At 46.0% G+C, this 136,964-nt stretch overlaps 3 long non-coding RNA genes across 3 annotated transcripts; all 3 read left to right on the forward strand.

Annotated features, from left to right (window-relative positions):
- Window positions 1-27,271: 27,271 nt before the first annotated feature.
- LOC115459223 lies at window positions 27,272-38,303 on the forward strand. Its single transcript, XR_003940228.1, has 3 exons — window positions 27,272-27,311; window positions 35,823-35,918; window positions 38,124-38,303. It is a non-coding gene; the product is annotated as an uncharacterized LOC115459223 (long non-coding RNA).
- An 18,215-nt stretch (window positions 38,304-56,518) lies between these two features.
- On the forward strand, window positions 56,519-119,379 carry LOC115459215. Its single transcript, XR_003940221.1, has 3 exons — window positions 56,519-56,617; window positions 96,108-96,196; window positions 119,200-119,379. It is a non-coding gene; the product is annotated as an uncharacterized LOC115459215 (long non-coding RNA).
- On the forward strand, window positions 88,745-89,879 carry LOC115459216. Its single transcript, XR_003940222.1, has 3 exons — window positions 88,745-88,769; window positions 89,697-89,729; window positions 89,831-89,879. It is a non-coding gene; the product is annotated as an uncharacterized LOC115459216 (long non-coding RNA).
- Window positions 119,380-136,964: the final 17,585 nt, after the last annotated feature.

Raw genomic sequence — 136,964 nt, forward strand, 5'->3', positions numbered from 1 at the left:
CCGAAACTTTGGCCTGGGTTTCGACCGTGATGTCGGGAGTGGAGAGATAAAGCTGGGTGTCATCAGCATAGAGATGGTACTGGAAACCATGTGATGAGATCAGCGAGCCCAGGGAAGAGGTGTAGATCGAGAAAAGAAGTGGTCCAAGGACAGAACCTTGAGGAACCCCAACAGAGAGCGGGATGGGGGTGGAAGAAGAGCCATTAGAATATACTCTGAAGGTGCGATGGGAAAGATACGAAGAGAACCAGGAGAGGACGGAGCCCTGGAACCTGAATGAGGACAGTGTGTCAAGAAGTAAATTATGATTGACAGTGTCAAAGGCTGCAGATAGGTCGAGGAGGATGAGGATGGAATAGTGACCTTTGGATTTGGCAAGGAACAAGTCATTACAGACTTTAGAGAGTGCTGTTTCTGTCGAGTGTAGTGGGCGAAAGCCGGATTGGAGCGGATTGAGGACGGCCTGAGAGGAGAGGAAATCAAGGCAGCGGCTGTGGACAGCGTGTTCAAGTAATTTGGAGAGGAAGGGTAGAAGAGAGATGGGATGGTAGTTGGAGGGACAGGTGGGGTCTAGTGATGGTTTTTTGAGAAGTGGTGTGACTACAGCGTGCTTGAAGGTGTCAGGGACAGTAGCAGTGGAGAGAGAGAGGTTGAGGATGTGACAGATTGAGGGGTTGACTGTAGGAGAGATGTGGTTAAGCAGATTGGTGGGAATGGGATCAGAGGAACAGGTGGTGCACTTAGAAGAAGAGAGAAGGCGAGCAGTTTCCTCTTCGGTGATCTCAGGGAAGGAGGAGAAGGAGGAGGAGGCCAGGCTAGGTTGGTTGGGGGAGTGGGTTAAGAAGTCACAGAGAGAAGAAGGCTTGGAAGTGAATTCAAGGCTTGGAAGTGAATTCAGGGTTCTGTCCTTGGACCCCTTCTTTTCTCTATCTACACCTCTTCCCTGGGCTCCCTGATCTCGTCTCATGGCTTCCAGTATCATCTTTATGCTGACGACACCCAGCTTTATCTCTCCACACCTGACATCACTGCAGAAACCCAGGCCAAAGTATCGGCCTGCTTATCCGACATTGCTGCCTGGATGTCCAACCGCCACCTGAAACTGAACATGGCCAAGACCGAACTTCTTCTCTTCCCACCCAAACCCACTTCTCCTCTACCTCCACTCTCTATCTCAGTTGATAACACCCTCATCGTCCCCGTATCATCTGCCCGCAACCTCGGTGTCATCTTCGACTCCTCCCTCTCCTTCTCTGCGCACATCCAGCAGATAGCCAAGACCTGTCGCTTCTTCCTCTATAACATTAGCAAAATCCGCCCTTTCCTCTCTGAGCACACCACCCGAACTCTCATCCACTCTCTCGTTACCTCTCGCCTTGACTACTGCAACCTACTCCTCACTGGCCTCCCACTTAGCCACCTATCCCCCCTTCAGTCCGTTCAGAACTCTGCTGCACGTCTTATCTTCCGCCTGAACCGATACACTCACATCACCCCTCTCCTCAAGTCACTTCATTGGCTTCCGATCAGGTACCGCATTCAATTCAAGCTTCTGCTACTAACCTACAAATGTACTCGATCTGCAGCCCCTCCTTACCTCTCAACCCTCATCTCCCCTTACGTTCCTACCCGTAACCTCCGCTCTCAAGACAAATCCCCCCTTTCAGTACCCTTCTCAACCACCGCCAACTCCAGGCTCCGCCCTTTCTGCCTCGCCTCACCCCACGCGTGGAACAAACTCCCCGAGCCCATACATCAGGCCCCCTCCCTCCCCATCTTCAAATCTCTGCTTAAAGCCCACCTCTTCAATGTCGCCTTCGGCACCTAACCTCTATACCTCTACCCAGGAAATCTAGACTGCCCAACTTGACATTTCGTTCTTTAGATTGTAAGCTCATTTGAGCAGGGACCGTCCTTCTTTGTTTATTTTGTACAGCGCTGCGTAACCCTAGTAGCGCTCTAGAAATGTTAAGTAGTAGTAGTAAAAAGCAGCGGTCCTAGCACAGACCCCTAAGGAACCCCACTAACTACCCTTCTCCATTGTGAATACTGCCCATTTAACCCCACTCTCTGTTTCCTATCCTTCAACCAGTTTTTAATCCACAATAGGACATTTCCTCCTATCCCATGACCCTCCAATTTCCTCTGTAGCCTTTCATGAGGTACCTTGTCAAACGCCTTTTGAAAATCCAGATACACAATATCAACCAGCTCCCCTTTGTCCACATGTTTGTTTACTCCTTCAAAGAATTGAAGTAAATTGGTCAGGCAAGATTTCCCCACACAAAACAACCACTGACCCAGCAAAGCCTCTACCTCCCCTTCCCCTCCCCAAACATAGAATCATGATGGCAGACAAGGGCCATATGGCCCATCCAGTCTGCCTTTCCTGAGAAACCACTAACTCCTCCTTTTCCTAACAGATCCCACGTGCCTGTCCCATGCTTTCTTAAATTGACAGTCTTCGTTGCTACGACCTCCACCAGGAGGCCATTCCACGCCTCCACCACCCTTTCCATGAACAAATACTTTCGTAGATTCCTCCTAAGCCTATTTCTTTTAACTTCATTGTATGCCCCCTCATTCCAGAGTTTTCCTTCATTTGAAAAAAGCTCACCGCCTCCTGTATATTGACGACACTGAGGTATTTAAACATCTCTATCATATCCCCTCTCTCCCGCCTCCCTTCCAGCGTATACATAGTAACATAGTAACATAGTAACATAGTAGATGATGGCAGAAAAAGACCTGCATGGTCCATCTAGTCTGCCCAAGATAAACTCATATCTTGAATTTGTACCTGTCTTTTTCAGGGCATAGACCGTACAAGTCTGCCCAGCAGTATTTCCCGCCTCCCATCACTGGCTCTGGCACAGACTGTATAAGTCTGCCCTCCCCTATCCTAGCCTCCCAACCACCAACCCCTCTTCCCCCCACCTGCTCCGCCACCCAATTTCAGCTAAGCTTCTGAGGATCCATTCCTTTTGCACAGGATTCCTTTATGTTTATCCCACGCATGCTTGAATTCCGCTACCGTTTTCATCTCCACCCCCTCCCGCGGGAGGGCATTCCAAGCATCCACCACCCTCTCTGTGAAAAAATACTTCCTGACATCTTTTTTGAGTCTGCCCCCCTTCAATCTCATTTCATGTCCTCTCGTTCTACCGCCTTCCCATCTCCGGAAAAGATTTTTTTTGCGGATTAATACCTTTCAAGTATTTGAACGTCTGTATCATATCACCCCTGTTCCTCCTTTCCTCCAGGGTATACATGTTCAGGTCAGCAAGTCTTTGGTCATATGTCTTGGAACGCAAATCCCATACCATTCTCGTAGCTTTTCTTTGCACCGCTTCCATTTTTTTAACATCCTTCACAAGGTACGGCCTCCAAAACTGAACACAATACTCCAGGTGGGGCCTCACCAACGACTTGTACAGGGGCATCAACACTTCCTTTCTTCTGCTGATCACACCTCTCTCTATACAGCCTAGCAACCTTCTCGCTACGGCCACCGCCTTGTCACACTGTTTCGTCGTCTTCAGATCCTCGGATACTATCACCCCAAGATCCCTCTCCCCCTCAGTACCTACCAGACTCTCCCCGCCTAACACATACGTCTCTCGTGGGTTTCTACTCCCTAAATGCATCACTTTGCATTTCTTCGCATTGAATTTTAATTGCCAAACCTCAGACCATTCTTCTAGCATCCTCAGAACCCTTTTCATGCTTTCCACTCCCTCCCGGGCGTCCACTCTGTTGCAAATCTTAGTATCATCCGCAAATAGGCAAATTTACCTTCTAACCCTTCGGCAATGTCACTCACAAATATATTGAACAGAATCGGCCCCAGCACCGATCCCTGAGGCACACCACTACTCACCTTTCCCTCCTCCGAGCGAATTCCATTCACCACCACCCTCTGTCGTCTGTCCGTCAACCAGTTCCTAATCCAGTTCACCACTTCGGGACCTATCTTCAGCCCATCTATTTTATTTAAGAGCCTCCTGTGAGGAACCGTGTCAAAAGCTTTGCTAAAATCTAAGTAGATTACCTCTATAGCACGTCGATGATTCAATTCTCCAGTTACCCAATCAAAGAATTCAATGAGATTCGTTTGGCACGATTTCCCTCTGGTAAAATCATGTTGTCTCGGATCTATACATGTTGAGGTTCATAAGCCTGCCTTTCTATGTTTTATGACGGAGATCACATACCAATTTTGTAGCCGCCCTCTGGACAGACTTCATCCTGTTTCTATCCTTCTGTAGGTGTGGTCTCCAGAATTGCATCCCTCTCCTTACGCACCCAAGCATCCTTCTGGCTTTGACCGTCGCATTTTCTACTTGTTTGGCTACCTTAAGGTCATCAGACACAATCACCCCCAAGTCCCACCGAGTGAGCAATTGTGAAAAACAATAGAAACCCTAAGAATGCCAGAGTCATAGTTATTGAAGGTTTTACAGACAGGAATCGAAACAATACTCCAATGAAAACAGAAGAATCTTAGAAACAGGCCCACCCCAGGTACTAATGTCATCTCGCCATCACTCATTATCAGTCACACCGGCATCCTGTAGTGAGACTCACCCACTGCCCGTCACTCCTTAATGTGCCTGAGATTTTAAGAATAACGGGAAACCCTTACCTAGAGACATCAGGATCTCATAGTTGTCCTTCATCACCTCCCTCCAAAGCTCCTTCTGCTCCTCATCTAAATACTCCCACTCCTCCTGGGAGAAAGAGACAGAGACGTCCTCAAATGTCACCCGCATCTGAAACACAAACCAGAAACACAGTCAGGGACACGGGGAGGTGCTCAGAATGCATTAGATTTCAGCTCCTGCCTTTGTTCTGGGGGTTGTAACTGCAGATGTTTTAAAAATTCAGCTTTATCTATCTTTTTGTGTAGAATTCTACCGACATTAACACCCAGCTCTTCTGTTCTCCAGGACTGACTCTGCCTAAGCTGTCTCCTAGCTCAGGCTTGATTACCCCATCCCCTCAGTAATCTCAGTCTCCAACTAGTATGAACCCCTCCCTAAGAAGGCTGACCCCCCCCCCCCCCCACACACACACACACAAAAAGTGCTTTATCTAAAAACTTGGCTCACATTCTCAGTTTCCAACTAGTATGAACCCCTCCCCTAAGAAGGATAAGCCCCCCCAGCTTTATTTCTCTTTTCCCTCATTCCATCATCCCCACCTCCCCTGCCAGGTCTTTCGCCACTCCGCCCAGTGCGCACACATCCCATGACTGTCTGTCAATCAGTGTCCCCCCCCCCCCCCCACACACACAGTAATGTTACTCAGAGCTCTCTCTCATATCATAGTAACATAGTAACATAGTAGATGACGGCAGAAAAAGACCTGCATGGTCCATCCAGTCTGCCCAACAAGATAAACTCATATGTGTATACCTTACATTGATTTGTACCTGCCTTTTTCAGGGCACAGACCGTACAAGTCTGCCCAGCAGTATTTCCCGCCTCCCATCACTGGCTCTGGCACAGACTGTATAAGTCTGCCCTCCACTATCCTCGCCTCCCAACCACCAACCTCTCTTCCCCCACCTGCTCCGCCACCCAAATTTTGGCTAAGCTTCTGAGGATCCATTCCTACTGCACAGGATTCCTTTATGCATATCCCACGCATGTTTGAATTCCGTTATCGTTTTCATCTCCACCACCTCCCGCGGGAGGGCATTCCAAGCATCTACCACCCTCTCCGTGAAAAAATACTTCCTGACATCTTTTTTGAGTCTGCCCCCCTTCAATCTCATTTCACGTCCTCTCGTTCTACCGCCTTCCCATCTCCGGAAAAGATTTGTTTTTGCGGATTAATACCTTTCAAGTATTTGAACGTCTGTATCATATCACCCCTGTTCCTCCTTTCCTCCAGGGTATACATGTTCAGGTCAGCAAGTCTTTGCTCATACGTCTTGGAACGCAAATCCCATACCATCCTCGTAGCTTTTCTTTGCACCGCTTCCATTTTCTTAACTTCCTTCGCAAGGTACGGCCTCCAAAACTGAACACAATACTCCAGGTGGGGCCTCACCAACGACTTATACAGGGGCATCAACACCTCTTTTCTTCTGCTGGTCACACCTCTCTCTATACAGCCTTGTAACCTTCTAGGTACAGCCACCGCCTTGTCACACTGTTTCATCGCCTTCAGATCCTCAGATACTATCACCCCAAGATCCCTCTCCCCCTCAGTACCTATCAGACTCTCACCGCCTAACACATACGTCTCCCTTGGATTTCTACTCCCTAAGTGCATCACTTTGCATTTCTTCGCATTGAATTTTAATTGCCAAACGTTAGACCATTCTTCTAGCTTCCTCAGATCCTTTTTCATGCTTTCCACTCCCTCCCGGGTGTCCACTCTGTTGCAAATCTTAGTATTATCCACAAATAGGCAATATCTATTCCATTGCATACATACACTAGTTGTCCTTCTGAAATCCCTCTTGCCCCCAGCAAACATAGTTCCACAGTTATCTCAGAATACCCCACACACTACACAACCCTCAGCTCACACCCCACCAACGCAGTCTCCCTGCATCTCTTTCTGAACGCCGATAATATATCTCTGCTCTCTGTCTCCCTCCCTCGGTGCATACATTCGCCTACCCCCCCCCCCCCCCCCCACCTATGCAATCCCCAAAATTCAGCCATGCTACTGCATTCACAGGTTTCACTCATAGCACCCCCAGCTTACCCTCCTTCTCCCTATCCAAACTGTCCTTTTCATCCCCTCTCTCACTCCCCAAGCTCTCCTCCCTTCGCCTTGACTTGACCCATTTCCCTCCTTCCCCAATGCCCTCCACAAGTGGAGGAGGAAGAGGACAGCTGCTGAATTTGAACCCTGAGCCTCTACGGTGGCCTCCATGGTTCAAATCCAGCCTTCAGAGGCAGGGCGACAGATGTTCTCCTCCTTCTCCTCTGTTTGTGGTGAGTGTCGGGGAGGTAGAGGGCAAGATATTAAATGCATTAGATGTCAGCTCCTGCCTTTGTTTTAGGGGATGTAACTATGCAGATTTTTTAAAAATTTAGCTTTATCTATCTCAGAGAGAGCGAGCGAGAATGTAAAGAGATGCCAGGAAGCAGAAAGTGACAGTCAGAGGGAGAGAGAGAGAGCGAGAGAGTAACATAGTAGATGACGGCAGAAAAAGACCTGCACGGTCCATCCAGTCTGCCCAAGATAAACTCATGTGTATACCTTACCTTGATTTGTACCTGTCTTTCTCAGGGCACAGACCGTATAAGTCTGCTCAGCAGTTTTTCCTGCCTCCCAACCACCTGTCCCGCCTTCCATCACCGGCTCTGGCACAGACCGTATAAAAGTCTGCCCTCCCCTATCCTCGCCTCCCAACCACCAACCCCTCTTCCCCCCACCTGCTCTGCCACCCAATTGTAGCTAAGCTTCTGAGGATCCATTCCTTCTGCACAGGATTCCTTTATGCACATCCCACGCATGTTTGAATTCCGTTACCGTTTTCATCGCCACCACCTCCCGCGGGAGGGCATTCCAAGCATCCACCACCCTCTCCGTGAAAAAATACTTCCTGACATCTTTTCTGAGTCTGCCCCCCTTCAATCTCATTTCATGTCCTCTCGTTCTACCGCCTTCCCATCTCCGGAAAAGATTCGTTTGCGGATTAATACCTTTCAAATATTTGAACGTCTGTATCATATCACCCCTGTTCCTCCTTTCCTCCAGGGTATACATGTTCAGGTCAGCAAGTCTCTCTTCATACGTTTTGGAACGCAAATCCCATACCATCCTGGTAGCTTTTCTTTGCACCGCCTACACCCCCCATGAGAGAATGTAAAGAGATGTCAGGAAGCAGAAAGTGACAGTCAGAGGGACAGAGAGAGAGCGAGAGAGAATGTAAAGAGATGTCAGGAAGCAGAAAGTGACAGTCAGAGGGAGAGAGAGAGAGCGAGAGAGAATGTAAAGAGATGTCAGGAAGCAGAAAGTGACAGTCAGAGGGACAGAGAGAGAGCGAGAGAGAATGTAAAGAGATGTCAGGAAGCAGAAAGTGACAGTCAGAGGGAGAGAGAGAGAGCGAGAGAGAATGTAAAGAGATGTCAGGAAGCAGAAAGTGACAGTCAGAGGGACAGAGAGAGAGCGAGAGAGAATGTAAAGAGATGTCAGGAAGCAGAAAGTGACAGTCAGAGGGAGAGGGAGAGCGAGAGAGAATGTAAAGAGATGTCAGGAAGCAGAAAGTGACAGTCAGAGACAGAGGGAGAATGTAAAGCAGAAAGTGAGAGACTGGTAAAGCAGGAGGAGAAAGAGGAAGAAGAGCCTGAGGGGCTACAGCAGGGAATGGATTGAGCAGTGCCAGGCTCATTTCTCCTGTGTGTGTGGCATTGCCTGGCACTGCATCCCCTGCTGCCCACCTCCTGCCAGTGAGGGGAGGAGAATGAGGAAGAAGAGCCTGAGGGGCTACAGCAGGGAATGGATTGAGCAGTGCCAGGCTCATTTCTCCTGTGTGTGTGGCATTGCCTGGCACTGCATCTCCTGCTGCCCACCTCCTGCCAGTGTGAGGGGAGGAGAATCAGGAAGAAGAGTCTGAGGGGCTACTGCAGGGAATGGACTGAGCAGTGCCAGGCTCATTTCGTCTGTGTGTGGCACTGCATCCCCTGCTGCCCACCTCCTGCCAGTCTCCTACCTGCTCAGCACAAACCCCAAGAGCCAACCTCCTGCCCTTCTCCAGAGCTCGATCTCCAGTACTGGCCCCCTTGGTCCTCTCTACACTTCTGGGGCAGCTTTAAGTTGGAGCCAAGACTTGGCTTCTCTTTAAATGGTGGCAGACGGAGAAGTGAATTAGGGAAGGAGCAGAGAACTGATCATCACTGAAAGCTATGGGTGGTTTTAGTAATAACGTCTTTGTGTCACTTCCTGGAATATTTTAGCAAATGTTAAGCACAGAGAGAGGAAACTAAAGCCACATCCTGACCCTGAAACAGGAACTACTCCCTCCAGCCAGATGTTTATATTTTGTGTCATATCTACTACTACTACTAGTACTACTATTTAGCATTTCTATAGCGCTACAAGGCGTACGCAGCGCTGCACAAACATAGAAGAAAGACAGTCCCTGCTCAAAGAGCTTACAATCTAATAGACAAAAAATAAAGTAAGCAAATCAAATCAATTAATGTGAACGGGAAGGAAGAGAGGAGGGTAGGTGGAGGCGAGTGGTTACAAGTGGTTACGAGTCAAAAGCAATGTTAAAGAGGTGGGCTTTCAGTCTAGATTTAAAGGTGGCCAAGGATGGGGCAAGACATAGGGGCTCAGGAAGTTACTACTACTACTACTATTTAGCATTTCTATAGCGCTACAAGGCATACGCAGCGCTGCACAAACATAGAAGAAAGACAGTCCCTGCTCAAAGAGCTTACAATCTAGTAGACAAAAAATAAATAAAGTAAGCAAATCAAATCAATTAATGTGTAGAGGAAAGAGGAGAGGAGGGTAGGTGGAGGCGGGTGGATACAAGTGGTTATGAGTCAAAAGCAATGTTAAAGAGGTGGGCTTTCAGTCTAGTTTTAAAGGTGGCCAAGGATGGGGCAAGACGTAGGGGCTCAGGAAGTTTATTCCAGGCGTAGGGTGCAGCGAGACAGAAGGCGCGAAGTCTGGAGTTGGCAGTAGTGGAGAAGGGAACAGATAAGAAGGATTTATCCATGGAGCGGAGTGCACGGGAAGGGGTGTAGGGAAGGACGAGTGTGGAGAGATACTGGGGAGCAGCAGAGTGAATACATTTATAGGTTAGTAGAAGAAGTTTGAACAGGATGCGAAAACGGATAGGGAGCCAGTGACGCGACCTGAGGAGAGGGGTAGTGTGAGTAAAGCGACCCTGGCGGAAGACGAGATGGGCAGCAGAGTTTTGAACCGACTCTGATAATTATTTATTTATTTATTGCATTTGTATCCCACATTCTTCCACCTATTTGCAGGCTCAATGTGGCTTACATTGTGCAGAGAAAACAGCTTCTTCCTCAACTGGGCATGACATGAGAAGGATGTAACATAGTAACATAGTAGATGACGGCAGAAAAAGACCTGCATGGTCCATCCAGTCTGCCCAACAAGATAAACTCATATGTGTATACCTTACCTTGATTTGTACCTGCCTTTTTCAGGGCACAGACCGTACAAGTCTGCCCAGCAGTATTTCCCGCCTCCCAACCACCAGTCCCGCCTCCCATCACCGGCTCAGGCACAGACCGTATAAGTCTGCCCAGCAGTATTTCCCGCCTCCCATCACCGGCTCAGGCACAGACCGTATAAGTCTGCCCAGTAGTATTTCCCGCCTCCCATCACCGGCTCTGGTACAGACCGTATAAGTCTGCCGAGCAGTATTTCCCGCCTCCCAACCACCAGTCCCGCCTCCCATCACCGGCTCTGGCACAGACCGTATAAGTCTGCCCTCCACTATCCTCGCCTCCCAACCACCAACCTCTCTTCCCCCCACCTGCTCTGCCACCCAATTGTAGCTAAGCTTCTGAGGATCCATTCCTTCTGCACAGGATTCCTTTATGCACATCCCACGCATGTTTGAATTCCGTTACCGTTTTCATCTCCACCACCTCCCGCGGGAGGGCATTCCAAGCATCCACCACCCTCTCCATGAAGAAATACTTCCTGACATCTTTTTTGAGTCTGCCCCCCTTCAATCTCATTTCATGTCCTCTCGTTCTACCGCCTTCCCATCTCCGGAAAAGATTTGTTTTTGCGGATTAATACCTTTCAAGTATTTGAACGTCTGTATCATATCACCCCTGTTCCTCCTTTCCTCCAGGGTATACATGTTCAGGTCAGCAAGTCTTTGCTCATACGTCTTGGAACGCAAATCCCATACCATTCTCGTAGCTTTTCTTTGCACCGCTTCCATTTTTTTTAACATCATTCGCAAGGTACGGCCTCCAAAACTGAACACAATACTCCAGGTGGGGCCTCACCAACGACTTGTACAGGGGCATCAACACTTCCTTTCTTCTGCTGATCACACCTCTCTCTATACAGCCTAGCAACCTTCTCGCTACGGCCACCGCCTTGTCACACTGTTTCGTCGCCTTCAGATCCTCGGATACTATCACCCCAATATCCCCCCCCCCCTCAGTACCTACCAGACTCTCCCCGCCTAACACATAAGTCTCTCGTGGGTTTCTACTCCCTAAATGCATCACTTTGCATTTCTCCGCATTGAATTTTAATTGCCAAACCTTAGACCATTCTTCTATCTTCCTCAGATCCCTTTTCATGCTTTCCACTCCCTCCCGGGTGTCCACTCTGTTCCAAATCTTAGTATTATCCACAAATAGGCAAACTTTACCTTCTAACCCTTCGGCAATGTCACTCACAAATATATTGAACAGAATCGGCCCCAGCACCGATCCCTGAGGCACTCCACTACTCACCTTTCCCTCCTCCGAGCGAACTCCATTTACCACCACCCTCTGTCGCCTGTCCGTCAACCAGTTCCTAATCTAGTTCACCACTTCGGGACCTATCTTCAGCCCATCTAGTTTCTTTAAGAGCCTCCTGTGGGGAACCGTGTCAAAAGCTTTGCTAAAATCTAAGTAGATTACCTCTATAGCACGTGTTTAAGTCTAACACTCCCTACCTAATCATGGGTTATTCTTTTGTAAAAAAAAAAAAAAACAAGAAACAAAAACATATTTAAGAAACATCTCACACTTTCTTCACCTAACTCTATTAACAATTCCCAAACTAACTTTAAATCCTTTCCAGTCAGCACCAGCCACCAATACCCTGGAACAGCCTCCCCACAGAGCCCCAGGAAAAAAACATTTCATGTATTTTGTTATTATTTATTGCACTTGTAGCCCACATTTTCCCACCTATTTGCAGGCTCAATGTGGCTTACAAAGACCTGTTATGGCATCGCCAATTCAGGGTAAAAGATACAATTGGTGTTACAAAGAAGTCAAGGATGACTGAGAAGAGCTAAGCAAACATTTAGAGAAAGACGTCCTTTAGAGTCAGGGTGGGGTGATGAAGTGTTATAGTTAAGCTACGGATTCTCGTGGTAGGCCTTGTTGAAGAGATTTGCGAAAGTTAGTTATTTCGTTAATTGTTTTCAATTTTGTTGGTAGTGCATTCCACAGTTGTGTGCTCATGTATGAAAAGCTGGTCGCATGTGTTAGTTTGTATTTTAATATTTTGCAGCTGGGGAAGTGTAGGTTAAGAAATGTGTGGGCAGATCTTTTAGCATTTCTAGGAGGTAGGTCAGTGAGGTCTAGCACGTAGGTCGGGGCGTCTCCGTGAATGTTTTTATGAACAATCGTGCATATCTTGAACGTGGTTCGTTCTTTGAGCCAGTGCAGTTTCTTTCTTAGGGGTTTTGCACTTTTATATTTTGTTTTTCCGAATATGAGTCTGGCTGCGGTGTTCTGGGCTGTTTGACGTTTCTTGATAGTTTCTTTGCAGCCAGCGTAAAGTGCGTTGCAATAGTCCAGGTGGCTTAGTACCATTGATTGTACCAGGTTGCGAAAGATGGATCTAGGGAAGAAAGGTTTTACTCTTTTGAGTTTCCACATGGCGTGAAACATCTTCTTAGTTGTATTCTTCACGTGGTTTTCAAGTGTGAGGTTTCGATCAATGGTGATTCCGAGAATTTTCAGTGTGTTTGAGACGGGAAGGGAAATATTTGGTGTGGTTATTGTAGTGAATTTACTTGTGTTATGTTGTCAGGTGAGTATGAGACATTGCGTTTTTTCTGCGTTGAGTTTTAACTGGAATGCATCTACCCAGGAGTGCATTATTTGGAAGCTTTGGTTAATCTCATTGGAGATATCCTTTAGACCATGTTTGAATGGGATGTAGATCGTGACATCATCTGCATATATGTATGGGTTGAGGTTTTGATTGGCTAGTAGCTTGGCTAGAGGTATCATCATTAGGTTGAAAAGGGTTGGTGAGAGGGGGGATCCTTGGGGAACTCCACATTCGGGTGGCCAATGGGTTTGGATATTTTCTCGTTAGATGTTACTTGGTGTGATCTTGAGGTCAGGAATCCTCTAAACCAGTTAAGAACGTTGCTTCTCACTCCAAAGTATTCTAGGATATGTAGTAATATTCCATGGTTGACAGTAAACAAAAATCAAACTAACTGGCAGGTATATCCACTTTCACTCTGGAGTTGTATTCACTTGTTCAACATGCTCTTTGCCCTTAAGTGACTTTATGTTTTTCAACAGCTACCTTTGTATTTAAGGGTAAAGGAAGAGAATGTGCTCCATAAACTTCTACAACACTATTTGTGGAAAGGACAAAGACTCAGATTGACACTGGCCCTGATATAAACCCCCAAGCCTCATAGAGGAATGGGACTTCTGAATATTGGATATCTCACAGTGGTCAGCGGAATGCGTCATATTAATGACTGGTTTAGGGGCACAGAACAATTTTCTCTCACTCACATTGAGACCACTTTGATCCCGGGGGTACATTTTAGTCACATACGCCATAGATCCTCCAACTATGGGAACTATGGCCAGAAATGCAACCCACCCACAAAAAAGGACACACCTTAGATATTATCACCTACAAATTCCCATCAGAATCCAACCTCACACTTCCAGATACAAAATGGACAGCCACGCCATGGACCGATCACTACAAAGCAAACCTCTCCTTACGTTGGAAAACAAAAAAGACACAACAAAAACAAGTGATTAAAACATATAGTAGGAGAGGTAAAATTGACCCGCAAACATTCTGGCAACAATTCTTTACAGACGAATGGACAACTCCCACAGACTCCTCCCAATTTCTCCAAGAATGGGACAACAGATGCAAAACAACACTAAATAGCATAGCACCAATACAAACCAGAACCTCACATAGAATAAATTCCATACCATGGTTCAGTGAAGAATTGAAAGAACTAAAAACACAAGTCAGAAGATTAGAACGAGCATGGATCAAGAAAAAAGACGAACATACACTCAATGACTGGAAAAAACTACAAAGGAAATACAAATACACTAACTAAAAGAACATACTACAAAACCACTATAGGACCAAATTACAAGGACACACACAAACTCTTCACACTTGTAAACAAACTCCTAAACACCACACCGGTCACCTCTAACAACACAGACACCCCATCTGCAACCAATCTTGCAAAGTACTTCAACGAAAAAATCACAAAGCTACAACTCATGATACCTACTAATAAAACTGAGTACACAAGCATCCTTGAATGCCTAGACTCAAAACTAGGGGAATGCCCAGCAGATCGATCATGGACCAAGTTTGACACGATATCTTCTGATGAATTCTCAAAATGGCTCGGAAAATACGCTAAGTCACAATGCAAATTGAACGTTTGCCCCAATAGCCTAATAAAATCAGCTCCCAAACAATTCAAAAAAGACCTTACGAGGCACATAAACTACAGGCTTCAAAATGGCCTCTTTCCCACAGAGAAAGGAAACATCCTACTTACCCCACTGCCAAAAGATGCAAAGAAAAGCACAATGGACCTAACTAACTATCGCCCAGTAGCATCCATCCCGCTCATAACTAAACTCATGGAGGGCATAGTGACGAAACAACTCTCTGATTACCTAACCGAACATTCAATTCTGCACGAATCACAGTCAGGATTCCGGACAAATCACAGTACTGAAACGGTACTAGTATCGGCAATGAACGCTTTCAAACAAGCAATTGCAACTGGCAACAACATACTCCTCCTACAATTTGACATGTCCAGCGCCTTCGACATGGTCAACCATGAAATACTATTACATATACTAAAATACTTCGGAGTAGGAGGCACACTTCTCAAATGGTTCAAAGGATTCCTGACCACAAGATCATACCAAGTACAATCAACGCGCATACATCATCCCCATGGACACCTGAATGCGGAGTTCCCCAAGGATCCCCCCTATCACCAACTCTCTTCAACCTAATGATGATACCACTAGCCAAACTTCTAGCCAATCAAAACTTCAATCCCTATATATATGCAGACGATGTCATGATCTACATCCCATTCAAGCAGGATCTAAACGAAATCACCAACGAGATCAATCAAAGCCTCCAAACTATGCACTCCTGGGCTAATGCGTTCAAACTGAAACTCAACGCAGAGAAAACACAATGTCTTGTACTAACCTCACAACACAGCAAAAACACCTACTCCAAAATAACCACACCATACTGTTCTCTTCCCGTCGTGCAAAACCTAAACATTCTTGAAGTGACTATCGACCGAAACCTCACACTTGATACTCATGTGAAGAATACAATGAAGAGAATGTTCCACTCAATGTGGAAACTCAAAAGAGTAAAACCTTTCTTCCCAAGACATATCTTCCGCACCCTGGTACAGTCAATGGTAATAAGTCACCTGGACTACTGTAATGCACTATACGCCGGCTGCAAAGAACAAGCTATCAAAAAACTCCAAACAGCCCAGAATACAGCCGCCAGACTCATATTTGGAAAAAATAAATATGAAAGTGCTAAACCCCTAAGAGAGAAACTCCACTGGCTCCCACTCAAAGAAAGTGTTGAGTTCAAGATCTGCACGATAGTACACAAAATTATACACGCAGACGCCCCAATCTACATGCTAAACCTTGTGGACTTGCCTCCCAGAAACACTGTAAGATCATCCCGCAAATATCTCAATCTGCACTTTCCCAGCTGCAAAGGACTGAAATACAAACTGACACATGCCACCACCTTCTCCTACTTGAGCACGCAGCTGTGGAATGCTCTACCTACAGACCTGAAAGCTATTGACGAGTTAACTAACTTCCGCAAATCTCTGAAAACTCATCTCTTCCAAAAGACCTACAAGGAAAATACATAGCCTACAAACTACTCCATCAAATCACACAATCACCACAGCTCACCTCTAACTTACCTTCCCGTCTATCCTCCCTTACCCAATCTTTAAACAGTAATAATTGTACTTGTTATCATGAAACGACTATGCTTATTTTCTCTTACCAACATTCAAACTATAAGAATTGTACCTGTTATCACGAAATGATTATGTCATAACCACACTCTGTAAGCCACTTTGAGCCTACAAATAGGTGGGAAAAGGTGGGGTACAAATGCAATAAATAAATAAATAAATAAAATCCAGTGGGTTGCCTGCCTAATGTATTGAAAGTCTTTCCTATGTTGAGGACCTTAAGAGCAGTGTGGCGCTGGGTAACTAGGACATCACAATACGCCATACTTATCATTGCAAATAACCCAGCTCCTCCCAGGCAGGGGCGTAGCCACGGGTGGGCCTGGACGGGCCCAGGCCCACCCACTTTCCCTCCAGGCCCGCCCATCCAAATCCTTCATTGCTGTCGCTGCCTTTTCTCCCGCGGCTTCGGGGAACGGCCGTCCGGGAGGCAGCGATCAGCGTTACCTGTCAGTGCCTGCCCTGAAATTGTGCTTCTCTTCTCCCCAGGCTTCGCCCCGCTCTTTTCTTCGCAATACCCAGGCCAAGGTATAGGCCTGCTTATCCGACATTGCTGCCTGGATGTCCAACCGCCACCTGAAACTGAACATGGCCAAGACCGAACTTATTGTCTTCCCACCCAAACCCACTTCTCCTCTCCCTCCACTCTCTATCTCAGTTGATAACACCCTCATCCTCCCCGTCTCATCTGCCCGCAACCTTGGAGTCATCTTCGACTCCTCCCTCTCCTTCTCTGCGCATATCCAGCAGATAGCCAAGACCTGTCGCTTCTTCCTCTATAACATTAGCAAAATTCGCCCTTTCCTCTCTGAGCACACCACCCGAACTCTCATCCACTCTCTCATTACCTCTCGCCTTGACTACTGCAACCTACTCCTCACTGGCCTCCCACTTAGCCATCTATCCCCCCTTCAGTCCGTTCAGAACTCTGCTGCACGTCTTATCTTCCGTCTGGACCGATATACTCATATCACCCCTCTCCTCAAGTCACTGCACTGGCTTCCGATTAGGTACCGCATACAGTTCAAGCTTCTCCTACTAACCTACAAATGCACTCGATCTGCAGCCCCTCCCTACCTCTCTACCCTCATCTCCCCCTACGTTCCTACCTGTAACCTCCGCTCTCAAGACAAATCCCTCCTTTCAGTACCCTTCTCCACCACCGCCAACTCCAGGCTCCGTCCCTTCTGCCTCGCCTCACCCCATGCTTGGAATAAACTCCTTGAGCCCATTCGCCAAGCCCCCTCCCTGTCCATCTTCAAATCCTTGCTCAAAGCCCACCTCTTTAGTGTTACCATATGGCTCCAGAAAAAGGAGGACGGATTGAGCCAGCCGGGTTTTACTTCCATTCAGGGCCGGTCTTAGCAAGTGCGGGGCCCTATGCAGACCAATTTGACGGGGCCCCACCCTAGCCCCGCCCCCACCCTAACTCCGCCCCACCCTAGCTCCACCCCCACCCTAGCTCCAGAGCCGGCCACCCCTCCCTCCGAGCTCCAAGGCCCCCAGCTCCAGGGCTTGTCGATCCTGCACAGTCAATGCCAACTGAAAACCATGTCTTTTTCACAAACACTGATACACCCTAATCCACTATAGAATAAGTAGTAATATTTAAACTTTCTATTTAGACAAAAATTAAACTGAACCCCCAAGATGCCAGACTCTGCATACAACACCACAGAAACAGAAAATGTCCCCTAGTACTGTGCAAAATATAAAGACAACGGATGTAAATTTGAAAAAAAACTAACAAATACCAATCACCACTTTACAAATTAACAAATAGAAATAAAACAAATATAGAAAATAAAATAATACCATTTTATTGGACTAATACATTTAGCTTTCAGAGGACAAAACCTCCGTCCTCAGGTCAATACAGTATAGAGCTGTTACAGTATCCTATCCTGACCTGAGGAAGGGGGCTTTGTTCTCCGAAAGTTTGACAAAATGTATTAAAATTAGTCCAATACAAAGATTACCTTATTATAAACATTTATTAACACAGCTACAATACTATATCCTAAAGCAAAAAAATAAAAATATATATTTTATTTACAGTTTGTCGTCTCTGGTTTCTGCTTTCCTCATCTTCTTTTCACTGTCTTCCTTCCATCCAGCATCTGTCTTCGCTCTCTCTCTGCCATCCAGTGTCTGCCCTCTCTGCTGTCCCCTCCATCCAATGTCTGCCCTCTCTCCCTGCCCCTTCCGTGCACATCTGCCCTCTATCTCTGCCCCTTCCATTCACTGTCTGCCCTTTCTATACCTTCCATCCACTGTCTGCCCTTTCTCTCTGCCCCTTCAATCCACCATTTGCCCTCCCTCTCCCATCCATCCGGGTCTGCCCTCCCTCTCGCTCCCCCTTCCATCCAGGATCTGCCCCTCTCTCTGCCCCTTTTTTTCAGCCCCACTATCCCACCAGTCCCCCATTTCAGCCCCAGCCCTTTTCTCCCACCAGTCCCAAGCTTCAGCCCCAGCCACTTCTCCCTATCTCCTTTTCAGCCCCCAGTACCCACAGTTTCAGCCCCTGCCCCTTTTCAGCCTCCAGTCCCAGTACTAGTCCCCTTATCCCACCTACCCTCCTTTTCAGCCCCCTTCATCCATATGCCTTGTATTAGAGCCCCGCTTTTCAGCCCCAGAACCATTCTCCCACCTGATCCAAGCATGCCCCATTTTCCCACCAGCCCCATGCATAGCCCCCATTTCCCATATGGCCCCTTCTCAAACCCCAGTTCCAGCCCCCTTCTCCCATCTGAGAACCCCCATCCCACACCCTTCTCCCATCTGAGTCCCCCTTACCCCCTCCCCCCAACTGAGAACCCCCATCCCACACCCTTCTCCGAGTCCCCCCTTACCCCCTTCCCCCAACTGAGAACCCCCATCCCACACCCTTCTCCCATCTGAGTCCCCCTTACCCCTTCCCCCAACTGAGAACCCCCATCCCACACCCTTCTCCCATCTGAGTCCCCCTTACCCCCTCCCCCCCCAACTGAGAACCCCCATCCCACACCCTTCTCCCATCTGAGTCCCCCTTACCCCTCCCCCCAACTGAGAACCCCCATCCCACACCCTTCTCCCATCTGAGTCCCCCCCAACCCGACCCGACCCACCTACCAACTCTGTTCTCCTCCTGCTGCACCCACTAACTTTAAAAAAAAATTGAGAAGCGCTGAGTAGCAGGCAGCGCCTCACGTCTGCCCTGCTAGTAAAAATCTCCTGCACGTCGTCGGGCCGGCCTTCCCGCATTGTCCCGCCCTCCTCTGAGGTAATAGGCTCTTCCCGCATTAAGTCCCGCCCTCCTGAGGTAATAGGCTATTACCTCAGAGGAGGGCGGGACAATGCGGGAAGAGCTTATTACCTCGGAGAAGGGCGGGACTTAATGCGGGAAGGCCGGCCCGACGACGTGCAGGAGATTTTTACTAGCAGGGCAGACGCGAGGCGCTGCCTGCTACTCGGACGCTTCTCAATTTTTTTACAGGACAGCGATCAATCGTTGGGGAGGGGGGGGAGCGGCGGGCGGGGCGACCCCAGGCGCGGGGCCCTAGTAGCGCCTTAGAAATGTTAAGTAGTAGTAGTGGGTGAAGAGAGCCTGTCTAGTCCACTGTAAGCAAGGAAGCCAATTTGGTTAATCTCTGTTTCCACTCCCCCATGCAGCCGTCATTGCCATACACTCAAATCACATCAAGCAAACTTATTATCTGCTGCAAGGAGGTTTAATAGACAGGAGTGGAAGTGAGCCTGTCTAGTCCACTGTAAGCAAGGAAGCCAATTTGGTTAATCTCTGTTTCCACTCCCCCATGCAGCCGACATTGCCATACACTCAAATCACATCAAGCAAACCTATTATCTGCTGCAAGGTTTAATAGACAGGAGTGGAAGTGAGCCTGTCTAGTCCACTGTAAGCAAGGAAGCCAATTTGGTTAATCTCTGTTTCCACTCCCCCATGCAGCCGTCATTGCCATACACTCAAATCACATCAAGCAAACTTATTATCTGCTGCAAGGAGGTTTAATAGACAGGAGTGGAAGTGAGCCTGTCTAGTCCACTGTAAGCAAGGAAGCCAATTTGGTTAATCTCTGTTTCCACTCCCCCATGCAGCCGACATTGCCATACACTCAAATCACATCAAGCAAACCTATTATCTGCTGCAAGGTTTAATAGACAGGAGTGGAAGTGAGCCTGTCTAGTCCACTGTAAGCAAGGAAGCCAATTTGGTTAATCTCTGTTTCCACTCCCCCATGCAGCCGTCATTGCCATACACTCAAATCACATCAAGCAAACCTATTATCTGCTGCAAGGAGGTTTAATAGACAGGAGTGGAAGTGAGCCTGTCTAGTCCACTGTAAGCAAGGAAGCCAATTTGGTTAATCTCTGTTTCCACTCCCCCATGCAGCCGTCATTGCCATACACTCAAATCACATCAAGCAAACCTATTATCTGCTGCAAGGAGGTTTAATAGACAGGAGTGGAAGTGAGCCTGTCTAGTCCACTGTAAGCAAGGAAGCCAATTTGGTTAATCTCTGTTTCCACTCCCCCATGCAGCCGTCATTGCCATACACTCAAATCACATCAAGCAAACTTATTATCTGCTGCAAGGAGGTTTAAAAGACAGGAGTGGAAGTGAGCCTGTCTAGTCCACTGTAAGCAAGGAAGCCAATTTGGTTAATCTCTGTTTCCACTCCCCCATGCAGCCGTCATTGCCATACACTCAAATCACATCAAGCAAACCTATTATCTGCTGCAAGGAGGTTTAATAGACAGGAGTGGAAGTGAGCCTGTCTAGTCCACTGTAAGCAAGGAAGCCAATTTGGTTAATCTCTGTTTCCACTCCCCCATGCAGCCGTCATTGCCATACACTCAAATCACATCAAGCAAACCTATTATCTGCTGCAAGGAGGTTTAATAGACAGGAGTGGAAGTGAGCCTGTCTAGTCCACTGTAAGCAAGGAAGCCAATTTGGTTAATCTCTGTTTCCACTCCCCCATGCAGCCGTCATTGCCATACACTCAAATCACATCAAGCAAACCTATTATCTGCTGCAAGGAGGTTTAATAGACAGGAGTGGAAGTGAGCCTGTCTAGTCCACTGTAAGCAAGGAAGCCAATTTGGTTAATCTCTGTTTCCACTCCCCCATGCAGCCGTCATTGCCATACACTCAAATCACATCAAGCAAACCTATTATCTGCTGCAAGGAGGTTTAATAGACAGGAGTGGAAGTGAGCCTGTCTAGTCCACTGTAAGCAAGGAAGCCAATTTGGTTAATCTCTGTTTCCACTCCCCCATGCAGCCGTCATTGCCATACACTCAAATCACATCAAGCAAACTTATTATCTGCTGCAAGGAGGTTTAATAGACAGGAGTGGAAGTGAGCCTGTCTAGTCCACTGTAAGCAAGGAAGCCAATTTGGTTAATCTCTGTTTCCACTCCCCCATGCAGCCGTCATTGCCATACACTCAAATCACATCAAGCAAACCTATTATCTGCTGCAAGGAGGTTTAATAGACAGGAGTGGAAGTGAGCCTGTCTAGTCCACTGTAAGCAAGGAAGCCAATTTGGTTAATCTCTGTTTCCACTCCCCCATGCAGCCGTCATTGCCATACACTCAAATCACATCAAGCAAACCTATTATCTGCTGCAAGGAGGTTTAATAGACAGGAGTGGAAGTGAGCCTGTCTAGTCCACTGTAAGCAAGGAAGCCAATTTGGTTAATCTCTGTTTCCACTCCCCCATGCAGCCGCCATTGCCATACACTCAAATCACATCAAGCAAACCTATTATCTGCTGCAAGGAGGTTTAATAGACAGGAGTGGAAGTGAGCCTGTCTAGTCCACTGTAAGCAAGGAAGCCAATTTGGTTAATCTCTGTTTCCACTCCCCCATGCAGCCGTCATTGCCATACACTCAAATCACATCAAGCAAACCTATTATCTGCTGCAAGGAGGTTTAATAGACAGGAGTGGAAGTGAGCCTGTCTAGTCCACTGTAAGCAAGGAAGCCAATTTGGTTAATCTCTGTTTCCACTCCCCCATGCAGCCGTCATTGCCATACACTCAAATCACATCAAGCAAACCTATTATCTGCTGCAAGGAGGTTTAATAGACAGGAGTGGAAGTGAGCCTGTCTAGTCCACTGTAAGCAAGGAAGCCAATTTGGTTAATCTCTGTTTCTACTACCCCGTGCAGCCGACATTGCCATACACTCAAATCACATCAAGCAAACCTATTATCTGCTGCAAGGAGGTTTAATAGACAGGAGTGGAAGTGAGCCTGTCTAGTCCACTGTAAGCAAGGAAGCCAATTTGGTTAATCTCTGTTTCCACTCCCCCATGCAGCCGTCATTGCCATACACTCAAATCACATCAAGCAAACCTATTATCTGCTGCAAGGAGGTTTAATAGACAGGAGTGGAAGTGAGCCTGTCTAGTCCACTGTAAGCAAGGAAGCCAATTTGGTTAATCTCTGTTTCCACTCCCCCATGCAGCCGTCATTGCCATACTCTCAAATCACATCAAGCAAACTTATTATCTGCTGCAAGGAGGTTTAAAAGACAGGAGTGGAAGTGAGCCTGTCTAGTCCACTGTAAGCAAGGAAGCCAATTTGGTTAATCTCTGTTTCCACTCCCCCATGCAGCCGTCATTGCCATACACTCAAATCACATCAAGCAAACCTATTATCTGCTGCAAGGAGGTTTAATAGACAGGAGTGGAAGTGAGCCTGTCTAGTCCACTGTAAGCAAGGAAGCCAATTTGGTTAATCTCTGTTTCCACTCCCCCATGCAGCCGTCATTGCCATACACTCAAATCACATCAAGCAAACCTATTATCTGCTGCAAGGAGGTTTAATAGACAGGAGTGGAAGTGAGCCTGTCTAGTCCACTGTAAGCAAGGAAGCCAATTTGGTTAATCTCTGTTTCCACTCCCCCATGCAGCCGTCATTGCCATACACTCAAATCACATCAAGCAAACTTATTATCTGCTGCAAGGAGGTTTAATAGACAGGAGTGGAAGTGAGCCTGTCTAGTCCACTGTAAGCAAGGAAGCCAATTTGGTTAATCTCTGTTTCCACTCCCCCATGCAGCCGTCATTGCCATACACTCAAATCACATCAAGCAAACCTATTATCTGCTGCAAGGAGGTTTAATAGACAGGAGTGGAAGTGAGCCTGTCTAGTCCACTGTAAGCAAGGAAGCCAATTTGGTTAATCTCTGTTTCCACTCCCCCATGCAGCCGTCATTGCCATACACTCAAATCACATCAAGCAAACCTATTATCTGCTGCAAGGAGGTTTAATAGACAGGAGTGGAAGTGAGCCTGTCTAGTCCACTGTAAGCAAGGAAGCCAATTTGGTTAATCTCTGTTTCCACTCCCCCATGCAGCCGTCATTGCCATACACTCAAATCACATCAAGCAAACCTATTATCTGCTGCAAGGAGGTTTAATAGACAGGAGTGGAAGTGAGCCTGTCTAGTCCACTGTAAGCAAGGAAGCCAATTTGGTTAATCTCTGTTTCCACTCCCCCATGCAGCCGTCATTGCCATACACTCAAATCACATCAAGCAAACCTATTATCTGCTGCAAGGAGGTTTAATAGACAGGAGTGGAAGTGAGCCTGTCTAGTCCACTGTAAGCAAGGAAGCCAATTTGGTTAATCTCTGTTTCCACTCCCCCATGCAGCCGTCATTGCCATACACTCAAATCACATCAAGCAAACCTATTATCTGCTGCAAGGAGGTTTAATAGACAGGAGTGGAAGTGAGCCTGTCTAGTCCACTGTAAGCAAGGAAGCCAATTTGGATAATCTCTGTTTCTACTCCCCCGTGCAGCCGACATTGCCATACACTCAAATCACATCAAGCAAACCTATTATCTGCTGCAAGGAGGTTTAATAGACAGGAGTGGAAGTGAGCCTGTCTAGTCCACTGTAAGCAAGGAAGCCAATTTGGTTAATCTCTGTTTCCACTCCCCCATGCAGCCGTCATTGCCATACACTCAAATCACATCAAGCAAACCTATTATCTGCTGCAAGGAGGTTTAATAGACAGGAGTGGAAGTGAGCCTGTCTAGTCCACTGTAAGCAAGGAAGCCAATTAGGACAATCTAAGTTTCCCCTTACCAGCACAGCCGTCATCCCCATTCACTCAAAACAAAGCAATCCACATTCTCGTTTTTTTTAAATTCTTGGTCCATCTGTAACAAGTCTAAAGCTGTTTCAGTTGGATATAGTGGCGTAGCCAGACCTGACATTTTGGGTGGGCCCAGAGCTAATATGGGTGGGCACTATGTATATAAGTATGAGTAGTGTTTCTTGGGATACTACAAAATAATGCCTTAGAATGCACTTGATGATGGATTTCTAAGTAGCTTGCCCAACAGTTGCCCTGTATCATCATAAACCACATATATACTTTAATGGAAATGAAAAAAAAACAATATTTTTAAATATAATTACATTATGCCATATCAAACTTGACCAGATATAAGTCTTCTATAATTGCCATTGCTGTAATTATATTGCAGGATTCTGTTATGTGTGTTGATACGTTTGCCTATATCCTTCAAACTTTGTTTTATAACAAATGTAAATGCCTGATTAAGCAAAACAGGTAAAATATCTTTGAAGTCTTTTTCCCTTCCTTTGGCTCTACTGTTTTCTCTCTATTCTGATGCTGACAAAATAAAATTGCCACAGTTTGGCACATATCCTTCACCTGCTCAGTCACATGCAGACCCACAGACCAACCCTCGTCAATTACAGAATAAAAGACCAAAAATTAGAAATATTTATTTTCTAAATTTCTATACCACACTATCTCTGCAATTCTAAGCGGATCACAATTCAACACACATAGCTTTAAAACATATCACAAAAACATAAAACAAAGATCTTTCCTTTCCCTTACCCCCCATTCATCCAAGTAATCCAACATCAGCTTTTCCCTTCCCTACCCCCCCATCCAATCCTATAGCCCAGAATCAGCCCGTCTCTTCTCTACTTTACCCCCCATCCAATCCCATAGCCCAGAATCAGCCCGTCTCTTCTCTACTTTACCCCCATCCATCCCTGTAGCCCAGAATCAGCCCGTCTCTTCTCTACTTTACCCCCCATCCAATCCCATAGCCCAGAATCAGCCCGTCTCTTCTCTACTTTACCCCCATCCATCCCTGTAGCCCAAAATCAGCCCGTCTCTTCTCTACTTTACCCCCCATCCAATCCCATAGCACAGAATCAGCCCGTCTCTTCTCTACTTTACCCCCCATCCATCCCTGTAGCCCAGTATCTATCCTTCCCTTCCCCACCATCCATCCCATAGTTAAGTATTAGCCCTATCTTACCACCCCACCCCTCCTTGTAGCTTAGTACTCCCAACCCACCCCCCATGACATTAAATATAAGACTTTTTTTTTAATGTTCTGGGAACTGCAGATCCCACCTCCACCCAAAGAAGACCACCCACACTTTTAAACAAATTTTAACCTAGGCACTGCAGAGACCATCCACTTCCAAAAACCCACCACCAACATGAAAAATAGACAACCTTTTTAAAATGAACCTGGTCACTATTAAAATGTATTGCTGGTGAGTTTCTGAGTGGGGGTGGGCTCTTCACTGCTAGGGCAAAACAGGTATATTTAGTGATTAAATATACCTTTTTTTTTTTGCCCTAGGCAGTGAAGTCCACCCCCCCCCCCCCACCCAGAAGCCCATCACCAGAGCCATCATTATTAATGATTAAATATATCTTTTTTGCTCTAGGCAGTGAAGTACTGACCCCACCCAGAAGCCCATCACCAGCCAGCATTTTGATTACACTCTGAGTCACTCTGTACACATTAAAATTTTAAAAATAGATGTATTTTTATTTTACCTGGGCTGCTGCTTGCTGGTGCAGAGCACTATGCTGGCTCCTGTACCTGTTGTGTGGGGCCGCGGGGAGTGCTGCTCAGCTGCTGTTTGTGTTTCGTGAGGTGAAGACTAATATTAGTTCTGGCACAAGAATTATCTTGCTCTGCATTCTTCCTCACTGAGGAAGAAGCATCTGGGATAATTTAGTTTTTACCTTTAATCTTCTTCATAAGGTACCAGTTAAACTGGTCTAGAAGACCCACCTCTCTCATCAGCCACAGTCAGTGGTGTGCTGGAGTGGGCTCTCACAGGCTCGCGAGAGCCGTTTGTTAAGTTTTTAAGAATTTTGGGAGCCGGTTGTTAAAGTAGGGTCCTCCATGGCTACTTTAACAACTGACTCCCTTTGTGCTTGGACCCCCTCCTGAATTCTCTTTTACTTTGCTGACAGTGATGCTGGCCCCACTAGCCAAGTAAATAGACTGCTGCTGCTCCCTGCTCCTTGTTTCTGGCTCTGAGCATCAGGCTGGGACTTTTCATGCAAGCGCAAGAAGGTTCCATCATGCTGCTCAGAGCCAGAAACAAGCAGCAGAGAATGTTGGCAGTCCATTTATTGGCTGGTGGGGCTCGGCAAACGTATGCCTAGCATGCCCGCACACGGGAGGGGAGAGAGAGGCATGTATTCCCCCCCCCCCCCCCCCCCAAAAAAAAAAAAAAAAAATTTCAGAGCCGGCTATGCCCGGAGAGAGAGAGAGAGCCCGTTGTTAAAAATTTACCAGAACACCCCTGGCCACAGTTCTCATTTGTGGAAGGTACCATAGCAGAATTTGGATAATAACAATAGAAAAATAAAACCATGTCCATCTGTCTAAAGCTATGGTAAAGTGGAATCTGGTGCAAGAAAATACAGAGATGACAAGCTTTTCTGCATTACTTAGGCTGAGACCTGTCTACATACCCACAAGGGAGTATAAGTTTACTCCTTTCTCTTCATATTTATGCTATGAGGGACTAGTTTACTTCCAGCTGAGTTAGAGGAGGAGAGAGGTAAAATGAGGGTCATGACAGAATAACCTGGTTCTATTGGTTTTGTCCCGTCCGTGGCCGTGACAACCCTCAGACTTACCCTGTTTCTGGGAGTCAGTGGCTGTGCTGGCTTCTGCTTGTCTCTGTGTCTGTCTCTGTCTTAGTTTCTCTCTGGCTCAGGGTGCTGATTGCCCTACTGAACCTCACCTGTGTGGGCTTTGCCTCTTCCAAGATGGCTGCCGCCTACTCCTCTTTGCCAGTATCCAAGATGGCTCCCGCTGTTCCTTCCTATGGGCTGACTGCTCTGTGTGTCAAGCCTCTGTTTGGTTGCAAGGTGATTGCTGCAGCTGTGGCTCTGGTGTTGAGGGCTTTATTAATCACATGGAGACTACAGTCCTGGCCTTTGCATCTCATCTAAAGGTCCTGGTGTATGGAGTGCTCTGTACACAGTTTCAGTGTTTGCTCTGTGTGAGTTTCTATGTTTGTTTAATCTAGCTAGCTTAGGCACCGTGTGGCTTGTAGCCTATGCATAGCTCTGCTAGTTCTCTGCGTTTGTTCCTAGTGTTAGACTAGCCGCCCTTGCTAGCCACTATCCCAAGACTGTGTTTCTTCCTAATGTTAGACTAGCCGCCCTTGCTAGCCACTATCCCAAGACTGTGTTTGTTCCTAATGTTAGACTAGCTGCCCTTGCTAGCCACTATCCCAAGACTGTGTTTGTTCCTAACGTTAGACTAGCCGCCCTTGCTAGCCATTATCCCAAGACTGTGTTTGTTCCTAATGTTAGACTAGCCGTCCTTGCTAGCCACTATCCCAAGACTGTGATTGTTCCTAGTGTAGACTAGCCAGCTTAGGCACCGTCTGGCTTGTAGCCTGTGTATAGCTTTGCTAGTGTTCTATGTTTGTTTGGACTAGCTAGCTTAGGCACCGTCTGGCTTGTAGCCTGTGTATAGCTTTGCTAGTGCTGTGTGTTTGTTTAGACTAGTTAGCTTAGGCACCGTCTGGCTTGTAGCCTGTGTATAGCTTTGCTAGTGCTGTGTGTTTGTTTAGACTAGTTAGCTTAGGCACCGTGTGGCTTGTAGCCTGTGCATAGCTCTGCTAGGTCTCTGTGTTTGTTTCCAGAGCATGACTAGTTAGCTTAGGCACCGTCTGGCTTGTAGCCTGTGCATAGCTCTGCTAGTTCTCTGTGTTTGTTCCTAGTGTTAGACTAGCCGCCCTTGCTAGCCACTATCCCAAGACTGTGTTTGTTCCTAGTGTTAGACTAGCCGCCCTTGCTAGCCACTATCCCAAGACTGTGTTTGTTCCTAGTGTTAGACTAGCTGCCCTTGCTAGCCACTATCCCAAGACTGTGTTTGTTCCTAGTGTTAGACTAGCCGCCCTTGCTAGCCACTATCCCAAGACTGTGTTTGTTCCTAGTGTTAGACTAGCCGCCCTTGCTAGCCACTATCCCAAGACTGTGTTTGTTCCTAGTGTTAGACTAGCCGCCCTTTCTAGCCACTATCCCAAGACTGTGTTTGTTCCTAATGTTAGACTAGCTGCCCTTGCTAGCCACTATCCCAAGACTGTGTTTGTTCCTAACGTTAGACTAGCCGCCCTTGCTAGCCATTATCCCAAGACTGTGTTTGTTCCTAATGTTAGACTAGCCGCCCTTGCTAGCCACTTTCCCAAGACTGTTTGTTCCTAATGTTAGACTAGCCGTCCTTGCTAGCCACTATCCCAAGACTGTGTTTGTTCCTAGTGTTAGACTAGCCGCCCTTGCTAGCCACTATCCCAAGACTGTGATTGTTCCTAGTCTTAGACTAGCCGCCCTTGCTAGCCACTATCCCAAGACTGTGATTGTTCCTAGTCTTAGACTAGCCGCCCTTGCTAGCCACTATCCCAAGACTGTGATTGTTCCTAGTCTTAGACTAGCCGCCCTTGCTAGCCACTATCCCAAGACTGTGATTGTTCCTAGTCTTAGACTAGCCGCCCTTGCTAGCCACTATCCCAAGACTGTGTTTGTTCCTAGTGTTAGACTAGCCGCCCTTGCTAGCCACTATCCCAAGACTGTGTTTGTTCCTAGTGTTAGACTAGCCGCCCTTGCTAGCCACTATCCCAAGACTGTGTTTGTTCCTAATGTTAGACTAGCTGCCCTTGCTAGCCACTATCCCAAGACTGTGTTTGTTCCTAACGTTAGACTAGCCGCCCTTGCTAGCCATTATCCCAAGACTGTGTTTGTTCCTAATGTTAGACTAGCCGCCCTTGCTAGCCACTTTCCCAAGACTGTGTTTGTTCCTAATGTTAGACTAGCCGTCCTTGCTAGCCACTATCCCAAGACTGTGATTGTTCCTAGTGTAGACTAGCCAGCTTAGGCACCGTCTGGCTTGTAGCCTGTGTATAGCTTTGCTAGTGTTCTATGTTTGTTTGGACTAGCTAGCTTAGGCACCGTCTGGCTTGTAGCCTGTGTATAGCTTTGCTAGTGTTCTATGTTTGTTTAGACTAGTTAGCTTAGGCACCGTGTGGCTTGTAACCTGTGCATAGCTCTGCTAGGTCTCTGTGTTTGTTTCCAGAGCATGACTAGTTAGCTTAGGCACCGTCTGGCTTGTAGCCTGTGCATAGCTCTGCTAGTTCTCTGCGTTTGTTCCTAGTGTTAGACTAGCCGCCCTTGCTAGCCACTATCCCAAGACTGTGTTTGTTCCTAGTGTTAGACTAGCCGCCCTTGCTAGCCACTATCCCAAGACTGTGATTGTTCCTAGTCTTAGACTAGCCGCCCTTGCTAGCCACTATCCCAAGACTGTGTTTGTTCCTAGTGTTAGACTAGCCGCCCTTGCTAGCCACTATCCCAAGACTGTGATTGTTCCTAGTCTTAGACTAGCCGCCCTTGCTAGCCACTATCCCAAGACTGTGTTTGTTCCTAGTGTTAGACTAGCCGCCCTTGCTAGCCACTATCCCAAGACTGTGTTTGTTCCTAGTGTTAGACTAGCCGCCCTTGCTAGCCATTATCCCAAGACTGTGTTTGTTCCTAATGTTAGACTAGCCGTCCTTGCTAGCCACTATCCCAAGACTGTGATTGTTCCTAGTGTAGACTAGCCAGCTTAGGCACCGTCTGGCTTGTAGCCTGTGTATAGCTTTGCTAGTGTTCTATGTTTGTTTGGACTAGCTAGCTTAGGCACCGTCTGGCTTGTAGCCTGTGTATAGCTTTGCTAGTGTTCTATGTTTGTTTATTCCATGCGTAAGGTGATGCGAGGCAGAATGGGCGGAGCCTGGAATTGGCGGTGGTGGAGAAGGGTGTTGAGAGGAGGGATTTGTCCTGTGAGCGGAGGTTACGGGCGGGAACATAAGGGGAGATGAGGCTAGAGAGGTAATGAGGTGCTGCAGACTGAGTGCATTTGTAGGTAAGAAGGAGAAGCTTGAACTGTATCCGGTATCTGATCGGAAGCCAGTGAAGTGACTTGAGGAGAGGGGTGATATGAGTATATCGGTTCAAGCGATAAGCTCGGTCTTGGCCATGTTCAGTTTCAGGTGGTGGATGGACATCCAAGCAGCAATGTCGGATAAGCAGGCCGACACCTTGGCCTGGGTCTCCATGGTGATGTCTAGTATGGAGAGATACAGCTGGGTGTCATCAGCATAAAGATGATACTGGAACCCATGGGATGAGATCAGTGAGCCCAGGGAAGAGGTGTAGATTGAGAAAAGAAGGGGTCCAAGGACAGATCCCTGGGGAACTCCGACAGAGAGTGGGATGGGGGTGGAGGAGGATCCATGAGAGTGTACTTTGAAGGTACGGTGGGAGAGATAGGATGAGAACCAGGAGAGGACAGAGCCCTGGAATCCAAATGAGGTCAGTGTGGCAAGAAGTAAGTCATGATTGACAGTGTCGAAAGCGGCGGATAGATCGAGGAGATTAAGGATGGAGTAATGGCCTCTAGATTTGGCAAGGAACAGGTCATTACAGACTTTAGAGAGTGCTGTTTATGTCGAGTGTAGAGGGCAAAAACCAGATTGAAGTGGATCGAGGATGGCCTGAGAGAGGAAATCGAGGCAGCGGCTGTGAACGGCACGCTCAAGTATTTTGGAGAGGAAGGGTAGGAGGGAGATGGGGCGGTAGTTGGAGGGACAGGCCGGGTCAAGTGAAGGTTTTTTGAGGAGAGGTGTGACTACGGCGTGCTTGAAGGTGTCAGGGACAGTTGCAGTGGAGAGAGAGAGGTTGAGGATATGACAGATGGAGGGGGTGACAGTATGAGAGATGGTGTTCAGTAAGTTGGTGGGGATGGGATCCGAGGAACAGGTTGTGCATTTCAAGGAGGAAAGGAGGCGGGCGGTTTCCTCCTCGGTGATAACAGGAAAGGAGGAGAAAGAGTTAGTTGGTTGGTTGAGGGAGGGGGCTGAAGAGAGAAGAGGAGGTGGCTTGGTAGTGAATTCAAGGTTGATCTTTTGCACTTTGTCGTGGAAGTAGTCAGCCAGAGATTGAGGAGAGAGAGAGGGGGGTGGGTGGGAGAGGAGGGCACTTTGAGGAGGGAGTTAAGGGTGGCGAAGAGACGACGAAGGTTGGAGCTGAGAGAATTGGTTAATTGGGTGTAGTAGTCCTGTTTGGCAAGGAATAGGGAGGACTGGAAGGAGGATAGCATGAATTTGTAATGAAGGGAATCTGAATGGGTGCGGGATTTCCTCCAGAGGCGTTCAGCAGATTGGGCGCAGGAACGAAGGTAGCGAATGCAAGGGGTTAACCAGGGCTGAGGATTAGTACGCCTTGTGGGACGGGAGATGGATGGTGCGAGGGTGTCCAGAGGAGAGAGTGGCATTATAAGTGGAGACAGCCTTGTCGACAGACTCGGAGGACATGATAGAGGGGAGGAGATCAGAAATACTAGAGGATAAGGTGGGAGGGTCAATAGCCTGGAGATTCCTAGAAGTAGTGGTTAATGTTGGGCGGGGCTGAGAGGGGGTGAAGGAGGGTGAAGGTGATCAGGTGATGGTCAGAGATAGGAAGAGCCGAGGTGTGGAAATTGGAGGGTGAGCCGGAAAAGGAGAGGACGAGGTCAATACAATGGCCATCGCGGTGAATAGGGGTGGTGGAGCACAGCTGGAGACCGAAGGAGGATGTTAGAGTGAGGAACTGAGGAGCGTGAGAGTCGGAGGGGTCGTCAACGTGTATGTTAAAGTCTCCGAGAATGAGGGACGGAGATGAGGGGTCAAGAAAAACAGAAAGCCAGGCATCGAAGTCAGTGAGGAAGGAAGAGAGAGATTTATCAGGGGGGCGGTAGATGACTGCAATTCTGAGTGGCAACGGGTAGAATAGACGGATGGAGTGAACTTCAAAGGATGAGAAGCAGTGAGATTGTGGTAGGGGGAGGGGTTGAAAACTACAGGCAGGTGAGAGTAGTAACCCGACACCTCCTCCGCGGCCGACTGGGTGGGGGGTGTGGGAGAAGAGAGAGCCTCCATGGCATAGAGCCGCGACTGAGGCCGAGTCATCGGGGGTGAGCCAGGTTTCAGTTAGGGTGAGCAGATGAAGGGAGCGGGAGATAAAGAGATCGTGGATGAGGAGAAGTTTGTTGCACACGGAGCGGGCGTTCCACAGGGCGCATGAGAAGGGGAGGGAAGAAGGGGGAAGGAGGGGAACAGGAATGAGATTGGAGATGTCTCGGAAGCGTTTGCATGGATAAGATGAGGGCATGTGTAGAGGGCCTGGATTGGGATTAATGTCTCCGGCCGATAGTAGGAGAAGGAGCAGGAGAGAGCGGAGGAGGGTGGGGGAGGTAGGGCGACGAAGGCGACGAAGACGGGATGAGCTTACTAGGAATGGGAATGGGCTAATGGCAGGAAGGAAGTGTTGAAGGTTGAGAGCTAGGAAGGAGTGGGGGGATAGAAGAGATGGTGAGGTGGTGTGGGACGGGTGTGGGTATGGCAATGCAGTAGTGAGTAGGATGGGAGGGGACATGGGTGGGCAATGAGTACCTGCGGTGGACAGCGGTGGGGGGAGGGAGAAAAGATTAGGAAGGGACAGGGCGATTTAGAGAATGTGTAAAGGGGCCATGGTCAGGGAGGCTGGTAGGTGATAGATGAGCTGGTAGGCAGGCGGGGAGGCAGTTAGGTAGTTGTGCAGGCTTGAAGGCAGGCAAGTACATCTGTCAGACACTTCTATTGTCCTTACCCCAGCCTTTTTCTTGCTTCTGTTTCTTCACCACCCTTTCTCTCCTTTCTTCTCTGCACCTTTATTCCTTCCAATTATCTCTCCTCTCTACTCACCTCTTCTCTCATCTCTCTGCAATCTCCCACTTCAGCCCCCTTATCCAATCCTCAGGTCTGCAGTTATCTCCCCTTTCTCCCAGACCCCACATCAGATCCGACTAACTTCCACTCCTGCACGAATCATTTTTAAAGTGCTTTGTTTGGTCTATCAAGTGCTGTATGGGAATTATGAATTGTTAAGTCAGTTCTTTTCACATTTACTTTAAATAATTCTGTCAGAATGCAGGAAAATTTAGTACTGAGGTACCCGGTTTTTGGAAATATAAGATTTAAACATCAGATTGATGCTATTACTGAATGGAATTCTTTACCAAAGTTAGGTAACTATGCATGGTTGTATAAGAAACTGAAGACCTTTTGTTAATCTTACTATTCTGTTCTATCCTGCTTCTGTGCAACTTCTTGTATTGTAAACTGCCTAGAATATCATGATGGGATTTGTGTGGTATATAAACTTGGCAATCTTCTCAATCTACACCTCTTCCCTGGGCTCCATGATCTCATCTCATGGTTTCCAGTATCATCTCTATGCTGATGACACCCAACTGTATCTCTCCACACCAGACATCACCGCGGAGACCCAGGCAAAGGTATCGGCCTGCTTATCCGACATTGCTGCCTGGATGTCCAACCGCCACCTGAAACTGAACATGTCCAAGACCGAGCTTATCGTCTTTCCACCAAAACCCACTTCTCCTCTTTCTCCACTTTCTATCTCAGTTGATAACACCCTCATCCTCCCCGTCTCATCTGCCCGCAACCTCGGAGTCATCTTTGACTCCTCTCTCTCCTTCTCTGCGCATATCCAGCAGATAGCCAAGACCTGTCGCTTCTTCCTCTTTAACATCAGCAAAATTCGCCCTTTCCTCTCTGAACACACCACCCGAACTCTCGTCCACGCTCTCATTACCTGGACTACTGCAACTTACTCCTCACCGGCTTCACACTTAGCCATCTATCCCCCCTTCAGTCTGTTCAGAACTCTGCTGCACGTCTCATATTCTGCCAGAACCGATATACTCATATCACCCCTCTCCTCAGGTCACTTCACTGGCTTCCGATCAGATACCGCATTCAATTCAAGCTTCTCCTTCTTACCTACAAATGCACTCAGTCTGCTGCCCCTCACTATCTTTCTACCCTCATCTCCCCTTACGTTCCCGCCCGTAACCTCCGTTCACAGGATAAATCCCTCCTCTCAGTACCCTTCCCCACCACCGCCAACTCCAGGCTCCGCTCATTCTGCCTCGCCTCACCCTATGCTTGGAACAACCTTCCTGAACCCTTACGCCAAGCCCCCTCCCTGCCCGTCTTCAAGTCTTTGCTTAAAGCCCACCTCTTCAATGCTGCGTTCGGCACCTAACCCTTACCGTTCAGTGACTCCAGACTGCCCCAATTTGACTGCCCCTATCGGACCGACCGTTCACTTGTCTATTAAGTTGTAAGCTCTTTGAGCAAGGACTGTCTCTCTTTGTTAAATTGTACAGCGCTGCGTAACCCTAGTAGCGCTCTAGAAATGTTAAGTAGTAGTAGATTAGATCTGCCACCATCGGCCCTTTTCTCCCATCCTCAACCCTAGCATCAGACCCTCTACCACCCTATCAAATGCAATCATCAGGTTCCTTTTCTCTCTCCTTCCCTCTATCCAGCATTTCTCCTCTGTTGGCTCAGCATCTCCCCTCTCTGTCCCCCTCAGTCCAGCATCTCCTTTTCTTAACACTCCCTCAGCAGTGAAAAGAACAGTGTTGTGCTGCCAGGTCTCACATCTTAAGTGTATGGCAAGTTTCCTCTCAGGTCCTGCTCACAAGGCAACAGGAAGTACGCATTCATGACCGGTCTTAGCAATTGGGGTGCCGAATGCAGACCACTTCAGAGGGGCCCCTACCCCTGCTAGCACCCACCACCATAAGCTATTATCACCACCTCTACCCATATTTTGATGTGCATCCACCACATTTCAGTAGAGAGTGGCATACAGCAGCAGTGATTTTCATATCCCATCAGCTGCTGAGCCCAGAGTCTCTTCATTGCTGCATCCTACCCTTACAGAAACAGGAAGTGGCATCAAAAGGAAATGTAGATGCACATTAAGGTACGGAGAAGGAAGGTGTTCCGAGACAGGAGGACAGACGTAGCAGAGATGCAAGGCCCCAAGGAGCATGGGGCCTTGTGTGACCACCCCTGTCGCATCTGCAAGTGTGATTAGATGCCTGGGGAAATTGAGACAAGTTGTAGAAGAGTGGGACATGACGTGGAGATGGTATGAATCTGGTTTGGAAGGTTTACAGACTCGGAATAACCTTCCTTGCAGGGTTGTGGTTTGCTTGACAAGTAGTTGGCAGTGGAGGGACTGTGTGTTGCTGCCACTGAGGTGATACCAGGATCTGAATCATTTTTTTAGTAAGCTGTAAGAGGAAACATTCTCCCCTGTATAGACTCCAGAACAGGCAAAATTTTCTTGATGATAACTCACTTGTCTCATCTTCGGTCCCAAATTTATCACAGAAATCCAAAATATCAAAACTTATCTTGTCATAATTATTTTAAAATTCATACTTCATGTATCTTAAAGCTTCTTGATTATATATTTTGGACTTGAGCCAACATGACATGTTTTGCAAAGCTGCGTCAGGTCCCATCGTTGTTATTGCACAAAGCATTCCTAATTTTGGCCCCATGTTCTGTCATCGGTGAGGGTTGGTGTGTGTTCTGTGTACAAACCTCAATCTCTGTGTCTTATATTTACAGAACTAAATATGAGAGGAAATTATCACTTATAGAAGCTCTGGATTGTTGTTGTGCAATGCGTACGGGAGAATCTTCTAGTCTACCATGAGAGAAAATGTGAGTATTGAGCTCCGTAGAAAGAAAATAATTCAGGGTATCACTGGACCCCTGGCAATACCCCTCCCTTCTCTATCACAGGAGCTGCATCTGTGCCTCTCAGGCAGAGTTTAGGAGCTGAAATGGGTGGGTGGGATGGAAATGGGGTTACCAGTGAGGGGGATTAAACCTCAGGGAGCAACACCTGAATGAAGGTTCCTGACACCACAGCCCAAAGGAGGCTAAATCTGACTGAGATGGAAACCCAGGGAAACAGGAAAAGGACACCAGACCAAAAGAATGTGAATTAGTATAACTCCATTACCATATATACAACTAGGTAGTATGTACATGAAAATCTCACAGTCCTGCTTAGTTCTCTCAGATAAATGAAATTAATAAATTCCATAGTGTATCAATATCACACTGACACAAGTGTAGTGACACCAAATCCCCCTAACACAAGACGGTCACTGAAAAACGTAGAGTGTGCATTTCCGTATTACAGTGAGATTTAGTTAGTTCGTTAGTTAAAATATTTAAAAATCACAGTAACCAAATTGCCCAAAGTGGTGTACATGCTTGACATGTTTAGATGACGGAATATTCAATAAGCACTTATCAATAGAAGGCAAACTACGAGAGGGTTGATAGAAGCTAAAACAGGTTAGTGAGGGAGAATCATCAGCTCTCAAAGATTTAAAAATCAGTCACTGATGGCAAGAGGCCTAAGTACAGAAAATTGCAGTAATCCAATACTGTAAGTACCAGAGCTTGCAGAACAGTCCGAAAATTATCTTCAGAGAACCGTTTCTTCAGATTTGAAGGATAACAGAGTCCAAGGTTTCTCTGAGGTACTTTCACTCTCTAATATTAGCAATTTCAGCTCCTGCAAAGTTTACTGCACCAGGCCAAGTCCCAGATTCAAAATGAATAGACAAACATATTCAGAGTTTCCCCTAGATTCAGCCTTAATCTATTGGCATTTCACCAGGCGCTTAAGTTTTGCAAGTAGATTGTCAGAAAAGACAAAGTATCAGAAAGGAATTGCAGCACAAGAAAACAAAACTGAGTATCATCAGTATAGAGATGATAATGGACTTCCGATCATGGCAATACACAACAGATTGGCATTAAATATTAAATATTGCAGAAATGGTGGAACCATGAGAGACACCTGTTGTGATAACAGACCATCCTTAAAAGGCTCTATAGAATAGAGCAGAACCAACACACTACCCTGAATACCTAAGGAATACAACATGTTAAGCAATATTTATAAATAGTAACATACGTAGTAGATGACGGCAGAAAAAGATCTGCACGGTCCATCCAGTCTGCCCAACAAGACAAACTCATATGTGCTACTTTTTATGTATATCTTACCTTGATTTGTAACTGTCATTTTCAGGGCACAGACCGTACAAGTCTGCCCAGCACTATCCCCGCCTCCCAACCACCAGCCCCGCCTCCCACCACCGGCTCTGGCACAGACCGTACAAGTCTGCCCAGCACTATCCCCGCCTCCCAACCACCAGCCCCGCCTCCCACCACCGGCTCTGGCACAGACCGTAATAATTCTGGCCAGTACTATCCCCACCTCCTAACCACCAGCCCCGCCTCCCACCACCGGCTCTGGCACAGACCGTATAAGTCTGCCCAACACTATCCCCCGCCTCCCAACCACCAGCCCCGCCTCCCACCACCGGCTCTGGCACAGACAGTATAAGTCTGCCCAGCACTATCGCCCGCCTCCCAACCACCAGCCCCGCCTCCCACCACCGGCTCCGCCACCAATATTTATGATGTCAAAGATGAAATAGGACGATAGCTCTCAACCTGAGTAAGATCCAGAACACTCCCCTTCAATAAAGGATAAATGGAAGCCCTTTTTAGAGTCACAGGACTTATTCATGAGGCAGTCGTGGGATCTAATAGGTCATATTTCAAAAATTAATAAGGTTGGCACTCTTCAAAATGTTCTCTACTGTGACTTGAGACTCCTCTGAGGGCTTTTTACTGGGACTGTAGCCAAGTTTGTTTTAATAACTCCTGCTCTGAGCTCTGTGACTCTACATAGCTGAGGACATATCAGGAACTCCTTCCACTGCTCTGAGTTTCAGGATCTAGGTAGGAGTGTTAGTGCTCTATATGATGTTGTGAGGTGGGGGCGAGATATTCCCCCTGGTTCTGCTCATGCTTTTCCACTTCTCTCTCCTCCTCTAGTGAACCAGACCTGTACTTGATTTTGGACCAGCCTCACTGTTGAAATTCAGAAGAGTCTTTCTCCAGCCTGAGGACACCACCCCTGTACCCTCTACTCCCACAGCCCTCCAGGGACTCCCGGTGACATTACCGGAGCTCTGGTTACTTTCTATTAGAGTAAATAAAACCTTTGCAGCATCATTCAGTGATTGTCTTATTGTTGTCTAAATACAATGAGGTTAATATTTGTAGCAAGTATCTCAGATTGACAGGGCTGAGAGAGACCCCAGAGGCTGTACACAAATATTCTCCACCTCATTCTCAATCATCTTCCACCCTTCTTCACAGAGGGGATAGCTGTAAAAATCCTCACCCTCCCTTTTATGGTGAAACCCTTTGGGCAGTGGTTAAGCCCAATATTTCTCCTCTGTCTGACTTTGGGTATGAAACTGGGTTCTACTTTTAAATTACTTGCTAATATATTACAGGGTCTGCAGCCTGGATTTTAATGGGTAGAATCATGGACTATATATCCCACAATGCTTTAGGGTTTAAATTCGAAACCAGGATTGGCCAAACGTCTCTCTCCTGGAACTGGGTAACTTGACAGCTCTGCATTAGAGGTTCCCTATAAAGTGTTTCCAGTGGTTTCTGAGGATTCATTTCTCTGCTCCTCAAGGAAACAACTTTATCCTGGGTTGCCCCCTTGTTCGAAGAGAGCAGCCTACTTCTGTGCAATCTGGAAGACGTTGTAACTGGTTAGGCCACAGGGTCTTTACTTGCCTTCATTTTTTCTCTGTTTCAATGCTTCTTACTGCCATGATCCTGAGGTTGTGGGGTGCTCTTCTCCCTACTCCAAAGAGTCCTGTCCAGTGATCATAACTACCTTTGCTTCAACGCAATGGGGCTGTAAACAGAGTGAGGTTGCTCTTGCCTCAAAGGTATACCACAAATATCCCCAGTAAATTACAGGGGGAGGACAGAATGACTCAGGTTTTTGGAAAGGAGGAACATTGCCAATTTTTGTTACCAGATTGTTAGGGGCTGAGTTAGGTGATGCTGTATGGGGGTTGCACTTTGCCATCAGGGATTTAGGTTGTGATCAGTTGAGTTCGGGGTGATTTGCAGGAGTGGCCTAGTGGTTAGGGTGGTGGACTCTGGTCCTGAGGAACTGAGTTCGATTCCCACTTCAGGAGCTCCTTGTGACTCTGGGCAAGTCACTTAACCCTCCATTGCCCCATGTAAGCCGCATTGAGCCTGCCATGAGTGGGAAAGCGCGGGGTACAAATGTAACAAAAAAAAAGCTGGAAAAATCTATAAACAACCCACAGGAAATTAAACAAAATGAAATATTTTTGCCTGCACACCCCTATCTCTCAATCCTCTGTGGTTCTGGATTACCCAGTGCTAAATTTTCCCTTTTAGAACTGGTTTGTGGATACGTCCCTGGATGGATTCTGTCTCTTGTTGCATTAAAGTATTTACACTCAACAGATTCAGCTTTGGCCAAAGCTCTTCATGACAGACTCCTGTGAAAAATAAAGTCATGGGATAGGAGGCAACGCTCACTTATGGATTAAGATCTGGTTAATTAATGGAAAATGAATATAGAGTTAGGTGGCCATTTTTCTTAATTGAGGAGGGTGAATAGTGGAATGCCACAGGGATCAGTACTGGGACCGGTAATATTAAACATATTTATAAATGATCTGCAAACTGGAAGAAGTGAGGTGATTAATAAACTTGCAGATGACCAAAACTATTCAAAGTTGTTGAAACACTTGTGGACTATGAAAAAATTGCAGGAAGACCTTCAGAAATTGGAAGACTAGACAACCAAATGGGAGATGAGATGTATTGTGGAGAAATGCAAAGTGATGCACATTGGGAAGAATAGTCCAAATCATAATTACTTGATGCTGGGGGTCACCTAAGGAGTCAGCACTCAAGAAAAAGATCTTGGTGTCATTCTAGACAATACCCTGAAATCTTCTGTCCATGGCGGTGGACAGTAAAGACCAAAAATATTATAATGTCTCTGTATCACTCTATGGTGTGACCTCACCTTGAGTATTGCAGTCAATTCTGGTTGCCATATCAAAAAGCTTATAGCAAAATTAGAAAAAGTACAACGAGCAACCAAAATTATGAAAGTGATGGAACTCCTCTTAAATGAGGAAAGTCTAAAGAAGTTAGGGATCTTCAACTTGGAAAGAGACAGCTGAGGTCCATCAAGGCCAAACATATTCAGAACATATACTGAAAAGCCAGTTCAAAAGACATACATAAGTACATAAGTAGTGCCATACTGGGAAAGACCAAAGGTCCATCTAGCCCAGCATCCTGTCACCGACAGTGGCCAATCCAGGTCAAGGGCACCTGGCACGCTCCCCAAACGTAAAAACATTCCAGACAAGTTATACCTAAAATGCGGAAGTTTTCCAAGTCCATTTAATAGCGGTCTATGGACTTGTCCTTTAGGAATCTATCTAACCCCTTTTTAAACTCCGTCAAGCTAACCGCCCGTACCATGTTCTCCGGCAACGAATTCCAGAGTCTAATTACACGTTGGGTGAAGAAAAATTTTCTCCGATTCGTTTAAATTTACCACACTGTAGCTTCAACTCATGCCCTCTAGTCCTAGTATTTTTGGATAGCGTGAACAGTCGCTTCATATCACCCGATCCATTCCACTCATTATTTTATACACTTCTATCATATCTCCCCTCAGCCGTCTCTTCTCCAAGCTGAAAAGCCCTAGCCTCTCAGCCTCTCTTCGTAGGAAAGTCGTCCCATCCCCACTATCATTTTCGTCGCCCTTCGCTGTACCTTTTCCAATTCTACTATATCTTTTTTGAGATACGGAGACCAGTACTGAACACAATACTCCAGGTGCGGTCGCACCATGGAGCGATACAACGGCATTATAACATCCGCACACCTGGACTCCATACCCTTCCTAATAACACCCAACATTCTATTCGCTTTCCTAGCCGCAGCAGCACACTGAGCAGAAGGTTTCAGCGTATCATCGACGACGACACCCAGATCCCTTTCTTGATCCGTAACTCCTAACGCGGAACCTTGCAAGACGTAGCTATAATTCGGGTTCCTCTTACCCACATGCATCACTTTGCACTTGTCAACATTGAACTTCATCTGCCACTTGCACGCCCATTCTCCCAGTCTCGCAAGGTCCTCCTGTAATCGTTCACATTCCTCCTGCGACTTGACGACCCTGAATAATTTTGTGTCATCGGCGAATTTAATTACCTCACTAGTTATTCCCATCTCTAGGTCATTTATAAATACATTAAAAAGCAACGACCCAGCACAGACCCCTGCGGGACCCCACTAACTACCCTCCTCCACTGAGATACTGGCCACGCAATCCTACTCTCTGCTTCCTATCTTTCAACCAGTTCTTAATCCATAATAATACCCTACCTCCGATTCCATGACTCTGCAATTTCTTCAGGAGTCTTTCGTGCGGCACTTTGTCAAACGCCTTCTGAAAATCCAGATATACAATATCAACCGGCTCCCCATTGTCCACATGTTTGCTTACCCCTCAAAAAAATGCATTAGATTGGTGAGGCAAGACTTCCCTTCACTAAATCCGTGCTGACTTTGTCTCATCAGTCCATGTTTTTGTATATGCTCTGCAATTTTATTCTTAATAATAGCCTCCACCATCTTGCCCGGCACCGACGTCAGACTCACCGGTCTATATTTCCCGGATCTCCTCTTGGAACCCTTCTTAAAAATCGGAGTAACATTGGCTACCCCTCCAGTCTTCCGGTACTACACTCGATTTTAGGGACAGATTGCATATTTCTAACAGTAGCTCCGCAAGTTCATTTTTAGTTCTATTAATACTCTGGGATGAATACCATCAGGTCCCGGTGATTTACTACTCTTCAGCTTGCTGAACTGACCCATTACATCCTCCAAGGTTACAGAGAATTTGTTTAGTTTCTCCGACTCCCCCGCTTCAAATATTCTTTCCGGCACCGGTGTCCCCCCCAAATCCTCCTCGGTGAAGACCGAAGCAAAGAATTCATTTAATTTCTCCGCTACGGCTTTGTCCTCCTTGATCGCCCCTTTAACACCATTTTCGTCCAGCGGCCCAACCGACTCTTTGGCCGGTTTCCCTGCTTTTAATGTATCTAAAAAAATTTTTACTATGTATTTTTGCTTCCAACGCTAATTTCTTCTCAAAGTCCTTTTTTGCCCTCCTTATCTCCGCTTTGCATTTGGCTTGGCATTCCTTATGATCTATCCTGTTACTTTCAGTTGGTTCTCTTCTCCACTTTCTGAAGGATTGTTTTTGGCTCTAATGATTTCCTTTATCTTACTGTTAGCACGCCGGCTGACGTTAGTCTTTTTTCCCTTTTTTCTAATACTGGAATATATTTGTCCTGAACCTCCAGGTATGGTGTTTTTAAACAGCATCCACGCCTGATGCAAGTTTTTTACTCTGCGAGCTGCTCCTTTCAGTCTTTTTTTCACCATTTTTCTCATTTTGTCGTAATCACCTTTTCTATAGTTAAACGCTAGCGTACTTGATTTCCTAGTTCACTTCCTTCAATGCCAATATCAAAACCGATCATATTATGATCACTGTTATCAAGCGGCCCTCGTATCGTTACCCCCTGCACTAGATCATGAGCACCACTAAGGACTAAGTCTAGTATTTTTCCTTCTCTTGTCGGCTCCTGAACTAGCTGTTCCATGAAGCTGTCCTTGATTTCATCAAGAAATCTTATGTCCCTTGCGTGTACAGATGTTACATTAACCCAGTCTATATGCGGGTAATTGAAATCCCCCATTATTATTGTGTTGCCCAGTTTTGTTTGCGTCCCTGATTTCCTTTAACATTTCCGCATCCGTCTGTTCGTCCTGGCCAGGCGGACGTAGTACACTCCTATCACTATCCTTTTCCCCTTTGCACATGGAATTTCAATCCACAGTGATTCCAAGGAGTGTTTTGTTTCCTGCAGAATTTTCAATCTATTTGATTCAAGGCTCTCGTTAATATACAATGCTACCCCTCCACCAATTCCGATTCACCCTATCACTACGATATAATTTGTACCCCGGTATGACAGTGTCCCACTGGTTATCCTCCTTCCACCAGGTCTAAGAGATGCATATTATATCTAATTTTTCATTTAGTGCAATATATTCCAACTCCCCCATCTTATTTCTTAGGCTCCTGGCATTCGCATATAGACATTTCAAACTATGTTCGTTGTTCCTAAGTACATCATGCTTAGTACTTGACAGTATTAATTGGCAATCTTTGTCTGATTTTTATTGTTATTTAAAGATACCCGATCTACTACAATCTCTTTTGCAACCTCACTATCAGGATACTCTATCTTCCCTGTTATGGTGATATCTTTGAAAGATACCTTATCCCGAACCATGCTCTTTTGAGTGACTGTCGGCCTTCCCCCCATTTCTAGTTTAAAAGCTGCTCTATCTCCTTCTTAAACGCCGATGCCAGCAGCCTGGTCCCACTCTGGTTAAGATGGAGCCCATCCTTTCGGAATAGGCTCCCCCTTCCCCAGAATGTTGCCCAGTTCCTAACAAATCTAAAGCCCTCCTCCCTGCACCATCGTCTCATCCACGCATTGAGACTCTGGAGCTCTGCCTGTCTCTTGGGCCCTGCGCGTGGCACAGGTAGCATTTCAGAAAATGCTACCCTGGAGGATCTGGATTTCAGCTTTCTACCTAAGAGCCTAAATTTTGCTTCCAGAACCTCTCTCCCACATTTCCTATGTCATTAGTACCCACATGTACCAAGACAGCCGTCTCCTCCCCAGCACTATATAAAATCCTATCTAGGTGACGCGTGAGGTCCGCCACCTTCGCACCAGGCAGGCAGTCACCAGGCGATCCTCACGTCCACCAGCCACCCAGCTATCTATATGCCTAATGATCGAATCACCAAGTACAACAGCTGTCCTAACCTTTCCCTCCCGGGCAACATTTGGAGATATATCCTCGGTTCGAAAGGATAATACATCCCCTGGTGAGCAGGTCCTGGCTACAGGAGTACTTCCTACTTCACCAGGGTGATGCTCTCCTTCTAGGAGACCTCCCTCCTCCAAGGTAGCACAGGGGCTACCTGACTGGAGGTGGGACTTCTCTACAACATCCCTGTAGGTCTCCTCTATGTACCTCTCTGTCTCCCTCAGCTCCATCAAGTCTGCTACTCTAGCCTCAAGGCTAGATATCGACATAGGGGTCGATATTTAGCAGTAAAATCATGCAGACTGGGTCCAGCGCTGATATTCAGTGGCACTGGACTGGAGAGTGTTACTGGAATATCAGAACAGATCACGCAGCACTTTCCAGTTACAGACGGAGCCAGGAACTATCTGAGGAGTGTTGATATTCAGTGCTGTTGACTAGATAACTCTGCAGGAAGTTGGGTTTCCTTTGACTAAAGCATCGGGATCAGCTGACTGAGGTCAGATCAGTGCAGGATTTACATTGGAAAGACTTTATTTGTATTATACTTACTTTTTGTTGATTTTTTTTCAAGTTCAAATGATTTCAGGGAGTGAATAATGAAAGAACGCTTTTAACAATTTTGATATCATAAGGATTTTGAACAGAGGCTGACTGAATTTCAGTTTTGGCTTTGGCACCGAAACCGATCTGAAATCCAAGTTGAAGTTTAGGTCAACAATGTAAGTGGGTTGCCTCCGCTAAAACCAGGTCCTGATGCCCTATCCCCCAAGAGGACAGTAGGACCTGTAGAGTCAGCCCCCCCCCCCCCACAAACTCCCAAAGGCCCTCCCTGGGCCTACCTTTATCTGCCCTGGTAGTCTAGTGGCCTTTTCTAGGTCACTTCAGAAAAATGGCACTCGAGCGGCAACTTCTGGCAGCCATTTATTTGGAGAAACTGGCAAGGGCAGGAGTGATTGGGATAGCCCCAAAGAGGCCACTAGTTAAATGTAGGCCTGGGGAGGGCTCAGCAGCACTCTCTCCCTTCCAGCGTGGCAGGGAGGGCCTGGACTGTTGGAACCCAGTTTCTGTGGGGAGGAGTAGATGGTGGAGGTGCCATTTTTGTTTCTGGCCAAAACCAATCATCAAAATTTGGCTGCTGATTTGGTTTTGGCCAAAACTGAGAATCCAGGTTTTGGTTGGCCTCTAGTTTTGAAATGAGACCCCTTTGACATTCAGTTCATTTGCTTTAAAGTTTATGGTAACATTTTTTGTTTGCACACGAAAGTTGATATTGTGGTTAATTATAAGGGGTTTAAGTGTTTTGGGATCACCTCTGGGTTTTTTTTTTGTGGTTTTAATTTAGTGGTTATGATAGTCACTACTTTTTTTTTTTTTTACATTACGTTTGATAAAATACATTCATATGTGCATTTTCTTACTTGCAAATACATGTACACAGTTATGTGCTCTGGAGCAGGTATGTGTGTCCTTACTTTCTTTCTTATTAATTTTAAATATTTTAACAGAATATATCTGTCAAATGAAATACAGCCTCCAATTTCAATTAGATTTAGAAAGAAAAGCATTCTGCTATATAATAATACAAACAATTCTTATATATGGCTTCCTTAGACCACAACCTGTGGGGGCGTTGTGAATTAAAGAAGATTTTAAGGAATAAAGAAAATATGTTAACAAAGGCGTCGTATTCCCCATTTTTCATTTAGGTTGTTATTTAGGTTGTTTTGAATCTAGAAAAGACTTTAGCTGGTCAGGTAAGTAGTAGTAGTAGATAAAACACATATTTCATCTGTTCGAACCTTACTACACATTTACAGGGGTAAGCTAAAAAAAAAAGTCCCTCCATGTCCATTGTCCTCTTTTTTGCAACATCAGGGTAAATCCATATTTTCTCCCCTCCAAATCGGGAAATTCATATTTTGAAGTAAAGTCTCTCCCACCGTACCTTCAGAGTATATTCTCATGGCTCTTCCTCCACCCCCATCCCGCTCTCTGTTGGAGTTCCTCAAGGATCTGTCCTTGGACCCCTTCTTTTCTCGATATACACCTCTTCCTGGGCTCGCTGATCTCATCACATGGTTTCCAGTACCATCTCTATGCCGATGATACCCAGCTCTACCTCTTCACTCCCGACATCACAGTCGAAACCCAGGCCAAAGTTTCGGCCTGCCTTTCAGACATCGCTGCCTGGATGTCCAACCGGCATCTGAAACTGAACATGGCAAAGACTGAGCTCCTTGTCTTTCCACCCAAACCCTCCTCTCCTCTTCCCCCACTCTCCGTCTCTGTTGAAAACGCCCTCATCCTCCCCGTCTCTTCAGCCCGCAATCTCGGAGTCATTTTCGACTCCTCCCTCTCCTTCTCTGCCATATCCAGCAGACAGCTAAGACCTGTCGCTTCTTCCTCTATAATATTAGCAAAATTCGCCCATTCCTCTCTGAACAGACCACCCGAACCCTCGTCCACTCGCTTGTTACCTCTCGTCTTGACTATTGCAACCTTCTCCTCGCTGGTCCTCCCGCTCAGCCACCTATCCCCCTTCAATCGTCCAAAATTCCGCCGCACGTCTCATCTACCCGCGTGAACCAATACTCTCATATCACCCCTCTCCTCAAGTCGCTTCACTGGCTCCCGATCCGCTACCGTATACAGTTCAAGCTTCTCCTATTGACCTTCAAGTGCACTCAATCCGCAGCCCCCCATTACCTCTCTACCCTCCTCTCCCCCTATGTTCCCACCCGTAACCTCTGCTCTCAGGACAAATCACTCCTATCTGTACCCTTTTCCACCACCGCTAACTCCAGACTCCGCCCCTTGTCGCATCACCTTATGCCTGGAACAGACTTCCCGAACCCATACGCCATGCGCCCTCCCTGCCCATTTTCAAGTCCTTATTCAAAGCCCATCTCTTTTCCCTTGCTTTTGGCGCCTAACCACCCTCCCCATTCATGATACCTACACTGACTACATAGTTTGTTACCTTTAGATTGTAAGCTCTCTCGAGCAGGGACTGTCCTTCCCCATGTTTAAACTTGTACAGCGCTGCGTAACCCTAGCAGCGCTATAGAAATGCTAAGTAGAAGGAGCTGATGGGCTGGGAGGACGTACGAGAAGTTGAAGGACATTGGTCCAGGCTGAAAGAAGCTATAAACAGGGCCACAAACCTTTATGTAAGGAAAGTAAATAAAAGCAAGAGAAAAAGGAAACCGATATGGTTCTCCAAGCAAGTGGCTGAGAAAATAAAGGCTAAAGAGTTCACATTCCAGAAATACAAAAAAACTCAAGACGAGGAACACAGGGAGGAATACCGGAGGAAATTGAAAGAAGCCAAGAGAGAGGTACGTCTGGCGAAAGCGCAAGCGGAAGAACAAATGGCTAGAAAGGTAAGGAGGGGTGACAAAAATTTCTTCAGGTATATTAGTGAAAGGAGAATGACTAAAAAGGGAATTGTGAGACTAAAGATACTGCAAACCGCTATGTACATAATGATGAAGAAAAGGCAAATTTGCTAAATAGATACTTTTGTTCTGTTTTTACTGAAGAAAATCCGGGAGAAAGGACCACGATGGACTGGCAAAAGTTCATTTGAGAATGGAGTGGATATAGCACCGTTCACGGAAGAGAGTGTGTATCAACAACTAGAAAAACTAAAGGTGGACAAAGCCATGGGACCGGATGGGATCCACCCCAGGATATTGAGGGAGCTCAGAGAGGTTCTGGCGGGTCCTCTTAAAGATTTATTTAATAAATCCTTAGAAATGGGAGAGGTTCCGAGGGATTGGAGAACGGTGGAAGTGGTCCCTCTTCACAAAAGTGGTGATAGGGAAAAAGCTGGAAACTACAGGCCGGTAAGCCTCACTTCGATTATTGGTAAGTAATGGAAGCGATGCTGAAGGAAAGGATAGTGAATTTCCTGGAAGAAAATGAGTTGCAAGATCCGAGACAACATGGTTTTACCAAAGGGAAATCATGCCAAACGAATCTCATTGAATTCTTTGATTGGGTGACTGGAGAATTGAACCGTGGATGTGCTATAGACGTAATCTACTTAGATTTCAGCAAGGCTTTTGACACTGTTCCCCACAGGAGGCTCTTAAATAAACTGGGCTGAAGATAGGACCCGAAGTGGTGAACTGGATTAGGAACTGGTTGACGGACAGGCGCCAGAGGGTGGTGGTGAATGGAGTTTGCTCAGAGGAGGGAAAGGTGAGTAGTGGAGTGCCTCAGGGATCGGTGCTGGGGCCGATTCTGTTCAATATATTGTGAGTGACATTGCCGAAGGGTTAGAAGGTAAAGTTTGCCTATTTGTGGATAATACTAAGATTTGGAACAGAGTGGACACCCGGGAGGGAGTGAAAGCATGAAAAGGGATCTAGGAAGATAGAAGAATGGTCTAAGGTTTGGCAATTAAAATTCAATGCGGAGAAATGCAAAGTGATGCATTTAGGGAGTAGAAATCCAAGAGAGGCGTATGTGTTAGGCGGTGAGAGTCTGCTAGGTATGGATGGGGAGAGGGATCTTGGGGTGATAGTGTCTGAGGATCTGAAGGCGATGAAACAGTGTGACAAGGCGGAGGCTGTACCTAGAAGGTTACTAGGCTGTATAGAGAGAGGTGTTACCAGCAGAAGAAAGGGGGTGTTGATGCCCCTGTACAAGTCGTTGGTGAGGCCCCACCTGGAGTATTGTGTTCAGTTTTGGAGGCCGTATCTTGCTAAGGATGTAAAAAGAATTGAAGCGGTGCAAAGAAAAGCTACGAGGATGGTATGGGATTTGCGTTACAAGACGTATGAGAAGAGACTTGCGGACCTGAACATGTATACCCTGGAGGAAAGAAGAAACAGGGGTGATATGATACAGACGTTCAAATATTTGAAAGGTAGTAATCCGCAAATGAACCTTTTCCGGAGATGGGAGGGCGGTAGAACAAGAAGGCATGAAATGAGATTGAAGGGGGTCAGACTCAAGAAGAATGTCAGGAAGTATTTTTTCACGGAGAGGGTGGTGGATGCTTGGAATGTCCTCCCGTGGGAGGTGGTGGAGATGAAAACGGTAACGGAATTCAAACATGCGTGGGATAAACATAAAGGAATCCTGTGCAGAAGGAAGGGATCCTCAGGAGCTTAGCCTAGAATGGGTGGCAGAGCTGGTGGTGGAAGGCGGGACTGGTAGTTGGGAGGCGGGGATAGTGCTGGGCAGACTTATAGGGTCTGTGCACTAAAGAGGACAGTACAAATAAAAAAGTAGCACATATGAATTTATCTTCTTGGGCAGACTGGATGGACCGTGCAGGTCTTTTTCTGCCGTCATCTACTATGTATGTTTAATATAGCGCTACAAGGCGTACGCAGCGCTGCACAAACATAGAAGAAAGACAGTCCCTGCTCAAAGAGCTTACAATCTAATAGACAAAAAATAAATAAAGTAAGCAAATCAAATCAATTAATGTGAACGGGAAGGAAGAGAGGAGGGTAGGTGGAGGCGAGTGGTTACAAGTGGTTACGAGTCAAAACAATGTTAAAAGCAATGTTCTGTAATTAGGCCTCTGCAGTGCTGGGAAAGCTGCCAGTTGCATAAGTACTGTTATTGTGATTCCATAAGGTCGTATATAAGTGCAAGGGGGTGTATATTTATTTATTTTAAACATTTAAACTCACACTGTCTAACAATTATAGGTGGGTTGCAAAAAAAACTACATTAATAATACTAAATCAATTGCACTGCTGCATAAAACCATCAAATGTGCTGGCAATAACCCACCAGGTCAGTAAGGGCGCATAGCTATGGGAGTGCCTAGGCCCTTAGTTTATTTATTTTATGATTCGGATTTATTTACCGCCTTTCTGTAAGAATTGATCAAACATAGGCTAGTAGTCTATATTGGAATCTTGACACTAAGCTCTCGTGATAGAATTAGTGCTCAGCATGTGACATTGGGTCATACGTGGAGCCCAGTTACAGAATCCACACCATGGTGTCCATCCTATGTTGCACTGTAGTTGTCTGTGTCAGTTTGCAGGACTATCTTATCCCATACTTACTGTGGTAATCAACAAACTCTTCCCACTGCAGCTCCTTGTGACTCTGGGCAAGTCACTTAGCCTCCATTGCCCCTGGTACAAAATAAGTACCTGAATATATGTAAACCGCTTTGAATGTAGTTGCAAAAAACCTCAGAAAGGCAGTATATCAAGTCCCATTTCCCTTTCCCTTATGACATCACAATATCAGAGTGAGCCAAGGCAATCAAGCCATTGTGACATCACTGATGAGGTTGGCTCTTATTGGTGGAATGAGGCATTATGAGACATCACAGTATCAGCTCCAGTGGAGGAGTAGCCTAGTGGTTAGTGCACTGGACTTTGATCCTGGGGAACTGTATTGGGCAATCAAGCCATTGTGACATCACTGATGAGGTTGGCTCTTATTGGTGGAAGGAGTGGAGGAGTAGCCTAGTGGTTAGTGCAGTGGACTTTGATCCTGGGGAACTGAGTTCGATTCCCACTGCAGCTCCTTGTGACTCTGGGCAAGTCACTTAAAACCCTCTATTGCCCCTGGTACAAATAAGTACCTGAATATATGTAAACTGCTTTGAATGTAGTTGCAAAATACTCAGAAAGGCGGTATATCAAGTCCCATTTCCCTTCCCCTTATGACATCACAGTATCAGAAGTGAGCCAAGGCAATCAAGCCATTGTGACATCACTGATGAGGTTGGCTCTTATTGGTGGAAGGAGTGGAGGAGTAGCCTAGTGGTTAGTACAGTGGACTTTAAGCCATTGTGACATCACTGATGAGGTTGGCTCTTATTGGTGGAAGGAGTGGAGGAGTAGCCTAGTGGTTAGTGCAATGGACTTTAAGCCATTGTGACATCACTGATGAGGTTGGCTCTTATTGATGGAAGGAGTGGAGGAGTAGCCTAGTGGTTAGTGCAGTGGACTTTGATCCTGGGGAACTGAGTTCGATTCCCACTGCAGCTCCTTGTGACTCTGGGCAAGTCACTTAACCCTCTATTGCCCCTGGTACAAAATAAGTACCTGAATATATGTAAACTGCTTTGAATGTAGTTGCAAAAACCTCAGAAAGGCGGTATATCAAGTCCCATTTCCCTTCCCCTTATGACATCACAGTATCAGAAGTGAGCCAAGGCAATCAAGCCATTGTGACATCACTGATGAGGTTGGCTCTTATTGGTGGAATGAGGCATTATGACATCACAGTATCAGCTCCAGTGGAGAGTAGCCTAGTGGTTAGTGCACTGGACTTTGATCCTGGGGAACTGTATTGGGCAATCAAGCCATTGTGACATCACTGATGAGGTTGGCTCTTATTGGTGGAAGGAGTGGAGGAGTAGCCTAGTGGTTAGTGCAGTGGACTTTGATCCTGGGGAACTGAGTTCGATTCCCACTGCAGCTCCTTGTGACTCTGGGCAAGTCACTTAACCCTCTATTGCCCCTGGTACAAAATAAGTACCTGAATATATGTAAACTGCTTTGAATGTAGTTGCAAAAACCTCAGAAAGGCGGTATATCAAGTCCCATTTCCCTTCCCCTTATGACATCACAGTATCAGAAGTGAGCCAAGGCAATCAAGCCATTGTGACATCACTGATGAGGTTGGCTCTTATTGGTGGAATGAGGCATTATGACATCACAGTATCAGCTCCAGTGGAGGAGTAGCCTAGTGGTTAGTGCACTGGACTTTGATCCTGGGGAACTGTATTGGGCAATCAAGCCATTGTGACATCACTGATGAGGTTGGCTCTTATTGGTGGAAGGAGTGGAGGAGTAGCCTAGTGGTTAGTGCAACAGACTCTGATTCTGGGGAACTGAGTTCGATTCCCACTGCAGCTCCTTGTGACTCTGGGCAAGTCACTTAACCCTCTATTGCCCCTGGTACAAAATAAGTACCTGAATATATGTAAACTGCTTTGAATGTAGTTGCAAAAACCTCAGAAAGGCGGTATATCAAGTCCCATTTCCCTTCCCCTTATGACATCACAGTATCAGAAGTGAGCCAAGGCAATCAAGCCATTGTGACATCACTGATGAGGTTGGCTCTTATTGGTGGAAGGAGTGGAGGAGTAGCCTAGTGGTTAGTGCAGTGGACTTTGATCCTGGGGAACTGTATTGGGCAATCAAGCCATTGTGACATCACTGATGAGGTTGGCTCTTATTGGTGGAAGGAGTGGAGGAGTAGCCTAGTGGTTAGTACAGTGGACTTTGATCCTGGGGAACTGTATTGGGCAATCAAGCCATTGTGACATCACTGATGAGGTTGGCTCTTATTGGTGGAATGAGTGGAGGAGTATCCTAGTGGTTAGTGCAGTGGACTTTGATCCTACTGTATCTGGCAATCAGCCATTGTGACATTCACTGATGAGGTTGGCTCTTATTGGTGGAATGAGGCATTATGACATCACAGTATCAGCTCCAGTGGAGGAGTAGCCTAGTGGTTAGTGCACTGGACTTTGATCCTGGGGAACTGTATTGGGCAATCAAGCCATTGTGACATCACTGATGAGGTTGGCTCTTATTGGTGGAAGGAGTGGAGGAGTAGCCTAGTGGTTAGTGCAGTGGACTTTGATCCTGGGGAACTGAGTTCGATTCCCACTGCAGCTCCTTGTGACTCTGGGCAAGTCACTTAACCTGCCATTGCCCCTGGTACAAAATAAGTACCTGAATATATGTAAACCGCTTTTGAATGTAGTTGCAAAACCTCAGAAAGGCGGTATATCAAGTCCCAGTTCCCTTCCCCTCTTCCCCCTTTCCCTTATGACATCACAATATCTGAAGTGAGCCAAGTATTGGGCAATCAAGCCATTGTGACATCATTGATGAGGTTGGCTCTTATTGGTGGAATGAGTGGAGGAGTAGCCTAGTGGTTAGTGCAGTGGACTTTGATCCTGGGGAACTGAGTTCGATTCCCACTACAGCTCCTTGTGACTCTGGGCAAGTCACTTAGCCCTCCATTGCCCCTGGTCCAAAATAAGTGCCTGAATATATGTAAACGCTTTGAATGTAGTTGCAAAAACCTCAGAAAGGCGGTATATCAAGTCCCAGTTCCCTTTCCCTATTTGAGATTCGACATGGAATGTTGCTACTATTTGAGATTCCGTTGTTACTATTTGAGATTCCGTTGCTTCTATCTGAGATTCTGCGTGGAATGTTGCTAGTTGAGGAGTTGCCTAGTGGTTAGTGCAGCAGACTTTTGCGCCTGGGGAATTGAGTTCAATTCCCACTGCAGCTTCTTGTGACTCTAGGCAGGTCACTTTAACCCTCCATTGCCCCTGGTACAAATAAGTACCTGAATATATGTAAACCGCTTTGAATGTAGTTGCAAAAACCTCAGAAAGGCAGTATATCAAGTCCCAGTTCCCTTCCCCCCTTTCCCTTATGACATCACAATATCAGAAGTGAGCCAAGTATCGGGCAATCAAGCCATTGTGACATCACTGATGAGGTTGGCTCTTATTGGTGGAATGAGGCATTATGACATCACAGTATCAGCTCCAGTGGAGGAGTAGCTTAGTGGTTAGTGCAGTGGACTTTGATCCTGGGGAACTGAGTTCGATTCCCACTGCAGCTCCTTGTGACTCTGGGCAAGTCACTTAGCCCTCCATTGCCCCTGGTACAAAATAAGTACCTGAATATATGTAAACCGCTTTGAATGTAGTTGCAAAAAAACACAAGACACACACACAGAAAGGCAGTATATCAAGTCCCATTCCCTTTACATTTCTTGCAGCTGCTCTATCTCAGGTGGAGAGAGACTGAACATGTCCTGATATTAGGTAAGAAAGTGCTCAGCCTGTCCAATAAAAGTAGCATCTCGCATGCACACTTGATTTCACTAGTCTAAAATGCAATGACTGCACCAAAGAACTTCTGTTTATTACGAGGCCCGATAGCCACTCTCTCTTCTAACTTCTGCACGAGCAGGGCTGCCGAGAGACTGGGCTGGGCCCCCGGCCCCGCCCCCACTGCCACCCCCCAGGTTCCCTCCCTGAGGGGGACCCAGCGCCACAGTCCCACCCGCCTCCGCCACCGGGCCCCTTCCACCCGAACCCCCGCCAGCAGAAGTGCTGTCTTCTGACTCCGGCGTGCGCGGCCCACACAGACGCCCTCCTCCCAGCTGATTTTCACTGTACTCTGCAGGGCTTCTGTGCTTCTGACGTCCTGCGAAGATCAGCTGAGAGGAGGGCGTCTGTGTGGGCCGCGCACGCTGGAGTCAGAAGTCAGCACTTCTGCTGGCCGGGGTTCGGGTGGAAGGGGGCCCGGTGGCGGGTGGGACTGTGGCGCCAGGCCCCCTTGGAGGCCCGGGCCCTGGGAATTTTGTCCCCCCTGTCCCCCCCTCTCAGTGGCCCTGTGCACGAGCATTTTCTGAACCAGCCCGATTCTCTCAGTGAGCTAACATTTCTAATCACTTGCAGCCACGTAACCTTTCCAACAGTTTTCCCTCATTTGGCTAGAGAGATGTGGTAGCCGTGTTAGTCCACTCTTAAAGGTAATCAATAGAAATAAACAAAATAAAACATGGAAAAGAAAATAAGATGATACCTTTTTATTGGACATAACTTAATACATTTCTTGGGATATGCATAAAGGAATCCTGTGCAGTAGGAATGGATCCTCAGAAGCTTAGCCAAAATTGGGTGGCGGAGCAGGTGGGGGAAGAGAGGTTGGTGGTTGGGAGACAGGGATAGTGCTGGGCAGACTTATACAGTCTGTGCCAGAGCCGGTGGTTGGAAGGCGGGGCTGGTGGTTGGGAGGCGGGGATAGTGCTGGGCAGACTTATACGGTCTGTGCCAGAGCCGGTGATGGGAGGCGGGAAATACTGCTGGGCAGACTTATACGGTCTGTACCAGAGCCGGTGATGGGAGGCGGGACTGGTGTTGGGAGGCGGGAAATACTGCTGGGCAGACTTATACGGTCTGTGCCCTGAATAGGCAGGTACAATCAAGGTAAGGTATACACATATGAGTTTATCTTGTTGGGCAGACTGGATGGACCATGCAGGTCTTTTTCCTGCCGTCATCTACTATGTTACTATGTTCCTCCAGCTATGCTTCCTTTCTCAGCCACTTTGCAGCACGGCAGTGGCGTAGCCACAGGTGGGCCTGGGTGGCAGTGCCCATCCACTTAGGGCTCGGCCCACCCAACAGCAGCACCACATTTTGCAGTAGCTGGTGGAGAACACAAGCTCTACCAGCTGAAGACTTCCCCCTGATGTAATGAAACGTACTCTCCACGTTCAGTTTTCAGTGCATGCCTGGTGCAGACTGCAAAGGTGGAAAGAAACATTTTCCTGCCAGCTGAGATGTCTTTTGGTGGTGGGGAGGGGAGAGAACATTTGGTGCCCACCCACTTCTTGCCTGGGCCCACCCAAAATCTGTTGTCTGGCTACGCCCCTGCAGCACGCCCTCCACAAACGTCTTCAAATCTGTGGGATACGAGAAAAATAGGGTTTTGTTGTCATGGACGACTCGCACTTTGGCAGGTTAGAAGATTGCAAACCTCACTCCTTTACTGAACAGGTGCTTGCAGTGCTGGCCCATTTGTGCTGGGGTACTATTTTGCTGGGGTTTGCTCGTTATTTAACAGCGGTGGGGACGGAGCCGAAGAGACCCACGTCTGTTCAGCTGTGCAGCATCACCTGACCTCCCCGTGAGCTGGCTTTTAAAACGCCGTCGTCGTGCTGCTGCTGGTGGGCGTTCAGTTGGGCTGTGGAAGTCCTAAACGGAGCTGGTTCCCTCTGTTGTGGCTGGTGAATGGTCCTCGCTGTCCCTGGGTTCGCAAGGCTGTGTACTTCTCGGGGCTCAGGAGCAAGTAGCATTAAACTGACAAAGTCCGAGTGCTGCTGTTACAGCAGACCAAGTCTCTTTTTATTTCAAAAAGCATTTTATGGTTTTAAAAATTCAATCTTAATTTTTGTGCAGGAAAATTTCAGTATGATTTGTTTAAGATGCCTTAGCTGCAGTGCAATTGATTTAGTAATACTGAGGTAGTTTTTTGTAACCCACCTAGAATTTTTAGGTTGTGAGGATTTAAAATAAATAAATATACACCCCCTTTGCACTTATGCACGACATTATGCACGGAAGTGGCAGTTTTCTCAGCACATACATGTATGACTGTAGGGGACTACTTACAGCAATGTACTATGCTAATAAATCTCACTCTTGGCATCTCTTCCAGTTCTGCTCCTCTATCTTATTTATACATCTGGCTTCACACATCCTTCCTTCACTTAATAGCATCAGTCATGATGTCACTGTGTCCTGTTCTCACGGAAAGGCAGAATCGGTTATAGGATACTGGAATATGCACAAGGTTTGGTACTTGGACTGTCCAAGATCTCACAGATGAGGGTACAAGGTGAGCTGTCAGCTGAGATCCTGGCCAGAGACGGAGGGATATTCACAGTATATATGTGATTGAGTACAGAGTTCCCTACCTACCTTCCTTTGAGCACTGTAGCCATGAAGATCGCAGTTGTCTTCCTGGTGGTGGCTCTGAGCTGCTGCTATCATGGTAAGTAACCTTTAAACTATTACAGAAATCTCCATATTTACTAAAGTCTGAACATTCACAGCTCCTTCGCTCCTCTGCAGATCAAGCCAGAATTTCCTCAGCCTTGCAGTTTATTCTGTGTAATAAAGCCAGCACAGAGGGAGATAATCTTTATATATCTAAATTACATCCACAAATTACACCAACACATGTAAAAATGTATTACATGGTACTGAAGCTGATTCTGGAAACCTATTACATAAATGAATGTAGGTCTTTATGTTAAACTAGGCTTTTCCCATAGGCCCCTGTTATAAGATCAGGCCCGAAGAGGTTAACTGTATAATACTACTACTATTACTACTTGACATTTCTAAAGCACTACTAGGGTTACGCAGCGCTGTACAATTTAACATAGAAGGACAGTCCCTGCTCAAAGAGCTTACAATCTAAAGGACAAAATATGCAGTCAGTCAAATTGGGGCAGTCAAGATTTCCTGAAAGGTAAAAAGGTTAAGTGCCGAAAGCAACATTGAAGAGATGGGCTTTGAGATGGGTAGGGAGGGGGCTTGGCGTAGGGCTCAGGAAGTTTATTTCACGCATAGGGTGAGGCAAGGCAGAATGGGCGGAGCCTGGAGTTGGCGGTGGTGGAGAAGGGTAACTTATAATTAACCTTAATAGCAACTTTTCATGTACAACAACAATATTATCATAAAATTTAAAGCACTGAACTGAATGTCGGGTCTCATTTCAAAACTAGAGGCCAACCGAAACCTGGATTCTCAGTTTTGACCCAGACCAAATCAGCAGCCAAATTTTGCTGATTGGTGAAAATGGCACCTCCGCTACCTGTAGAGACTGGGTTCCAACAGGCCAGGCAGGCCACCCGCCCATCCCAGCCCTCACACACTGGAAGAAAGTGAATGCCGCTGAGCTGCCCCCTCCCCTGCCACTTGAAGGCCCTGCCCTGGTGGTCTAGTGGTCTCTTCAGGGCAAGAGCTACGACAGTCACTGCTGCCCCTGTTGGTGCCTCCATAAAAATGGCTGCCAAGAGTTCCTGCCTGAGACTGTCACCAGGACAGTTAAAGGTAGGCCCGGGGAGGGCCTTTGGGTGGTTGGCTGTACAGGTACTACTCTCCTCTGGGGGAACAGGGCGTTGGGACCTGGTCTCTGCAGGGTGGAGGGGGGCAGTGGCGGTGGCAACCCACTTGCATTTTCGACCTAAACTTCAACTTGGATTTCGGGCCGATTTCAGTGCCAAAACCAAACTGAAAATTGTTGGAATAATGTATTGTATTTAACATGCATTGTCTGTCAGCAATGTTTTTCTCTGTGATTACTCTGTGACCTCTGATGTGAATTACCTAGAGAGGTCACAGCTATGCAACTTCCTGTGGGGGTTAGGCACAGCACATGGAGCTCAATGATATCTCCTAACCTGAGGATCTATGGTGTGAGCATCCATTACCATCTAAGCACATGGAAAGAGCTGATAATCCAAATGTATAGTATTATGTATATATAAGCCTGTCTGAATATAATCTAACTACAAACTGTGAGTAAACAGATGTTTTGTTACTTCAACTTTAAAGGGACTCAGCAGTGAATTATTCTGGGGTGTATGTGAGAGAGATGAAGAAAAGAAATTAACATTTCTAAAGCTGAAGCTGTGTGTATAAAATCTGCTAATTATTTACTACAAATAATCCAACAAAAGGGTTATGGGCCCAGCCCAGGAATTGAAAAAGGGAGAAATATTACCAGGCAGTGAAAAAGCCAAATTTTTCTCTTAAGTTTTAAAAGAAAGATTCAGTCTGTCTCTCTCTCCCCCCCACACACCAAACAGAAGGCAAGGCTAAGAAATGGCTGAGGGAGGAAATTCACCATTTTTCTACTCTCTCAAGGTGCCTAAATTAACTGAATTTAATTATCAGCAGTGGGAACTAAGATTCAGATGTCTCCTTCAAGCAAAGAAATTAAATATATGCTTAGACCAAACAGAACAGCTGAAAATATGGCTGAATGGGACAATGCAAACTATTATGTGAAGTGCATGTTTTGGAAGCTCTCTCAGAGAAACAAGCCATATTAGTGAGGGAAAAGATACACCAAAGGACATCTTATATAAACTGAGAACTATGTATGCAACTACATATGCAAAACAGCAACCAATTTGGTTGGCAGAGTTGAATGAAACCAAATTAAGGGATAAAAGTAAATGTAATGATCACATTATGCATCTTATGTCTTCATTTCAAAAGCTAGAACTTTCTGGAATTCCCATGTGTGATGCATTGAAAAGAGCATTTCTTTTTACCTCACTATCAAAGAAGTTTGATGTTTTTAGGTCTGTAAATGAAGCCATTGAAGGGCAATCTTTTGAACAGGCAGCATCAAAACTGAGGCAGGAATGCATAATTAATGATTCTGAGGAGATGTGTTCTCAAAGAAAGTCAGAGAGAAATGAAACAAATTTCTTGGCAAAGAACAGAGGAAGGCGGAGCTATGGGAAAACTCCACCCAAGGGCAAGCTGATTTGCTATTCATGTGGAAAGGAGGGACATGTATCTAAATGGTGTAAGGAAACACAAAACACCCCCTCTAGCTCACCTAAGCCAATGGAACAAAAGAATTTTCCAAGCAGAAAATGTATGAAAGACAATGATAAACATAAGGGCTTTCTAATGGTAGAAAAATCTTTGACTATGGTAAATAATAATTCAAATGAAAGTACTTGGATTTTGGATTCGGGGAGCACATGCCATTTAACCAATTGTAAGGATTTCTTTCAGGAAATGTGTCCAGAAGAAGGTATTCTTAAACTGCAAACGCAGGGACTGCTAAGATCCAAGCAAAAGGCATTGGATTCTTAAAATGCAAAGTGTCTAATGAAGTTAAAGAAATTCCTGTAAGTGATGTCTTGTATATTCCCAAGCAGTTTGCAATATGCTTAGTGTATCTACATTAGATAAGAAGGGATTTGTGATTCATTTTGAAAACAGTAAGTGCACAATCTCTAAAATGATGAAGTGTATGCTGAAGCTTTTATGCATAATGATGTTTATAAACTGAGCATTTCAGGTGAAGCCTCACATATGGCGCAAGTAAGGAAGAATGATGGTAAATGTAGTCTGGAAATCTGGCACCGCCCGCCTGGGACATCGTGATTTTAAGGTGATCCAGGATCTTTACAGTAAGCAACTTGCCACAGGCATTCAGATAAGTGCAGATACTGGTAAAATGGAGAAATGCATAGACTGTGTTACTCAAAAAGGTGTGAGACCCTCATTTCCTGCATACACAGGAAATAGGAGTAATAAAGTACTGGACTTAATACACAGTGACTTATGTGGACCGTTTAATATCCCATCATTGGGAAATAACAGATTTGTGTTAATATTCTTGGATGATTTCTCTAGATACTGTGTGGCCTATTTGCTGAAAGAAAAAAGTCAAGTCACAGACATGCTGAAGAAATACGTAGCCATGGTGAGCAATAAATTTGAAAGAAAACCAAAGGTTCTTCAGACCGACAATGGTGGTGAGTTCACTTCACAAAGCATGCGCACATTTCTAGAACAAGAAGGCATTCAGCATATCACAACAGTAGCTTATACACCAGAGCAAAATTGTGTTGCAGAGAGAAAATTTAGGTCACTTGTGGAAATGACCAGGTGTATGCTGTCAGATAGCAATCTCCCTAAAAGACTATGGGGGGAAGCCATTCTCACAGCAGTGTACCTACAAAACAGAATGCCAACTAAAGGCGCTGAGCGCACACCACATGAGACATGGCATGGTAGGAAGCCAAACCTGTCACACATAAGAACATTTGGAAGCACAGCATATGCTCATGTACCAAAGCAAAGAAGGCATAAGCTGGATTCCACAACAGAAAGGGGCATTTTAGTTGGCTATGCTCCAGGACACAAAGGATATAGAATTTTGAATCTGAAAACTGGCATTGTTGGCATAAGACATGTTACATATTTTGATGAAAACAAAGGGTTGATAAAGGCTGGATTATCCCAGATGAGCCTTATCATCCAGAATATGAAACTAGAACCATAATAGACATGCCAGTGTATATAAATGCCATACCAAGGCAGATGTCTGAAAGCAACTCATCTGTATCTAATGAGGAACAGGCAGAGGAAGCAGACACAGAAAGGATCATTGAAGAAGACAGTACAGTTGGAGAAGGGGAATCAATTGGAGAAGGACTCTCAGATTTAGAGGATGCGGAAAGGTCAGACCAACCTGTTGTCAGACGCTCATCCAGGGAAAACAAAGGTGTTCCACCCCCAAGACTGTCTTACCTAACAAAGTCAGCAGAAGCTCAAGAGCCCTTAACATGGGATGAGATTGAGAAAATGCCAGCAGAAGAAGCTGCTGAATGGCGTAAAGCTGCACAAGAAGAAATTGATGCATTGGATAAAATAAAACTTGGATTCTTACAAAATTACCTCCTGGCAAGAAAGCTATAGGATGCAAATGGGTATTCAAGTTAAAAAGGAATGCACAAGGAAAAGTGGAAAGGTATAAAGCCAGATTAGTCGCAAAGGGATATCTTCAAAAATATGGAGAAGATTTTGATGAAGTGTTTGCACCTGTAGTGAAACACACGACAATTAGAACACTTCTGAGCATTGCAGTCTCAAAAGGCATGCAAGTCAACCACATTGATGTGAAAACAGCATTTCTTCATGGAGATATAACTGAAGACTTGTACATGGAACAGCCAACAGGTTTCATAAATACAAAACAAAGACAGCTAGTGTGTAAATTAAACAAAGGTCTTTATGGACTAAAGCAAAGTGCAAAATGTTGGAATGACAAATTGCATGAAATATTGACAAATTTAGGATTTAAGCAAGGTGAAGCAGATAAATGCTTGTACACTAGGTGCAGAATGGACAATATGCATACATTTTAGCTTTTGTTGATGATCTGCTCATTGCAAGCGAAAGTGAGCAAGAGTACAAGGATATTGTAAAATATTTAAACCTGAATGTTGAGATAAAAGAACTTGGTAATGTGTCATACTATCTTGGTATAGAAATTGAGAAACAAAATGATGGTTCTTATCTTCTAAGCCAGAAGCAGAAAATAAATGAGCTTATTGAAAGTTTAGGTATGCAAGATGCCCAAGTTGTAAGCACTCCCATGATCACTGATTTTCTGAAGGATGAAACAGTAAGAGAACCTTTACCAGATAACATCCAATATAGATCAGCCATAGGTAAGCTTTTATATCTAACTACCACATACAGGGCTGATATAGCAAATGCAGTAGGAATTTTGAGCAGAAGAGTCAGCTCACCTACCAAATCAGATTGGACTGCAGTTAAAAGGATGGTAAGGTATTTAAAAGGTACCATTGATTGTAAATTAAAGATTTCAGCCAATAGTAATCCAAAACTAATATGTTACTGTGATTCAGATTGGGCAGGGGATCATTCTGATTATAAATCCACAAGTGGATATGTGTTTATGTATGGAAATGTACAAATTTCTTGGGCCAGTCATAAACAAAGTATTGTGAGTCTGTCTTCTACAGAAGCTGAATATGTGGCTGTATCAGAAGCATGCAGAGAACTGATGTGGATTGAAAAACTTTTGCTGGATTTTGGAATAGCTGAAAAAAGACCAATCCAGATAATGGAAGATAATCAGAGCTGCATCAGACTGTCACAGAATGACAAGGTTCAGTCACGCACCAAGCACATCGCAACGAAATATCACAACGTGCGAGAGCTGGCGAAAGAAGGGGTCATCAGTCTAGACTATTGTCACACCAGTGAGATGACAGCTGACATCATGACCAAACCGTTACCCAGAGAACGTTTTGAGAATCTGCGAATAAAGCTTGGACTTTGTATGAATTAATAATTGCATGACAGTTATGCATGAGAAGGGGTTTGTTGGAATAATGTATTGTATTTAACATGCATTGTCTGTCAGCAATGTTTTTCTCTGTGATTACTCTGTGACCTCTGATGTGAATTACCTAGAGAGGTCACAGCTATGCAACTTCCTGTGGGGGTTAGGCACAGCACATGGAGCTCAATGATATCTCCTAACCTGAGGATCTATGGTGTGAGCATCCATTACCATCTAAGCACATGGAAAGAGCTGATAATCCAAATGTATAGTATTATGTATATATATGCCTGTCTGAATATAATCTAACTACAAACTGTGAGTAAACAGATGTTTTGTTACTTCAACTTTAAAGTGACTCAGCAGTGAATTATTCTGGGGTGTATGTGAGAGAGATGAAGAAAAGAAATTAACATTTCTAAAGCTGAAGCTGTGTGTATAAAATCTGCTAATTATTTACTACAAATAATCCAACAAAAATCAGTCAGCCTCTGTTAAAAACCCTTACGATAACAAAAGTGTCAAAAGCGTCATTTCATAATTTACCCCTTCAAATCATTTATTCATGAAAAAAGTCAACAAAAAGGAAGTGTAATACAAATAGTCTTTCCAATGTAAATCCTGCACTTATCTGACCTCAGTCAGCTGATCCCGATGCCAGCATTTCAGTAGAAAAATGTTTTTATCAAGGGAAAAGCCCAACTTCCCACAGAGTTATCCCGTCAACAGCATTGAGTATCAGTGCTCTTCAGACAACTCCTGGCTCCGTCTCTACCGGAGAGTGCCACATAGTCTCTGCTGATATTCCAGTGCCACTGAATGTCAGCGCCGGACCCAGTCTGCATGATTTTTTTTACTGGGTAGGAGACCTCGTCATGCTGAATATTGACCCCTATGTCTTTTGAACTGGCTTTCAGTATACTTTCTGAATAAGTTTGGTTTGTGTGCCCAAATCATTTATTTATTTTCTGTAAGCCTCTTAGAAAGTAGACAGGCAGCATATAAATGTTTTTTTAAATATTGATCCATTTATTAACCGTTTGTTTTACCTCTTTCTCATCTAGCTACCAAAGCAGATCCTGCCCATGGAGGGAACAGAGCTGAGAATCTTCAGGATGCTCCAGTCGCTGATTCAAAGCATGTAAGCGAAAAGGGGGGCAGAGGAGGAACCTAATGGTCAGAGCAGTAGGCTGGGAAACAGAAAGCCCAGGTTCAAATTCCATGGCAGCTCCTAATCCAGAGACCTGGGATGTATCCAAGCTGTTCCTAACCTCAGAGGGGGGAAATCAGTGTTGCTCAGGGAACACCTGCCCCAAAGGCAGAGAAGATGATTCTAAATCACTGCTTCAGAAATTGGCTTTGTTGAAGTGCAGAAGCTGTAAAAATAGTTTTGTTCCTCCTGATATTCAGCAGCTAAATTAGACCCAGATATCCAATGGCAGGGCATGTCCAGTCACCGAACATCTGGGGATATCTACTACTACTACTTAACATTTCTAGAGCGCTACTAGGGTTACACAGCGCTGTACAGTTTAACAAAGAAGGACAGTCCCTGCTCAAAGGAGCTTACAATCTAAAGGACGAAATGTCAAGTTGGGGCAGTCTAGATTTCTTGAATAGAGGTATAGTGGTTAGGTGCCGAAGGCGACATCGAAGAGGTGGGCTTTGAGTAAGGATTTGAAGATGGGTAGGGAGGGGGCTTGGCGTATGGGCTCAGGGAGTTTATTCCAAGCATGGGGTGAGGCGAGGCAGAAAGAGTGGAGCCTGGAGTTAGCAGTGGTGGAGAAGGGTACTGAAAGGAGGGATTTGTCTTGAGAGCGGAGGTTACGGGTAGGAACGTAAGGGGAGATGAGGGTAGAGAGGTAGGGAGGGGCTGCAGATCGAGTGCATTTGTAGGTTAGTAGGAGAAGCTTGAACTGTATGCGGTACCTGATCGGAAGCCAGTGAAGTGACTTGAGGAGAGGGGTGATATGAGTATATCGGTCCAGGCGGAAGATAAGACGATATCTGGGGATATCTGGGAGGGTATATGTGGGTCCTAGTTGATATTTAGGCAGAAGAGCCCACGTAAGACACTTATGTGGATCCCAGCTGAATATTGGCCGGGACGCACATTAGAACATCCGTCTGATCATCCCCCCTCCCCAACAAGAGAGGAAAATCCACTGCTTATACCTGGGATAAGCAGCATAAATCTGTTCTACTCTTTTGGAATCCTGTACTTGCGACCTGGATTGGCCACTGTTGGAAACAGGATACCGGGCTCTATTAGTTTCAGTCAGACCGAGTATGGCAACGCTTATGTTCTTACGACTACTGACAGAGGTTGCAGCTCCCATTTTCCATCCACAGTCATCAGGCAGTGGCGTAGCCAAGGGTGGGCCCGGGTGGGCCCAGGCCCACCTAATTTGAGCTCAGGCCAACCCAGTAGCAGCATACCTATGATGTGGGCTGGCAGGGATCCCCAAGCCCCACCAGCCAAAAACTCCCAACAACTGTCCCTCCTGAATACCTTGTAAATAGAAGATCTTGGCCTGCAGCGACCAGCCCCACAGCCTCCCCTTTGATGTATTCCTGCCTTTATAGAAACAGGAAGTTGCATCAGAGAGAAGGCTGTGGAGCCAACATGAGCAGTGCGTATTAGTTGTTGTTCGCTGCCGGTGAAAATTTGCTATTTAAAAGGTATGCAGGGAAGGGGGGATGTTTGAGAGACCAAATCACTTGTGGGACAGGGTAGAGTTCTGCCCACCTATCTTGGGCCCAGGCCCACCCAAAATTGGGTGTCTGGCTACGCCCCTGCCATCAGGGGAAGGATTAAGGGGTAGATACACAGAACTCCAGCACTGTAGAGAACTGCAACATGCAAATTATATGCACACTATTAGTTTAAGCCTTCAGCTGTGCCTCTGCTGTGACCCACCAGCGTTTGGAGGACTGGGAAGGGAGGAATGGAGGTAGGCAGGTACACTGAGGAGACGCTGGACCTGGGCTTGAAGTGGGGGATAGAGGCAGGCAGGCGGATGTATCGGGGAGACGTTGGACCCGGGCTCAGGGGGAGGGTGAGAAGGGGAAGGGAGCTCTAGTTTCAGGCGGCCCTGGGCATTTTGTTGGGCCCCCTCAGTGTAGCTATGCCCCTGAATTAGTTGATGCTTCCAGGAGAAGAAGGGTCTACAACAGCACTAACAATCTCCAATCCACAGAAGTCATCCAACAACACTGGAGAGAGATTTCTTTAAAATGAAAGAACCAATTATCTGCAGCCATTAGAGAGGCAAAAAGGAAATCAAGGACAGTATAGGGTGGGTGGAGAGGCAGTGGCATAGCCAGACCTGACATTTTGGGTGGGCCCAGAGGTAATATGGGTGGGCACAATGTATATATAAGTTACCCGTGGCAACCTAAATATTGGTGTGGTAAGACATGTCAGGCTGCTGTAAGGCCCTTCAAGTCACATTAAGGAGCAAATAACGCAACCTAAAGGCCTAACACGGCTTGATAACTCCCCTCCCCCCTTAAGTGACTTGCCCAAGATACAAGTGAATGACACTGATGAAGAAATAGCGGAGAACTGGGATTAAATAATACAGAAGATTTGCCATTTTTATTTATTTATTTGTAGCATTTGTATCCCACATTTTCCCACCAATTTGCAGGCTCAATGTGGCTTACATTTACCGTAGTGGCAATTGCCATTTCCGGTTAACAGAATTACAAATGGTATTGCATTAAGGTGCGTACATACATTGTAGAGAAGAATACATTATGGTATCACATTATAGGTTGGACTATGACATATGTTAGGTCATCAATTATAGAGAGATCGTTTTCGACATAAGGATCAAGTGGTATTGCATTAAGGTGCGGACATACATGGTAAAGAAGAATATAAGTTTCTGAGTAATAGATTGGGTTGTAACATATGTTAGGTCATCAATTATATAGAAATCATATTCGACATTAGGATTAAAGTGTTAGTGCTTGATCATTAATAGCAATGGGTTAGTCAGTCAAGTGATAAGAGATCGGTTCTGTCTAATTCATGATCAGTTTTATTATTTAGTAGTTAGGATGGTTGTTTATGGTATGCCTTCTTGAACAGGTCAGTTTTCAGTAGCCTTCGGAATATAGTTAAGTCTTGCGTTGTTTTTATGGTCTTCAGTAGTGCGTTCCATAGTTGCGTGCAAATGTAGGAGATACTGGTTGCATATGTGGACTTGTATTTTAGTCCTTTGCAATTGGGGTAGTGGAGACTGAGGAATGTGCTTGCTGATCTTTTTGCCTTCCTAGTAGGTAGGTCTATAAGGTCTGACATATAGGTCGGGGCTTCTCCGTGTATAATTTTGTGGACCAGGGTGCAGACTTTGAACGCAATTCGTGACATCATCTGCATAGATGTATGGGTTGAGTCCTTGGTTGGATAGCAATTTGGCTAAAGGAGTCATCATTAAATTAAAAAGGGTTGGTGAGAGCGGTGATCCTTGTGGTACTCCACATTCGGGTTTCCATGGTGTTGACGTTTTTGATTTTGAAATCACTTGATAAGTTCTTGCTGTTAAGAAGCCTTTAAACCATTTTAGTACGTTTCCTCCAATCCCGAAGTAGTCTAGGATGTTCGAGAGTATTTGGTGGCTTACCATGTCGAACGCGCTGGACATGTCAAATTGTAGGAGCAGCACATTGTTTCTGGTTGCAATTAATTGTTTGAATTTGGTTATGAGAGTGGTTAGCACTGTTTCAGTGCTATGGTTGGATCGAAATCCTGACTGTGATTCATGTAATATTGTGAATTTGTTTAAGTAGTTGGTAAGTTGTTTGGTTACCATACTTTCCATTAGTTTGACAATCAGGGGGATGGATGCTACTGGTCGATAGTTGGTTGTGTCGTTTAATTTTTTCTTTAAGTCTTTGGGTATAGGTGTGAGTAGTATGTTTCCTTTGTCCTTGGGGAAACGTCCGTGTTGTAGCATGTAGTTCAAGTGTGACGTAAGATCTGTGATGAAGCGTTTGGGGGCGGACCTTATTAGATTGCTGGGGCAAATATCCAGTTTGGAGTGGGTTTTGGAGAATTTGTTGATTGCTTGAGTGACGGTTTCTTCGGTTAGTAGATCGAAGTTAGTCCAGATTCGATCTGCTGAGTATTCATTGGGAGTTGGGTCCAGGCAATCCATAAATTTTTCGTGATCGGTAGTGTTAAGTGGTAGCGTGGATCATAGTTTTATAATTTTCTCATTGAAGTATTTGGCAAGGTTGTCTGCCAATGGGGTGTCTGTGCTGGTTGTGGTAACTGGTGTGGTGTCTATTAGTTTATTCATGAGTTGGTAGAGTTTATGTGTATCTTTGTAGTCATGAAATTCTTTCTATGTAACAATGAAAGAAGATAGGTAAAATCATACACCATTCTGAGTAAAGAGAATGGGATTGAGTTCTCTTGTATTCAGGAGGGAGTGTATTGGGCTGAGATCTTTCTATCATGTGTGGAAGGAAGTAATATCCTCAATATGTAAATGTACAGGATTTCTTTCCCCCTGTGACCCAGTAATAATTCTACACTTGGATAGTACCTGCTTGCAGCCAGCGCCAGTGTGTGTGTGGGGGGGGGGGGGGGGGGGCAAACAGGGCAATTACCTTGGGCCCCACAGTTCCAGGGGGCCCAGCACTCCAGCCTTTTCTTCCCCATCTTTCCACCACGGTCCGTCTCCTCCTCCCTTCCCCTCACCTTCCCGATCTTCTTTAAGAAATTATTTCCCTCTTCAGAGGGGTCCCAAGGACAGCAGTCATCCTCCAGTTGCCCCGAAGCTTTCGCTCTCTGCCATGATCCCCCCTCCCCCCCGATGCCATTTTCTCTGCGGATCGTGGCAGAGAGGAAAAGCTTTGGGGCAGCTGGAGGATGACTGCTGTGCCTGGGACCCCTCTGAGGAGGGAAATAATTTTTTTAAGAAGACCGCAAGGTGAGGGGAAGGGAGGGAGACAGACCGTGGTGGAGAGAAAGGTAAGAGATGCCCAGACCATGTAATAGCAATGCAGATAGGGAGCTCAGGGGGAGGGGAGAGGGGATCAGCGATCAGGGGCTCCCTCCCTCCTTAATTTCTGTCCTTATCGTCCCCACCATGTCTAAAACTGGCCCTGCTTGCAGCTGCTAGACAAAACTGGACTTCGCACTGTAAATTTCAGGGTAAACCTCACGTTGTGAGCTGGTTACAATTATCTGGGGAGGGGTTCTCTGTGGAACTTGTTACATTTTGTGTTAAATTTAAACACCAGGATGTTATGAAGGTGTGGACTCAAGTCCCTAAGTATGTGAGGGACAGATGATCAGGAATTTTGAGACTGGACAATATCTTCTAACATTTGAAAACAGTGATTGTCAGTGCCGTAGCGAGGGCTAATGGCACCCGGGGCGGGTCGCCGCTGCGCACCCCTCCAGGTGCAGCATGGCGAGACCCCCCCCCTTCTGCGGCGCACCCCCCCCGGAGCACAACCCCCCTCCGGACCGCATTCTTACCTGCGGGAGGGCCGATCCGCCCCGAGTGCACGTCACTCGGAGCTGCGTCGGCCCCGCTGGTTCCCTGCTTTCTCTGCCCCGGAACAGGAAGTAACCTGTTCCGGAGCAAAGGGAGCAGGGAACCAGCGGGGCCGGCACCCCCCGAGCGCGTGCACCCGGGGCGGACTGCCCCTCCCGCCCCCCCCCCCTCCTACGCCACTGGTGATTGTAACAGGATGAAATACTGGAAGAGGTTGTGTGTTTCATTTATACTTCAGGTGCTGCAAATGTAAAAATAAGAATGTGAGGGTTAGTGGGAGGGGTTTACTCAGTGGTGTGCTGGAGCCGGCTCGCACCGGCTCGCAGGAGCCGGTTGTTAAATTTTCTTCCGGCTTGCGAGCCGGTTGTTGAAAATAGCGAGCTGGCTCTGGCTCTCTGCCCTCCCTCCTCCCTTCCTCCGGATCTGCCTCACCGCCCGCTTGTTTTTTAAATTCTTCGCTTCCAGCGCCGAGTCGCCAACTGTCCTGAGTCCTCCCTTGCCGATTTGCGCTTTAAAAATGGCTGCCGAGACTTCCAGAGGCGGCCTCGCGAGACTTCGGCTGAAGTCTCGGCGGCTATTTTGAAGCGCGAATCGGCAAGGGAGGACTCAGGACAGTCGGCGACTCGGCTCTGGAAACGAAGAATTTAAAAAAACAAGCGGGCGGTGAGGGACCGGATCGGGAGGGAGGAGAAGAAGAATTCACAAAACAACTCGGGAGGGGGTGGCGTGGGGAAAAGAGAGTTGCTGCTGGGTATGGGTGCATGCAGGGCAGGGGAGAGGAGGGTACACTGCTGGACATGGGTGCATGCAGGGGAGAGAAGGGTCACTGCTGGACATCTGGGTGCATGCAGGGCAGGGGAGAAGAGGGTCTCTGGGTACGGGTGCATGCAGGGCAGGGGAGAGGAGGGTCACTGCTGGACATGGGTGCATGCAGGGGAGAGAAGGGTCACTGCTGGACATCTGGGTGCAGGGCAGGGCAGAGGAGGGTCGCTGGGTATGGGTGCATACAGGGCAGTGGAGAGGAGGGTCACTGCTGGACATGGGTGCATGCAGGGCAGGGTAGAGGAGGGTCACTGCTGGACATGGGTGCATGCAGGGCAGGGGAAAGGAGGGTCACTGCTGGACATGGGTGCATGCAGGGGAGAGAAGGGTCACTGCTGGACATCTGGGTGCAGGGCAGGGCAGAGGAGGGTCGCTGGGTATGGGTGCATGCAGGGCAGGGGAGAGGAGGGTCACTGCTGGACATGGGTGCATGCAGGGGAGAGAAGGGTCACTGCTGGACATCTGGGTGCATGCAGGGCAGGGGACAGGAGGGTCACTGCTGGACATGGGTGCATGCAGGGCAGGGGAAAGGAGGGACACTGCCGGACATGGGTGCATGCAGGGCAGGGGAGAGGAGGGTACACTGCTGGACATGGGTGCATGCAGGGGAGAGAAGGGTCACTGCTGGACATCTGGGTGCAGGGCAGGGCAGAGGAGGGTCGCTTGGTATGGGTGCATGCAGGGCAGGGGAGAGGAGGGTCACTGCTGGACATGGGTGCATGCAGGGCAGGGGAGAGGAGGGTACACTGCTGGACATGGGTGCATGCAGGGGAGAGAAGGGTCACTGCTGGACATCTGGGTGCATGCAGGGCAGGGGACAGGAGGGTCTCTGGGTACGGGTGCATGCAGGGCAGGGGAGAGGAGGGTCACTGCTGGACATGGGTGCATGCAGGGCAGGGGAGAGGAGGGTCACTGCTGGACATGGGTGCATGCAGGGGAGAGAAGGGTCACTGCTGGACATCTGGGTGCAGGGCAGGACAGAGGAGGGTCACTGCTGGACATGGGTGCATGCAGGGCAGGGTAGAGGAGGGTCACTGCTGGACATGGGTGCATGCAGGGCAGGGGAGAGGAGGGTACACTGCTGGACATGGGTGCATGCAGGGGAGAGAAGGGTCACTGCTGGACATCTGGGTGCATGCAGGGCAGGGGAGAGGAGGGTCTCTGGGTACGGGTGCATGCAGGGCAGGGGAGAGGAGGGTCACTGCTGGACATGGGTGCATGCAGGGGAGAGAAGGGTCACTGCTGGACATCTGGGTGCAGGGCAGGGCAGGGCAGAGGAGGGTCGCTGGGTATGGGTGCATACAGGGCAGTGGAGAGGAGGGTCACTGCTGGACATGGGTGCATGCAGGGGAGAGAAGGGTCACTGCTGGACATCTGGGTGCAGGGCAGGGGAGAGGAGGGTCACTGCTGGACATGGGTGCATGCAGGGGAGAGAAGGGTCACTGCTGGACATCTGGGTGCATGCAGGGCAGGGGACAGGAGGGTCACTGCTGGACATGGGTGCATGCAGGGCAGGGGAGAGGAGGGTACACTGCTGGACATGGGTGCATGCAGGGGAGAGAAGGGTCACTGCTGGACATCTGGTGCAGGGCAGGGCAGAGGAGGGTCGCTGGGTATGGGTGCATGCAGGGCAGGGGAGAGGAGGGTCACTGCTGGACATGGGTGCATGCAGGGCAGGGGAGAGGAGGGTACACTGCTGGACATGGGTGCATGCAGGGGAGAGAAGGGTCACTGCTGGACATCTGGGTGCAGGGCAGGGCAGAGGAGGGTCGCTGGGTATGGGTGCATGCAGGGCAGAGGAGAGGAGGGGAGAGAGAAGAAATGCTGGACATGGATGGAGGGGAGAGAAGAGTGAGGAAGGAGATGAGATGAGGGAAAAGGAAGAGAGAAGAAAAACTGCACATGGATGAAGAAAATAGGCAGAAGCTGAGGACAAGAAATGAAGAAGAAAGGAGGAAAGAAATAAATGGAAAGGAAGCCCTGGAAACGGAGTTAAGAGGACAGATAGCAGCAGAATCGGATACTGGGCCAGCATGATCAGAAAAACAGTCACCAGACAACAAAGGTAGAAAAAAAATCATTTTATTTTCATTATAGTGTTTGGAATATGTCCACTTTGAGAATCAGATGCTCAACATTAAAAGTTTATATTTATTTACTTATTTATGGCATTTTATCCCACATTAAACATGAATTAAATTGGAACCTGGGATCAATGTGTTTTTTTTCCTGGAGACAGTAATGCATTGCCCCCCACCCCCAGGCTCTCTCCCCGGCTATAGCCAGCTCTGCAATTTTGGGTGGGGGGGCGCAGTGGTGGACTGGGGAGAGAGCCTGTTGTTAAAAATTTACCAGCACACCACTGGGTTTACTATTCCTGTTCTGTATTTGTGATTTCAAATTTCTTCATAAAGGAGGTTTTAAATGGGAAACTAAAGTACCTGCATGGTTTCACGGTGGAGCCGGGGGGAGAGGTTAGAAAGGGACAATTTTGAACCACAGGGTTTACCCAGATAGCTGTTGTATTCTGAGGACAACTTTAACTTTTAGGCTGAGGTGGGCAGGCAGAAGCAGAGACAGACTGCTAGAGTCCCAGATGACCCAATATGGAAGTGGGGAGGTCAAGCTGGGGACCCGTGGGCAGTGGATTGGGATGGGTCAATCAACTTTTTGCCCACACAATATTAGCAACTGGGAAACTTGGGTGAAAGTAACATAGTAGATGATGGAAGAAAAAGACCTGCTCGGTCCATCCAGTCCGCCCAACAAGATAAACTCATATGTGCTACTTCTTACCTTGATTTGCATCTGCCATTTTCAGGACATAGACCGTAGAAGTCTTGCCCAGAACTAGCCCCACCACCCAAACACCAGCCCCGCCTCCCAATCTCGGCTAAGCTTCTGAGGATCCATTCCTTCTGCAGAGGATTCCTTTATGTTTATCCCACGCATGCTTGAATTCCGCTACCGTTTTCATCTCCACCACCTCCCGCGGGAGGGCATTCCAAGTATCTACCACTCTCTCCGTGAAAAAATACTTCCTGACATTTTTCTTGAGTCTGCCCCCCTTCACTCTCATATCATGTCCTCTCATTCTATCGCCTTCCCATCTCCAGAAAAGGTTTGTTTGCGGATTAATACCTTTCAAATATTTGAACGTCTGTATCATATCACCCTTGCTTCTCCTTTCCTCCAGGGTATACATGTTCAGGTCCGCAAGTCTCTTCTCATACGTCTTGTAACGCAAATCCCATACCATCCTCGTAGCTTTTCTTTGCACCGCTTCAATTCTTTTTACATCCTTAGCAAGATACGGCCTCCAAAACTGAACACAATACTCCAGGTGGGGCCTCACCAACGACTTATACAGGGGCATCAACACCTCTTTTCTTCTGCTGGTCACACCTCTCTCTATACAGCCTAGTAACCTTCTAGGTACAGCCACCGCCTTGTCACACTGTTTCATCGCCTTCAGATCCTCAGATACTATCACCCCAAGATCCCTCTCCCCATCCATACCTAGCAGACTCTCACCGCCTAACACATACGCCTCTCTTGGATTTCTACTCCCTAAGTGCATCACTTTGCATTTCGTCGCATTGAATTTTAATTGCCAAACCTTAGACCATTCTTCTAGCTTTTTCAGATCCTTTTTCATGTTTTCCACTCCCTCCGGGGTGTCCACTCTGTTGCAAATCTTAGTATCATCTGCAAATAGGTAAACTTTACCTTCTAACCCTTCGGCAATGTCACTCACAAATATATTGAACAGAATCGGCCCCAGCACCGATCCCTGAGGCACTCCACTACTCACCTTCCCCTCCTCCGAGTGAATTCCATTAACCACCACCCTCTGGTTTCGGTCCGTCAACCAGTTCCTAATCCAGTTCACCACTTCAGGTCCTATCTTCAGCCTGTCCAGTTTATTCAAGAGCCTCCTGTGGGGAACCGTGTCAAAAGCTTTGCTGAAATCTAAGTAGATTACGTCCATAGCACGTCCTTGATTCAATTCTCCAGTCACCCAGTCAAAGAATTCAATGAGATTCGTTTGACACGATTTCCCTTTGGTAAAACCATGTTGTTTCGGATCTTGCAAGTTATTGGCTTCCAGGAAATTCACTATCCTTTCCTTCAGCATCGCTTCCATTACTTTTCCAATAGCCGAAGTGAGGCTTACCGGCCTGTAGTTTCCAGCTTTTTCCCTATCACTACTTTTGTGAAGAGGGACCACCTCTGCCGTTCTCCAATCGCACGGAACCTCTCCCGTCTCTAAGGATTTATTAAACAAATTTTTAAGAGGACCCGCCAGAACCTCTCTGAGCTCCCTCACGTCCGGTCCCATGGCTTTGTCCACCTTTAGGTTTCCTAGTTGTTCATACACACTCTCTTCCGTGAACGGTGCTAAATCCACTCCACTCTCAGATGTACTTTTGTCAGTCCATCTTACATAAGTACATAAGTACATAAGTAATGTCATACTGGGAAAAGACCAAGGGTCCATCGAGCCCAGCATCCTGTCCACGACAGCGGCCAATCCAGGCCAAGGGCACCTGGCATGCTTCCCAAACGTACAAACATTCTATACATGTTATTCCTGGAATTTTGGAGTTTTACAAGTCCGTTTAGTAGCGGTTTATGGACTTGTCCTTTAGGAAACCATCCAACCCCTTTTTTAAACTCTGCTAAGCTAACCGCCTTCACCACTTTCTCCGGCAACGAATTCCAGAGTTTAATTACACGTTGGGTGAAGAAACATTTTCTCCGATTTGTTTTAAATTTACTACACTGTAGTTTCATAGCATGCCCCCTAGTCCTAGTATTTTTGGAAAGTGTGAACAGACGCTTCACATCCACCTGTTCCACTTCACTCATTATTTTATATACCTCTATCATGTCTCCCCTCAGCCGTCTCTTCTCCAAGCTGTATAACCCTAGCCTCCTTAGTCTTTCTTCATAGGGAAGTCGTCCCATCCCCGCTATCATTTTAGTCGCCCTTCGCTGCACCTTTTCCAATTCTACTATATCTTTCTTGAGATGCGGCGACCAGAATTGAACACAATACTCAAGGTGCGGTCGCACCATGGAGCGATACAACGGCATTATAACATCCTCACACCTGTTTTCCATACCTTTCCTGATAATACCCAACATTCTATTCGCTTTCTTAGCCGCAGCAGCACACTGAGCAGAAGGTTTCAGTGTGTTATCGACGACGACACCCAGATCCCTTTCTTGGTCCGTAACTCCTAACGTGGAACCTTGCATGACGTAGCTATAATTTGGGTTCTTTTTTCCCACATGCATCACCTTGCACTTGCTCACATTAAACATCATCTGCCATTTAGCCGCCCAGTCTCCCAGTCTCGTAAGGTCCTCTTGTAATTTTTCACAATCCTGTCGCGATTTAACGACTTTGAATAACTTTGTGTCATCAGCAAATTTAATTACCTCGCTAGTTACTCCCATCTCTAAATCATTTATAAATATATTAAAAAGCAGCGGTCCTAGCACAGACCCCTGAGGAACCCCACTAACTACCCTTCTCCATTGTGAATACTGCCCATTTAACCCCACTCTCTGTTTCCTATCCTTCAACCAGTTTTTAATCCACAATAGGACATTTCCTCCTATCCCATGACCCTCCAATTTCCTCTGTAGCCTTTCATGAGGTACCTTGTCAAACGCCTTTTGAAAATCTAGATACACAATATCAACCGACTCCCCTTTGTCCACATGTTTGTTCACTCCTTCAAAGAATTGAAGTAAATTGGTCAGGCAAGATTTCCCCACACAAAAGCCATGCTGACTTGGTCTCAGTAATCCATGTCCTCGGATGTGCTCTGTAATTTTGTTTTTGATAATAGCCTCTACCATTTTCCCCAGCACCGACGTCAGACTCACCGCTCTATAATTTCCCGGATCTCCCCTGGAGCCTTTTTTAAAAATGGGCGTTACATTGGCCACCCTCCAATCTTACGGTACCACGCTCGATTTTAAGGATAAGTTGCATATCACTAGCAGTAGCTCCGCAAGCTCGTTTTTCAGTTCTATCAGTACTCTAGGATGAATGCCATCCGGTCCAGGAGATTTGCTACTCTTCAGTTTGCCGAACTGCCACATTACGTCCTCCAGGTTTACCGTGAAGTCAGTAAGTTTCTCCGACTCGTCCGCTTGAAATACCATTTCCGACACCAGTATCCCACCCAAATCTTCCTCGGTGAAGACCGAAGCAAAGAATTCATTCAGTCTCTCCGCTACGTCTTTGTCTTCCTTGATCGCCCCTCGGTCATCCAGTGGCCCAACCGATTCTTTTGCCGGCTTCCTGCTTTTAATATACCGAAAAAATTTTTACTATGTTTTTTTGCCTCTAATGCTATCTTTTTTTCGTAATCCCTCTTGGCCTTCTTTATCTGCGCCTTGCATTTGCTTTGACACTCCTTATGTTGCTTCTTGTTATTTTCAGACGGTTCCTTCTTCCATTTTCTGAAGGCGTTTCTTTTAGCCCTTGTTGAGAATTGGGGGGTCCCGAGCCCCCCCCAAGAAGGCTAGAGTGACCTTAATCTGACTCCATCTCTAAATAACACTAGTACTGGGGTAATCAAGGAGTTATTGCCTCTAAGGGAGATGTTAGATCTAAGGAAAAGATACCAGCCTTATGACAAACTGGATTTAGATTACAAGTTATACAATGCATTTATACTTACAGCCTTTGATCATTAAGTGAAGCCCACAAATCATCATTTGGAATGAGGAGTTTATTTGCTAAGGTATAAGTCAAATCAGTGATTGACAACAGGCATGTACAATCAATTAATTATAGGAATATAATAAGCTACAAACAGGTGTTAATTATTTGCTAATGTTTTATAATTTCTTTTACCAATTGGAGGTTTTACAAGGGAAAGCAACTAGGAAATTTGTCAATTTTGTTGGACACATTGGTTTCCCTTGGAGAGAGAGTGCCAACCCTTGTCTCTCTAACTCAAACCAGGAAATACCCTGATTTTTATAAGTGCCTTCAGGATATGGATAATATGACAGTAGATATACCTGATTGGATCTATGCTAATGTCATGGTTGTCACTGATTGGCTCATGCTAATGAGTAGCTTCTATCTTGCTACGCCTTTCCTTTCTCACACCAGCTGACCAGCTGACCACAATCCTGCTCACAGGAAGTCTCCCTCCTCTCTGGAACAGCTAGTTCTCTATTTTCTTTGCACCTGCTATGACTCACTTATTTCTCAACTTGTTTTTCTAACTTACATTAGAGAAAATTCCACTTTGTAACAGATACGGGCTTCCATTTTGTGTTGAAATCCTCCATTTTGTTTCCATATCTATTAACTTTTCCTAATTTAGCTTATTTAGGCCTCAATGTGGGCTACCAACTAGGCCATACTTTTCCAGTAAACTCCCAGTTGTGTCAGCCATCAGATTTCTGACTCAGCCAAGGTCTGTACTGGCCTGAGCTCTGTGACTGGGCCCACCACCATTCCAGTGGGGGGGTCTCTGGCTGTACCATAATTATACATTCCCCACTTGTCACCCCCTCTGGGGAGGGGTGACACAAAGCTCGTCAAGCTTGTAATCATCCATTCCAGAAGGTAGCAAGCTATCAAACGAGAGGGGGAGTTTTGGTCTTAGAAATTGCTAGAAGGTATGTGGGTAATAGCAATTTCAGGTGGATCATACTAATAAACATTTTCAGGTCTTTCTATGGCTTCTATTATATCTGTTGCATAGTGCATGGGGAGATAATCTAATGTATGTATCTCAGTGGTCCTCGGAAGGAATAGTGGTTTTGATTAAGCATTGTTATGGTGGCTCAACAAATATATGGTTAGTACTCAGATTGCAGGCTGTTTTAGGTTGTCGGTATTCAGAATCCTTAAACAGATCGGAATTCCTGGACCTTACTAGTACTCATCATTAGCATCCAATCATGAGCACTAAAAAGTGGACAATTGCATAACTGGTTGATACTAACAGGGTTTACACCTACATTATGATATCATAGCCAGTATTAGGGTTTGATGTTACCCTTGTATCTGAGCAATATCAACTTCAATTTAAATTACATAAACAGAAATAACAGGGAAACTCTTAGAAAAACAATTAGAACAATAAAGGAAATAATAGGAAAATAAAAATAAAACCTTTTCAATATCTAGACAGGATTACTGCTAAACTGAAAATAAAACAAAATATGAATCTATAATGTCCATAAACAACAACAGTAATTCTCAAATTAAGTATCAGTTCTAAAGTCTCTTTCATCGATCATGGTTGAGGCGGTGGAAGCGTTGAAGAATCTGGACGGAGATCTGGGTTTTCAGGCTGGCCTGCTGAAGGAAGTGGCTGGTCTTGAGATGGTTAGGCTGGTAACCTCAGGTCCTGTGGCTGAGTAAACCCGTATATCTTTCACATAGACCCAAAACTTGTGATCCAGTACTTTGCAAGGTGTAAAGATTATTGCCACAATCTTGGGGGATCCTTTATTCTAGGCATGCACAATCATAATTAGTCCATCAAGAGTCAGAGTTTGGCAAAGGAATAAGCAAAATGACTGTATGCCTGTATGATACATTGCTATATGTTGGTGGGCATAATCAGCGTAAACTGAATAAGCAAAAATAATATATAGATGTCAAGAGACATGAAAGACAATGTAAACATGGAGAAAACAGTGCTAATTAAGTGCAAAAACAAAAGGGAAACCAATTTACATAAATAGGTAAGGATCAGAGCTTCAAGTTAATTCAACTTAAAATTAAATTTTAAAATTGGGAATTGGGATTTGGAATTGGGATGTGCAATTGGGATTTGGAATTGGGATTTGCATAATATATCCCCACTTCTGGCTTGCATAATGTGCGAGACAGATTGGTAATTATTACGAAGACATGATCAAATAACAATGGTTAAGTATAAGGAACAAAAGAAAAGAGTAAAAATTAAAATTTAGAGATGATGGTAAATGTTCAAGTTATTGATGTATGGAGGGCAATGTGTTGCAATCTATCGCCAATAGATATGGAATCTTCACCTGCGATGACTAACATTCACCAAGGGTTGGGCCCTCAGCTGCAGGAGGCCAGCAGGACTTACGAGTTAGATGATCCAGAAAGAAGGGTAGCTTAGGAAATAGTCATAATCAAAGCAGAAGACTAATGTGCAGAAATTTAAAACTCATAACTAGTCCAGGTTGGAAGTATCTTCTGGAATCACGGTCGCTGTCTGTTGTAACAGAGAGCTCATATGTAAAGTGTCATGTAGGTTTTGGAAAAGATGAGCCTGCAAAAATATTTAATACAGTAGAATATTTAAGTGCATAACCAAGAAGGTCTAAATTAATGACATCATTTGGACAAAAGAAAATTCTCATTGGAGAAGTTGGTGCTCCTTTTTCTTGCCAGAGGTCAGTTGCAGTAGAAGTACTAAACTGGAATAGAGGTGGTAGATCAGGAATTGGTTTTGCAGTCTTTAGTCAACCTACAGTACTGATTAAATAGAGATGACATACAAGTAATGCCTAGTATTTAAATCTTAGCACAGGATCATTAGAAAGAAAAAATCAAAGAATGTATTGTTAGTTCCTTGGTGCACCAGTATGTGGAGTATAGACTCAATATATAATATCACAAATTACAAGTAGAAAACAAGTTTTCTCTGAAGAGTTGATGGTGCTGGCACAGGAAGTCAGCAGAGTCTGAGGAAACACTGTGGTCAGAGTCTGCTCTAGGAAAATACAACAGCCTTTAATATGATATTTAGAGAGATAGAGAAAAGCCAATATCAGAAAAGAAAGATGTAAAAACTATATATTTCTATGAGGCCTCCTCACGTGACCTTTACAAGGTTTAAATAGGTCAAATGAGAAGGACAATAACCTATAGTCCTCTGTAATAGTTCACAGCCAATTTGGAAAATGAAAATTATATTAAATTTTAAACTGATCCTTTCTATGCTTTCACAATTTGGGCCCTAAATTATGACAGCATATCAAGATTCACATTCAGAGGGATAGCTAAAAATAAGCTTATATATTCCCTGGAATCAATTTACAATTTAGAGTATATTTTAAATACAGAGGATAAGCAGCTTTATAAGCAGGAAACAAATAGAAGCAGTTCTTTAAACATTTTAGTAAAATTCAAAAATCAAGGATATAATAACAATTTTTATTAATGCAATAAATGCACAAATAGACCAGCAGGATATGTTCATATGATAAATGGAACAGCTTGTAAGCCTACATTGTAAATTGAATTCTAAACAAAGAGTAGCAAGGATAATACAGAATCATAGAAAAACCCATCTAGTTATTAAAAATCTGAAACACGTAATGAATTCCTGTATCATATACTGAGTTCAAAGCTTTTGTAAAAATGAACTTAAGAGAAAATAAGAACTACAAGGGTTAATCTCTGTCATTCGGTCCTAAGGAAATCACGAAATAACGGTGTTTCCTGTGTCTAATTTGAGTTTACTGCTCACTGAAAGCATTGCATATTATGGTGACTGAAAATAGGGCTATACATCAGACAAAAACTGTAAGTTGAAATTTTTATATTAATATTTAATGCTGGTGTAATAAGTCATCATAGAATTAATACTTCAGGAGAGGAAAAGAGGAGAAGGTTATTACTTTATCTGCTACCAGAGGTACGGTTCTCAATGAAGAGGAAATTGGCAATTGTAGCTAGTCTTATCTGAACATAGCTCTGAAATAATAGCAACCTGAATTTCTTTAGTTCAGATTTACTAGTTAATTATGTTATGCAAGGGTTAATCTCCGAACCCTATTGCATACATAATAAGGCAGGCACCGTAGTATTATGGAATCCGGAAACGAAATTTAACTGTGCCATTTGGGGTTTGAGAACCAAAAATGCTGAAACTCTATACAATAATATATCTTAAAACTATAAATCTTTAAGAGGCAGGGAAGGAAGTTTGAGAGTAGTAGATAAGACGTGAAAAGAAAAATTAAAACACTTAATACATTATTACGGAACACATCCCCAATAGAGAACCAGGAAGTGAACATCAGCACTAGTTATTTTAACCAACGTCACAAAGAAACAGTGTTTTAGATGGCATATAATATAGAACCTTTTACATTGCTTAAATGGAATAATATACAATCCTGGAAAAGAAACACTCCTTTGAGATTTACTACCACTGCAGTTGATAGGTAATCTCGCAGAGTAACCTTAAAGCACAAATTTAAAACTAAAGAAATGTTTCCTTAATAATTAACTGGTTTAATATATGCCATCTATCACAGGACACACAGGAACATATAGACGTGAAATTAAAACTGTAACCTAATCCTGATATGTAGAAAACTTAAAGCTCAGAAGAGGAAGCAAGATATTTTTTAATGTAGTTCAAAAGCAATCATTGGAATTGTGCACAGTTAAGGAATTGTATAGGGTTTCAAAAGGAAAAAAAAATATAAAAATAAATATTCCAGTAGCCAATCACAAGTCACAGCACACAAACAGAAAAGGAAAACCACAGTCATACACAGACACAGTTATTGTCCCACATACAGAGGCGTCCCTGTGTATTGAGGACAAAATCTTAATCCTAAATTTGGTAAAATAAAACATTTAAATTAGAGCTAATCCAATAGGCTATGAAAGTATATAACGGTAAGCTTAATAGTAACACATACAATAAATGAAAATGTACTCACGATTCGTGCAATGTAATCTCCAGCGCAGAAAATCAATTGAGAAAGAGAACAGTTGGCGGGATCACTATGCCCTTCCGAACTCTCGGTGGTATAGGGAGGTCAACCGCAAAATAGAAAGGTTTGTTCCAGAAAGTCCTTACCAGAGATCTGAATAGATGTCAGATCACCAGTATCTGGTGTTGGTTGCGGAAGATATGACATAATGGGTAGTGAACAACATCACCCAATATGTATAACCACGGGACCTAGTGAGCAAGTGGTCTACAAATGAGCTTCAGACCTGTAACATGCTATAGAAAAAATGAACTAGATTAATAATAATATATATATTGACCAGACCTAGAACCTGGTACAAAGTTAGTGGTTCAAAAGGCAGCTTCAGAGATAGCAAGGAGACCTAGAAATGATAATGTGCTAACAGTTTACAAAAACATGTGATGATTATCCGGATAGTAGAACATGCAGAGACATAACACATTCATACTCACGCATCTATTAATGTATTCCAACAAAGGGACCCAAAATAAAAATTACTAATTGGCGGAAAGCTCAACGCTTTGACCGCAAGTGACATTAGGAGAAAGCAAGACAAAAACTGTAAACAGAAATATGATTAGAGAGACAGTATAACAGTAAATAAATACGTAGTGTCAGCTATTATATATTTATACTACTCTACCCCTAATTAATGAAAACTACTCCCCAGAGTGTGCTTCTAAAGACAGGAGTGTTCTCTGCTGCTACTGCCTGCCAAGAGTTATTCCTGCTACTATTGGCCATGGGTTCCAACCCATGGTAGAATCCCCAAAAAGGGATATCGCAAACACTCCCAAAAGAACTCAAGAAACCAGCGAACAAGGTATCATGAATTAAGGAGCAGCGGTCCACAGAGTTTCCGCTGATTAGGAGTTTTACTCTTCTACAACTAACCTCCACAATGAACCTTATAAACCAAGCAAAAATTTATGGTCAGGAGTCATCTCTTCTACCACTAACCTGGTTAGGAGTCTGCACTTCTACTACTAACCTTCCTAAAACATTGAAAAAGTTAGGAGTTTGCTCGTCTACCACTAACAGTTCAAAAAATATTCAGAAGCCCTCGTTAACTTGTCCAAACTCGCAATGAAAAGCGTCAGACGTCTCTATATTACTCCCACGGTCATCTGGACTAGGTAACTCATATACGGGCAATAATGCCGAATCCGCAGGCCACTCCGAAAATGGAATGGAAGTCTGCTTCTACTAATTGAGATACCGTCATCCATTGAAGGGTTTGCGGCCCTCAAATGGGTGTAAGTCCCGGACATCGGTATCAAGCCCAATGATTATAACGTGACACTGGTATTTAAGAAAGGTAGAAATAAAGAGTAGAATAAAAGGGAGGAGCCCCTGAAACAAACTGCAAAGATAGTGAAAATAAAATAAATCGGGTTAAAAGAAATTTGAAAGAAAGATTTATGACTGAACACAGGTAAGCTCTTTGGGGAAGGAACCATGAAAGAGTCAGTAGACCATAGATTTTCTACTAAATAATTAATAAGAAGGGAACTCAAAAGACATTAAAATAAAACAGCCGACAGTGAGGAAGCCTGCAAAACCAGGACAATACGATACAAAGTAAAATCATTCACACTGTTATGCTGCCTAAAAATGCAGTAAAGTCAGAAACTAAAGTGACATACGTAAAATAGGGAAGTAGGAGGGACTTGCAGAGGGAGAAAAAAGGAAAAGGAAAAACAATAAATTAAAAAAAAAACATGGCATGTTCCTAGAAAGAATCCCTGAAACCTATTCCAGAGATAGTGAGTAAAAAGAAATAAATAAAAATAAATAAATAAAAAAACATGTAAGCTCTTCGGGTAAGGCACAGTCATAAAAAGAGCCTTTAGTTGGAACACCTTAGTCAGGACAAAAAATGTGAAAAATTCCATGTTCATCATTCACTAGACAATATATTTTCCACTCAACAAACCAGGAGAAGGAAACTCAAAAGCATTAGAACGGAACAGCTGACAGTGAAGAAGCCTATAATGCAAAAGCAAACAGTACAAATTCATTCGTTCAGTTATGTCAGGAGTGAAGAAGACAATTTAATTAGAAATAAACAAGTAAAAAGTTGTGTAGTTTCAGCCACAAATCAAAATACAAAAATGAGCACTGCAATTCAAGCACGAAAGTCTGAAAGAAAAGTATCATGCCTAAAAAGGGAAGTGGGTGGGATTAAAAATATTGACAGACAACCGTAGCGAACCAATAAGTAAGCAGTTGTATAAGGCTGAGCTAAACTTAACGCTGGCAGATAGCTCAGAGAAATGGATTTAACATATCAATCAATAAGCAGTCCATGAAATATACACAAAATAAATTTTGAAAGCCCTGTAACAGCATGGTGAGCAAGTCTTATTTAAGCTAATATAAAGGATAGCAAGGGGGAAAAAAAGTGCAAAACCACTAGAGACTGAGACAGAGCAACCATCAAGAAAGGGAGGGGCAGTGCTGGAGGAGAGTAAGTAAGAGAAGGACGGCTAGGCACCTGCTGAAAAAACTGCTAAAACAATCACCAGCTAAGGGATAAATGCAGAAACCATAAAATACGTGCAGCAATAGCAGGGGCTCTACCCACTTGAAAAATAGAATGTAAGGGAGAAATTGAAATCAGGCTGACAGACTGGCAATAGATTCAGTGAAACAGGAAATAAGCACCGGAAACTGTTGCCAAGCAATAATGAGCATCTTAGAAACAGTCTGTACAGGAGTACAACAGGAAAAAAGTTTACGCCCAAGCGAGAAAAGGGGAAGTGAAAAAAATGTCGCAGTAAAAAAAGGAAAGGGACTACGCAGGAGAAATAGAGATAAGATTTAGTATCGTGAACTCCTGTATTAATCAAACCTTTGAAACTTCATAACCACATTGTGGAACACGATAAGATCTACCAAACTGTCTCTTGCAGCATAAAACAAACAAAAAAAAAACCCTGTCTCTGAGTTTTAACGAAACCGGGCAACAGATTAGATTGCCAAATAAAGCATCTTAATTCTGAAAGTCTCAGAAACAGTTTTAGAAAGCAAAAATAAAACAGCAGTTTATAAATTCAGCCAAAAATTATGCTATGAAAGCTGTATGACAGGAAGGAAGGGGGGGCGGAGAAAGAGTGCCCATAAAGTCTGGCAGTAACAGAAAGATAAGGAAGCAAGACTTACTACGCAGTTTTAAATGTGAAGCCAACGCACAACTAGAAAGAAGATTTAAACAATAAATCGTGCACAACAACACATCAGGACAGTTTCTAACAGGGATGGGGAGAAATCAACAGTGGCCAGAAACAGAATAGGCGAGAGTGAGCATCTGAGGGAGCAGGAACAGAGGTGGGGGCAAGCCTGTCAGTGTTGAAGCATAAGACAGATACCACACAAACCAGAATGATTGGAAGGGAGAGATAGAAGATTATAGAGAACTACCTTGAGTATCACAGACCAGAGTAGGACCACAATCAAAACGGCCAGGGATGGAGAAGAACATAACGAGAATGAACATAAGAGGAAGAGGGACAGGAGAACAGGGAGAAAAGAACTGAGTATACGAAAGGACGGACAGAATTCACTGACTGCGATAGGAAAGTATAACGGAAGGGAAATTGGCAGTGGCTTAACCACAGGAAGGAGTGAAAGCTTAGAGAGAGAAAGCAGAATGCTGTAATAAGGGGTATGAAACACCGGGGAGGAAATTCTGGATCTTTATGAGGGACAGCAATCAATTGGAAGATAAAACAACAGAATTTTAGTCAAGAACTATAAGTAACCCCACTTTGACAAAAATTCTGGTGGCGTGTTCAAATCGAACGGAGGGTCACCAATGTTGAGAATTGGGGGGTCCCGAGCCCCCCCCAAGAAGGCTAGAGTGACCTTAATCTGACTCCATCTCTAAATAACACTAGTACTGGGGTAATCAAGGAGTTATTGCCTCTAAGGGAGATGTTAGATCTAAGGAAAAGATACCAGCCTTATGACAAACTGGATTTAGATTACAAGTTATACAATGCATTTATACTTACAGCCTTTGATCATTAAGTGAAGCCCACAAATCATCATTTGGAATGAGGAGTTTATTTGCTAAGGTATAAGTCAAATCAGTGATTGACAACAGGCATGTACAATCAATTAATTATAGGAATATAATAAGCTACAAACAGGTGTTAATTATTTGCTAATGTTTTATAATTTCTTTTACCAATTGGAGGTTTTACAAGGGAAAGCAACTAGGAAATTTGTCAATTTTGTTGGACACATTGGTTTCCCTTGGAGAGAGAGTGCCAACCCTTGTCTCTCTAACTCAAACCAGGAAATACCCTGATTTTTATAAGTGCCTTCAGGATATGGATAATATGACAGTAGATATACCTGATTGGATCTATGCTAATGTCATGGTTGTCACTGATTGGCTCATGCTAATGAGTAGCTTCTATCTTGCTACGCCTTTCCTTTCTCACACCAGCTGACCAGCTGACCACAATCCTGCTCACAGGAAGTCTCCCTCCTCTCTGGAACAGCTAGTTCTCTATTTTCTTTGCACCTTCTATGACTCACTTATTTCTCAACTTGTTTTTCTAACTTACATTAGAGAAAATTCCACTTTGTAACAGATACGGGCTTCCATTTTGTGTTGAAATCCTCCATTTTGTTTCCATATCTATTAACTTTTCCTAATTTAGCTTATTTAGGCCTCAATGTGGGCTACCAACTAGGCCATACTTTTCCAGTAAACTCCCAGTTGTGTCAGCCATCAGATTTCTGACTCAGCCAAGGTCTGTACTGGCCTGAGCTCTGTGACTGGGCCCACCACCATTCCAGTGGGGGGGTCTCTGGCTGTACCATAATTATACACCCTAATAGCTTCCTTCACCTCACTTTTCAACCAGGCCGGGTGTCTTTTGGACTTCCGTCTTTCTTTTCTAATTCGCGGAATATGTATGGCCTGGGCCTCCAGGATGGTATTTTTGAACAGCGTCCATGCCTGTTGTACAGTTTTTACTCTCTCAGTTGCCCCCCTAAGTTTTTTTTTTACCGTTCTTCTCATTTTATCATAGTCTCCTTTTTTAAAGTTAAACGCTAACGTATTTGACTTTCTTGGTCCTTCTCCAGGATTTTCTTCTGTGAAAACAGAACAAAAGTATCTATTTAGCAAATTTGCCTTTTCTTCATCATTATCCACATAGCGGTTCGCAGCATCTTTCAGTCTCACAATTCCCTTTTTAGTCATTTTCCTTTCACTAATATACCTGAAGAAATTTTTGTCACCCCTCCTTACTTTTCTAGCCATTTGTTCTTCCGTTTGCGCTTTCGCCAGACGAATCTCTCTCTTGGCTTCCTTCAGTTTCATCCGGTATTCCTCTCCGTGTTCCTCTTTTTGAGTTTTTCTGTATTTCTGGAACGCCAACTCTTTAGCCTTTATTTTCTCAACCACTTGCTTGGAGAACCATATCGGTTTCCTTTTTCTCTTGCTTTTATTTACTCTCCTTACATAGAGGTTTGTGGCCCTATTTATAGTTTCTTTCTGCCTGGACCACTGCCCTTCCACTTCTCGTACGTCCTCCCAGCCCATCAGCTCCTTCCTCAGGTATTCCCCCATTTTACTAAAGTCAGCACGCTTGAAATCCAGGACTTTCAGTTTTGAGTGGCCACCCTCCTCTTCAGCCGTCATATCAAACCAAACCATTTGATGGTCACTGCTGCCCAGGTGGGCACCCACTCAGACATTTGACACACTATCCCCATTTGTGAGTACCAGATCTAGCGTCGCTCCCTCCCTTGTGGGTTCCGTCACCATTTGTCTGAGCAAAGCACTTTGAAAAGCATCCACGATCTCTCTGCTTCTTTCCGATTCCGCAGATGGAACCTTCCAATCTACATCTGGCAGATTGAAATCTCCCAACAACAGCACCTCTCTTTTCTTCCCCAACTTTTGAATATCAGCAATCAGATCTTTATCTAGTTCCTCCAATTGTGTCGGGGGTCTGTAGACAACACCCACGTGGACAGAGGGTCTATCCTCTCTTTTTAAGGTGATCCATATTGCTTCTTCCTTTCCCCAGTTCCTGTCATTTCAGTCGCTGTGATATCATTTCTCACATACAGAGCTACTCCTCCACCTTTACGCCCCTCTCTATCCTTCCTAAAAAGATTATAGCCTGGTATGTTTGCATCCCATTCATGGGAACCATTGAGCCATGTCTCTGTGATTGCAACTATGTCCAAGTCTTCCTTCAACATCAGGGCTTGAAGGTCATGAATTTATTGCTTAGACTGCGAGCATTTGTGGTCATCGCTTTCCATCTACATTTCCTAGTATGTGTTTCGGTTTTAGTGATTTGGGGATGTCTTTTCTCTTTGGGTACCGTCATATCTTTTTGTTCCACTTCCTTGCTTTTTCTTTTTCTTCCGCCTCAGTTTTATTTTCAGGAACATCACAGTGCTGTAGTGGAGCAAAAGAATTCTGTAGGGGCAACACTTGTGAGGGTGGATGCTTCTGTGTCACATAACGAAGCCTGCATGAGCCTACTGTGAACCATGTAGTCTTAGGTGGTATTATTCTTTGAGGCAGTGGTGAGAATTTGGTATGATTCTGTGCAGTATGATTTTGTGCAGTCCTAGAAGTTGCTTTAAGTGCATTCAATTCTTGCTTTACTTTGCTGAGCTCCTGTTTTAAACTAGCGAGCTGAAGACAGATAGGACAAACTTTAAGTCTCCAGATGATTGGCCTTGAAACTAAAGCACCACAATTATTACAGAGAATAAAAGTCATCCTGATTTGTTGAAATGGGTATGAAGAGGTGTACTATGATGGGGTTGTAATTAGGGTGGGGTTAATTTATGATACGTAGTATATTTGGGAAAGCTATATAGGAAGTGTCAGTCTTGGGGTGGGTGGGTTGTGGGGCAGAGTGGGTGGGCTTAAGCTTAAGACCTATGGAATGTGTTTGCTGTAACCTATCTCTAGAACTTGGGTGATTGTTAAATTGTAAAGCGCTGCGTAACCCTAGTAGCGCTCTAGAAATGTTAAGTAGTAGTAGTAGATTGATTAGTTTGCTCTCTCCCAATCAAAAGTGTTTTCTGTTGCCTATTAAAATGTCACATAGGTTTGCACTTTGCACAACACTGGCCCTAAGCCACTGGGCTTGCAGGAGATTTAATTTTTTCTTTCCTTTTTTTTTTAATTCAGGAAAAGATTCTTAGAGGCTCTTATGGTAAGACTAATTTAGAGGCTTCATAAACTATCATCCAGTTTAAAACAAGCATATTATTATTATTATTATTTTCAATATATAAAATGTTTGTGTTTGTGTATGACGTCTTTTAATATACCACCCTTTATGGTTACAACAGAGCAGTTTACAATAATAAAACTAGGCAGTGGCTATAGAGAAAAAAGCAAAAGAAAATGAATGCAGACTAACCCTTGAATCAGCCTCCCACTTGCCACATTTAACTGATCAAGTTAAAATGTCACTGAAAAACATAGGCCTTTAATCCCGCATTGAATCTTGGGTAGTAAATTTCCAAGTGAAGATATTGCAGAATGGACTTCTGGAGGGAAGGGTTAGAATACAAAATGCCGACTTGTGTATAGATTCTAAAGGAGGAATTTCTATAAGAAGACGCCTCCATTTAAACAGCCATTCTGTAATGGCATATGGGCACCCCAATTCCATAACAGAATACCAACGTTAACCAGCATTGGCTTGCCTAAAAGGAGGCATCAGCACCTACTCCAGATCTATGTCGTGATCTGGGCATAGGTGTCCCAGGGGCATCGTTTGGGCGCAGGGAGGTGGAGTTGCAATATATCCGTGAATGTATACGTATCTTAAAAAAAGGCAAGTGCAAAGAGCTTCACTCCAAAGAACAAACAGCTATTGGAGCTGGACCTTGGAGTCTAGTTTACAAGTCACCCTAAGAAAAGAGGCTCACATAGGGTGACCTTTTATGAAAGGAAGCCCATCATGTCTGGAGGCTGAAAACGGAGAGGTTAGAAGGTAAAACCAAACCCGAGAATGACCTGAAGTCTCCTGGTATCATGGAGTGCTGTGGTCTCGATAAAATGACTTGACTAATCTGTGACCTTCCCATGAGAAGCTCTTCTCTAATACCATTGCTCTCATTCCTTCCTTTAGGAGAACATTAAGGAATTACTTTGTTTGATTATTGTAAGTCCAAACTTTTGTTCCAGAACTTACTTCTTATATCTATTGCCAGATCTTTAACTGTGTTACTGTCTCAGAAGTATTTCCTCTGTTTTCCCCTCTAGGGTAGCTTCCTGGATAATGTGCCCCCTACCACCGATGTGCTAAGTGATGGTAAAATCTGCTTCATAATTTTATTTATATTAACAGTTTGCAATCAGAATAGATGATCCCATGCATATGGATTTCAGGCCAGTTTCAGTGCTGAAAACAAAACTCAATCTGCCTCTACAGGGGATGTTTTTGCGATTTCCCAAATTAATTGTTGCTGCACTGTTGGGAGTTCAGTGGAGACCCAGACTGAAGTATTTCAACAACGTCTGCAATTTCCTTTGACTGTGGCATAAAGTTCAATACAGAATAAGATTTAGTCTCAATCAAGCCTGGCTGTATTTGATCAACTGAAGTTAAACTCAATTCAATTTGTTCAATTGGTTGATTGAGTAACTAAGAGCCTCTTAGTTCGCAGTGGTAACAGGGGTCCTGCAGTGTCATCAGGCCCCCTTTTATTGCCGACCGGTAAAAGGCTTTTTTCTTCAGAAGGAAATGGCAGTGTGGTAAGTTAAACATTTGCAGTGCTGCCATTTCCTGGGAGAGCCCTTACCACCTCCTGTTTAAGAGATGGTAAGGGCTCCTGCGCTGCCCGATTAGCACCACACAAAATGTTTTAAAATTCCGTCACGTAGGAAATTGCATGAGGTGGGGCGGGAACTACCACTGGGCTCCCAAGGGAGCTCGGCGATAGAGTCGATTTGGCACACGGCAAACCCGTGGTAGGCTTGCCACGCCTTTGTGAGAGAGCAGTTAAGTTTTCACATGGGTAGATGTTGAGTAACTTCATTTCTTAAGGGGGTGCTAGTGGTTTTAGCTCGCTGGTGGTAAACGCTGAGATGCTCATTATAGTCCTATGGGCATCTTAGCGTTTACCACCAGCTGATTTTTACCACGAGCTAAAAACGATAGCATGGCTTTGTAAAATGCCTCCTAAATAAATTAAGTAATAATTTAAAAACTGTGAGGTCCTTTGACTATGTTGTTTTAGACACTAAGGTGTGCCCTAATGCGGCAAAACCTGGAGGACTGTATGACACGCTTAAGCGTTTTGCGGTAACTCTGAAATCTGTGCAAGGTAAAAAAAATGTCTTTTTGGGGGGGGGGGGGGAGTCAGGGCAAAAATGGACATTCCCGTGGTACTACATGCTAACTGGTTGGCGCATGGATGAAGCAGGAGCCCTTATGGCATATAAACTGGGTCGTGTGCAAAAAATAGAAAAAAACCCATTTTTACGGCTACAGTAATTTTTACCACAGCTTAGTAAAAGGACCCAGGTGTTATGTGTTTACTACGGTTCCCTTTGTCTAATATTACATTTTGCTTAAAGAGCACTTCATCGATGACTTAATGGTGAGAATAGCAAGATCCATCTTTCGCAGCCTAGTGCAATCCCTCGTCCTCAGCCATCTGGATTACTGCAACTCACTATACGCAGGTTGCAAAGAGCAAATACTGAGGAAACTTCAAACAGCCCAGAACACAGCAGCCAGACTCATCTTCGGAAAACCAAAATACGAAAGTGCAAAACCCTTACGAGAGAAGCTACACTGGCTCCCACTTAAGGAACGCATTACTTTTAAAGTATGCACATTAGTCCACAAAATTATTCACGGTGAAGCCCCAGCCTACATGTCTGATCTAATAGACTTACCACCCAGAAACGCTAAAAGATCATCCCGAACTTTCCTCAACCTCCACTTCCCTAACTGCAAAGGCATAAAATACAAGGCGCTGCACGCATCAACCTTTTCTTACATGAGCACGCAGTTCTGGAACACTTTACCACGCAACCTGAAAATGATCTACGAATTGACCAACTTCCGCAAACTGTTGAAGACTCATCTTTTTGTTTTTATTTATTTATTTATTTAACTTTTCCAATATATCACCACTTAAAGTGAATATGCAATCGGCATTATTTAACATTAGGAAACAAAAATGATAAGTATATATCTTTACACAAGTTAAAGAAATTTGATTCCAAGATTAAGGAAATTAAAAAAGAAAAAAAGATACAAAAATTAATAATCAATAGATGCTTCCTCTGGTTCAGACCCCAGCCTGCTAAATTAGGGAAGGTTTACTATATTCACATCAACTCTTGCATCAATAAACTCTTTCAACTGTTTTGGATCTACAAACTGAAAACGTTTACCCTCAAGCACCACATTACAAAAACAAGGAAATCGCAAAACAAAATTTGCTCCCAATGCCACCACCCTGGGGCGAAGTTCCAAAAAGGCCCTTCGTCTCATCTGTGTAGGCCGTGAGAGATCTGGAAAGATACGGACCTTTGAGCCCAAAAACAGATTTTCTAAATGTCTCAACGAAAGCCGTAGTACGGCATTCCTATCAGGCTCCAACGCGAAAGTGGCAAGCAGAGTTAACCTCTGAGTAACTATTTCTAATGAGCTTTCTAGGAATGAGGTAAGATTCATTCCCTCCCCTATTACGGGGGGGGGGGGGGGGGGCGGGGTTCCTACCACCACTCCAGTACTTCCGATGTAATAAGCCCATGTAATGGGAGGGAGTGAGTCCTTGTCCATTCATAGGATGTCCACTAAATATTTTTTTAACCATCTCCAAGGGAGAAATTAACGGCGATTTGGGAAAATTAAGAAACCTAAGGTTAAGTCTTTTAGTCTAGTTTTCCAAGTATTCAAGTCGTTTATGTAGGAAATTATTGTCTTTAACCAGAGCTGTTTCTATAGATCCCATTTCTTGAATTTTGATATCCACACGTTCCAATTTCTGGGTTTGCTGTACAGTCACTTGTGCTTGAAGCAGGGCAGCCTCAGAAAGAACTTCAATATCAGAAGAATTCTGCTTTAAAGTAGTTTGGATATTGTAAACCATGTCCCATAGTGACTCCAGCGTCACAATTGCAGGTCTAATCACTCCGCTAGCCACAGGAGGAGATTGAGATAGACTATCAGCCCGAGCTAACTTGGAAACAATAGCTTGAGGCAATACCTTTGAAGCCTGTTGTAGTAATGTTTCCCAAAGTTGAGAATCTAACTCCGTTGCTGCAGTCACACCCTCAGACAGGACCAGCTGAGCCACTTCGGCGTCTGTCTCTGTTTGAACAGCCAGCAACTCTCTTCCAGGCTGGGGAGGTGCAATTACAGGGCTCAAGGAAGCCCCGTTTCCACTCTCGATCGACTCCGAAGGGCCGAGAGCTGCAGAGGGGGTCGAAGTTCCCTGAGGACCCGGTTACTGCCTGGGAAATTGCAGGGTTGTTTGTTTCATCGTCGAGGAGGTCACAGGAACCGAGGGAAATTACTTTACCTTCCCCCTCCGCTTCCCCATGGTTAACGAGGCTACAGAGGCACCGAGAGAAACTCACAAACACAGCAGCCTCCAGGAGCAAACACAGGTGCGTCTATTCACAGCGCCATCTTGGAAACTGACCAGCTTCCGCAAACTGTTGAAGGCTCATCTTTTTGATAAGATCTATTGAAAGGATCAAAACACATGAAGTCCACACTCACTGTTCAGCAATGCATCAATACACTCTCTTCTGAATTCTCATCCCCCGTGATGTCACCACATTCACACCTTTACTCACAGAAAAATGTTACACCGAATGTTCTCTTGTTATTGTCTTGTTGCTCTATCAGTTTCCCGTTGTTTCTTTCCAATGTTCCATTGCTCTTTTCCATTGTTCTGTTCCCTTAATGATACTTTGTCTCTGTCTTCGCATAACTCATCACGATGTAATCCATAACCGAATTGTAACAAATTGTACTCCCATCATTTACAATGTATTGTAAGCCACACTGAGCCCGCAAATAGGTGGGAAAATGTGGGATACAAATGCAATAAAATAAATAAAATAAATAAATATATAATCCAGGAACATAAGACCTTTGAAGTAAAAAATATTTGGACACCCACCAGACAGAGCTTAACAAAGATCTGAGTTTCCTATGAAATTCTACTGCTTTGTCAGCCTCTTATCACCCATCTCTCCCCCACCCAGCATTCCCTGCTTCTCACTTAACCCACCCCACCCTCTTCCTGTGAGACTGTCACTGAAATGCTTTTGTGTTTCACCTATATATTATTTATTGCATTTGTACCCCACCTTTTCCCACCTTTTTGCAGGCTCAATGTGGCTTACAGAGTGTTGTTATGATATAGTCGTTACATGATTTTACATACAGTCGATAATAAGCTGAAGGTAAAGAGGGTTTAGATGGTTTAGATTTTCTGAGATAGGAAGTGTGCAGTAGGGTGTGGTTATGGTGAGGTAGTTGTTTGTGTTGTATTGGGAAGTGAGAACTAGACATTGTGTTTTTTCTGCGTTAAGTTTTAAATGGAATGAGTCCGCCCAAGAGTGCATGATTTGGAAGCTCTGGTTAATCTCGTTGGTTATTTCGTTTAAGTCACTTTTGAACGGGATATATATCGTAACGTCGTCAGCATATATGTAGGGGTTGAGGTTTTGATCAGCTAGGAGTTTGGCTAATGGTATCATCATTAGGTTGAAAATGGTTGGTGAGAGGGGGGATCCTTGAGGAACTCCACATTCCGGTATCCAAGGTGGTGATCTGTCAGTATTTGTTGTTACTTGGTAGGATCTGGTGGTGAGGAATCCTTCGAACCATTTGAGAACTGGGGCTCCGATTCCGAAGTATTCTAGTAGGTGTAGTAATATTCCATGATCCACCATGTTGAAAGCACTAGACATATTGAATTGTAGTATGAGTATGTTCTTGCCGGTTGCGATTGTTTTTTTGAATGAGTTCATTGCAGACACTAATACAGTTTCAGTGCTATGATTTGATCGAAATCCTGATTGAGACTCGTGTAGGATTGAGTGTTTGGTTAGATATTCCGCGAGTTGTTTCGTCACTATGCCTTCCATCAATTTTGTTGTGAGTGGGATGGAGGTGACTGGTCGGTTGTTGGTTAGGTCCAGTGTACTTTTCTTAGCATCTTTTGGCAGCGGAGTGAGTAGGATATTTCCATTTTCCGTGGGGAAGAGACCATTTAGGAGTCTATGGTTTACTTGGTTCGTGAGGTCTTTTTTTGAATTGTTTGGGTGCGGCTCTTATTAGGCTGGTAGGGCAAATGTCAAGTTTGCATTGAGATTTGGCATATTTTCTGAGCCAGTGTGTGAGTTCATCTACTGAGATCAAGTCAAAATTGGTCCATGATCGATTGGCTGGATATTCTCCAGGTTTTGGGTCTAAGCATTCAAGGATGCTTGTGTACTCAATAGTGTTACTTGGTATCATGCGTCGGAGTTTTGTGATTTTATCATTGAAATAGTTTGCTAGGTTGGTTGCCGATGGGGTGTCTATGCTGTTCGAGGTGACCCATGTGGTGTCTATGAGTTTGTTTACAAGTGAAAAGAGTTTGTGCGTGTCCTTGTAGTTTGGTTCTATTATAGTTTTGTAGTATGTTCTTTTGGTGTGTCTGACGTTGTATTTGTATTTTCTTTGTAGCTGTTTCCACTCTTTGATATACTGATATTTCTCATCTTTTGCTCATGTTTCACTATATTTTGTAATGATGTTCCAATAATCTTTACAATTAACCAGTGCACAAATCCGTATAGATCCATATAAAGACAACAGAGGTACATGTAAAAAGGAGGAGTAGCCTAGTGGTTAGTGCAGTGGACTTTGATCCTGGGGAACTGAGTTCCATTCCCACTGCAGCTCCTTGTGACTCTGGGCAAGTCACTTAGCTCTCCGTTGCCCCTGGTACAAATAAGTACCTGAATACATGTAAACCGCTTTGAATGTAGTTGCAAAAACCTCAGAAAGGCAGTATATCAAGTCCCATTTCCCTTTCCCTTATGACATCACAATATCAGAAGTGAGCCAAGTATCGGGCAATCAAGCCATTGTGACATCACTGATGAGGTTGGCTCTTATTGGTGGAATGAGTGGAGGAGTAGCCTAGTGGTTAGTGCAGTGGACTTTGATCCTGGGGAACTGGGTTCAATTCCCACTGCAGCTCCTTGTGACTCTGGGCAAGTCACTTAACCCTCCATTGCCCTCCATAAGTACCTGAATATACTATGTAAACCGCTTTGAATGTAGTTGCAAAAACCACAGAAAGGCAGTATATCAAGTCCTATTTCCCTTTCCCAAAGGGACACATATGTTTACCTGCTCTGAAGCACATAACTGTGTGCAAATATTTGTGTCCATATCATTTATTTATTTTCTGTAAGCCATCTAGAAAGTAGGCAGGCGGCATATAAATGTTTTTTAAAGTATTTAAATATTGATCCATTAATTGACAGTTTATCTTACCTCTTTCTCATCTAGCTACCAATGCAGATCCTGTCCATGGAGGGGATACAGTTAAGGCTACTCGGGTTGCTCCAGTCGCTGCAGTCTTTCAGGATAAAAATCTTGTAAGTGAATAGGGGACCTGAGGAGGAACCTAATGGTCGGAGCAGTAGGCTGGGAACCAGAAAGCCCAGGTTCAAATCCCATGGCAGCTCCTATTCCAGAGACCTGGGATATATCCAAGCTGTTCCTAACCTGGGAGGGAGGGAGGAAGTCAGGGCTGCTCAGGGAATACCTACCCTAAAGACAGAGAAGGTGATTCTAAATCACTGCTTCAGAAATTGGCTTTGTTGAAGTGCAGAAGCTGTAAAAATAGTTTTGTTCCTCCTGATATTCAGCAGCTAAATTAGACCCAGATATCCAATGGCAGGCCATGTCCAGTCACCGAAAATCTGGGGATATCTGGGAGGGTGTATGTGGGTCCTAGTTGATATTTAGGCAGAACCCATGTAAGACACTTATGTGGATCCCAGCTGAATATTGGCCGGGACGCACATTAGAACATCCGTCTGATCATCCCCCCTCCCCAACAAGAGAGGAAAAACCACTGCTTATACCTGGGATAAGCAGCATAAATCTGTTCTACTCTTTTGGGATCAAGTACTTGCGACCTGGATTGGCCACTGTTGGAAACAGGATACCGGGCTTCATGGACTTTCAGTAAGACCCAGTATGGCAACGCTTATGTTCTTACGACTACTGACAGAGATCACAGCTGCCATTTTCCATCCAGAGCCATCAGGGGAAGGATTAAGGGGTAGATGCACAGAACTCCAGCTCTGTAGAGACCTGCGCAAGAAAATACTGGTTGCAACAAAAACGAAATACAAATTATATGCACACTATTAGCTTAAGCATTGGACGTTAAAGGGGGAGAGCTGTGTGTCAGAGGAAAGGTCCTGCCAGACATAGTAACATAGTAGATGATGGCAGAAAAAGACCTGCACGGTCCATCCAGTCTGCCCAATAAGATAAACTCACATGTGCTACTTTTTGTGTATACCTTACCTTGATTTGTACCTGTCCTTTTCTGGGCACAGACCGTATAAGTCTGCCCAGCACCATCTCCGTCTCCTGCCACCGGCTTTGCCACCCAATCTCGTCTAAGCTCCTTAGGATCCATTCCTTCTGAGCAGGATTCCTTTATGTTTATCCCACACATGTTTGAATTCCGTTACCGTTTATTTTTCTTGAGTCTGTCCCCCTTCAATCTCATTTCATGTCCTCTTGTTCTACTGCCTTCGCATCTCCTGAAAAGGTTAGCTTGCAGATTAATACCTTTCAAATATTTGAACGTCTGTATCATATCACCCCTGTTTCTCCTTTCCTCCAGAGTATACATGTTTAGTTCAGCAAGTCTCTCCTCATACGTCTTGTAACGCAAATCCCATACCATTCTTGCAGCTTTTCTTTGCACTGCTTCAATTCTTTTTTCATCCTTAACAAGATACGGCCTCCAGAACTGAACACAATACTCCAGGTGGGGCCTCACCAACGACTTATACAGGGGCATCAACACCCCCTTTCTTCTGCTGGTCACACCTCTCTCTGTACAGCCTAACAACCTTCTAGCTAGGGCCACCGCCTTGTCATACTGTTTCGTCGCCTTCAAATCCTCAGATACTATCACCCCAAGATCCCTCTCCCCATCCGTACCTATCAGACTCTCCCCGCCTAACACATATGTCTCCCGTGGATTTCTACTCCCTAAGTGCATGACTTTGCATTTCTTCGCATTGAATTTTAATTGCCAAACCTTAGACCATTTTTCTAGCTTCCGTAGGTCCTTTTTCAGCCTTCAGCTTTGCCTCTGCTGTGACCCACCAGCGTTTGGAGGACTGGGAAGGGAGGAATGGAGGTTGGCAGGTGCACCGAAAAGACACTGGACGTGAGCTTGAAGTGGGAGATAGAGGCAGGCAGATGTATTGGGGAGACGTTGGACCCGGGCTTAGGGGGAGGGTGAGAAGGGGAAGGGAGCTCTAGTTTCAGGCGGCCCTGGGCATTTTGTTGGGCTCGCTCAGTGGTAGCTATGCCCCTGAATTGGAGGTAGAAGCAAACAATTGAAGTCAGTTGATGCTTCCAGGAGATCTTGGGTCTGCAACAGCACTAACAATCTCCAATCCACAGAAGTCCTCCAACCAAGCTGGTGAGAGATTTCTTTAAAATGAAAGAACCAATTATCTGCACCCATTAGAGAGGCAAAAAGGAAATCAGGACAGTATAGGGTGGGTGGAAGGAGAGGAGACCAGCAGCAGCTAAAGCCAACAGAGAAGAATAGAAAACACATTAAAGCGAGGTGTAGTGCCCATCCCCACCTACTTACTAAACACCATCTCTACTACTGTCACCCCCCCCCCCCATCTGTCACCTCCTCAACCTCTCTCTCTCCACTGCAACTGTCCCTGACACCTTCAAGCATGCTGTAGTCACACCACTCCTCAAAAAACCATCACTAGACCCTACCTGTCCTTCCAACTACCGCCCCATCTCCCTCCTACCCTTCCTCTCCAAGATACTTGAACGCGCTGTTCACAGCTGTTGCCTTGATTTTCTCTCCTCTCATGCCATCCTCGATCCGCTTCAATCTGGTTTTCGCCCACTACACTTGACAGAAACAGAGGAGTGATCTAAGCAGCATCACAACCAGTAGTAGCAGATCTGATACAGACAGGCAAGTGGGGTTGCGTTGTCTGTGAACTACATTACACACAATGCATTGCTCACACACATATCTCAGCAGTGAAGACTACAGCAGTCAAGATCTTTAGGGGTAAGATTAGCAGTGAAGGCATTAACACATTTTAGGGTCACACTATAACTAGTGCCAAGCTATCATGGGACAGAACACTCCCCGTCTGGTATCGGAGATACCACTATTATTATCATCTCACGTTACCAAACTAATAGCATGCAAAGTCCATTGTCTGTATTCAGGTTGTCTGTCAGCTGTGGGGTTGTCTTCTTCCATCACTTGGGAGCTGAAACGAGAGACAGGCAACAACAACACTAAACATAAGGGAGAGAAAGAGTCTTTGAGTCTCTGGTTTTCCTGAGTAGATGATGCCTCTCGGAGCTTGTGCCTCTTCGTGCGGCACGAGGCGTACAATTTCAGTGATGACTCTGGAGAATCCTTCGCTGTTCCTTGCTTCACGGTTCTGCTTTCGACCGCTCTGATATTCCTGTTCTCGCTGGGGATAGCTTTGACGACTGATGCCAGGGACCAATCATCGCGTGGAGTCTGGCTGTCCTTGAATAAGACAATGTCGCCTTCATGGACGTCGACCTCACTGCTCTGTCACTTGCAGCAGATCTGTAGGATCATTCGCTTCGTCACACAGGAGCTGAAACGAGAGACAGACAACAACACACACTGGACAACACAAAGGAGAGAGAGAGTTCTTGAGTCTTTGGTCTTCACCGGTAGAAGATGGTTCACTGTGCTTGTGCTTCTTCATGCGGCATGAGGAGCACCATTTCCGTGATGGGTCTACAGAACTTATTTGCTGATCCTTGTTTCACTGTTCTGATTTCGACCTTTCTGACGTTCCCATCTTCACTGGGGATGGCTTTGGTCACTAGTTGAGCTTGGTTGTCCTTGAGTAAGACAATGTCGCCTTCCTGGATGTTGGCCTTACTGGTTTGCCACTTGTTGCGGTTCTGTAGAGTCGGGAGGTACTCTCGTCTCCAGCGTTTCCAGAAGGTATTCACCAAGCTCTGTACTTGTCTCCACTGCCATCTGCATAGATCCTTCTCATCAAAATCTCCAGGCGGGTTTGGAGGCACACCCGTCTTTTGAGTTAGGAGCATGGCTGGAGTCAGGATCAAAGGTGACTCTGGGTCGGAGGACAATGGAATCAGAGGTCTTGCGTTGATGATGGCAGACACTTCTGCCAGGAGTGTGGTCAGAATCTCATGGGTGAGGCGGTTAGTCTTGGTCTCGGATAGCATAGAGTCAAGGATTCGGCGAGATACCCCAATCATACGCTCCCAAACTCCCCCCATATGTGAGGCATGGGGGGGGGGTTGAATATCCACATGCACTGTTGGTCATTCAAGTATTTCTCGACAGTAGAGGTGTTGATCTTCTCTGAGTTTATCTTCAACTCTTTGCAAGCGCTCACGAAGTTGGATCCACAGTCAGAGCGGATCTGCTTGGCTGGACCACGGATTGAGAAGAACCTTCTGAGAGCATTTATGAAGCTTGAAGAATCCATAGACTCTATAACTTCGATGTGGACAGCGCGTATGCTCATGCACGTGAACATAACGGCCCATTGCTTGCTGTTCGCGTTCCCTCCTCTGGTCCATCTCGAGACGATTGCCCATGGTCCAAAGATGTCCAGCCCCACATAAGTGAATGGTGGGTCAATGCTTAACCTTTCAGGTGGCAAGTCTGCCATTCTTTGGTCTTTATGCTTGCCCCATGTCTTACGGCACTTGACGCATCTGTGGATAACTGAGGTGATGCAACGCTTTGCTCCAACGATCCACAATCCTGCGGTCCAGATTGACCCTTCGGTAAAGTGTCGGCTTTGGTGTTTGACTTGCTCATGGTAGTGCCGAATGAGGACAGTGGATACAGGGTGTCGTCCTGGTATGATCAGGGGATTCCTTTCGCTCTTGTCCAGCTTGGCACGGGCGAGACGGCCGCCTATTCTCAACAAACCATCCTCGTCTTGGAAAGGGTCTAGCTTCCACAAGGGACTGTCTTTTGTCACGTCCTTCCCTTTGTTGAAGCACTGGAGTTCTGTGACGTATCTTTCTCGTTGCACACAACGCAAGATTGTCTTCTCGGCCTGGAGGAGCTCTTCTGCTGGCAGGGGCTTGGTGCAGAGGTGCCAATGGTGACACGTGCTTGCTCCTCTATCAGCCCTTGGTTGGAAGGAATGAGCGATGTGGATAAGGTGGGCTATGGCTCTCTTCAGTGTCGCCCACCGTGAAAATCGGTTGAAGTGGTGCGTGCCCAGGCCAAAGTAGCTGAAACACTTGTGACGAGGGCCGTCACTGGCGGACGGACTTCGACATCGTCTTCCGGGTTCATCAGTTCAAAGGAGTTTACAGTAGCTGGAGGGGTGCTTATTGGCTGTGCGAGAAACTTCGGCCCTGTTTGCCAAGTCGTTCGCGTTAGGTGCGCTGCTGAGACAGCTCTCGTGGCATGGTCTGCTGGGTTGTGATCGGTTGACACGTGTCTTGTGGACTTCCGAATGCGTTCCACTCGGTTACTCATGTACACGTAGAATCTCCTACTCTGAGAGGGAGGAGTCAAGATGGCGCCCAGTGCTTGAGCGCGTCTCAGAGGATTTCGACTGCGGGGCTCTTTACTTCTTGTAATAAGAATACTCCTTTTACCAAATGCCGCATACAAAGAGGAAGGGGTCGGTAAAGAGTTTTCCACCGCCAACTCAAATACCTACCCCGACTCAACAGACGATCCTTAGATATGCAACAAGCACTCCATCGTATACCGGCGGGAGCCCTGCTGTTAGTTCGGCTGGAGGAGCAGCAGACCTACTGGGGCACGAAACATCTTTATCACCGCCGGGTTTTAATCCGCCACCTTGTCCTGCTGCGCTTCGCGGAGGAACTGGAGATACTCGGCAACCGGAAGGCGGAGATCCGGGTAATCCTGACGGTGGCTTTCCCCAACAAGAAGCGGCAGGAGATAAGACTCAAGAGACGGTTATGGCGTCTCCCAAGTTGGCGTCATTACAATCCATCTGGGAACTAATACAAGAAATGTCAACAACACTTGCTAAAACAGCACAAGATACTTCTTCTTTAGTAAGTAAAGTAGAAATTATTGCATCATCATTGGAAACTTTGAAACAGGAAACTGATTTAAAAGTAACACAGTTACAAACAGAGGTGGTAAATTTAAAAACGACAACAGAAACTCTTATAAAGGATAAATTAATGGTTTCGAGGAGAATTGAGCAGATAGAAAATCATAATCGCCGATTAAACCTGAGGGTGTTAAATTTTCCTGTAGCAACGGGGATAACCCCGCTGGATTTTCTAAAGAAATATCTTACTGAAATACTTAAATACCCTCAGGAAGCAATCCCTCCTCTAAATAAAGTTTATTATTTACCACCCTCGAAAACGACAAATATGACATCAGAAAATTTACTGAAGTTACCTTCAGATGGGATACAAGATCTATCTGCTTTATTAGAGGAATCTCTGTCGGAGATTGAAATAAGAAGAACTCTAATTGTATCTTTCATATTTGAACAGGACTTAAATGCTTTAATGAGATTATATTTCAAAAACTCTACTAAACTCTTTTGTGGTCAAAAGATATGGATATTCCCTGATGTGGTAAAAACAACACAGGATAGGAGGAAAAAATTTCTAACTTTTAGAGAAGAAGTTAAAAATATTGGAGCTAAATTTTTACTTGCTTATCCTTGTAAGTGTTGTGTTAAATATTTAGGAAACAAATACATATTTTTTGATCCTGACCAATTAAAAAATTTTTTGATTGCAAAACGAATAGTTAACTAGATGGTATATTGTTAATGAAGGAATAACTGATTAAGATATAGAGAATATGGAATTTCTGGACAGGCCTATTTACTTTTAAAAAGATATATTATTTAGATCTCCTCTGATTTTGTTTCTCCTTCCCCTCTTATATTATTGTGGTCTAAGAAGTATTATGTATTATGTTCTTACAATTTTTCTTTTTACTTATTGGAGTTGTATCCAATGTAAATGAAGTTTTTTCCTTCGTGTTACTAAAGCAAGTTGTCTTGTATAAAATTATAAATGCAAATAAATAAATAAAATAAAAAAAAGAATCTCCTACTCTGATTGTGTATATAGCCGAGTACAACCTTACTATCTGTGTAGAACTTAACTGAGTCCAGTTGAGTGTCCATCTCGCTCACAACCAGTTCGGCTATTTCTACTGCCAGAACTGCTCCGTACAGCTCCAGGCGTGGCACAGTCTGACTGGGCTGCGGGGCGAGCTTGGCTTTGCCAAAGATGAATCCCACGTGGACACCGCCACAGGCATCTACGGCCTTCAGGTACGCCACCGTAGCTATGGCCTTTTCTGAGGCATCAGAGAAGACGCAAACCTCTTTGTGGCAGGCGTTCGTGAGAGACACGGGGACATATGTTCGTGGGATGCGGAGTTCTTCGAGTGATTTTAGGGAGCTCCTCCATGTGTCCCACTCTTGCTTCTTTTCCTGTGGCAGTGGAGTGTCCCATTCACTCGGGGTCGAAGACAGTTCGCGAAGCAGCAATCTTCCCTGGATGGTGACTGGCGCCACAAATCCCAGAGGATCATACAGGCTGTTCACTGTGGACAAAACGCCTCGTCAGGTGTACGGTTTCTCTTGTGCGCAAACCCGGAAAGTGAAGGTGTCCCCCTTTAGGTCCCAGCTCAAGCCAAGGCTGCGTTGTAGTGGGGGTGTATCCACTCCTAAGTCTAGGTCCTTCAAGTTCATGGCATGATCCGCTGAAGGGAACGCTTTCATCACCTCGGCGCTGTTGGATGCAATTTTGTGGAGCCTCAGATTAGCTTTCGCTACCATCATCTGCGTCCTTTTCAACAGATCGATGGCCTCTGTTTCAGTGGGCAGGGACTTCAACCCGTCATCTACATAGAAGTCTCTCTCTACAAACTGCCTGGCATCAGCGCCATGTTCTTTCTCTCCTTCCTGTGCAGTTTGTCTGAGCCCGTAGGTGGCCACAGCGGGTGATGGGCCGTTCCCAAAGACATGTACTCGCATCCTGTATTCGACAATCTCTCCGTTGACATCATTGTTGCGGAACCACAAGAATCTTAAGTAATTTCTGTAATCTTCATGGACGGTGAAGCAGTAGAACATTTGCTGGATGTCGGCCGTTACGGCAATGCGCTCTTTTCTAAAGTGGATCAGGATGCCCAGTAAACTGCTGGTAAGGTCAGGCCCGGTGAGCAGCACATTGTTCAGTGAGGTCCCTCTAAACTGGGCGCTGGAGTCGAACACGACTCGGATTTGCCCTGGCTTCTGCGGGTGATACACCCCAAAGATGGGCAAGTACCAACTCTCTTCGTCTACTCTCAATGGTGGGGCAGGCTCCGCGTGGCCATTGGTGAGCATGTCCTGCATGAAGGTTGTGAAATGCTTTCTCATCTCTGGTTTCCTTCTCAAAGTTTTCTGCAGTGAAGCAAGTCGAGAAAGGGCATAACTTCTGTTGTTTGGGAGCCGAGACCTGGGCTTACGAAATGGAAGGGGTGCCACCCAGCTGTTCACCTCATCTTTCCTAAATTCTTTTTTCATGATGTTCAGGAACTCTTTATCTTCTATAGAGAAGGCCGGTTTGTCAACATCTTTGGTGGTGTGGAACACCGAGCTTCCCAAGTATTCACTCAAATCTGCTATGGGGATGGTTCTGTAGAGTGTTGAATCACTGTTCCGTTCCTTGTAAGCAGGGGCCTCTTTGGTGGTCAGGTGTCTGGTGCATGGTTCGAATAAGGAAGCGCGCCCAACTTCTAGGCCGTTGGTGGCGAGCTCCTTGATGTTTGGCCTTGTTCGATCGAGGCAGACGTTGCCCACTATTGTCCAACCCAGGTCGAGATGGTGCGCATAGGGAGCATCACGCGGGCCCCTGCGTGATTCAAGGATGTACAAGAGTTCTGGCGCGTCTCAGCCCAGCAAAAGTAAGATTTCAGCTTCCGGATCCACAGGCCTGAGTTGGTTGGCTATAGGTCTTAAATGGGGGTGGTCCCATGCCGCCTCTGGTGTTGGAATTTCATCCTTGTCATCTGGTATCTGGTCACATTCGATCAGCATGGGCAGCCGTAACTTGGCGCTTCCATCTATTGCCTATATCACGTAACCGCTCGCCACTCTTCCCGACATTTGCACGATTCCTGTACATGTCCTAATGCTATAAGAGGAACAGGCTTGATGGAGCTTGAACAGGTCGAAAAACTCTGATCTTGCAAGGGACCGGTTGCTCTGCTTGTCTGTGATGGCGTACATTTTAACTGCTTCCTCGGGTCGCCCTTCAGGATACACCTTGGCTAGGCATATCTTGGTGCAAGACCTCCCTTCGTGGATCTTCCCACACACCCTCGTACATTTTGGCGTGACTTGGAGCGTCGTTGCCTCCCCTTCTTCTGTCTCCCCGCCGTGATCTGTTTCGGAGTTGATACATGGCTTTGCTCCGCTGGGGTGTAGAGCATAGATATGTCGGTTACTACCGCACTCTGCGCACCGGACAGGGGCTCTGCAGCCTCGGGCGAGATGGTCTGAAGAAGAACAGCACCTGTAGCAGAATTTGTACTTCGTAAGCAGCTCCATACGCTCCTTCAAAGGCAACCTCAGGAACCACCGACACTCTCTGAATGGATGGGGTGACTTGTGTATCGGGCACTGCTCGTTGGGGACCTCTTCATTCTCTGTGCTGGGAGGAGGGTCAGGCGTTGAGGATGATACTTCCGTCTTATACACAGAAATGGGTTTCCTGTATGTTCTGGCTGGTTTCCCTTCCCAGGACGGGCCCGATTCAGATGGTTCTACTATGAACCAGGGGTCGTTTCTCCTTTTGGCTATGTCCCTTATGAAACTTGTGAAGATACTGAAGGGAGGATACTTCCCTTGGTTCTCTGCCTTGTATCGTGTGCCAGCTACTGACCACATCTCCCTTTTGTTGTATGGTAACTTCCCTAAGATGCTCTTGGTGCCCCGAGGTGTGTCTAGCTGGCTGAGGTTTGGAAATCCGTTCTCGGCCTTGACCGCTTCCAGCTCGTGAAGGAGGTTTACCAGTTCTTGCAACTTGTGGTGGTCTCTAACGGATATTGTTGGGAATCTATCCAACTTGTTGAACAATTAATTCTCTATGGCTTCCGGGCTCCCGTAGTACTCCTCAAGCCTTTCCCACATCTCTTCTAACCCTCTAGACAGGTCGCTCAGATAGGAGTGCTTCAGTTCTTCTACGCGTACGGCTGTTTCCTTCCCCAGCCAGTGTAGCATCATGTTCATCTCTTGCTTGGGAGTGAGCCTCATGTTCGCGATGGCGTCCTTGAAGTCTGACTTCCATGCCCGGTAACGCTCAGGGCGGCCGTCGAACTGGGTAAGTCCTGAGCCTCCCAGATCCTTGCGCGCCAGATATCTTACTAGCTCGTCTCCTGTTGAGGCTTCGGGTTGAGCAGTGGGAACCGATGCTGGTGGATTGGTCTGGCCCTCTGTAGGGATATACGTGGGGTGCGACCGCTTTGTTGTTTCTTGATTGCCTACAGAGTGTTGAAATGATGCTCCCGGAGGCAGTAGTGGTGCATCAGAGCGTATACATACAGGCGCGTCGGTGCATTGAGAGTCAGCTTCCGTGATGTGTCGCACCTTGGGCTTTCTTTCTTGGGTTTGCACTCCCAGTGCTGAGGGTAAGTTTGGTTCTTCAGGATTGGAGGGCTCCTCTGGCTCTGAATGTATCGCTGCTCTGCTAGGTGCCGTGGTGTGTGCTATCACATAAGCTTTAGTTCTTCGAGCAGGGCTTTCAGCGGAAAGGTGGCTGAGTCGCTCCGCCGCGTCACTCGATTCCACCGCTTCTCCGAAGGCATTGGCTTTTGCTTCCAACCTAACGATTTCTCTGTCTTGCTGGAGCGCCTCCAGCCTAATGTTCAGCTTGGCCCTTCTTCTTGCGACCTCAGCCGCCATTGCAGCCCTCTCGCGTGCCTCCTTGGCCCTCTCGCGTGTCGTCTCGGCCCTCCTGCGGGCATCTTCCGCCTCTATGTCGGCCCTCCTGCGGGCATCTTCCGCCTCTAGGTCAGCCAGTTCTAGCTTCAGGGCGACCTCTTGTTCAAGGTGGTGACGGCGAGACTTGGCCATCACCGCTGCAATCCGTGCCTGATGAGCCACTGAGCTAGCTGCTGACAGGTTGGAGCGGGTTGATGCACATGACCTGGAGGATCTTGAGCTCTTGGATGTGTGCTTTGAAGAGTGGGAGCACAGGGAGGCGTTGTCTCGTATATCTACGCTTGCATTCGATGTTTCCTCTATGGCTCTTGTTACTTCCGCTCTACGCTTCTGATCTATGGATTCTTGGAGCTCCTTTTCCTTCAGGCTCTGCTCCGTATTTGCTTCGACTAAGAACTGGTAGTACTTTTCTGTCTTTTTCTGGTAGAGCGCATAATTAATCTCCATCAATGACAGACGGGTGCCATCGCCTTCTGCTGTCTTCGAGGCTCCTAGCATGCCTTCCTTCACCTCTTCCCACAGCTGGTTTAGCTTCATACTGTACTTTTCCTGCTTCACTTGGTAAATTTCCAGAGATTTATGGGTCAGCTTATGGATTCTTTTGCTCTTTGCTTGCTGTTGGGCCTGAGGAGGAAGGAGGTCTGCTGTATCTGCCTGTCTCTCTGGCCGCCCTTGTGTGTTTGGGTCAAGGGCTGCCGCCTCTGGTGTAGTCTGTGAAGCATTAAGGTCTGCCATTATCATCTTTGTGTAGGGAGGGGGGGGGGGGGCTAGATGTGTGGGGACTCACTCTGAGTGAAGCTGTGCCTGCTTGCTCCTTTAAACTTGCCTCCCTCTGTTCACTGACTTAAAGGAGGGAGATCCTTTTCTCGAGCTGTTCACACCAGGACTGTATCCAATTTCAATTACAAGTTAATGAGCAGAGTTGCTGAAAGCAGGTGGGGAGCTTGCTCTGGAGATGGGGAAAGGTACTTGAAGAACAATAGGAGGGTACTTCTCACTTAATTGCCCCTTGCAAATGTGGTTGTGCAGGGAAGGCAGACAGTCACTGGTTTTAAACCTTTATTATCTTATGCTTTCTTTCCAGATTCAGTGCTTCTAAAAGATGCCTTTAACAGATTCAAAGTTACATAGTAACATAGTAGATGACGGCAGAAAAAGACCTGCGCGGTCCATCCAGTCTGCCCAACAAGATAAACTCATATGTGCTACTTTTTGTGTATACCTTACCTTGATTTGTACCTGTCCTTTTCAGGGCACAGACCGTATAAGTCTGCCCAGCACTATCCCCGCCTCCCAACCACCAGCCCCGCCTCCCACCACTGGTTCTGGCACAGACCTTATAAGTCTGCCCAGCACTATCCCCGTCCCCCAACCACCAGCCCCGCCTCCCACCACCGGTTCTGGCACAGACCTTATAAGTCTGCCCAGCACTATCCCCGCCCTACCTCCCACCACCAGCTCTGTCACAAACTGTATAAGTCTGCCCAGCACTATCCCCGCCTCCCAACCACCAGTCCCGCCTCCCACCACTGGCTCTGGCACAGAACGTATAAGTCTGCCCAGCACTATCCCCGCCTCCCGCCACCGGCTCTGCCACCCAATCTCGGCTAAGCTCCTTAGGATCCATTCCTTCTGAACAGGATTCCTTTATGTTTATCCCACGCATGTTTGAATTCCGTTACCGTTTTCATTTCCACCAAGCATCCACTACTCTCTCTGTGAAAAAATACTTCCTGACATTTTTCTTGAGGTGTGGGAAGGTTAGGTACCTTGTTTTTGGAGGTGGGCTGATACCACTACAAAGCATTTCATGAACACACAACAGGCAGAACGGAAGGACCTTTAATTGAAAATTCTCTATTTGAAAGATGAATCTCAGATACCTTCTGCAACAATGATGGATTGGTTTAGGTGTGCATGCATCCTTGAGATCTACGGTACATAGCCAGTCCCCATTCATTTTGAATTTCTCCTTGTGAAGAGATACCTATTTACATTGTATTTGGGAGTGCCCCCCTATGGTAAAATTATGTCTTACCCCAGACCAATGGGTTATGTCCATCCACCAGAGAAAGGAGACAGAGACAACAAATAGCTCCAAGCACTTCGCCCTCAAAGGCATTATACAGCCTGGAATGTTCAGCAATCCTCTCAGTCTCCTAGCGGATGGTGAACGGATAGTGCAGCTCCTGTCTGGTGCCCGGCCGGCAGCTCCTGTCCTAGGCCTCCCACAGGCCAGTCAAGTGAGGGTTATAGCTAACCGCCTGAAGCCCTGGCTGGAATGGATGACAAAGACCCCTGAGGCAGGCCTTAGGGCCGAAACACGGCCGTGTCGGGTCCATTTCATGTTCAATTTGTTACCTTTTAATTTTTTTCATGTGAATAAATACATATATTTTTTGGTATCCTCATCCATTCTCCTCACTTTTTGTTTTATATCTCACGGTTTCGTGAGGGTTTTTACCTCCTTTTTTGTTTTTGCTTTGGAATGGATGACACCCAGTGATTCTGGGTCCCTGGCCTACAATGCAAAGAGAAGCTGCAGAGCCCATCGCAGGGACTGTAGAGAACTGCATTAAGGAGTTGGCAAAGGAACCCAAGAAGCACTGACAGGCACCGCACAAACCATGTGAAGGGCTAAAGAAACCTCCGAGAAGGATGCAGCTTCTCAGAAAGGCCCTGCGATGTACCAACAGACAGCGAAGCAGTCTGGCTGGGTGTTTCTAGAACCCTGAACTGCTACCAAGCCCCGATAAAAGCCCTAGCCAAGGATACGACACCGAGGCAGCTGCAAACGTGAGGTGAATGGCCTGAATCTGAGTCAAAGGCAGCCGCCATCACCCAAGACCAGGAAGCCTGTTGAAGGGTGGAAACAAGGCTGCTACGTGAGAATCCTCCAAGAGATACCCACGAGAACATATCACCGAAAGTGGACCACACCATAGCACTCTGGAAGACACCAGCAGCCAGGAAGCCAGCAACATGTTGCTGGAAAAAATTGCTAAGCAGTCCCGCTGAGAAGAGCTGCCCGAAAGAAAAAAAAATCTGAGACTGCACCAATTGCTAACGACAGCAGCATTAGGGACTACACACGCCAACCATGTCAGCCTCCTGATTTCCTTTTTTTTTTAAAACACATCCAAACAGAACGAAAGAGAGAGAGACCATTGACAAACAGAGGAAACATCCCAGTGGGAATGAACATGGCCAACCACTAGAAGAGCCCACAGCATTGGCGATGCCCCAGAAAGGAAAGTGGGAACCAGGTGCCTAAAGGAACCCTGGCCCGCTAAGAACTGGAAAACAAGCAACAACATAAAAGATTTCCTATGAGAGGAAAAAAGTCACCAAGCCCAGATATAGACCATCTGGAACAAAGCCAAGAGATAGTGTTGCTGAGCATTGCAACATGAGGAAGAACTAGCTAAGCCCTGGAAAAGAAAAATCAAGGCATATACTTGCTGTGCCACCAGGAATCCAGCTGAACTGCAAAGTTAAGTTTCACAACACTCCCCAAAATGCCACACAGGGCCAGAGTGGAATTTAGGGGGGGGGGAGCCGGTATAACTGGGTGTCACCCTAGCTGAAGGATGAGGGAAACCGCAATCACTGGGTATCATCCATTCCAACCAGAACCTCAGGCAATCAGCTACAATCCCCACCCAATCGACCTGTGGGAAACCCAGGTTTCCTCATGCCAGTATCCACAGGGGTGCTCGTGGCAAACTGTAGGAGCGTTTGCTGGCCCGGAGGGAGTGATTGGCCGATGGTAAGACACCCTTCACTGCACCTTTTCGCTTTGTATGCGGCATATTGGAAGAAGGTAATAATTGAACAGAGCTCAGCGTTAGCCTCCACAGAGCCTCAAGCTCGAGCCGCCATCTTGACTCCTCCCCACACCTAAATCTCTTGTTCTTTTCTGAAGCTCCTTTATTAAATAACATAGATGATTACTCACAGTTAGATGTTCATAAACACAAAGGAATCCTGTGGTTTTGTGAGCTGTATCAGTGGAGAGAAGGTAGAAGTTTAACCAGGATCAGCTCGTTGCAGAGGTAAGAAAATAGTTCCATAGATAGAGGCAGCTTGGAGTTAGGTGTTTGGGAGTGCAGTACCCTCTTTTAGGAGGATATTTTCAGGGTGAAAAGACTAGTGCTTCTCCAGAGCTACAACAGGATCATTGCTTTGTACTGGAGCAAAATGGATACTGTCCTCCTTATGGACGGGGGGGGGGGGGGGGGGCGGAGCCAGAAGCTCATACAGACTCAGAGAAGAAGGAGTAGGAAAGCCAATAGGGACGAAGCCTGCCCTCGAGTGGCAAGGGTGGCTCTAGGGGGCAGCCCCTGATTGGAGGAAAAGGTCATACCTGGCTGACCTCTCGGGACAGAGATAGTAAGAATGGCCAGGAAGTGCTGGCACATAAACAAAGAAGCCAAGCTTGGCTGAGACAGAGGAGTGATCTAAGCAGCATCACAACCAGTAGTAGCAGATCTTAAACAGACAGGCAAGTGGGGTTGCGTTGTCTGTGAACTACATTACACACAATGCATTGCTCACACACATATCTCAGCAGTGAAGACTACAGCAGTCAAGATCTTTAGGGGTAAGAATAGCAGTGAAGGCATTAACACATTTTAGGGTCACACTTTAACTAGTGCCCAGCTGTCATGGGACAGAACAACAAGGTAATGTTGACGTAACACTAAACAGGACGGGACCCAGAATAAAAAAACCAGGAGCAGAAGAGATCACCTGCTGAAAGTCTTGGCTCTCTATATTTAATTAAGTATGTGTTTCAAAGCATTTGATATATCACCATTCACTGGGCTGCTTAGTGGTTTACAAGATCATGACAGAGCGAAGAAAAGGGAAGGGAAGGGAAGGTAAAGGCACAGGCCCCGGGACAGCCACAGGTGCCACAGCACCCCCAAAATTTTGCTATCCTTCTCTACCCATGAGGCCTTTTTTCTCTTATCTTGCACCTGCACACACTCAAAGCTGGCCAGCTGGTTCTGTCCCCTCCAAAACAAGAAGTGTTTAGAGGGGGCAGGAGCCAGCAGGCCTTGAGCATCTAAAGATCCTGTATCGGGCCAGCCATGAGATGTCTCCAACGTAGCTTATAGAGTTGCCACCCCAGGGGAACATGGTAAGAAAAAAAATACCTTGTGGACACAGTAGGGAAGAAAAGAAATGCTGACGATTGGGTGGGGGGAGATTTGAATGATGGACACCATAGGCAGAGGGGAGAGAACAGAAAGAAAGAAAAGGGGAAGGGAAGGAGAGAGATGCTGAAGAGAAGAGGGAAGGGGAGGGGAAGAGATGCTGAAGACCATGGGGGGGGGAGGGTGGAATGTTAAACACCACAGGGAGGTTGAATAACAGATGGATGCTATAGGCAGAGGGGGAAGGGAAGGAGACAGATGCTGTAGACCATGGGGGGGGGGGGGGTGGAGTTGAGAGGGAGGGAAGGAGAGAGATGCTAGAGACCATGGAGTGGGTAGGATGCTGGAAACCACAGAAAGGGGAGAGATGCTGAAAGGGGAGAGAAGGAGAGGTGCTGAAGAGAGGAGGGATGCTAGAAACTGTGTGGGGGGGAGGGGTGAGATGCTGTAGAACATGGGGGGAGGTTGAGAGGGAGGGAAAGAGAGAGATGCTGGAGACTCTGGGGGATGTAATGCTGGACACTACAGGCAGGGGGTGGGAGAAGGGAAAAAGAGAGGTGCTACAGACTATAGGGGAGGGAGAGAGGTGCAGTAGACCATGAGGGGCTGAGAGGGAGAGATGCTGGATAAGAGGGGGGGGGGGGGGAGTAAGTAGGGAAGTAGAGAAATGCTTGACACCATGGGGGGGTTGAGGATATATGTTGGATGCCATAGAAGGGGACTAGGATGCTATGGAAGGATTGGGGACAGAGCATTCCGCTGCCTCTGGGTAAAGGAGCACAATATAAATCCAAGAGACAAATAATCAATTGCCATCAATGGTGATACATAAGGGAATAAGACATGTGATAAATGAAGAAGAAAAGCCCAACGAGCTTTAAAAAGAGAAAGAGCTCACCATACTGAAAGAGAGAGAGAGTTTAAGAGAAAAGCCAAGTGTTTAAAAGAGGCCTTGAATCTCTTGACTGAACGTTCAGAACAAAGATCGCTAGGCATTTGCTTCCACAGGGCGGAAACAGACAGTTAAAGGCCACAGCACGAGAGAAATCAAGACAAATCATGGAGGCAGAAGGCACAGCCAATAAATTAGCTCAAGATGAATGCAGAGCACAATTGGGGGTGCTGAAACAGCGCTTGCTAAAGTCTCCAATGATCTGTTCCTGGCCAGATCCAAAGGTCTCTGTTCTATTCTCATCCTTCTTGATCTATCTGCTGCCTTTGACACTGTTGATCACAGCCTATTCCTTGATACGCTGTACTTACTTGGATTTCAGGGCTCTGTTCTTTCCTGGTTTTCTTCTTATCTCTCCCAGCGTACCTTTAGTATATACTCTAGTGGATCCTCCTCTACTTCTATCCCACTGTCAGTTGGTGTACCTCAGGGATCTGTCCTGGGACCTCTTCTTTTCTCCATCTATACTTCTTCCCTTGGTACTCTGATCTCATCCCATGGTTTTCAGTATCATCTTTATGCTGATGACTCCCAGATCTACCTCTCCACACCAGAAATCTCAGCCGAAATCCAGGCCAAAGTATCAGCCTGCCTGTCTGACATTGCTTCCTGGATGTCTCGGCGCCATCTGAAACTAAACATGACCAAGACTGAGCTTCTCATCTTTCCCCCTAAACCAACCTCTCCTCCTCCCTCATTCTCTATTTCTGTGGATAACACCAGTGGTGTGCTGGAGCTGGCTTACTCCGGCTCGCAAGAGCCGCTTGTTAAATTTTGACAGCTCTTGCGAGCCGGTTGTTCTTCGGGGCGAGCCGGCTCCATTACATGAGGTAAGCATGGCAGGAGGGCGCCATCACAGGCCATGCTTACCTCCCCTCCCGCTCCTAAACATTTCCAGCAATTGTCTTCTCTCCCCTGCTCCCCTCTACCCATCCATGCCCAGCAATTCTCCTCCCCCCTGAACTCCCCTCCCGCTCCCATCCATGCCCAACAATTTTCCGTTGCCCCATTCTCCCCTCCCGCTCCCATCCATTTCCAGCGATTCTCCTCCCTCCCCTGCCCTCCCCTCCCGCTCCCAAACATGTCCAGTGATTGTCCTTCATCTCCACCCTCCCCTCCCGGTCCCATCCATCTTTTTTCATTACCTCCGTTGAAGCGCTGCGTTATTTAAAGCCCTGCTGCCCGTCTCTGCCCCTCTACCCATCCATGCCCAGCAATTGTCTTCTCTCCCCTGCCCCCTCTACCCATCAATGCCCAGCAACTGTCTTCTCTCCCCTGCCCCCCCTCTACCCATCCATGCCCAGCAATTGTCTTCTCTCCCCTGCCCCCTCTACCCATCCATGCCCAGCAATTGTCTTCTCTCCCCTGCCCCCCCTCTACCCATCTATGCCCAGCAATTGTCATCTCTCCCCTGCCCCCCTCCATCCATGCCCAGCAATTGTCTTCTCTCCCCTGCTCCCCTCTACCCATCCATGCCCAGCAATTCTCCTCCCCCCCTGCCCTCCCCTCCCGCTCCCATCCATGCCCAACAATTTTCCATTGCCCCATTCTCCCCTCCCGCTCCCATCCATTTCCAGCGATTCTCCTTCACCCCCACAAAATTGTTGGGCATGGATGGGAGCGGGAGGGGAGGGCAGGGGGGAGGAGAATTGCTGGGCATGGATGGGTAGGGGGGCAGGGGAGAGAAGAGAATTGCTGGGTATGGATGGATAGAGGGTGGCAGGGGAGAGAGGAGAGTTTCAGGACATAGATGGAGGGGAGGGCAAGAGAAATTCTGGACATGGAGGGAAGATAGAGGAAGGAGATTAGATGAGGGGAAAGGAAGTGAGGAGAGAAACTGCACATGGATAGAGAAAATAGGCAGAAGCTGGATCCACTGTACAGTCAAATCTGCGGAGGACCAGAAATGAAGAAGAAAGGAGGAAAGAAAAGAAATAAATGGAAAGGAAGCCCTGGAAACGGAGTCAAGGGAACAGATAGAGAGCAGCAGAATCAGATACTGGACCAGCATGATCAGAGAAACAAAGTCACCAAACAACAAAGGTAGAAAAAAAATAATTTTATTTTCATTATAGTGTTTGGAATATGTCCACTTTGAGAATCAGGTGCTGAACGTTAAAAGTTTATATTTATTTACTTATTTATGGCATTTTATCCCATATTAAACATGAATTAGATTGGAACCTGGGATCATTTAATTTTTTTTTCCTGGAGAGAGTAATGCATTGCCCCTCCCCTCGGCTATAGCCAGCGTTGCAATTTTGGGGGGGGGCGCAGAGGTGGACGGGGGGGGGGGGGGGGGGGGGGCGCCGAGGTGGATGGGGAGAGAGCCTGTTGTTAAAAATTTACCAGCACACCACTGCCTCCAGCGTTCCCTTCCCTCTCACTGTTCCGCCCTCTGACATCATTTCATCTTTATGCGAGAGCAGGATAATGAGAGGTAAGAGAACACTGGAGGCTTGCTGATGTCAGGATGTTACGAACCCAGCCAGCCAGAGAACATTGGAGGTACAAATTATATATATAGATCTACATTTCACAAAGCACGCTTAGTCTTTAAAAAGCATTAAATAAAAATGTTTTCTTTTCTTCCTTTGTTGTCTGAGTATTTTACTTTTCTAATTAGGCTGGTTCCAGTCTCTTTTCCACTTTCCATGTGTCAGTCGACTCCTAAATTCTTTTCCAGGTTGGCTTTTCAATTTCTTCTCCCTCCTCTTGTCTTCTTCCTTTCCTTCTCTACATTTTTTTCATTTAATGTTTTTTTTCACACTTTTCTTTCACCCTTTAGTCCTTAGTCTCTGTTTCACTTCTCATCTACCTCATCCCCTTCTCCCATTCCCCTCCCCAGTACCCCCATCCCTTTTCAATGCCTCTCATCCTCTCTCCAGTCTTCCAGGTCATTGATATTAGGTCTCAACCTTTCCTCACGTCAACCCCTTCTCTTGTCCCTCTTCTCTTATCCCTCATTTCACATCCTCACTCATTATCCCAACCCATCAATATACTCCCACATATCTAAGCCTGCCAAGTATTCACTAGCCCCTCAAATTCCCACTCCATCTCTCTGATCCATAATTGCTCTGTTCCTCTTCCTCTCCCTTCCATCCACACCTCCTAGCCCCATGCATCTTCTGATCTGTTCCCCTCCCCTCTACCCTTACCCCCAGTCCCATCCACCTCCTGCTTCTCCCTCCTACACCCTAGCCTCATCCATATCTTGCTTCCTCCACCCCACTCAGTACGGGTCAGTGTTCCCCTCCCCCTCTTCTCCTCTCTCTCCCAGTACAATCCAGTGTCGCTCTCCCATCCTCTCCTTTCTCCTATCCCTCCTCTGGCCTACAGTCTTCAAGGTGTCCAGACCATTGTTGTCAGGGTTGCGGTCTTCCCGCAACACTGGGTGTTCCCCTCCCCCTCTTCTCCTCTCTCTCCCAGTACAATCCAGTGTCGCTCTCCCATCCTCTCCTCTTTCCTATCCCTCCTCTGGCCTACAGTCTTCAAGGTGTCCAGACCATTGTTGTCAGGGTTGCGGTCTTCCCGCAACACTGGGTGGGTTTTCTGCGAGCAGCTGCAGAAAATTTTCAGCGGCTGCGGGGTGCGGGTTTGGGCTTTTTTTCCTGTGGCCGCTGTGTGCTTTTTTTCCGGGGCTTCTATTGGTCCACTTTGGTCCAATAGAAGCTTTCCCGGGGTTTCTATTGGTCCGGTGTGGTCCAATAGAAGCTTTTCAGGGGCGTGGTTGATGTCAGGGGCGGGGTTAACAACGTCGGGGGTGACGTCAGGGGGCGGGGTTAATGACGTGGGAGGCAGGGTCTGTGACATTGGAGGCGGGGTTGGTGACGTGGGAGGCGGGGGTTTGACTTTGGGCGTTTTTTGGGCGAGTTTAGGGCTGATTTTGGGCTGGGAAAATTTTTCCCATCTGGCAACCCTGGTCCAGACAGTTTCAGGGCCACCGGCAGCGTTAGCGATGCAAGCATTCTACCTTCAGCCTGCCTAGAAGCTTTATTTCTTCAGCAACTTCCTGTTCCTGTGTAGGTGGGATGCTGCAGAGAGAAGGTTTCCGGGGCAGCTGGAAGGCAGCATGCTTACATCACTAATGCTATCGATGGCCCTGAACCGGTCCGGACAGCTTGAAGACTGCAGACCGGAGGAGGGGTAGAGGAAAGAAGGTGAGGAGATGACGGGAGAGGAAGTGCTATTACTGGAACCAGCAAGGAAGGGGGTGGAAGGAGAGAGGGGGATTGTGCACTATGTCCATGGGAGAAGGACACCAGATCAAAAATAAAAGAATGTGAATTAGTATAAATCTACTACTACTACTTATCATTTCTATAGCGCTACAAGACATACGCAGCGCTGTACACCATACACAAAAGACAGTCCCTGCTCAAAGAGCTTACAATCTAGATAAGACAGGTAAACAGACAGAACAATTATGGGTAAGAGAATACAGACAGAACAATTAAGGGAAGGGAATAAAGAGGTGAGGATAAAGGACAGGGCAAGTGAGTTAGGAGTCAAAAGCAGTGGTAAAGAGGTGGGTTTTGAGTTTGGACTTGAAAACGACTAAAGACGGGGCTAGACGTACAGGCTCGGGAAAGTCTATTCCAGGCGTGAGGTGCAGCGAGATAAAAGGAACGGAGTCTTGAATTAGCAGTAGAGGAGAAAGGGACAGATAGGAGAGATTTATCTACAGAACGGAGTACTCGAGGGGGGGACATAGGGAGAGACAAGAATGGAGAGGTACTGGGGAGCGGCAGTGAATGCACTTATAGGTTAATAGGAGAAGTTTGAATTGAATACGGAAACGGATAGGGAGCCAGTGAAGTGACTTAAGGAGAGGGGTAATGTGGGCATAGCGACCTTTGGTGGAAGATGAGTCACGCAGCAGAGTTTTGGATTGATTGAAGAGGCGAGAGATGGCTAAGAGGGAGGCCGGTGAAAGTAGGTTACAATAATCAAGACAAGAGGTGATAAGAGTGTGGATAAGGGTTCAGAGATGAAGGGACGGATTTTGTTAATGTTGTAGGGAAAGAAACGACAGGTTTGACAATCTGCTGAATGTGATCAGAGAAGGAGAGAGAGAAGTCAAGATGACCCCAAGGTTACGAGCAGATGAGACAGGGAGAATAAGAGTGCCATCCACCGAAATAGAGAAAGGGGGGTGAGGGGAGGTAGGTTTAGGGGGAAAGATGAGAAGCTCGGTTTTGGCCGTGTTGAGCTTCAGATGACGTCAAGACATCCATGCAGCAATGTCAGACAGGCAGGCTGAAACTTTGGTCTGGATGCCAGTTGAGACATCGGGGGTAGAGAGGTAGATCTGGGAGTCGTCAGCATAGAGATGGTACTGAAAGCCATGGGATGAAATCAGAGAGCCAAGGGAAGACGTGTAGATGGAAAACAGGAGAGGACTGAGAACAGAGCCTTGAGGTACACCGATTGGTAGTGGGATAAAAGTGGAAGAGGATCCACCAGAGTGTACACTAAAGGTGCGAAGCGAGAGGTAGGAGGAGAACCAGGAAAGAACAGAGCCCTGGAATCCAAATGAAGACAGCATATCAAGGAGTAGGCCGTGATCAACAGTGTCAAAAGCAGCGGATAGGTCAAGAAGAATGAGGATAGAATAGAGACCTTTGGATTTGGCCAGAAACAGGTCGTTGGAAACTTTAGTAAGTGCAGTTTCAGTTTAATGAAGAGGGCGAAAGCCAGATTGGAGTGGGTCAAGAACAGCTTGAGATGAGAGAAAGTCAAGGCAGTGAACGGCGCATTCAAGTAATTTGGAAAGGAAGGGGAGGAGGGAGATGGGTTGATAGTTGGAAGGACAGGTAGGGTCAAGATCTGTTTCCAGATACCCAACTAAATAGTATAAATATAGAAATCTCAAAGTCCTACTTAGATTCCTCACTTCAATTAATGTAATACATTCAAGAGTGCATAAATCTCTCACTATCACATGTCTAGGAGCAGTGTACCTAGTAGGGATTGGGACTCCTCTGAGAGCTCTTGGCTGTGATATTATCCATCAGGGATTGGAACTACTCTACATGCTCCGTTCTGTGCCTGTAGCCAAGTCTGTGTTAATAAAACTTCTATTCTGAGCTCTGTGACTTTATTTAGCTGAGGATATGACAGGAACTCCTTCCGCTGCTCTGAGTTCCAGGATCTAGGTAGAGGGTTAGTGCTCTGGTATGAAATTGGGGGGGGGGGGGGGGAAGAATTACTCCCCCAGGAACTGCTCATGGTGTTCCACCTCTCTTCTCTTCTAGTGAACCGGACCTGTACTTGATTTTGGACCAGCCTCACTGCTGACATTCAGAAGGATCTTTCTCCAGCACTGAGGACACCACCCCTGTACCCTCTACTTCTACACCCTCCAGGGACTCACAGTGTGATTACTGGAACTCTGGTTACTTTCTAATGGATTAAATAAAACCTTTGCAGCATCATTCAGTGATTGGCTTTTGGTCTTTAAACACAATCAGGTTCATATTTGTAGCATTTGCCACAGGTTGATGGGGCTGAGGAATACCCAGAGGATAAGGATCCCCTTATGTCAGTCGTACAGGGTTAATTGTTAATCATGTAACCCGGATCTCACCTCTAGCTCAGTTTTCACCTCACTCTTCTTCTAGCATTGCCTCTTCAGTTCGAGCTTGGGAGTGGGTTTAACAGTCCGGAATAGAGATCCCGGGATTGGGAAATAAAGTGGAGCTTCTCTGTAAGGTCTTACTAGTCCCGGGTGCAAATGTCCTCACTCCCGCTTCAAAGAATTCACAGTCCCACTCCAATAGTGTCTTTTGATGCAACTGAACTTTACTGAACTTTCTGAAAAAAGGGAGGAAACCAATTTATAGCTCCAACATACCCTTGAGTTTGGCTTCCTTCCCTCCAGGGACATCCCACAATCTCACCCCAGTGACTCCAGGGAAAGCTGTCACCACTCACTAATCTCCAAATGGGGAATTACAATCATAATTAGGCACAGTAAATTCAAAAAGCAAAGAGGCACCACACATTGACCACTGCTAATGAAAACTAAAACTAAACGCCACATTCCTTTCTAAGAGTAAAGCACCAAATAAATCACACTATATACCATATAAGCTATATTAGACTACTATCCTTAGTACCTTAGCAAGTTTGAAATTATTGTAAAACTCAAAAATACTAAGATGGAGACAGCAGTCCAGCAGCGAGAGGGGTTCTATCCAGTCTGTTGCATTGGGTGTCACATGTATGATTATCTCCCAGTTGGTGAGAGGTTATATGTGTGTGCCTAATGCAAAGAGCTCCAAGCTCTTAGAGAACAGGTCTGTTCTCTTGAGGCTAGATTGGAGGAGCTGAGGGAGAAAGAGCGGTACATGGGGGAGACCTACAGGGACATTGTAGAGAAGTCTCACCTCCAGTCTGGTAGCCTCAGAGCTGCCTTGGAGAAGAGAGGTCTACTAGAATGAGAACAGCACCCTGGTGAAGTAGGAAGTACTCCTGTAACCAGGACTTGCCACCAGGGGTTGTACTATCCTCTTCCACCGAGGGTACGTTTCCAAGAACTTCTGCCCAGGAGAGAAGGGTTAGGACAGCTGTTATAGTTGGAGATTCAATCATTAGGCATTTAGATAGCCGAGTGTCTGGTGGACATGAGAATCGCCTGGTGATTTGTCTGACTGGTGCGAGGGTGTCAATCCTGTTTTCCTGGAGCACAGAGCAGACATTATGAACAGAAAAGTTAGAGTATAGGATACATGAAGAAGGAATAAGCATGGAAAATGAACAGAGCAATCGTTAAAAGACAAACGTATTTATTGTTAAGAACCAATTTAAAAAAAAAAATATATATATATATTATACACAATAAACAGCCGACAAGGCCATGTTTCACCCAACAGGGCTGCTTCAGGGGCCACAAGAGATAATAAAATAATGTAAATAAAATAGACATATATATTGTTTGTCATATACATATGCATCTGATTTAAAATATTATTATCAAACAATCACACATAAACATGTATGTGTACATATGCAGAGATTCCAACATAAAATATGAAATAACATTAATATAAAATCCATGAGAGATAAAATATATTGTAATATAACACCAATATCCCAAACAAAAAGATATGATAAAAAAAATAATAGACATCTGTACTGGACTGAAACATATAGAAAGCATCTAATAATACAAAAGAGAAACCATAGCTAATATATCATTATTACAAAACATTAGCATAATAGACGTTTAAGGCAAAAGACAGCCACCTACACAACAATCCTTTACTGCCAAGTGTAATGAATATATTGAGTAAACTAAAAAGAAAAAACATACATAAAATATGTATATATCGTCATATAGACTGAAAAATAAACCATGAAAAATAATAAAATGAAAAGGATGAAATGAAAGTGACTTACATGTAAAAAAGATCACCTTGATTTGAAAAAAACAGCACAGTCAGAGATGCCAAAAACAGAATACTGACCTTAAATATAAATATTATTAAAAATAGAAAATATGAATTGAAACAAGTGCATTAGGCATCATGTATCTCTGTACTTGTTTAATGCTGTACATGTACTGTAAAAGATAAACAGTCAAAGGCTTGAATTGAATTAACATAAAATAAAACAACACCCTCCACTAAGCTAGAAAGAAAAAAATACTTACATGAACTCAAACTGACAATCTCATATCTCTGAAAGTGCTGGAAAAGTATAATGACTAGCACAGGAAGCTATATAGAGAAACTACAGGTCGAAGGTCAAAGTGCATCAGTCCAAGGCATGAATTGAATTAAGATAAAATAAAATAACAGCCTTCAGGAATTAAAACAACATCCTTCACTAAGCTAGAAAGAAAAAAATACTTACATGAAGTCAAACTGACAATCTCATATCTCTGAAAGTGCTGAAAAAGTATAATGACTAGCACAGGAAGCTATATAGAGAAACTACAGGTCGAAGGTCAAAGTGCATCAGTCCAAGGCATGAATTGAATTAAGATAAAATAAAATAACAGCCTTCAGGAATTAAAACAACATCCTTCACTAAGCTAGAAAGAAAAAAATACTTACATGAAGTCAAACTGACAATCTCATATCTCTGAAAATGAAGGAATAAGCAGACAGAAAGCATTATAACTGAAAAGGAAATCACTGGGGTAGAGTTCAACAGTTCATGCAGTAGATCAAATTCCAGACAAAAAACAAATTAGAGCAGGTCCAAAATTACACTAACGAGTCCAATGAAATTCTCCTTCCAGCAATGCAGCTGTAGTTTCAGACCAGTCTCGCAGCATGCTTCAGAAGGATGCCAACTAAGAGTTAATAAGGGTAGGCATGATGTCATAAAAAGTCACAGTTCCCAATAAGTGAAATAATCTATTTAATGTCTGGCATGAGCAGAAAAAAAAACATTAGCACAATGCTATTCTCAGGTGCCCATAGGTGCTAGAGGTGTGTTTGTAACTGTGGGAGGATGGGCAGTGTTACAAGGCTTCTGGTTGGCTGTCTGAGGCCCCAGGGAGAGCTGGGAGCTTGAGGGGCAGTGTGGAAGGCAGCCAATAGCAGCCAGGATCTGCTAAAGGGTGTGAATTTGGACCAATGAGGTGGCAGGAGGCAGTCTGACCCATAGATTGGCGTAAATTTCAAGCCAATCCAGGGGACAGGAGGGGTGGAGCAAAGAAAAGAAGAGCAGTCCAGATGCAACCTGGGAAAATGAAAGGCAAGCTCGGGCAAAGAGAGGAAGGTGAAAGCATGCTCTGAGAGGGGAAGATCGGATCCAGGCAGGAGTGTGCAAGCTGGGGCAGAGAAGGGCATGCTCAGGCAAGAGGCAGCTGCAGGCTGGATGAGAAGGAGATCAAACCCAAGCAGGAGTGAGCTGCAGGCTGGAAGAGAAGGACCCACTGACGAGCCCCAGATGAAGAGAGAGAACTGGTGAGTCCTGCAAGGGGCCGGGCACTAAAGCAGACAGGAACAGAGGAGGAGGAGAAGAAGATCAAACCCAAGCAGGAGTGAGCTGCAGGCTGGAGAGAGAAGGACCCACTGACGAGCCCCAGATGAAGAGAGAGAACTGGTGAGTCCTGCAAGGGGCCGGGCACTAAAGCAGACAGGAACAGAGGAGGAGGAGAAGAAGATCAAACCCAAGCAGGAGTGAGCTGCAGGCTGGAAGAGAAGGACCCACTGACGAGCCCCAGATGAAGAGAGAGAACTGGTGAGTCCTGCAAGGGGCCGGGCACTAAAGCAGACAGGAACAGAGGAGGAGGAGAAGAAGATCAAACCCAAGCAGGAGTGAGCTGCAGGCTAGAAGAGAAGGACCCACTGACGAGCCCCAGATGAAGAGAGAGAACTGGTGAGTCCTGCAAGGGGCCGGGCACTAAAGCAGACAGGAACAGAGGAGGAGGAGAAGGAGATCTGGAGTGAGCCGGGGGCAAAAGAGGAGCTGTAGCAGTAGCCACAGAGGCCATTCTTCAGACAGAGATAGAAGCAGAGGAGGAAGAGGGACCACACTGGGAAGCTGAGACGTGTTGGGAGCAGTGCAGAGCTGAATAGAGAGTAGCGTGGCAAGGGCCCTGAATCCCAGAGAAGTCCACCCAGCGCATCCCTCCATGTGTGTGCTTGCCTGTCCAGAGAGGAGAAAGCCGGCTGTGTGACTGCCTATCCAGAAAGGGAAGAAGCCCTACAAACAGAGAGACACCCCCCCCCCCTGCACTGAGTGCCCAGACTCCAAAGGAACTTTTTTTTAGAGTGTCTGCCAGCGTGAATGTCTGCCTCAGGAGGATCCAGACAGAAGCCTGCTGGTTTGAGTGTCCGCACCAGTGTGAGCCTGCCCTGGGGAAAGAGATGTCCAGCCTAAGCCTCGAGCACTGTGAGTGCCTGCAGTTAAGGTCCTGCCTTTAGGAGATTTAGTTTAGCAGTCCATCAGTGTGAGTAGAGGGTGGGTGTATAACAAAATAAAAGAAAAGGGGTCATGTTTTGGGAGGGCTAGATAGGAATTTCCCCTGCTTATCTTTTTATTTGAGTAATTTAGTTAGCCCACAAGGTCCTTTGCCAAAGAAACTACTGATTGAGGTTAGCACACACACTGAGCACAGGGAGTCAGGATTTTCATTTTTGAGTTCTTTGAGTCAGAGCAGTAGGTATCCTGGAGTTCCTGAGCCAGTGAGCTGACCTTGCCAACCAAGGAGACGTGGATGTGGAGAAGACCAAGGTACCGAACGCAAGAGAGCAGCGATCCTAGCGAAGATTTGATACACCGGTAACATTATTGTGTGCACACAAATTGATATATATATATATATATATATATATATATATATATCAGATCTGAGTACAATAATTGCGGTTGTGTAACATAGTAACATAGTAGATGACGGCAGAAAAAGACCTGTCGGTCCATCCAGTCTGCCCAACAGATAACTCATATTTGCTGCTTTTTGTGTATACCCTACTTTGATTTGTACCTGTGCTCTTCAGGGCACAGACCGTATAAATCTGCCCAGTACTATCCCCGCCTCCCAACCACCAGCCCCGCCTCCGATCCTGACTAAGCTCCTGAGGATCCATTCCTTCGGCACAGGATTCCTTTATGCTTATCCCACACATGTTGAATTCCGTTACCGTTTTCATTTCCACCACCTCCCGCAGGAGGGCATTCCAAGCATCCACTACTCTCTCCGTGAAAAAATACTTCCTGACATTTTTCTTGAGTCTGCCTCCCTTCAATCTCATTTCATGTCCTCTCGTTCTACCACCTTCCCATCTCCGGAAAAGGTTCGTTTGCGGATTAATACATTTCAAATATTTGAACGTCTGTATCATATCACCCCTGTTTCTCCTTTCCTCCAGAGTATACATGTTTAGTTCAGCAAGTCTCTCCTCATACGTCTTGTAACGCAAATCCCATACCATTCTCGAAGCTTTCTTTGCACCGCTTCAATTCTTTTACATCCTTAACAAGATACGGCCTCCAAACTGAATCACAATACTCCAGGTGGTGCCTCACCAACGACTTATACGGGGCATCAACACCCCCCTTTCTTCTGCTGGTCACACCTCTCTCTATACAGCCTAACAACCTTCTAGCTACGGCCACCGCCTTGTCACACTGTTTCGTTGCCTTCAAATCCTCAGATACTATCACCCCCAGATCCCTTTCTCCGCCCTACCTATCAGACTCTCCCCGCCTAACACATACATCTCCCGTGGATTTCTATTCCCTAAGTGCATCACTTTGCATTTCTTTGCATTGAATTTTAATTGCCAAACCTTAGACCATTCTTCTAGCTTCCTCAGATCTTTTTTCATGTTTTCCACTCCCCTCCGTGGTGTCCACTCTGTTACAGATCTTAGTATCATCCGCAAATAGGCAAACTTTACCTTCTAACCCTTCGGCAATGTCACTCACAAATATATTGAACAGAATTGGCCCCAGCACCGATCCCTGAGGCACTCCACTACTCACCTTTCCTTCCTCCGAGCGAATTCCATTCACCACCACCCTCTGGCGTCTGTCCGTCAACCAGTTCCTAATCCAGTTCACCACTTCGGGTCCTATCTTCAGCCCCTCCAGTTTATTTAAGAGCCTCCTGTGGGGAACCGTGTCAAAAGCTTTGCTGAAATCTAAGTAGATTACGTCCATAGCTCGTCCCTGATTCAATTCTCCTGTCACCCAATCAAAGAACTCAATGAGATTTGTTTGGCACGATTTCCCTTTGGTAAAGCCATGTTGTCTCGGATCTTGCAACTTATTGGCTTCCAGAAAATTCACTATCCTTTCCTTCAGTATCGCTTCCATTACTTTTCCAATAACTGAAGTGAGGCTTACCGGCCTGTAGTTTCCAGCTTCTATCCTATCACCACTTTTGTGAAGAGGGACCACCTCCGCCGTTCTCCAATCCCTCGGAACCTTTCCCGTCTGCAAGGATTTATTAAACAAATCTTTAAGAGGACCCGCCAAAACCTCTCTGAGCTCCCTCAATATCCTGGGGTGGATCCCGTCCGGTCTCATGGCTTTGTCCACCTTTAGCTTTTCAAGTTGTTGATACACTTTCTTCCGTGAACGGTGCTGTATCCACTTCATTCTCAATTGTATTATTTCCAGTCCATCGCGGTCCTTCTCCAGGATTTTTTCTGTGAAAACAGAACAAAAGTATCTATTTAGCAAATTTGCTTTTCTTTTTCATCATTTCCACATAGCGGTTCACAGTATCTTTTAGTCTCACAATTCCCTTTTTAGTCATTCTCCTTTCACTAATATACCTGAAGAAATTTTTGTCACCCCTCCTTACATTTCTAGCCATTTGTTCTTCCGCTTGCGCTTTTGCCAGTCGTATCTCTCTCTTGGCTTCTTTCAGTTTCATCCAGTATTCCTCCATGTGTTCCTTTTCTTGAGTTTTTCTGTATTTCTGGAACGCCAACTCTTTAGCCTTTATTTTCTCAACCACTTGCTTGGAGAACCATATCGGTTTCCTTTTTCTCTTGCTTTTATTTACTTTCCTTACATAAAGGTTCGTGGCCCTATTTATAGCTTCTTTCAGCCTGGACCACTGTCCTTCCACTTCTCGTATGTCCTCCCAGCCCATCATCTCCTTCCTCAGGTATTCCCCCATTTTACTAAAGTCAGCACGCTTGAAATCCAGGACTTTGAGTTTTGAGTGGCCGCTCTCCACTTTAGCTGTTATATCAAACCAAACCGTTTGATGGTCACTGCTGCCCAGGTGGGCACCCACTCGGATATTTGACACGCTATCCCCATTTGTGAGCACCAGATCCAGTGTCGCTCCCTCCCTCGTGGGTTCCGTCACCATTTGTCTGAGCAAAACACTTTGGAAAGCATCCACGATCCCTCTACTTCTTTCCGATTCCGCAGACGGAACCTTCCAATCTACATCTGGCAGATTGAAATCTCCCAGCAACAGCACCTCTCTCTTGCTTCCCAACTTTTGAATATCTGCGATCAGGTCTTTATATAATTCCTCCAATTGTGTCGGAGGTCTGTAGACAACACCCACGTGGACAGAGGTTCTATCATCTCTTTTTAAGGTGATCCATATCACTTCTTCCTTTCCCCAGGTCCCTGTCATTTCAGTCGCAGTGATATCATTCCTCACATACAGAGCTACTCCGCCACCTTTACGACTCTCTCTATCCTTCCTAAATAGATTATAGCCTGGTATGTTTGCATCCCATTCATGGGAACCATTTAGCCACGTCTCTGTGATTGCAACAACATCCAAGTCTGCCTCCAACATCAGGGCCTGAAGGTCATGAACTTTATTGCTTAGACTACGAGCATTTGTTAAACAATCTTTTGTTGATGACTTTAGCATGGTTTTCAAATGATAAATGACTATTAATCGTTACTCCAAGGATTTTCATGTTGTCTGATATTGGAAGTTTAACCTCAGGGGAGGAGTGGAGAGAGTTGAGAAGATAGGACTAAACATTGTGCTTTCTCTTTGTTTAATTTCATCTTGAAAGCATCAGCCCAGGAGGTTAAAGTGGACATACCTGTGTTTATTTTATTGGAGATTTCAGATAGGTCAGATTTAAAAGGGATGAATATAGTGACGTCGTCAGCGTAAATGAAGGGATTGAGGCCATATTTGGCTAGTGATCTGGCCACAGGAATCATCATTAGGTTAAAAAGTATCGGAGAAAGCAGAGATCCATGTGGCACTCCGCATTCCGATAGCCATGGAGATGACATGTTTGTGGGCCCCTTAACTTGGTAGGATATTGTAGTGATGAAACTTTTATCCAGTTAATGATGTTGCCGCCTATCCCAAGCTTGTCCAAAAGTCAAAGGCGCTGGACAAGTCGAATAGCAGAAGGAGGATATGTTTACCAATTGCTATTTCCTGTCTGAATTTGTCACTTGTTCCAATTTGTAGATAATTAATAAATATGTTAAAAAGCACCGGTCCAAATACTGATCCCTGCGGCATTATATTATATATTATTACATTGTACCCCACATTATCCCACCTATTTGCAGGCTCAATGTGGCTTACATAGTGTAGTTATGACATAGTCATGACAGGATCTTGTATACAATTAGTATAAGCAGAAGATATATGAGGAATTAGAGAAGTAGGTGTTAGATAGGGTGGTGTAGGAGTTGCATTTTGATACTTGAATGAGTTGGGTGGTGATTTGTGTCGTTAAGGGTTCATTTTGTAGGCTTTGTTGAAGAGATGTGTCTTCAAGGATTTGCGAAAGTTAGTTAGATTGTCTATGGTTTTCAGGGCTGTGGGTAGTGCGTTCCATAGCTGTGTACTTCTGTATGAGAAGGTAGTGGCGTATGCTTGCTTATATTTGAGTCCTTTACAGCTGGGGAAGTTCAAATTGAGGAATTTGCGGGCTGATCTTTTGGCGTTTCTGGGCGGTAGGTCCACTAGGTTTAACATGTAAAGTGGGGCATCCCCGTGAATGATTTTGTATACGGTCGTGCAGATCTTAAACTCAATACGTTCCTTGAGAGGGAGCCAGTGAAGTTGTTCTCTTAAGGGTTTCGCACTTCCGTATTTGGGTTTCCAAATATGAGTCTGGCTGCGGTATTCGGGCTGTCTGGAGTTTTTTTATAGTCTGTTCTTTGCAGCCAGCGTACAGAGTGTTACAGTAGTCCAAATGACTTATTACCATTGACTGTACCAAGGTACGGAAAATGTTTCTCGGGAAGAAAGGTTTAACTCTTTTGAGTTTCCACATCGAGCAGAACATCTTTTTCGTTGGGTTCTTCATGTGGGTATTGAGTGTGAGGTTACGATCAATGGTGACTCCAAGAATCTTCAAATTTTCTGAAATGGGGAGAGTGCAGTATGGTGTGGTTATGGTGGAGTAATTGTTTGTGTTGTATTGGGAAATGAGTACTAGGCATTGAGTTTTTTCTGCATTGAGTTTTAGCTGGAATGAATCTGCCCAGGAGTGCATGATTCGGAGGCTTTGGTTGATCTCGTTGGTGATTTCACTTAGATCATGTTTGAACGGGATGTAGATCGTGACATTGTCTGCATATATGTATGGGTTAAAGTTTTGGTTAGCTAAGAGATCATCATTAGGTTGAAAAGGGTTGGTGAGAGGGGGGATCCTTGAGGAACTCCACATTCCAGTATCCATGGAGGTGATCTTTCAGCGTTCGTTGTTACTTGGTAAGATCTGGCGGTGAGGAATCCCTTGAACCATTTGAAAAGTGGGCCTCCGACTCCGAAATATTCCAATATATGAAGTAATATTTCATGATCAACCATGTCGAAGGCGCTAGACAAGTCAAATTGTAGTAGGAGTATGTTCTTGCCAGTTGCAATTGTTTTTTGAATGAGTTCATTGCAGACACTAGTACCGTTTCGGTACTATGATTTGATCGGAATCCTGATTGGGACTCATGTAGAATTGAGTGTTTAGTTAAGTATTCATTAAGCTGTTTCGTCACTATGCCCTCCATCAGTTTGGTTATGAGCGGAATGGATGCAACTGGGCGATAATTAGTTAGATCCATTGTGTTTTTCTTAGCATTTTGGCAGCGGAGTGAGTAAGATGTTTCCTATTACCGTGGGGAATAGACCATTTTGGAGTCTTTGGTTTACCTGGTTCGTGAGGTCTATTTTGAATTATTTGGGGGCGGCTCTTATTAGGCTAGTAGGGCAAATATCTAATTTGCATTGAGGCATGGCATTTTTTAAGCCACTGTGAGAGTTCATCTGCTGAGATCTTGTTGAAGTTGGTCCATGACCGATCTGCTGGTTGTTCCCCAGGTTTTGGATCTAGGCATTCAAGAATGGTTGCGTATTCGATGGTTTTGGTGGGTATCATGCGTCGGAGCTTTATCATTTTTTCGTTGAAATATTTCGCTAGGTTGGTTGCAGATGGGGTGTCTGTGTTATTAGAGGTGACCGGTGTAGTGTTTAGGAGTTTGCTAACGAGTGAGAAGAGTTTGTGTGTATCCTTGTAGTTTGGTCCTATTATGGTTTTGTAATACGTTCTTTTAGTTTGTCTGATGTTGTATTTGTATTTTCTTTGTAACTGTTTCCATTCTTTGAGAGTGTGTTCATCCTTTTTTTTTGCTCCATGCTCTTTCTAGTCTTCTGACCTGTGTTTTTAGTTCTTTCAATTCTTCGTTAAACCATGGTGTTGAGTTTTCCTATTTGAGGTTCTAGTTTGGAGCGGTGCTATATTGTCTAGTATTACTTTGCATCTGTTGTCCCATTCTTGTAAAATTGGGGTGAATCTGTAGGTGTTGTCCATTCATCGGTGCAAAATTGTTGCCGAAATAGTAGTGGGTCTATTTTGCCTCTTGTATAGGTACTTTTTTCTTGTTTTGTTGTAGTTCTTTTGTTTTCCAGGAAAGGGAAGTGCTTGCTTTGTAGTGATCGGACCATGGAGTGGCTGTCCATTTGTGTCTGTGTGTTATGATTGTGGTCAGAACCCCTCTCAAACTTACCTTTTTCCTGGGGGTGAGCTTCTTAGGGCTTCTTTCTTTTGTCTGTCCTTTCTGAGCTAGCTAGCTCTGTCTCTCTATGCTGGCAGCTTCCAGCAGCATGACTCTAATTGCTTCAGTATACTGCAGCTGTGGGTGGACTGAGTTAGCTCTACCTCTCTTGGGTGTACTGGCTTCAAGTGCTTCACGGTGCTGCATTGGGTGGGTTGGGTCTCTCTGGGTTTCTGTGTGCTGTATGCCTGGGTCTAGGGAGTGTGACATCTGCACTTCTGTTAGTGTAGGGTGTAGGGGCACCCCTGTTAGTTTACTGTTAGGAACACTTCTGTTGGTTTAGGGCTTGGAGCACTTAGGTCAGTTTAGGATTTAGGAGTACTTCTGTTTCCAGTCCAGGCCGACTAGGAGGATGCACTGTAAGGAGCTCCGCTGTGGACTGATCCGAGGATCGGTTCCCCAGCGCTCCCGCTGCGGTGCGATCCCCCAGGAGAGCCAGAGACTCGGGTCGTGAGCCACATTGAGCCACGTTGTGGACGGGTCTGGGAGTAGACTCCATCGCTCCCAGAGCGGTGCGAGGGCCCAGGCTGCGGGACGGTCTCGTGCGGTCAGCCGCCCAGGCGCCGAGTCTGCGGAGTCCGAGAGCTCGTCCCGTAGCCGTCGCGCTCCCCGGCAGGAACTGTCCGGGACCGAGTCGGGTGGAAGCTCCGGGTGGCCCAGGTGGCATGGGAGGGAGCTCACCCGCGGCCTGTGGCACGAGCCCGACTTTGTGGCGCAGGCCCGGACCGAGCGACACAGGGCACGGGCGGTGGACAGCCTCACCTATTGGACAGGGGAGCGTATGCCTGCGCGGACCCGGCCCAGCGGTCCGGGAGACCCACCTCACCACCACGACACTCCCAGGCCCAGCAGCCGATGCCCACGCTGCCCATCCTGCCGCGTGGTGCGGCCTTGCAGTGACCGAGTCCTCGGGACTAGGGCAATCAAGGTGGACACAGCGGATCTGTAGCGGGGCAGACTCCTACGAACGCCTTGGCTGCTCTGTTGCTCTGGGGGCAGCCAGCTGCTCCAGCTTACCCCAGTCCACCCAATCCAACCTCTCCCTGCTTGCTTGCTCCAGTCCAATGGCTCCAGCTGTTCCAGTCCGCAGATCCAGCTTCCCCCTGCTTGTTCCGGTCCATCTGCTCCAGCCTGCTTATTCCAGTCCAACGGCTCCAGCTTGTTCCAGTCCACCGATCCAGCTTCCCCCCTGCTTGTTCCGGTCCATCTGCTCCAGTGTGTTCCAGTCCGCCTGATCTGAGCTTGTTCCAGTCTGCCTGATCCCAGCTTGTTCCAGTCCGCCAATCCAGCCCCCCCCCTGCTTGTTCCAGTCCATCTGCTTCAGCGTGTTCCAGTCCATCTGCGTCAGCGTGTTCTAGTCCACCAGATCCCAGCTTGTTCCAGTCCGCAGATCCAGCTTCCCCCCTGCTTGTTCCAGTCCACCTGCCTCAGCGTGTTCCAGTCCATCTGCCTCAGCGTGTTCCAGTCCGCCTGATCCCAGCTTGTTCCAGTTGCAGATCCAGCTTCCCCCCGCTTGTTCCAGTCCATCTGCTCCAGCCTGCTTGTTCCAGTCCAACTGCTCCAGCGTGTTCCAGTCCGCCTGATCCGAGCTCGTTCCAGTCCGCCTGATCCCAGCTTGCTCCAGTCCGCCAATCCAGCTCCCCCCTGCTTGTTCCAGTCCATCTGCTCCAGCCTGCTCCAGCGTACTCCAGTCCACCTGATCCGAGCTCGGTCCAGTCTGCCTGATCCCAGTTTGTTCCAGTCCGCCTGATCCCAGCTTGTTCCAGTCCGCCGATCCAGCTTTCCCCCTGCTTGTTCCAGTCCATCTGCTCCAGTGTTCCAGTCCGCCTGATCCAGCTTCCCCCTCCTTGTCCAGTCCATCTGCTCCAGCCTGCTTGTTCCAGTACATCTGCTCCAACGTGCTCCAGTCCGCCTGATCCAGCTCTCCCTGCTTGTTCCAGTCCATCTGCTCCAGCGTGTTCCAGTCCACCTGATCCTGCTTATTCCAGCCTGCTCCAATCTTGCTGCTCTGCTATTCTGCTCCAACCATTCCAGCTTGTTCCAGTCCTGCTGATGTACTCTCCACCGCACTCACCTGCTCCCGCCTGCCTGCCTGCTTGCCAATCAACCTGCCTGTTAGCCAGTCACCTGCTCCTGCTGCCTGCTGGCCTATCACCTCCTCATGTCTGCCTGCTAACCAATCAACCAAACTGCCTGCTTGTCTGCCTCTCAACCGCTCGTCGGCCCATCAACTACAGCCTGCCTCCCAGCCTGCATAACTACCTACCTCTGTCATTACATCTGCACCCGTAAACACCCAGTCACTACTTATGGCCCCCATACACATTTTCTTCCTTGCACTATCCCTCCCCAACCTTTTCCCCTCCCACCGCCGCATACCGCACAAACCCACTGCCAATCAATGTCCTCTCCCGTCCTGCTCACTACTCCAATACCCTAACCCGTCCCCCACCTCACCATCCCTACTGTCCTCCTCCTCCTTCCTAGCTCTCAACCTTCAACACCTCATTCCTGCCATGAACCCCTCCCCATTCCTCCTAAGCGCACCCCGTCTCCGCCACCTTCTTCGCCCTACCTCCCCCACCCTCCTCTGCACTCTCTTGCTCCTTCTCCTGCCCGCGGGAGACATCAATCCCAACCCAGATCCCCCACACCTGTCCTCGTCCTCGCTTCATCCATGCAAATGTTTCCGCGATATCTCCAATCTCATCTCTATTCCCATCCTCCCCCCCTCCTCCCCTTCTCGTGTGCCCTGTGGAATGCCCGCTCGGTCTGCAACAAACTTTCCTTCACCCATGATCTCTTCATCTCCCATTCCCTCCACCTGCTCGCCCTAACTGAAACCTGGCTCACCCCTGACAGCTCTGCCTCAGTCGCGGCCCTATGCCACGGTGGTTATCTTTTCTCCCATTCTCTCCGCCCAGCTGGCCGTGGTGACGGTGTCGGGCTACTACTTTCGCCCTCTTGCAGTTTTCAACCTCTCCTCCTACCACAGTCTCACTGTTTCTCATCCTTTGAAGTCCACCATCGGTCTATTCTACCCGCTGCCACTCAGAGTTGCAGTCATTTACCGCCCCCCTGATAAGTCCCTCCCTTCCTTCCTTACCGACTTCGATGCCTGGCTCTCCGTTTTTCTTGAGCCCTCATCCCCATCCCTCATTCTTGGTGATTTTAACATACACACTGATAACCCTTCCGACTCGTACGCTTCTCAATTCCTCACTCTAACCTCCTCCTTCAACCTCCTACTGAGCTCCACCACCCCCACTCACCGATCTGGCCACTGTCTTGACCTCGTCCTCTCTTCTACCTGCTCACCCTCCAATTTCTGCGCCTCTGCTCTTCCTCTCTCTGACCATCACCTGATCACCTTCACACTTCATCACCCTCCCCCTCAGTCCCGCCCAATACTAACCATACTTTTAGGAATCTCCAGGCAGTCGACCCTCCCACCTTATCCTCTACTATCTCTGATCTCCTCCTTCTATCATGTCCTCCGAGACTGTCGACAAGGCTGTTTCCACATACAATGCCACCCTCTCCTCTGCTCTCGATGCCCTTGCACTGTCCATCTCCCGTCCCATGAGGCGTACTAATCCCCAGCCCTGGCTGACCCCTTGCACCCGATACCTTCGCTCCTGCGCCCGATCGGCTGAACGCTTCTGGAGGAAATCTCGCACCCACACCGATTTCATTCATTATAAATTCATGTATATCCCTCTCCTTCTCTGCACATAGCCAGCAGATAGCCAAGACCTGTCGCTTCTTCCTCTATAACATCAGCAAAATTCACCCTTCCTGTCTGAGCACACCACCCGAACTCTCATCCATTCTCTCATTACCTCTCGCCTTGACTACTGCAACCTACTCCTCACTGGCCTCCCAATTTGCCACCTATCCCTCCTTCAGTCCATTCAAAACTCTGCTGCACGTCTTATCTTCCGCCTGAACCGGTACACTCATATCACCCCTCTCCTCAAGTCACTTCACTGGCTTCCGATCAGGTACCGCATACAGTTTAAGCTTCTCCTTTTAACCTACAAATGCACTCGATCTACAGCCCCTCCCTACCCTCACCCTCATCTCCCCTTACATTCCTACCCGTAACCTCCGTTCTCAAGACAAATCCCTGTCAGTACCCTTCTCCACCACCACCAACTCCAGGCTCTGCCCTTTCTGCCTCGCCTCACCCCCATGCCTGGAATAATCTCCCTGAGCCCATACGCCAGGCCCCCTCCCTGCCCATCTTCAAAACCTTGCTCAAAACCCACCTCTTCAATGTCGCCTTTGGCACCTAACCATCATACCTCTATTCAGGAAACCTGGACTGCCCCTACTTGACATTTCGCCCTTTAGATTGTAAGCTCCTTGGAGCAGGGACTGTCCTTTATGTCAATTTATATTCTGTACAGCGCTGCGAAACCCTAGTAGCGCTCTTGAAATGTTAAGTAGTAGTAGTAGTAGTCCCTGCCGGCCACTCGAACCCAAGGGCTCAACCCTTGGGGGGGCAGGGCTAAGTGCAGGTGAAGCTGTACGGACCAGTCCAGTGTGCTCCAGTCTGGTGTGCTCCAGTCCAGTGTGTTCCGGTCCGGTGTGTGTTCCGGTCCGGTGTGTGCCAGTCCAGTGTTCCGGTCCTATGTCCTCCAGTCCGGGGATTTCAGTCCTTGTGTTCCGGCTCGCTGGGTGGTGCTTGCAGTCCTTGCCAGTGCCGGTGTGCTTGCCCAGTGTTGGTTGGGGGGTTTGCCTGCTGCTGCCGCTCCTCGGCAGCAGCCCAAGGGCTCACATTTGCTCCAGAGCCCAGACCCGCGGGCTCTGAACCTGAGAACCTGACACTGTGATTGTGAAGATATGTTCTGATGAAAGTTTGTGAGTTATAATGTCCAATGTATGTCCTTTTTTGTGGGTGGGTTGCATTCCACTATTCACCCTCCTCAATTGAGAAAAATGGCCCCCAACCCTATATTCATTTTCCATTCATTAACCAGATCTTAATCCATAAGAGAACATTGCCTCCTATCCCTTGACTTTTTTCACAGGAGTCTGTCATGAGGAATTTTGGCCAAAGCTGGAGCTGTTGAGTGTAAATACCTTAATGCAACAAAAGACAGAATCCAGCCAGGGACTTATCCACCAACCAGTTCTAAAAGGGAAAATGTAGCACTGGGTAATCTAGAACCACAGAGGATTGAGAGATAGGGTTGTGCAGGCAAAAATATTTCATTTTGTTTAATTTCCTGTGGGTTGTTTATAGATTTTTTCAGCTTTCTGCAAATCACCCCCAACTCAACTGATCACAACCTAAATCCCTGATGGCAAAGTGCATCCCCCTTACAGCATCACCGAACTCATCCCCTACCAATCTGGCAACAAAAGTTGGCAATGTTCATCCTTTCCCAAAACCTGAGTCATTCTATCCTGTCCCTGCAATTTACTGGGGATATTTGTGGTATACTTTTGAGGCAAGAGCAACCTTACTCTGTTCACAGCCATTGCGTTGAAGCAAAGGTAGTTATGATCACTGGACGGGACTCTTTGGAGTAGGGAGAAGAAGGGCATCCCCAAACCTCAGGATCGTGGCAGTAAGAAGCACTGACACAGAGAAAAAAATAAGGCAAGTAAAGACCCTGTGGCCTAACCAGTTACAACGTCTTCCAGATTGCACAGAAGTAGGCTGCTCTCTTCGAACAAGGGATAAAGTTGTTTCCTTGAGGAGCAGAGAAATGAATCCTCAGAAACCACTGGAAACACTTTATAGGGAACCTCTAATGCAGAGCTGCCAAGTTACCTAGTTCCAGGAGGGAGACATTTGGCCAATCCTGGTTTGGAATTTAAACCCTAAAGCATTGTGGGATATATAGTCCATGATTCTACCCATTAAAATCCAGGCTGCAGACCCGGTAATATATTAGCAAGTAATTTAAAAGTAGAAACCAGTTTCATACCCACAGTCAGAGAGAGGAGAAATATTGGGCTTAACCACTGCCCAAAGGGTTTCACCATAAAAGAGAGGGTAAGGATTTTCACAACTATACCCTCTGTGAAGAAGGGTGGAAGATGCTTGAGAATGAAGTGGAGATTGTTTATGTACAGCCTCTGGGGTATTCCTCAGTCCTGTCAGTCTGAGATACTTGCTACAAATATTAACCTCATTATTTAGAGACTATAAACAATCACTGAATGATGCTGCAAAGGTTTTATTTACTCTATTAGAAAGTAACCAGAGCTCCAGTAATGTCACCAGGATCCCTGGAGGGCTGTGGGAGTAGAGGGTACAGGGGTGGTGTCCTCAAGCGGGAGAAAGACTCTTCTGAATTTCAACAGTGAGGCTGGTCCAAAATCAAGTACAAGTCCGGTTCACTAGAGGAGGAGAGAGAGGTGAGACAGCATTAGCAGAACCAGGGGGAAATCTCGCCCCCACTCAAACATCATATAGAGCACAAACACTCCTACCTAGACCCTGAAACTCAGAACGGGAAGGAGTTCGATATGTCCTCAGCTAAGTAGAGTCACAGAGCTAAAACAGGAGTATTAAAACAAATTGGATACG

The sequence above is a fragment of the Microcaecilia unicolor genome, unplaced genomic scaffold (assembly GCF_901765095.1).
Source record: "Microcaecilia unicolor unplaced genomic scaffold, aMicUni1.1, whole genome shotgun sequence".
Classification (NCBI taxonomy): Eukaryota; Metazoa; Chordata; class Amphibia; order Gymnophiona; family Siphonopidae; genus Microcaecilia; species Microcaecilia unicolor.